General features: G+C 39.0%; 1 long non-coding RNA gene across 1 annotated transcript; it reads left to right on the top strand.

Annotated features, from left to right (window-relative positions):
• The first annotated feature begins 25430 nt into the window (after nt 1–25430).
• LOC128933151 (uncharacterized) lies at nt 25431–99367 on the top strand. The gene is made up of 3 exons (XR_008482757.1): nt 25431–25492; nt 58974–59095; nt 99306–99367. It is a non-coding gene; the product is annotated as an uncharacterized LOC128933151 (long non-coding RNA).
• Nucleotides 99368–144179: the final 44812 nt, after the last annotated feature.

A 144179-nucleotide genomic window follows, 5' to 3' on the forward strand; every position in this document is an offset into this window, starting at 1 on the left:
CCCTCCTGTTCATCTGTGTTTGGGCTACTTGTCTTGCCTGGGAAAGAGAAAAGAGAATTTGATTGATCCTGTGAGCACAGTTGCTTTCTTTCCTCTTTGACATATTGCTGTTTCTTAGACTAGTTGGAATGTTCTTTAGTGGGTTCCTGTGGAAGTCATTCAGTGGTAAAAATGTTTTCTTTCTTGGGAAATGTTTAATAAACATGAACAGAAATCCAACACAATCCAACCCCCAGTGGTTTCTCTCATGTAACTTCTCCTTATTTCTTACATTTCATTGTACATGCTTTTAACCAAAATCAGCTAGCTTTAAGTCTACATTAAGTCCACATTAAGGTCTAACTTCAAATTTTGGTCTAGAGTTTGGAAATAGGAATGTCTGATGTTCAGAGAAATATATAATTTCTTTTTCTGTATAAATTAAACCCCACTTGATGGATTAAATGGGGGTTTTTTAAAGGTAAATAGGATAGTAATGATGTTGGAAAACAAGTGGAAAGGACAAAAGCTTTGAATTCAGGCTGTAGTCCAGAAGTCTTAAAGGTTCTTTCTCATTTTAAACTTCTGGAACGCTTTGGTTGAATATGAAAGCTCAAAGGGCAAATAAGAAAATAAATTAAGAAATTTTTCAGCTTAAATCTTTTCAATCTGTTTTTCTCCATACTGCCTTCCAGCATCCTGTGTTTTCTCTTTGCATTCCATTCCCTAAAAGCCTCTTCTAGTTTCAGGAACTGTTTAAATGCCTATTTTATGACTAGCATAATATTCGAAGGTCTCACAGCTTTTGTGGGATTGAAACTACAGTATTCCCTTCACTGCATTTGTCTAAAAGAGAGGGAGAAGCACAGATGAGAAAAGTAGCTTCTGTGCATGTGTCCTGTAGGTTTTGTCCAATACACCATAAATTTAATCCCAACTCACCCTTGGCTTTCAGCAAGGAAAGCCCTACCAGCTAGGCTGAAAACAAATAATTCAATCTTCAGCAGTAGGGAGTGATACCTCTCTTACCCTCATATTTGCTAGCACAACTCCAACATTCTCGGTTGTGCAGTGCTGATGGAGAGGCAGAGCTGTTGTTTTCATTTCTTAGATGATGAATTGAAGCGTGGTGAGGTTGCCACTTGCCACAGCATTTGTGCAGAGCCTCTGGGTGAACCTGATGCTCCACAGCCTATGGCTGGTGCTCCAGAGCATTGATCATCCTTTTATGACAAGCTATTAGTACAGACAGCATGTGCCAAGCCATTGTGGAGAGATCTATCACAGCCACTTAGGAAATCTTTTGTACTGTTCTCTCACTCCTTTTCTTCCTAGGGAAGAAAAAAAAAACATCTTAAGTCTCGTCTGCTTTGAAGTGAGGTTTCTGTGTTCATATGTTAAAACCCAACTTGTTTGTGTTGTGGAACTTCAGAAAAGTTCTAATCTCTGCAAAGATTTGAACTTCAGAGGTCTGTTTGGCACCTTTACCGAATCCCTTTCAAGCATACACCTTCCTGAGTGAAAATACACCGTGAACTCACTGTAAAAAGGAACAGACCGAGATTGAGAGCAGTAATTTCCTGCCCAGGTGACACCTAGAGGGCAAGTTCAGGATACGGACAGGCATTGTTCTTGGAAACACCTCATGCCTGTGAAAGAAGAGGGGAAACCGAAACTTATCCTCTTACTATCTTTTATGAAATAAAAATACTGGAAACCATAAAGATTTTGCCAGTGGTGGGTGCAGCAGTCACAGCAGGATGCATTTTACTGGAGGCGCCTGGTCCCTGCGTTCTCATTATCCTTCAAGGTGCGAGACAAACCAGGAATGCAAAGCGTGCACGCTTCATTTTCTCCACCTCCCCTTTGCATCCCAAGGCTTTTATTTTCAAGAAGCCAAAAAGAAATTGAGATTTCAATTGTGTTGTTTAAAGACTAAATCAGAAAACTTGATGTCTGATTTGTTCCACTATATCCCTCTGAAATGAATGTATGGTGAAAAAATTAGATCTGGTAGAAGTCCACTTGTGCAGTCGTTGTAAGGTGGTGAAGGGTTGGCTCTGCAACTTCTGAATTTGTAACCAAGGCCTCATTCCAGCTCTCACTGCAGAACTGAAAACTTCTGATTTAGCTTTAGTAGCAATGGGCCTAGTATAAACCTTTGTGGTACTTCTGAGATGCCTAAAAGTTCTGGTGATGGTTTGTTATGGCAGCTGGTCCCCCAGCCGCTCCTTTCATGTTCCCTCTCCTTCAATCTCCCCCTGTTTACAAGGGTGCTAAAGAAAGCTGGGCCAAGCCTGAGGTCTCCTGGGCCACCTGAAGGTCTCTTTGGACCTCTCTCTTCCACTGGAGTCCCTTTCTTGTTTTAAGGAAAATTATACTTCCCTTAAAGTTTCATCAACTTGCCAGTGAAGCTTGGTAGCCAGAAAAAGGACTTGCAAACAACTACATGCAAATATACTTAGACAAAGGGATCTCCTCAGAGAAACTGACATTTAATGATAATATATAGTAGTAGTGCCATTAGTGAAGATTGAATTTGGCTTCAGTGGGATTTTTACTGGTTCCGTTTTATTCCCAGTGTTTTTCCAGATCTTATTAATGATTCCCTGGGTTTTATAGCATTCATCAAAAAAACCAAAAACCAAAACCTGCAAAAACAAAAACAACAAAAACAAAACAAAACAAACAAACACAAAACAAACAAACAAAAACCCACCAAAAAACCCAAAAAAACAACCAAAAACCCAAGAATGGTCAGTTGCTGTATGGTCAAGCCACTTTACATGAGATGGGTACCAACCATGAACAAGTTCTCCTTTTAAATGCGACAGCAGCAAGTCTCCTGAAATAGGGGGAGAATTCTGCTCTGGTCTAGAAAATGCTGAAGCAATGCTTTCAGCATTAAAGGAAAACAAAGTTTCATAAATTCCTGTATTTTAAAACAAAATAGAGAATTCCAGTTTCTACTATGCTGCCCAAGAGGAGCAGAGTCAACATTCTTTAAAAGCAAAATTGTAGAGAATAAGGACTTTTGTTTCCTCCAACACTAAGTTAGAAGTAAAAGAGAGAGAAAATAACTAAGTCCTTGAGCTTACATGTATTTCTTGAAGGGAATCTATAGAGAACTGCAGTGAATTCAGTTGAGTGCAGGGTGTGAGGAGACAGACCTACTCACAGGACTGGGACCTCCTGACTTCATGGACAAGCTGTGAATCTTTTTATTACACAAGCTCTGAAATGCTCGGGCACTGAAAACTGAATAATGGTTTCTCCCACTAGCATCTTTCAATTCTGTAACTTTTAACCATATTAAGTACAAAAACTTGCAGAGAAATTTTTATTTTTCTGACTAAAAAATAAAACCTCTTTTTTTCAATTTTTAAATTATTTTAATAATCTACTTCTTAAGTACCATTTTGCTTGTTAGCATTCCTTGGGCTGAGCAGATGGCAGTGCAGTTTTCTGATAGGGAATTTTACCCAGAGTTCAGTATCTGTAGTGTACATCCACTATCCTTCTGTCCTTCCTGAAGTCCACAGTAGGACAGTAGTACTTTTTGTAGGATTGTTTGGGTTTTTTTTGCAGTGATGGTCTTAGAGAAAGGTCTGTCAAGTAAGGTTGTGAATAAGGCTGAAAGGACAGGAAGTATTACCAAGTGATGATAGACATTTGCATCTTCTGAATGGATCTGACTCTTACCCCATTTTCTTTTCATAATGACTGCAAGCAAAGGCACAATTAGGCTCCTTCAGTGACATTCATTTGATCCTAGTTAAGTAGGGATTTTAAGAATTGTTCTTGAAGTCACTGTCTGTGACTGTCTGCCAAAAGAGCATGAATTTGGACAGACCAATGAAATAATATGAAAATATCCCTTGGTTTTAGCAAAGTGTCTAGGCACTGTTTGCTGATAATTTGCTTTTTAAGGTGTGCTCATAATCCATTCAAAAATACAGCTGAGAAGTTAGTAGGATTGGACAGAGAAGTATTTAGAGTTTAGGCAGTGGTGAAGTCAAGACTGGACGTTTCATTGCCATGGGGAGACTGGCTGCCTAAAATCACTTTTCCCTCCTTGCTGTTTTTAATTGTGGGTAGTGCTTTTATAGCTGAGTGCTGAAGAAAATAATGTGTTATGTACGTTTGGTGGACCTTCAGGAGAGGCAGTTTTCCCACTTGTTTTATGTATTTTACACCATACATTGATGTCTCACTCAGCTGTAGAAGAAGGAAAAAGCAATAGGAAAAGTGGTAAAATATTGATCATGGAAGGAAAAAGTAAAGACATGCTCATAAAACTCTGAACATTGATAGAGCATCTCAGGAGGTACATTAAAACCAGACCTCTGTCTAGCTAATTTCATAAAAAAGGAATAGATTTCACATGGGTGGTACATCAAATGGCTTTATGCTATGACTTATGTGGATGTTGCAGTGGGATGCCTGATATCTTGCAATAGTGGAGGAGCATATATTAGACTTTGTATTTTCTGCACCTGCTAGAATTTTTTTTTTTTCATAGGTATTTGGCTTACCTTGGCTGACCCACACTTTTTAGAAAAGATACACCTTTGCATTTTGTCTCTTGGAAACGAAGTGGCATTTTTAATGAAAAGACATTTATCTGCTACTAGCATTATTTAGATTGAGAAAAGGAAACCTTGAATTAAATATAAAATACATGTAAGTGGTCTACTGGTAAACTTTCCAAGCTATATTTTATCCTGCACTGTGATTCCAAGTCTTTTAGCAGCTTTTTGAGGATTTGTTCCTCAGTTGTATCTGGTTATTCACATACTTTTTGGCTACACTTCAGTATTTCATCAGTCCACAGGGCATCCATAGCAAGGGCAGAATGGTAGAAAGCCCTAAAACATCCACCTGTGTGGGCATGGGGCATCTTGTGAGGAAACCAGGATGTGGGTGGGAAAGAGAAGAAAGGCTGCTGCATGTTCACTTTGGTTTGGGATTGAGATGTTCTTCTGAGTGTTTTCTTAGGAGCTGTAATGAAGACCTGGGATCTGTGCCCCTCATTCTAGCTCGTATCTCTGTGGCCTGGGAAAATCTGGCCTCCCCATTCTAACTTTTGGGAGCAAGCCAGCAGGAAGAAGAGCATTCAGCAAAGAGGTGCTGGTTCAGCCTCCAAGACCGCGGTGTCGCCCTGTGTGTGAGGCATCCTCTTGCACATCAGCTAACACAAAGAAAGGCACCCATTGGTCCTGGTTTGTGGAATCCCACAACCCAAGAGCTCTGTGTTCATTGTGAGCCAGGGCCCAGCCCTGCATGCAGTGTTGGAGGATCCTCCCTGGTGCTCAGCTGCCTTTCTCTGAGTGCTGCTGGAGACAGATTTGTGTGTGCCTTGCCTCCACAGGGCAATCCTATCTTCCACTTCTGCTCATTTCCCCACTACCCGAAAGGCAAAACCTTAGTTTAGTTACTGTTACTGAGTAGGTAGTTTATTATTACGTAGATTTTCTTTGTCTGAAGGTCTGCTATTCATTCTGGGTGGAGGTGTTTGGCTCCAGTCACATTTATCTATCTGTGTCCACATTTCAAGGATTTCCATGGTATTGACATTTCCAGTACAGGAATTTGAAGAATGTTCAATTATATACAGGCCATGAAACATATTTACTTTTTTTTTCTAATGTCTGCCAACTGTTCTCTGCCAAACTTTAAACTAGGCTGCCATGGCTCTTCAGATTTAATTATTTTTTTTTACATATTTACTATATTGTTGTATACACGTAGCACACGCACAAATAAAAGCTCATACCGTAGTATTAGAAGACAGGACCAGATTTTATCTGGAGGATTATTGTAGGCCTGTTTCTAATTTATATAATGTTTTTGTTAATAGCAATACCTCTTTTAAATGCCCAATAAAATACTGTAGCATTAATTTAAATAGAAATTTCAGTAATTTTAGATATCCCCCCATTATAACAGGTCAGGCTTTTAACAGATGTCTCAATAACTTTGCTATTAGCAGGAATATTTCATGAATTAAAATCAGGCCTCTTTGTCTCTGTCACTCGTTGAAATGACCTACATATTTGGCAGATGGAGAGGACTTGCTTGTGCATTAGTACTGCTGTGGTAGGGTTTTTTCAGCTGTGTATTTTTGGAGAAGAGAGGAGGATTTAACATAAGTTAACATAGTTTATTTTTTATTAATACCATACTTCAGTTGCTCTTTACAGAAAAATCGTATTAGGCACATCTTGCCTTTTAAGCATAGAAAACATCTAGGACATTTCTCCTGGGCACCAGACTCCTGTCTTAAATGTAAACCTTTCAGTGGAGCATTGGACAACTTTTTGCAATCGTGTGGACTAATGGGGCTGGAGCAGAAGGTGCAGTAACTCAGCTGTGGCAGAGGTCCTAGAAGAAATCTCCTCTGGAGACCTGAGCACTTTCCAAGCTTTTCTGGGGTGTTGATTTTTGTGATTAAATATTTTCATTCCCCTTCCTGGCACAGAGTGAGTTTTTAAGCAGTATGTGAAGGGTTTCACCTAAAATGGCTCCCTGACACGTTGTCGTGCTGGCACATGACTCTGTTTTCTTTGAAGAATCAAAAAGGACCTCTTGACCCAAATGATGGCATCAGAGCCCAAGTCAGGCTGCAAAGAGGCAAACTCTAGAGAGAGAATTAGTTGTAAATGTGGCCTGTTTATCTCCTGCAAAACCACTCTCTGGCATCCTGTGCATTAGCACAGGTAGAAATGATTTCTTATTATTTTTGTTGTAAGTTTGATTGAAATGTAACTAATTCCACAAGCAAGTAGAAAAGCTCCACACATGAATGTGTTGCCTGAGCAAGCAATATATCCCAGAGTCTTCAATCAAGAGGTAAAAAACCACATGGGATCAAGTGAAGTTACTTAAGGGACACATTTGGCCCCTCAATTCAGTTTATTCTAAAGGCCCAAGTCAAGGAATGATACTAAGTTTCTACAATTTCTTTTGACAGAGAAAGCTGCAAGCTTTTACTATTTTTCAAATTAGACTATTTGCTGTCAAGGATATCAGAACTGTCTGATCCAATTTAAGGGCATTTAGCCAACAAGTTCAGAAAACAGCAAAATTAGTATTTAGAGCCGTTACAATGATATTCTCTTGCCAAGGATTCTCCCTGTTTGCAAGGATATTTAACTTTTCCTGCCCAGTGAGAACAGCCTACAGTCCAGCTGGCAGCCAGCAGTGCTTTACCAGTCATCTCTCAAGCTTTAAGGATGTTCCAGGAACTGAAGAGGCAAATCAGGAAAGGTGTTATGTTATCATAAACCTGTCATGACATAGTACTGTTCCCCTGGCCTGGACTCCCTAGGACTTCAAGGGGAAATATCAGTTGAATTGGTTATCTGGTTATTGTGGTGGTGGTGATGATGATAGCAATGAATACCACAGTTTTCAGCTCTTAACTTAACTAGTTGCTTAGGAAAATGTTAATAAATTCATACAAGAGACCTGGTTACCCCTCTTGGAATTTTAGGTCATTTTCTTACTTTATTCAAGTAGAATCTTAAGTCTTACCTGGAGTGAGCTGGCCTAGTACATTTAAACTCAAGTTGTACTGTTTCAAGGAGTTTCCAGGGATATAGGACCTGCCTTAATTCCACCTGGCCTGCTCTGTTACATGGTTTGCACCTGGGTGCTATCAGAGGAAAGTGGCTGAAAAGAAAGCATACACCTTTTCAAAGGGAACATCAATTCTTGAGGTGAAAACAGTAAATCATTGGGTTAATAATTGTCTTGCTGGGTATTGTGCTGTCTCTGAAATGGGAAAGGAGGTTTCTGATTTATTACAGATTTTCCTGTAACAGGGATGGAAACACAGCCCCACAGAATACCACTGTACGTTTATTATTTCTGTGTCTAAGTAAAAGTGTTGTCTTTTAACTCTTTTTCATCTTGTACAAAGAATGGCTGCAAGGACTGTGAAAGACACTTAGAGACAACAGGGGAAAGGATGTGGTACATCCTGCGCCCATTAACGCTGTCAATTAGCACCATTTATCTTGAAATTTGTCCAGCTTGGAACACAAAGTATGTAGATCAGGGTTTGGGCCAGACAGAAACATAGAAAATGATGGTATTTGTGGAGACACCAGCCAATGTGGGGGAGAGAGCAAAGGCACTCAGTAATTCTAGAAAGAGCTGCATTTTTTGTGTGTGTGAAAATTTGATTATAAGATTATTCTTTCAACATAAACACAATTCTCTAAAGACTTATTAATGCTTCAGTAGCATAGTGGAAAGACTCTAGTGCAGTCCGCTTTAATAGCTTTCTGGCTTGAACCCCAATACATAATGTTCTAGTAATAGTTTATGGGTGACTGCAGTAAATTGGTAGCAAGTGTTTTCCATTTTTTGGCTCTCCTTATCAGTTCTGCTGGTGGAACATTTTGTTTTGAGAATATTGCAAAGGCAATTGATCTGCTTTGGATACGCGCTCTAGAGTTTTGCGTCTTTTAAAATATACGTATAGATGAGCTTTTCCTCCATGTCCCGAGATGTATGGTGTAAAGCTGGGGGCCACTAAAATGTTACAGGGAATCTGAGCAGTTGGCTAGACCCAGCAGGACTCCACCTACCCTAACTAATGTTCTTCAAGTACTGCCAAAAAAGCAGAGCTTTGCTCCCCCCTCCCACTTCCCAATACTTTCATTGTTCTAGTCTTTTCATGCAGCAGTGGAAAATTTGTTCCTATCCATGCAGGAATAAAGATCTTTCACACAGGTTCACTTTAGATCCAGATGGCTTTTTGGAATAGAAAGAAACATGGAATATTTTACAGTTAGTGGTTCAGGAAAAGAGCCACTTTTGATTAAAGACGGGCCTTATATGGTCACCTTTGATTTCTATTGGATTTGGAGCTGAACTTGACTGTAATTACAGAGTGAAATTCCACGGCCTCTATTATGCAGGAGCTGTCCCTCTTGGTCTTCAAATCAATTAATTCACAGCTCCAGATCATCTCTATAGCCAAGCTAATTGAAACAGCCTTCTTTCATCTCCATTCCCTAGACTAGAAGAAGAGTTGGGTAGCTGAACCCAGACTGGAAATGTCTAGCTGTTTTCCATGTGTAAGAGGGCAGACAAAACCCACCAGCCTGATGGTGTCTGGATTCTAATCCTCTGGATATGACAAATAAAGTCAAAAGTACCGAGAGAGTAAGCAAACATTATCCAGTGGATTTTGCCACTGAACATCCTGTCCTTGTTCCTGGCTCCATTTTATTTCTTTAAGCATGCTAACTCTTTGCACAATCATCCAACATAGTTTGTAGATCAGATTCAAAATGAAAATAGGTACATTTCTCCAAGATAACATTAAACACACATAAAATTAAAGGACAGCTGAGTGTTTCCTTCATTCCTTTAATCTTCTGCATGTACTGGAACATTTGTTTTATATAAAGTTTATATTGTAAAAATACTGGACTTGGGGCAAAAATCAAATTTTAAAGAATGTAAACTAAAGTCTGGATATCACTAAAGCACAGAGTGAATAGATACTCAAGAAATGTTTAAAGTAACTGAATGTGGACTTTGCCCAGTTAAAGTATCCCAAATGACAGCAGGGGAGTCAGTTTGTCATACAAAGCTGCAGACAGAGAGCTGGAGATGAACAGAAAGTACTGAAATCTGGCCTTGAGACAATAAATGGAAGTGTTGAGTGGATGAGAGAGAGCATTGACGAAGGAAGTTAGAAATAGAGAAGTGCAAAATGAGAATTGTCATACTAGAACCGCTTCTAATGGTGTTTACATTGTCATAAGCCTAATAAATGTGGATATTTCTTCTCTGATGCATGCTAGCGATATTTTAAAAACGTGTTATGGGTTCACAGGAAGAGAAGAGCATCTGGGTAAAAGGGTATGCAAGCTGGGCTCTGACCACAGAGCCTTAGTGCCACTTCTGAGCCGTTCCCATCCTGCAGCTCTGCACTGCTTTCTCTGCCTCTTGTGAACGTGCATCTCTTTTTCTTGTTGCTTATTTATTTACCTGAGTTATTAAGATAATCCTATCAATTACTTGGGAATGCTGCCTTAAACAATTTGATTTCCTTATTTTCCAAGGGAAAAAAAACCCTCCAAAGCCATGTTCAGATACAGTTCTGGGAATCTGTTGCATATTTCATTCATGTAGGATCTGCAGTTTTCCATCTTTCATCCTTTGTAACAGAGGACAGCTTACAAGCACAGCTACTAATGATGCCCTAGGCTGGCTCTTTATCTCCACAAACTGAAATTTGTCCTATTTCAATCTGAGGATTCCGGGTAGGGTTGTCCAATAGGTATTTTCCCATGGTAAAATTATAGTAACTGGAGTTATCATTCCAGAGCACTGAACTTTCAGTTTCTTTTATTAGTGCATCACAGAAATCATGCAAGAAGCAACAGCAGTCAGATGTGGCCATTGTTATTAATTTCCATTGTGCAAAAGCAAATATGCAACATGAAAAATTCAGAAACTAGATGGTCCCATGTTTGTAATCATTTATATCATTAATATGCCCTAAAATAGATGTGCAAAAACAATCATTCAACTTAAAGAACAAAGAAGGTTATCCAAGAAGAATAGTTAAAACCCCATTTCCACAAAAAATCCTGCTTTCTGTGCTTCTCTTATTTATTAAGTAGTTTGTTTATTTTTATCGAGGATCAGGTTTGCAAGTATATGTTTAGAAAACTACTCACATTACAGACAATCAGGAAGATCTAGTCTAATAGCTATTAAATAGAGAATAATATTTAAATTAGTAGAATTCAGAAATGTGATGATGTTGAGAATGGGCAGTGAGTAGCCCTGCAAGAAGAGTCAGTGAGGTTTGGTTCAAATTATCTGCTCTGGCTTATAGAGGGTAATAATTTTCTTGATTTTGGGGTTTTTTTGATAGGTCAGAAGCAGACAATTTGTGGGAGAATGCTCTTTTCTTGATGTGTGTTCCTTTTACATTAAACTGTATTTCTCCACTGCATAAAGTGGACTACTTACAATGCCATGATGTGTTTGGAATAAACAGTAGAGTGCTATATTTCACTGTAAGTTCTGTCTATAGAAAATGCTGGCTCTGAGATCAGCTGTTTACATTTTTCTGAAAAAGCTCCCATCTGTTACGTCAAACTTGTTAATATAGGTCCTCAGGATACAATAACACTAATGCTTTGAGTATCCAAATGAAATGTCAGAGTCCAGTTGCAGACACCAATTTCAAATGTGTCAGTGTCCTGAATCCACCTCTTTTTACTAACAGGCCATTTAATAATCCATGTAAGTATCTGTGGATGTCTAAGTCTTTGAAGGGCTGTGGGGGTCCAGATGTACAAATGCAGTTACAGCAGCAAATCCTCACAAAAGCTTTTCCACCACGCTAGCATGACCACATAAAATTTGGCCTCGTTTTTTTTTCTGGCTTTGCAGCTACAACCATCAAGACCTATTTAGAGTGAAAGTAGGCTTGGTGAGGGAAGTCTCTGAGCTTCATGTTGTTCCCAGTGAAGTCAACAGCAAAGTGATTGCATAAATACAGATACACCTTACTTGCATGTATATTTTGCCCCTCGTTTAAAGAAAAAAATGAAATCCCATAGACTTTATGCTTTGTTTTGTTTCTTTTTTCTTGCTATGGTTTGCATCCCTTCAATTTAAAACACAAATGAGTCCTTCATATTTTATTTCTTGTATGAGCTGCTGTAATTTATTATTATAGTGGCCATTCGACTGGAATGAAGATGTATGCCCCTCTTTTGATCCTTGTAAAGATGAAGGGTGAAATGTAAGTTTGTTATATTACCTTTCTTGTTTCTACTCTTTTGTATCCATGGTTTTTTAATTTACATTGCATTGTGAATGAAAACCCTTATCTTCTGTAATGTTTTTTTCCTGCCACTCAAATTTTGCATCAACACAAAGGGTTTGTTCTTCACTTTGTGTTCAGTATTTGGTCACGTTCATTATGAGGTGTATCTAGAATACAGAGATCACATTCAGAAAATATCATTTCTCCCTGTGTTTTTCTTGATATCTTATTATTAAGGGCTGTTTTTTAGTGGATAGAAATCCATTCTATGCATAAAACTGCATTCAAATGAGGTTTACACATCTAATCATACCTACTTTTATTCTGAAATGCTCAGTGATCAACAGTAATTTCAAGTACAATGAATGGTTATAGATCATTTGAGTAGTAAACACAATGGCATTGGTTAAATAGGACCATGCAGAGGGTTAATGGTAAAATATTAATTAAAATAATCTTCTTCAATTCTGTAATAACTTTGGCCACATGCCTTCATCCAACCCCCAACACCACCCTCATGTACTCTTTAAAAAAATATTCGCATTACAGACAATCTTGTGTAACAGATTAACATAACATATCTGGAACATTACTCAGATTTTTGGGCAATGGCAATCTGAACATGTTCATAAGTTTAGCTTTTTCTCCACAGCATCCTGCTGTTAACTCTTGACTTTTTCTAATTGGGCATGACTCTACGTGACTGGGAAGTGTGTGGTGTCACCGGGAGGGTTGTTTAAGTGTGGGCATTGGAGGGACTCTGCTGAAGAGAAATACTCCGTGTTTTAAGGGCCTCACACAGGTAAACAATATTGTAAGGACTGAAATTTTACATTCACATTCAGATTTGAATGGCTGTGATACCGATCTGATGGATTATTTTAGTCGTGATACTGGATTACATAGATATGAATGCAAAGGTGGATATACAAGAGAGATGTTAAAAAGGTAGAATTTTTCTTTTCTTTAAAAAATAAGATGATGTAATGTCTCTGGGTTAGAAACAGAAATTTAATCATTTCTTGCAAAAGACTGGAAGTTAGGAAGCCTTTTATTTTCTTCTGTTTTTTATCTGAACCTGACTTGTTTTTCTGATAGCTTTTGCTCTCTTGTAAAGTAGGAATCCTGCCAGTGAGATTTGTGGTGGAAAGTGTTCGGGGCACCAGTTATTATTGTTGAAGTATGATACAGCCTTCAATTTAATGTCTCTTTTTTTTTTTTTTTAGGTGACCAGACCTAAAAACAAAATAACTCTCTGCTATGCATGGGATTTAAAGTATAAGTCCCATTTATTTTTCGTAACAGATTTCATCTTGCCCATTGGCAAAATAATTGGCCTCTGTAAAGAATCAGTAAGTAAACAGCCAAGCAATTTTTGCTGGTACATATTGTAATTCCCATTTTAAAAATTACTTAATAAAGATTGCCTTTTATAAAAGCTATTTTGGTATATCAGAGGCATGTTGTACTAAACGAAAAGAGGAAAAAAATACCTCTGTCATTTGGAAGAGACCATTTAGCCTCTGAACATATTTGCTCCACACTAAATAATAGATGTTATTCTCAGAAAAATAGAAGACGTTCTATATAGTTCTATGGAAACTGTTTGTTTTTTCTGGATCCTTCACCCACTCCGTCTGCCTGCCCCCAAAATAACAAATAGATTTGGCCAGTATGTGTGGTAGGTAAATTTTAGGTGTGTCATATAAATTATTAATTTAATAAAGTTAATATTTAATTAAATTTTTAATCTTTAACAAAAGGGGAAAGTTCAGAGTTGAGGTATTCTTCCTTCCCATAAAAATAAACATTAACAATCAGTCTGATTCCTAATGCATAATGTTGATTTCCAAAGTTAACCATACTAGATGGATGTGAAGATATTACTCTGCAAAGGCTTAAAATGACTTTCATGCCCGTAAAACAATTGTCCAGAGGTGTTATTGATAGGTCTGTACCTGCAGGAGGAATTGTTAGTGTCATGGATATAGGCATCATATAATCACTGAGAGCCTTTCCATTTGTTTTTTCATCCTTTTACTTGGAGAAAGACTCAAGGCACTGTGGTTTTTCCATAGGTATTTTTTGTTGAGCGCAGCTCTGTTTGCAATGGGCAGGTCAAATGAATAAATTTTGTGTGTAAGCAAGAAGGTTGTAAGGTCTGCAATGCAAGTCTATTCCTAGGGAAGGCCATTCCACTGCTCTTGCCCTGGAAGATCTTTGACAGATGAGCTGATGGGGTGCTGCTGTGCTTCCAGTGGCAGGAGCTGGAGCTGGAGCCCAGCTCTTTCCCATCCCTCTGCCTTCTCTCCACTCAGCAGTGAAACAGTGAGAGTTCACCTTCAGCTGCTGCTTTAAACGCTGATTGTTCTCTGCTGATAAGAGATCCCCATGGCTGTGAGCACCTTGCTTTCACTCTAAGCAGAGGGAGCTGCAGAGGCAGGGAGGCAGCAGCGTGGTGTTCCTCCACTGGCTCCCTGGGAACTGCTCTGCTTGGGATGAGCCTGTAGGATTCAGGCCCATTCGCCACGCAGCAGTACTTGTTTGGAAGCAAGCCTTTAGTGCTTTTCCATGTACCTGACTGGGTGCTTTTTGCCAGGGACTGAAGAAAGAGAAGCTTGAATTTGCAAAGTCTGATTCTCATTCCCTTTAGAACTTAGAAAGTGATTGAGTGAAAGTGCTGGTATTTTTTCATGCAACTCCATTGGTATCCTGTGATTTCTTTAGAGAACTCCTTCCCAGGCTTTACTTGGCAAAAACACTGAAATACATTACTTAACTTTCTACACATAGAATGGAAGCTGTTAGTCAAAGTCATTCTTTTGTGGGAGAGGCAAGACAACGAATTTTTCATTCCCAGTGTCTGTTTTAATGTTGGAGGAGGCATCACTCTAATTTTGTGTTAACCAGTTTTCATTTTGAGAGCTATTTGAAATGCCACTTCACAGTTACTTCAGAGCTTCAAGGTCCTATCATGCAGTGTAGTGCCAGATTTTTCTGATGCGTGCAGATCTGCAGTAGCAAAGTCAAACATTTTTGGAACCCTAAATCTCTTCTTTGAGTTGACAGAGAAAACTATACAATCATTTCTGGCTTTTAAAAGTTGTTTCAGCCACAGAGAGATTCACTTTCACTGAGATTCAGATGTATTTCCTTTTCTGAATAGTAGGACTTGTGATCAGAGTCTGATAGCAGACTTTTATCACCTTTCTTGTATTAAAAAAAATATAATTTTGATGTGAGTTTTATTTATTAGCATTATTTTTATTGTGACAGCATCTTGGATATTCTTTCTGGGCTTGCTTTTTGGGCAGCACAAATCTCAGCTAGACCTAGAGACTTAGAGCCATTTGTTTGGTTGCCAGTACCTCTGGAAATGTCTGGATACCTGGAGACTAAGAAGCAGTGAGTTCTGTTTGTGTAATTTTTCAATAGACTCACAGGTCTGGCAATGTGCACCTCACTTTCCACACGGGTGTCTTCACTAGTCAGCACATACAGACCTTGGCCCATCACTGGTTTTGTCTCATAGGAAAAAGGGAACAGGAAACAGGAGTACTTCCTGATGGAATAGAGATCTATACCTCGCTCAGCTAAGCTAAGGCATAAGGCTCAGATCTAGGCTAGGTGGAAGGAATAGGCAGAAGAGAGGGTGACAATTCTTTGGTGATAGACATAGCTGGGTATCTGTGAAGAGAAGGAATTGCCCTCTCAAGATGCTTGCCTTGTTCCAGTGGTGAAAGGAGCAGCCTAGGCCACAGTGTCTTTTAGATGGCCAAAGTTAGATGAGATGACTTTATCCTAATGCCTCTGTGTTTTTATTTCCTTACTTGCAGAGTGAGGATAACCTAGTTCCATTTGGTTTTTCTTTAAAGTGCTTTGAGATGCTTGCTGCTGGAGTTTTTTAAATCTGAAGGAGCACGATGTTTGGGATTGCTCAGTTAATGGGGTAGATATAATTCTGGGATTTTTTTGCTGCATATAATTAATAAAGAGGAAGGAAGGCTTTGTTGTTAAAGCAGTGGATTTTAACCTGAGATAAAAGTTCAACGCTGGATTTTGTCACAGATTTCCTGAATATCTCCAATCTGTGTGTCTCAACTCATCTGAAAAAATAGTTCCTGCTCTTTCACCCTTTGGCTGGCTTGTCTGAAAAGTTTTTTTCTAGTGACAACTTGTCTTCCAGTCTGTGCACTGCAGCGCCTAATACATCAATCTCACTGTGATCTCAAAACTCTACTGCAATATAAAGTGTTTCTTATCAGAAAACATAGTTTTGTATTATATGACATGTTCCAGAAACTTTGTTTAGTTGTTCCTAACATAACAAGACAAAACCCTACATAATCCATTGACTTGTATTAAATGAAAGAACAGTGCAAGTTTTAGAAAAATATAGATAGAAGTTATATATGTAGGTTCTATTAAAATAGTATCAAATGGATTGCATGTTTTGAGGGGTATCACTTCAAGAAACAGATTTTACTATGGAAAATATTTGTACTAAAGCTTTCTTAATTTAAAATCTCTGCTGTGTAAAAGCAGTGAGTTAAATGATTCTTATTGATTTTGGTAAGATTAAAGCATAGTTAAGTTTGATCAACAACCATCCCTGCAGTTTTGCTGGTGCATTTTCAGCTAAAAGAGGAGAGCCTTTTGGGTTGTTTTTTCAAATCTTAATCTGTACAAACTTTGTTCTATAAGATATGATGCATTCCTGTAATGGAGATATCTGCTAGCTTGCAGTATAGCTCCCAACACAGTTTTAATCCAGATACTATATATTGACATTATCTCGGCTACAGCTTTTACTTAATCAACTGTCCTCATGTCCTTAAAGCAGAATGAATGTTAGAACTAAAAATGTGCCACTGATTGAACATCTCAGTCTTCATATTGATTACTATAATAGTTATTTTTGTAATATTATAAATTTTTAATTAGAGCCATTCTTGTTACTTGATTTCTATGTACTGGTTTTTATACATTAATCTTTATTAAAAATAAATATCTGTAACAAATGGTAGGAATGACTGGAAAAAATAAGGGGAAGAATGATATCAGGATCGAAGATGTTTTGTGGGTGTCATTTTTAGTACTGTTTCCAACGTGTATTTTGGTTCTAATTCCCTTTATGTTTAGACTAGACAAACCTATTGCAGCATGAAGGAACTGTTTTGTGTCCAGAAGTCATTGCAAAGTGGCAAATATTGAATTTTTAATGTTCCCTACTGAATATAACTGGGGAAAGACACATTTTCTAAGAGGTTTTGTACATTGTTTTGTTTTGTGGGTTTTTTTCCTAGAGGAAATGTGAACTAAATTTTTCTATTGTGAGGCATTTTAGGTATGCCATATAAGTCTTACTCATGTATTGGAGTAATATTGAAAAATTCAGTAAAGTACAAGAATAAAAAGAATGGAAAATAGGCTCAATTTTGTTTTGTTTTTGTTTTTAAAAACAAAAATGTTTTGAATGTCACTTGACAAACAGCAACTGATGACAGTGGAAAAAGCTTTAGAACTGATATTTTGTCAGGGATTTTAATAAACAGTAAGAGTCCTTTGTAATAATACTGAAAATACTTCACCAGCAGAAAAAAACCCATGCTTTTGCTGTGATCATCTATTTTTGCAGAAAATAAGTTTGATATTTACTGAAGTTTTAGCATCTGTCTTAGCAACCTCATTTGGAAGGATTGATAGATATATTGACAAATTACACAGCAGAATACAAAAAGCTAAAACTGATTACAAATAAGTTTTCTTGCCTTTTGATGACCTTTTATTTCTTAACTGCGGTATTGTGAGCTTCAGAGTCAACTGGAGAACACTTGTCTTGGGAGATTATCATCCTTTCCTTGCTCCATTACATTCACCTGCCCGTTGATACCAGAAGAACATGTTTCTGGTAAATGTGAATGCTTCACTAGTCAGAGATCAAAAGCAAATGTAAGAATTGTACCAGGACTGCTTATGGGCGTTTTGACATAGGGCTGATTCATGTCAGGCAAAAGGAATCTGTGATTTTCCCCTTTCTGGCCTGTACAGATGCCTGAGCTTTGATTCACTTTGTAAATAGAAGGAGCATGAAAACCAGTATACTTTTCATCCTCACTAAGGACTGAAGTCAAAATCTCCTTTTCAGTGGTAATTTCTAAACACCAATATAACCAAAACAGCCATAGCAATAGCAAGATAACTGGGGTCCCTGCTCAGAGCTGCTCCCCAGCTCTTCAAAGCTTGGATCTGCTCTGGCTGAGTGATTCTCCTTTGGTACCACCTGCTGCTCATATGCACTGGGCATCCTTCCCAGGGGCTTCCAGCTAGCATTGTGTAAGTACACACTGGAAAGGCTGCATAATTCATGAGGACATAGCTAACGTATCTGCCTCTTGAAAAATGTCCTGAAAGCTCTTCTAAACTCAAAGAAAGATCCTACTTTGTCTTCTGGGTCTAGTAAAGTACAAAAGGTTTTGGGAGGATTTGCTGTTTGTTTTGTTGCAATTGTTTCCATTGTGAAACTTCAGCAATTTTGAATGAAAGTCCTTTTCCTTCAGCTGAGGCTTCCAGAGGAAGATTTGAAATCAAAAGTTAAAGAAGGGATAGGCATCGTGTGTATATGGCTAATGCTGCATCTTTAGTCTACTGAAGTATTTGTAAGCTAGCCTTTAAGTCCATCAAAGATACATTTCAGTGTTTTCTCTACGTCTTCTGCTTATTCTTATTTTCTCTAGCAGTAGGTATACTCAGAAATACATGTATTACTTATACACTCTTTTCTATGTGTCAAACAGAATTTGTAAGTCATTTATGTGAGCACTACACAGTAAACCATTCTCATACAGTGTACTAAATATTAAATATACAGCATAATGTGCTAATAAAACGTTGCTAACATAAGTAGGCCACCTAAATTAGAGACTAAGACAACTCTGTGATTAACTGTCTCATCTCCTGAATTCCTGTATTGCACCTTTGGAAGGCTTTGGTAGGGAAAAAAAAGAAGTTTAACATATAAATATTGACAAAATTGTTAAGATCTAAAACCAGGGGGAGAAAAAACAAACTATATTTGACCATTATAGCAATTAAGAGTAGATTAATAAATATGTTATCAGTTATCACATTGTACACGTTTGTATCAAGGCTGAGGGAACAATAGTATGTGGATTGGCACTGGAACAGGCTTCCCAGGAAACTGGTCACAGCACCAAGCCTGACAGGGTTCAAGAAGGATTTGGACAATGCTCTCAGCACATGGTGTGGCTCTTGGGGTGTTCTGTGCAGGGCCAGGAGTTGGACTTTGATAATCCCTGTGTGTCCCTTCCAATTCAGCATATTCTGTGATTTTATGATACATCTTCATTAATCCAGGGCTTCAGAAGCAATATTACAGAGTCATTTCTATGAAATGCTAGTTGAGAAAAGTTGTCTGAGATTCACAACCATGTTTCTGCCATGGTGGTCATGATGATATTACCATTCAGACAAAAAGTTGTGACTGTGTGATGGCCTGAGGTTACTGAGGAGGAGATGGGAGTTGTTTTACACTGCTGAATGCTGGGAACTTCAAAGGATCTGTGCTAACTTCAGCAGGTAAAGAAATGTCACTTGTTTTATCCAGAAAGGAACCTTGAACTTCCCTCCTTTTCAGCATATCACCTGGGAAGGCTGTGTCACATCAGCACTGTGTTGGGCAGAACAATGTGTCAGAAGGGAGAACATAAAGATGGGCCCAGCTGGAAGTCTGGCCTAGAACAGCATCTTGTCAGAACCTCAGGGACCAGTGCTGATGACCTTTTTTTGTTTGTGGCACAGATGAGGTTCGCTTCAGCAGGGTAGCTTTATTCAGTAAAGAAAATGTGATTGTACTGGGGCTGTTTTATCCTTTGTTGTAGAATTTCTGTCTGGAACTTTGACCAGATTTTCCCTCTGAATTTAGCATCTTCCTAGCAGATGTACAGAAGCTGAGGAAGGTGCATATGCCTCACAGGAACTTTATTTTTGCTCAGCTGCAGTTCAGAAACAGCCATCCTATTCACTAGCAAACACGTGAATACAGGATCTTTATACTAAAACTCTTATTTCTATATTTAAAATTCCAGCATGGTTTGGTGAGAGGAAGGTATTTGGGGGTTAATAAGAAATGTGTATTCTTCAAAGCACCCCCACCTCCAAAAAAAAAATGTCCACAGCCTTATAAAATACCTGGTTTGTGTCCTAAAATAAAGCATGTATTTCATGCTCTAAAAGTCTGAGGTTTGTAGCTGAAAAAGATTAAGTAAATAATTCAGAATTTGTTATGTTTACTTGTTAATAATTAAGCAGGTTAGTCTGTGTACTTTTTATAGGCATTGAACTTTATTTATTTATTTTTATTTTCATGTTCTGATTTTTAAATTTGAAGAAGTTTCTGCCAAGGAAGAGATCATGAGAGAAAAGGCATCAAGGAGTTAAGTGCTGCACAGGAAACAAAATCTGTAGGGACACATAATCTCTGGAGAGAATGGAGAATTGTCATCTCTCACTTCCCTTCTGCATTCCTCCAGACTAATCTCTAGTGCTTGAAGGGAATTAAATTTTAAAGGTGGTAATGATTTTTCAGACAAAAGCAGCACCTTTGATTCCTACTTTGTGTTTCTGGAGACAGAGAGGTCTCTCTTTGTTAGGAGGTGACATTTGGTTCATCTCAGTCAAAGTTCCAGCCGTGTTCCATTTCAGAAATAGCTCAGAAATTTGAATGAAAAGATGGGTAACAACACATCATGTGGCTGTTTTCCTGTTATTTGAGTGAGATACAGTCTGGGGAGATGCTGTAAACTGACAGATTGTAAAGTCTGACATCCTTGTCTTCTGAGGAGGTACAGAGAGGCCACAGCAGCATGAGTTGCTCTCCCAGCCACATTTGGAACCATCCATTGAGAACCATCCATTGCATCCTGTGGCAAGTGGTAGTTCAGTCCAAGTGGATCAGTCTGGGCAGATTTCAGAGGTAGTGAACAAGAAAATTGCTTCCCAGGCTCCTCTTGAATCTCAGTATCTGTCACTTGAGAAGAGAATGTGATGAGAAGCAAAATGATTCTTTGTTTTTTGTCCAGTAATTTTTGCTTGTTGTTTTACATAGCCTAGCCCTGAGCATAAATTGAAATAGAGAAAGAGAAGAGATTTGGTTCTCCCCTCCTTCCTTGCCCGCTGCTAATCACATTCCCTTCCTATCTTAAGCAAGGCCACTGCCTAATATTTCTGAATGTTTGAACTGTTCCTTTGGTCTTGGCAGAATAAGATATCATTTGATATTTTCACTCACCTTTTCCAAAGGGGAGACAAAGCACAGGGTGGTGTGAAAAGTCAACTGAAGTGATCGGCATTAAAAGACAAAAGCTGCTGAAATGTGAGAGTGATCTTTGGACTGTATATTAAAAATCAAAGATTTTAAAAGACTGTTTATGTGAAAATTAATAGCCTGATTTTGTTGACAGTTGAAGTCTTCAGCTGTTACCATGGCATGTTTTAATTCCCTGTCTGCACTGGTATTTCCTTCTGAAGAAATACACAGGCTCCGTGCTCTGATATTAAAAATGCCATTTGCTTCTCATGTTCCAGGTGATGATTTCTTTTAAGTAAACTTATGGTACCTGAAGTGAAGGCATATGAACCTCTCAGACAGCATTACAGATGCTGCTTTTTCTCCATCATGTGACTGCTGCCTTCAAAGATCATTTTGTCCTGAGCCTAGACAGTTAATCCAAATCTTTCACAGAGATAAATATGGGCAGGCAGTACTTTTCAAATAAAATTGAGTAGTGCACAGGGAACTTAAATTGTTTCCTGAATGACTTTTTCATGTGTGAAGGATCTAACTGTACCACAGTTGTTTCTTTAAATTTTTTCTGTACATGTACAAAGCTTCCTTCCCCACAAAAAGCCAAAGCATATCCAGTTCATTATCTTATACTTCAGACCAGGTCAGTGGTCTGCTTTGGGCAGTTGTCTTCAGAAATTCTTCAGACAATGTCTTTATCATGGAATTTAATGCTATTCCCTTGATTTTTTTTTCCCCAGACATACAAGCTTGACTCTTGAGAAAAGTTACAGATATCTCAAATCTAGTTCTCAGTGGACCAAAGTCAATATCACAAAAAACCATTACTACAGTCACTTGGTTGTAAGTCCAGTGAAGGGTTGAAGCAGCCCCAAAACTTGCCCATTCAACATGGTCCCTTAGTTCAAAGCTGAGGGTAGTGGTGAGCCTGTGTGAGACAATCTGTTCTTCTGCTAGTAATACTGTCCTGAAAATGAGGGGATTTCAAGCTTTTTCCACAGACATTAAATTCTCACACAATTTTATTTTATTTTTTTTTTTTAGAGCATTTTGGTCATGCAGTGTCCATTTTGCTGAGAATATACTTTGCCCAAGTTTCATGCCAGGTTGAATCTCAAAAGAGACCAAGAGATTTATGAGTAGTCTCACAGTGAATCATGTCTGAGATTCTTTTTGACTCCTATATTCTTAGCATTCATAAACAGTGATTTCTTTCATTCGCTTGCTGCTGGACTTTAGTCACACACTTTGTATGTGTGATGACTGTGTTTGGAAGGAATTGAACTGGAGTGATGCTAATGTAATTTATCTTACTCTTTGAATTTTGTTCTTAAATGTAGGATCTTAAATAGAGAAGATTTACCATCCTACAATATTCCCTCTCCCACCATAACCTCAAGAGAAAATATAAATAAAATTGACACCTTCATGCAGCCTATAAGGCATCAACATAAGGAAATGAAAAAGTGTGTATAGTTACTCTTGTTTGCATTTTCAGCAGTACAGGACGCTCTTGTTACTGTACAAGCAATTAGCATAGTGGAAGAGGCATTTTTAATTTAGGATTGTTTAAGTTATCCATTTCTATATTTCTTACTTTTGTGGTCTTACTTTAAATACCTAACTCATTCTGGTTAGAGATTTAAAAAGCAGAGTTAATAAATGTACCTCATTTACTTCTTCCTGAAAAGCACATTTTGCTAGGAAATCACCATGGCCTACCTCAAGCCTCTCTGAGGACTGATAGACTTACAGCTTTGAGCCCAGTAAGCCTCTAGTGAGCCTATGCTGTGAAGTATTCACCTCTGCTTTGTACAGGGAGTTAACTTTCATGTAAAAGTGAAAAAAACAAAGTGGTTTCCTGAATTGCACACAGAATTTTTCACTCCACTGGTGTCATACAAATGCATCAGATTTTGAGGGTATTACTTGATGTGATATAATTTGAATCACCAATACGCTGTTGATCGAAGTTAAACCACAAGGTTTAAACATGGAGGTTGGAATTGAAAACAAAGTGTATGGCCTGGAAACAGCTGTTTTGGTCCAACAAATTACCATCTCAAGTATAAGGCTTGATTAATTTAAATCATGTATAAAAACAGTTATAAAAACTGTGGCAGAAATGTTGCCTCTAATTAAATTCAGGCATTCAAATGTTTAGAAAGGATCAATTAATGATTGTGAAAATAAAGTAACTGTAACAGTTATACAGACTCTTGTACAGCAGTTCCTGGCAAAAATTACAGCTGACAAGAGGGTAGCTTGTCATCATGAGTAGTTGTACAAATGCTCAAATGCCAGTAGGCCAAAGAAGAAAAACGGAGACTTTTGACTTGGATTTAATCCTTTGCAGAACTTGAGGAGTCTAAACACTGCTGGAGGTCTGACTGATCAATGTGTTTTAAAATAAAGAATTTTCTCTCGCACGGGCTCTTTCCATGCTTTTCAGGCTCCCCAGTACCACCCTCTCTTCCTGGGCTCACTCAGCAGAGCATCTCTCCCAGCAGCACGTCGTGTGCCAGCAAGCACAGAGTGGTGCAGCTGGGAGCTGAGGTAGACATTAGGCAAGCAGTACCATTTTGTACCTAGTAGTATCGCTTGAATCAAACACATCCTCGTGCAATCCATCCAGCAGCATTTAAAGGTCAAAACCCCATCCTCATTACTCAATATCTGGGCCTTCTGCTTTGCTTTATTCATTGTCTGCGCAGATCTGACAGACTGTTCCAGACCATCCTTGTGTAATGCTGGAAAGTGCTAACAGCCACTGTTCAGCAAGTCACTCTCCATTCAGGCAACTGCACACCATAGGAAAGCTGAAGCATTTGTTGCACAGCCTTGGATCAAGCAAAATAAACCTTGTTCCCTGCAAACAGTGGAAGCTGCCATGCAGCAGCCTGGGCAGAGTACACTCAGGACTGAGCCACACAGGCTGGGGGATTGTCACAGGGAAATTTCTGCAAATGCTGCTGGAGACATCGTTTGATTGTAATGACCACAGGTAGAAAGCACCCAGAAAACAAAAGGAAAATGACAAGATCTGAAAGGAAATTTTGAGCATGTCTGAGAAAAAGAAACAGAAGCATCCCTGCAGTAGCCAGGAACTGGTGGGAAGTCAGACTTGGAAACAATGAGCCTGAAAGCCTACTGTTGTAATATCTTCTTTATTTGAGAAAGCAACACTTTGTAAAGGCTCTCCAAAGATGAGTTTGCTCTCATGAGTAATCTCTTCTCACCTATAATCCCAGTAGTTAAAATATCTTTGTGGCTAGCTATGAAAAAACCCCACTAGCAAAACAGATATATTATTTTTATAATATATAAACTATTTATTAATTTTTAAATTACTTTAGTAATTTTTCAAAAATTATATTTTTAGAAAATTATTTTATATATATATTATTATAGAATACCCGTCATTTTAGTTAGTCCTGCCACACTCAAGCTGGCATTAGCTTTGGACACAGGTTCTTATGTGGAAAGTCAGCACTTGAGAGGAACAAAGGTGAAGGAAGTTTGACTGGAATGGATTTGGCACTGAAATCTAAGTGAACTACTTAAAACAGGGATTGGAAACTGTGCCAATCTGGTCCCTAAACCGTATTCTGAATTGGTGAAGGAGGGTTCCCAACTTCTTTCAGTCTTCAAAATGCTTACTTTTTCCTCAGGTGTGTGATAGCCACTTCTGAGAATTTTGGTAGTTAACAGTGTATGGTACTAGGTCTGCCTTTGGTTCTTTGTTTCTTCAATGCAGTCTGTGGAGAGATTTTTGAACATTTTAGTCCTTAAAGCCATTTCTAGCTGAAAATATGAAAATGTTATACATGTTTTTCATTAAAAAAAAAAAAAAAAAGAAATTCTTTAGACTCAGTCTATTAGAGAACTTGTCTCTAACTTTTTCCAAAATGCATTTGAATGACAAACATAACAGGCAAAACTTTGGTTGTGACACACAGTTGGTTTTATCCCTAAGATAAATTAAACCACACTTAATGGAAAAAAATTACTTTTTTGAAGCATGGAGTCTTAGAAATCGCTCCCTACTTATTTTGTGTCCAGCTGTATAACTTCCCTCCCTGAAGCATGTGCATAGCATAACATTTAAAATACCAGTACATTTAGTTTACTTTTTTGTCACCTGTGCACTGCATGCAAATGTGTAGGACTTTGTTTTGTCTTCCCTCAGATAGGTGTATGTTTATATATATACAGCATTCCACCCACTTCCCCACTGAACACCAGCTATTTGACTGTTATGGAAACTCAAGGGTTTTTGTGTGGAAATCCCTAAATATACTCATTTCTTTTCTTTACAGCAGCATAAGAAAGAAGTGTTGAGAGCTGCTCTTAACCCTTTTGGAGGCCAAAGTCAAAAGGTAAAACCAAATGCTAATGTTTGTGTTTCTGAAGGTGTTGACATCATAATTGTTTGGAAATGCTGTTTCCTTATCACATCTAAACTGAGATTTCCCACAGGAGAAAAGCAGAGATACGGTAAGAGGAATCAAAACATTATTAGGCCTCTTTAAGAGCCACCAGCATATCTGGGCATAAATTATACAGGTAAGTTACAACTGGTAAACTGCAATTATCTGTTTTACTTAATATGAAAACATTGGCGTTGAGAGTCAATGGGAATTTCAGTAGGATTTAATATTGCTAAGGATTTAATGATTTTTGTCTCACTATTACTTGATAGTTTTTATGATATATAAAGTTTTTTCAAATTACAGTAAAACAAATCCTGTAGCTCTTTTCTCAGGCAAGAGTCCCTCAATGGGAGTTTTGCCTGAGTGAGAACTGAATGAGGTCTAAATAATTAGCAATTAAAATATTCAGTTATTGTGCTACTGTATATAACAAAGCACTGGAGGTATTAAAAATTGCTAATCTCCTTCTTATTAAAAGGAGTTAACTGCTAAACATAATACAGTTTTGCATTTCTATCATTCATTTTTGCAGTTCATTAGTAGAGGTGAAATGTTTGTGACAAATAGTCATTTGAACTTTTAAGGGATTGACTTTGTTTTCCTGGCATTTTAGTTAATATTTCCAACTGAGTTAATTTACAAGCAGAAGTTTTTGCGTAAGCTGTGGATTTTAGTAAAAAACCTGATCATGAGCAACTTCTCACATGCCATTCATGAGTATTTGCAGGAGAAAGCCATTGGTAGGGTACTCCTCAGGAGGCAGGGCTGGGCAGTTTGAGTATGTAATTTATGTATGTTTATGGCAGTTTGAGTATGTAATTTATATACATTTTGATCAAGCAGCCTGTTGTAATGGACTCCAGTGATAGGTTCAGGGCTGTCCAAAGGGTTTGCTGGACAATTTTCAATGAGACACTGGCATGTGAACAGTTCAGCAACTGGCTAAGGAGCAAAGCTGTGCACCCCAGGCCCCTTAATTAGCACATGAGCTCTTTATTACCCTGCTAGTTAATGTGAGGGCCAGGCTGTGCTCTCATCCTGCTTCACAGTGCAAAAGAATGAGTGAGATGCAGCTCCTGCCTCCTTCCTCACGTAGCAGCAGAGGAAGTGTGGGAAGGGAGAGTCATATTTGGTGTTAGAGAACAGAGTGGTGAGTGAAGGTGGTAACGGGTAGAGGAGGAAGATGAGTTTATGAAAAGATTTGGTGACAGGTGAATTTCCCAGGGGAAGGCGACACCCTCAATGCTATTTCCCCCATAGTTACTCCCTGGAGTAGATTTTGTTATTTACTATGCCTAAAGGGGTATTTTTTCTAATCTTTCTTTAGAGACATTTAGACCTAGGCATTTAATTGTGCCATATAACTTTTGGCAATTCAGGCCATGATTCTGCAAGGATTTACACGTGTATTTCACTTACAGCATTATGAGTAATCCTGTTGAAATACATGAGATTAATTGCAGGACATAAAGTTAGGCATGTATATTTGTCTTTGCAGTAAAAGAGGTGTAATTTAATTTATTTATTTACTTTCAGGGTGGGAAATTATATTTTAAAATACATAAATACATGGGATTTTCCACTAATTTTGTAACAGTAAAAGAGGAGATGAATGGTAGCAAAATAAGCTTTCTGCTTGCTCCCCAGAATTACATTTTTGTCATGTTCTCAGCTGTAAAGTATGGGTAAGAATAGGGTGTTAACATTTTCCTTTTTGCATGAACAGTGAAACCTCCAGCTAGACTGAGATGATCATATGATTTATTATAGAGGAGTGAACAGGACAGAAATCAAACAGGAAGGTATGTGTGCTTGTGTGGACTCTTGTTTATAATTTCATCAGATTGGTGCACACGTCAGACATTTTATTTAGTGATAAGATATGCAAATTATTCTGGAGCCAGCAGCAATACCTTCACCTGAATGTCAAAACTGGCAGAGATTTTTAAACCAAACCTCAATAACAACTTGTATTTTAAAGCAACTATTCCTAAGATATAGCTACCAACTACAGACGAGTAAGTGCAGAATTGTTTCCTACTTTCCTTCATACAATTTTCCTTCCTCTCTTGTTTACCTCCATGGAGGAACAAGGCTGCAGGCTTACCTGTAAATACTGGGTGTAACTATGGGCAACAATGCAGATGAGCTACAAAGGAATGTGGAAGTTTGTGCAGAGCACAGGAATGCATTCATGTTTGAAAATGGGGACACCCAAGGAATGAGACGCACCAGAGGAGATATCTTCTGTTTCTCCAGATGCCTACATCACATCTTTGTATCTCTGAAGGGATGGGTAGCACAGACTCTTCATTTCAACTGCTTGCTCTGTCTTTGGTTTTAGTTTTCTTTGCATTTGTGTCCTTAAATCAGAATGTGGTAGTAGAAGCCTGTGGATACAAAGAAACATTTGGATGGTAGCTTTGCCATGGGATTGAGAGCTGAAATTCCTCAAAACTGTTGATGTTTAGCTGCTGGGGTTTTGGTTTTAAGTGTACATACACTCACGAGAAAAAGGGTGAATATGCAGCCTGGGATTTAAATGTTAGATGTGTTTATTTTTTGAATCCTTGTTCAAGTCAGTGTGCACTGACTGTAAAGTGACAATCCTGTGCATTTTCCCTAGATTCCTCCTCTTCTCTCTGTGGATGTGTGCACATAACTATGTCCAAACTCTTCCATCTGAAGTTTTCCCAGGACTTTCTTGGCTTGTTTTCTTCTTGTTGTTGGTTTTAGTGAGTGTACCTAATTAATCAGAAAGCTATCTGGACTAAAAACATCCAACAAAGGGTAACAACTGAAGTTCCTGACTGGAAAGATATGACCTGTCCATAAAATGTAAGTCCTATAATACATTCTCATGGATCTGGGTGCTCTTTGTGAAAAAGCCAAAATACTAAAGTCCTACTGCTTTTGTGTATTTGGGCCACTGCAACAGAACATTTTGTTTACAACAACTAATTCTAGGACCTACTTTGGTGTTGTGGACACTTGATTCCTACCCACTCAAATGGAAGCACTTCAAAATAATTAAAGTAAATGAATTATCCACACACAGAGCAAACCCTTTCAGAGGGAAAGTGAGTTTAAGGAAAGCAAGAATCTGCTTTTTTTGGCGGTGTGTTTCTTCTGAACCATGTATTTCAAGGTCTTCTTAAATAAGAAGCCAATGCTTTTGTTGAAACATAAAAAATAAACCTGAATTTTTGATTGCCATTTCTGCTGTGGCTGATGAAATTAAATCATTGAAAACTAGAAAAAAAAAAAAAAGCCAGAGGAAATTTGTCTTTTCAAGCTGAAGTCCAGGCAGTAGTGTATGGACTCTGCAAAATGTTTACTGAGGTAGCACTGGAAGAGATACAGTGGGTGTTGTGATATGTTCACTTTTAATGCACTGCTGTCAAAGAATTGGGAAGATTTGGAAATATTTGAGGGAATTTTCCTGATAGGCTGTAGGAATTCTCCTGGTTTAGTCTTTCACCTGAATGGATGCACTTTAACCCTCCGTTGCAGTCCTGGTGCCATGGTTGCAGCTTCCAACATTGACGCTTGGCCAGTTGCCACAAGAATTGATCACTTGTTTCTGTATAGGGAATAGTTGCCTAGATTGGATACCAATAACCTTGTTAATCCTACCAAAACCTATGCATTCATGTTTGATAAATGTTGATACTGGAATCTGTCATGTTCTTTCAACGTCAAGCTTCACAGGAAACCTCTGCTTCCATGCAGAAGTCCTCCTTTACTTGCAGCTTCAGGAGGTGAAATTCAGCTTCTTTCTTATGTTGACACTACATTTGCTGGTTTTCTTCACTGCTGAATCCAGGCATCCAGTAGCATTCCAGAGGGAGAGGGGACCAGCACTGCAGCCTGCACTGCTGTTTCTCTGCTTGGGATGAATAATGGCCCACTGGGCTAGTTAACCATTACACTGACTTTTTCCTGTTCCTTCATAGCTGATTTGTGCCAAGGGGACATGGGTTACCAGAGCCTGAACCCAAAGTTCAGTATTGTGTGTTTATGTGTGTCCATGTGTGTTTATGTTTACCTGCATGCATGTCTGTGTGTTAACCAGCAGATATTCTAGTAAAAGTAACAGTGCCAGGCCAGTGTGCCTGCTTTGAGGTATAAATCACTGGTAATATTTTACTCTTCCTCCTTTACTGTTTTTGATAATGAATGTGAAAGGATTGGCCTCTTAAATCAACACACTGGTTTCCTCATTCAGTTCTTTAGCATGGAGTTTCATTATGCTAAAATTCTCTTTCTTAGAGCACATTTGAATCGTGTGGCCTGTGATTCATGTTGTTTTGCCAGGGGCCATGACCTGATAGATCCTCTATGAAAAAGATAACTTCCCTCTTCACTGAGAGTGAAAAAGTGGTGGCAAGAAGTATATGCCATGAAAGTTTTTTGAGATTCAGAACAAGGTATTTAGCTACCATGGCTGTTGATCAGATATGTGCCAGGGTCAAAGCCAAGAAGAAACTTTCAGTCATTCTCATTTTCTTCTTCATCTGAACTGCAGATCATCTGGTAGTATCTGAATGATGGCACAGGTGACACTTGCCACTTTTGCCACATGGAACATAATTTGACTTTGAATCTTTGTTCTGTGCCAGTGACTCAGTTTACGTTTGTCAGAAAGGATAAATAGCAATTTTGCTGTCCAGATGTCACATTCAGGTGTCCAGACAGATTAAAGTACTGATCTTTAATATCTCTGGTGTTTGTTTTGGGAAAGTTAATTTTCTTCAGTGGATAGCTCAAGACAGTGACTTTTTTTGCTTCTTCTCCTGAAAGATTTCTCTTCCATTGTCTTTAAAACAGGGAAGACTTGGCTTCTCTATTTTTCTGTAAAAGTAGAACGTAGCTTGACAAGTACTTAATTGTAAAAGAGACGGCTAAATCCTCCATCTGGTGGTTCAAGATTTTAGCTTCAAATGTTATTGTGTCCTGCAAAGTTCAGGAGATAGATATTGCACTGAGTAATATGGTGAAATAATTTCCTCCCTCCCTCCCTCCCTCTCTTTCCTTTCCCTCCTTTCTCTTTCCTTCTCTTTATTTCTCTTCTCTTTCTCTTTATTTCTTTCTCTCTCCCTTTCTGTGGTAGTATCTCCCTTTTTCTCTCCCTGTCTGCTCTTTGAGTAGCGGGACATCTGTTCTCCTGTTAGACCTGAATCAGACATTTGTGTGGGGACACTGTGATGCTGCTGCTGAACACCTTCCAGGTGCTTTTGTTGTTCTTTCAGTAAGCCTTCCAGTCAAAGCCAGCCTTTAGTTGTACAGTAGTTTGATGAGCAGAGCAGCATTCCTGCATAACTTCCTGCATAACTCAGAGTTCTCAGAAGTGTGGGCTATTAAAAGACCAACCCCTATTTTTTCCTGCACCATGAGTGAAATGGCAGACAACAAAATGAGAGACAGCAAGAAGTCAGCAGCCATGGGAGCTGGACCACTTCTGTGGCAGCAGCACATTTTAGTGCCAAGAAGATGAGCTAGACCATTTTGACTTTGAAAAACAGCTTTGAGGCCATTTCAGTCATTCACTTTGGGTCTTTGGTATCAAACTTGTATCATTCTTACTGATATTAATAGGACTTGAGGGATTATACAAGTCTCTATGCCTTCCAAAGGCATATCTTTAGGATGGCAGAGAGAATTCATGAAAGTAGGCAGAGGCTCTTCTGAGAGAAAAGCAGCCGAAAACTTATATTTTTTTCTGGCAAGAAATCAATATTGAAAAAAGAAAAAAAAAAAAGAAGCAAGAAATGTTGCTTCTTAGTCACTTATAAAGCATTTTAATTACATAAGTTTTTATAAATCTGAATTGTGGTCATTAGCTGCAGAACTTTGATCTGAAACTTTTTCCTTCCTCTGAATTAAAATATCTTTACAATTATGTTTATAGGCACATTTAAAAGTTTGGGGTTTCTTTATGAGAAGGGACTGCCCCAAGATGTCAGTATCTCTGTCTAAGTGTTCTCTCGTAAGTTACGTTTTAACAGTTTGATTGCTGTGTGGCTGAAACACAATGTTCCAATCCCACCTGCCTGGCTGGGCTATAAACGTGAGATGAGCTCTTTCCATATAAACTTTAAGCTTCCTTGAAATTCTGGAGGCCACCAGACTGAATCACTCTCAGGTTAACTCCTTCACCAAGACTGGAGACTCTTATCATGACTTGAAACATCATCAAGAAAAAGCATCTTTCTCTTTGCCTAGACATTATTCTACATTATACTAAATTAATTCATTTATGGGTAACTAAACCTTTCTAGATCTTGGGAAATTTTTTTTTTACCTAATGAAAGTCTTTATGTTTGAGAAACAGCTTTTCTTTCGTTATTTTGCAATTAGTTTTAAAAATCTTCATCCTCCCACTATTCTTCCTTATAATTGGTGACTCTGAGCAGAGAGACGTGTGGAGGCAACATTGCAATGTGAAAAACCTAGTTATTATCCAGACTGATCCAAATATGCAAGCCCACCATCCTCTCAGGCTCTTCAGAAAAGTGTGGAACTTTTTTCCCAAGCAGTTTCCTCCTCCTCTGGGGAGGAGAGCTGCACAGATTTTTGTAAAATGCCCTCATCCCTCTACCTCTCAGGCAGATCTCCTTCCTATAGTTTGGAGAGCTGCCTGTGGATTTTTGAGGAGACAGTTGCTCGTGTATGTACACTGAACATCCATGGCCTGCAGGTAATCCTGTTATCTCTGGGACTGTGCTTTAGTAAAATAGATTAATGTTCAGTTACCCAAGCTTTGTTTATGCCACTACTGAAAGGCAGCAGCAGGTGAGAAGTAACTTGAATATGCCCTCTCCTGGTGTTGTTGTATTAAGTGCTGTTTTCATTCTCCATTTAGGATTTCTATAATCTAGCTTTAAAATGATGAATTCTTTAAGTGCTTCAGATCCCCAGAGTCATTCTGTAGTGTTTTAAGATGCTGGACTTTGTATTCAAGAAGTGACATGACCTCTTCTTCTTTCTTCTTGGGTACAAAACCTCATCAATTTTCTGAAGAATACATGTGCCTGTAAATAATTTCCATCTCATAATGAAATCGATGTTTATCTGAATATTGATGCCTTAAACAGCAAAAGGAAAAATATATTGAAAACAGGTATTTTTTCACTTTGAAAACAGGTATCTTTTCTTTTTTTCTTATGTAGCTATTAACAGAGTAGTTAAACTTGTACTTACATTTTCAGATCACATTTTTTTTTAATATTGTGTTGAGAAGGAAAAATATCAGTTTAAAAATCGCACTTCTGCGTTAGAAGCCTTTTCCTTAATATATGGTAATATGGGTGTTAGGGTTAGTTTGGCATATTGTAGGAAAAGTACATATAAGCTTTGAGCTTAAATTTTGAAACCTGTACAGGCAAAATTATGTACAGTTGATCTGGATATAGCTTCCAGAATTGCAGAGTTTAGCCTTTAATTAAAATGTTACTTTACATCTATTTTGTAAATCAAGTAATAATAAAATGTGTGGTTTTTTTAAAAACAAAAACCATGATTTAGCAGGTTTTTCCTGCTTTTTTGATCAATTTTCTAAGCAGAGATTTTTTCTTGAAGTCTTGCCAATGGCAAAAATAAGGAGGGAATGTGTGGACTCATGCAGAGTGCTCACTAGGGCAAAAAAAAGGGAAAAAATAAAACCCCTAAGCTATGTCTGAGGAAATGTCACATTTCTCTGATATGAATGAAATGCAGAACTCACTGCTTTGAAAAAATCAAATGAAGTAACCTCTCCATTTACAGAACAATTTCTCTCTGTGTTCCATTTCCATTTCTTATTGGAAATCAAACAGCTTTGTTTTTCAGCACTTCTCCTGCAAACCTGGTCCCTTGTGCACACACACAAAACCCCCTAAATCTAAGCATCCTAGGGAGTCAAAGATTTTGGAAGGTACATTTTTCATAGATAGTTATAAATATGTATTAAAAATTCCCATTGCACGAATTTCTTAAGGGGATAATACATGAAATCGCAAAGGAAAATGTTATGGCAAAAAGTACTGAAGCAAACTGAAATTTAGATCTTCACATTAGGAAGACTCTGACTGAAGTAACAACATTGCTCAGATGCTGAAAACGGAGCAGTTGAAGTAGAACTTGGTTTCAATCTGAGGCTTTGCTTTTGACCTCTTGCTGGTTGGGAGTTCTAAGACAACATCGGTGTCATCTTCAGTTGCCTCTAGGATCTCTTCAGTTGTGGAAGATATCTGCCCAAGAAATACAACTAGAATTCTTCATTCGTTTGTACAACTTCAGGGTATTAATTCTTAACACAGCTTTCAATGAGGTAAGAGTTCAGAGTAATTCTTACAGGAAATATTCAAGTGGATTATCCCTGGAAACCAGGAAAAAAGATTTTAGTTTAGTTAAGTTTAGTTTAGTTTAGTTTAGTTTTTTAAGAGGAGAACCTTGAGGGTTCTTGTGGGCTTTTGGGGGGTTTCAGCTTCTTTTCTCCAGTGCACTGCATCCACTAAATGTGAGGTGGTAAAACTTTTTCCTTCCACAAAGCTGTCATTGTTTTAAGGCCATTCTGCTCCCTCTGAACATGTATTGTAACAGGTGCCTCACTTGCTTGGCTCTCCTGGAGAAGTTTTATGGATTAAAGCACCACAGGTACCCTGCACAGTGGCACTATTAACAGTGTGGAATGAGATTGGGAGAAAAACTCATATAGAAGCTACACACCTAGGTGCAGTTAGTAAACAGAGATAGTTCCCCTCATTAAGCATAATTAAACCTAATATTGACTGCAAACTGTTACTTACCTTAAACTTCTCTGCAGACATTGTGGGAAAGGGATTAACTTAGCAGATAGGTACACTAATTACTACTTTCTTCACATTAAAGTTACCATCAGCAAGGCCTATATTCATAAATAAAACATAGTAGGGGATGAGAGACTGAGAAATATGTAAATTCATTTGCAGGAAAAAAAAAGACCAAATTAAAAAAAGAAAGTTGAGTGATGCTACTGGAAGCAAAATGGCACTCTAGCTAATTACCATGAAAAGTATGATAAATCATGGACGTGTATCCTTGACTTCTGACTGATAGAGCCTGCAGAGTGCAATCTCTCATGCGTAGCTGCCTCTGACTGATTTAAACCCCTACCACTATCGAGTTTGATGGGAAAGCACAAAAGTGTGTTATTTTATTTCCTTGGCTATTGTTGCTACCTCTTTCTTCCTAGAAATGACTTGCAATTATTGTAAAAATACAGTCTGATTTCTTGTCTGCAGAAGAATTGTTGTTTGATGCAATTGACAAACAAAGGCTCCAAAGACGGTCTACTTATGGTTTAATAGCTGCATTTTCAAATGCAATTGATCTGGTATATTGAGACGACTATAGGGATATAATAAAATGTCAAGGGAGGGGCTGCTTTTGCTTTTTTATACTTATTCTCATGGGATAGACCTTGAGTCCCACAGACAAGATTAAAAGTCAGAATCAGTTTAATTTATGAGTTTCTATTTGTTTTCTGTAGATTTTTAAGTGAGTCATGTTGTTGCTCTGTGCTTCAGCTTTTTTATCTGTTTCTCCCAAATTTCGTAGTTTTCTGCACCTAACAATTGCTGCAAGGGACTGCACACACTTAGGATTATTCAGATGAGAGGCTTGCAGGATGAGGCCATACTATGTGTTATCATGTCAGTGCTGTTACTGCTTAATCCGGTAAATACTTTAAATTTGAATACATAATGGTGGTGTGATTGTTGTTTGTGGGGTATTTTCTGTTTTCCTTGTATATCTGTCTGGAGTACTTTTTTGGTTGAGCCATATCAGAATAAAAGTCCCTTTTGTTGGGCTAGCTCACACCAGAATAATCTGAGGAGAGATTTATTATGAGTGTCCTGACAAGGGCATTGCCCAAGCCACAGGCATAGGAGAATCTTGAGTACACTAGTATTTAATGTGCAAGGTGGAAATTTACCATCACAGTGGTGTTCTTATTATGTAGATATTTTAACACAAAATTATTATTGGCTTCTACTGAGTATTGGCCTTTAACTTTTTATGAAAAGAAATTCAATCTTTGTAATGCTCGCTGTTCCACGTTTTACTGAAAGAAGGGGAGGGAAAAGTGGTTATGTTCTACTAACAGATAGGTTCTAAACAGTGAGTACCTTGTTTGTTAAGTTGTTTAATTTATCTTTTTGGTTTCTTTTTTTTTCCCTGGAGATATTTACCCCTATGATGTTGATATGATGTATATGTAGGAATAGGTAATTTCCAGGTAGGGGTATTATGCTTCAAGAAACAATGCTTATGTATTAACAGTGTTTTCCTGCTCTGATAGCCCTTACTCTTTGCAGCTTTTTGTGTAGCCAGCAGCAGTGTTTATAGATGTTATGTGCTTTTTGCAGTTTCATTGAGTTTTGACAGCATAGAATCTGAAGAAATATTTCAAAATTGTTTCAGAGCTGCAAATTGCTTTCAAAATTTACATGGGTAAATTCTGCAGTGACTTACACATTATAACAGGTAGTTAGCAGAGCAAACAGATGTCCTCTGAGCAACAGTCCAAAATTATTGCTAGCTAGCGAAATCACAGGTTAAAGTAAGAACAATTTACTGGAGTTAATACAAATATAAAGGCTAGTTTGTTGCAACATTAAAAAAAATGCATGGCTTTTCTCATTTAGGACTACATAACTGGAGCAAGGAGCTTTCACCTGGGATTCAATCTGAGGAGTTATTTGTTGGGTCAGCTTCTTCAGAGAGATTTAGAACAACTCTGTTATGGGCAGGTTTCTTTTTTTTTCCTGGTTCTCTTCCTTTTCAAAGGGAAGACAAAAAAGGTCAATATATAGAAAACAGAGAAATAGACTTGAGACATGGATGTTATGAGGCTTCACAGCCTGTAAATTTCTGTTTATGATCAAGGTTCCTGGCCAGACTTCTCCAGAATTTTCAGCTAAATGTCATAGGGAGTCTTACTCACATTGTGTCTGTAACAGTGAACAGCCTAAATCCTGGGCAGGCATTCCAGCATTTGGCCTGTTAGTAACGTCTGCATGGTTTTTCTGATTAGAAATTGAAATTGGGTATATCAGCTTTGTAAGGAAACTTTGCAAACAAGTATTTTTGATAAACAATAAACATTAGGAAAACTCCATTACATAAGAAATGAGAATATAAACTCCAACCATATTTTTTGGGAGGAAATAATTATTCTACTTTGTATGTTAGTATTCTAAAACTAAACTGTATTAATTCTCATTTTCCACCCAGCCAGCTGGTGTCCACTGGATACTTAAAGTCCAGTGGACACAATGGTAATTTATCTTTTTGGTTTCTTGTCAAAATCATTCCCTCCAGTTCTTCTAAGAGCTCTTAAGCTTCTAGCAAAACTATTGTCTAAGTAATAACAAACTTGAAACCCAGTCAACTCTGCAAAGAATTGGCCAAATCTGTGAATTCATACTGAGGCAAAATTTACACTGAAGTCAAAATTAGGAGCTTTGTCACTTACAGGATTTCTGTCAGGCATAAAATTCTACTTACTTTCTTCCCCTGTGGTAAGGATGACTGAACACACTTTTAGATTGTTAGAAAGTTTGGACACAGAAAATCAATTTTTTTTAAATTAAGGCATATATTTTTATGAGCATTCTTTTGGGAAGGGAGTATCTCATTTAAGTAATAATATTTCTTAAATAATAGTAGAGTGAAGTATTTGAAGATTATAATTTTCATTCTCATCAATATCTGGACAGCAGGATCCCATGACTGACTCAAGATAAAATGACTAAATATGGACATATTTTTGCCAAATACAATGTAGAAATTGGAGACCAAGCTTTAAAAGATGGATGGTACTTTTTGTATGAATTTAAGTCATATTCTTAATCAACTGGTTTAAATTTATTTGAGTTAGGCAGAATGTGTCTGTTTTAAACACTCTTCCATTTTGTACTGGGTATGTAATAGGTTTCAAACCTTTATTCAGATACACTTAGGTCTTAGAGAAAGTCCATTATTTCTCCATCTGAAGTTGTTCCCAGTGGAATGCTTTCAAGAACGGCAGTAGTAGAGCTCATGTCATTGTCCTCCTATCAGAACCTAACAGGAAAAGTGTGTGGCTGTGGGGACACTTTACCAGCACCTTGGCATTTTCCTAGTAGATATCGGTAGGTTCAGTTACTTCTTTTGCCATGTTAAATACTAGTGTGCTTTGATACCTGCACTTCCTTGCTTCTCCTGCTTCCTATTCATTTTCCTGTTTATTCTTATCCTTCCCCCATAAATTGTGTTCTCCGGTGTCTCTTTCTCTGTTTCTGTTTTTCAATAGCTCTGCTCTTTTGTGACTAAAGCCCTGAATTTCATTGTCCTTACTCAAGTAAAACACCTCTTGAAGTCAGTCATGGGCTTATCTTCCCGTGTTTTGGCCTTTGATTTGTTGGGTAATTACATTATATCCATAGCAAACCCTCTTTATATTGGGACATGGGCTTCAGTCAGCCTAAGGCCAGTTAATTATACATTTACCTGTAGAATAAATCTGCTTACTTCCACTACCCCATTTGGAAGCTTGTTAGAAATGTGCATGCTGCTTTAACATGCAAATTCTAATGAGTAGGTGGAGAATAAGTTTTTTTGTCTCATAGGTTAGTACCCATTTAAAGACATAGATGACAATCTGCTTGTTTAATGTTCAGTAAGATCTCAATGTTGAGTGTCCAGGGGGTGTGAAGTGCTTAAAACAAAATAACTTGGGAGCTGAGGAGATAATTATATATGAGAGGAAATACTGGGAAGGGCAAAGAATGCAAATGAAGGCAGGCCAAGATAGATTCAGTGCCACAGACAAACTCCCCATTTACCCCTCCCTCCAATACACAGACAATACCTTCAATAGCCTATGTGAGTTGTTGTACATTCTGCTACATCTAAAATGTGCATGCATTGCTTCTACTGGATATCCAAGTCTCTGAGACCACCCTGGTTCTTTGGAGTCCCAGGTTACACTTCTTTTGTGTTGGGGAGAAAGTAGGGAATGTAATTTCATTGTAGAAGAAGGATTTTATTTGGGTGTTGCAATTTTCTGTTAAGATTATTTCTTACTGCCATGAAATGGAACATATGGGCCTTTTACACAAAAGATATAAACTATCAATGTCAGGTGATTGTAAGAGATTGTCCAAACTAAATGCAGTTGTCCATAATTAGTCCTGTACTTCATTTCACCCTTTGCTGAAAGAAAATAAAACCCTGACCACTTTCTCTCTTACCAAAATGGGAGACTTTCTGTCTGCATCTCTGATGTGTTGTTAGGCTGTAGCAAAGTGCTTACGAGTGAAAGTGTTCTTACCCCTCTTTCCCTTAGCATCTACTATTGGCAGTGGGACTTGGGTTTCTCAGTTAAATGAATTTTTTTTTGCTCCAGTTGCCTGTTCTTCTGCATGTCAGATCCATTTCATTTTAGATGCAGTGGATTATGGTGCTTTAAGGACATAGAGTAGCTGCTACATGCCTGTGAGTTAACAAAATTTAAGTATTTAAATCACATAGAAAAATGAAAAGTGTTTTTTCCTGTGTTTGGAATGACTAGTAGCTTTACAGCCATCAAACTGAGCATGGAATGACCAATTGACCTTTCCACTTTGTATGTTGACTGGTGACTAAAAATTAGAAGTCTTTCCACCCTTGCCATGAGGTTATGAGAAGTGACTATGTAGTAATTAATGCTTCTGTATCATTTTTTAACTGCTTCAGAAATATAATATCAGATGCTCAGATGGCATCAATTGGCTTAGCTCCACTGAAGGCAACAAAATGCGATGCCAACTTATACCAGCTGAGGATCTGGCCCACAGTTAAAAGGAAAAAAGGGACAGGCTGCCAATATGGCAGGGAACATATTGAGATTTATGGTAGTGACTTAATCAGTAAAAAGTTCTGCTTCAAGTGGTTGTCTCTTTGCACATTCCCATTAGTCACTTGAGCTGGAGATATTTGAAGCTCTAGCACAGCCTCTGTGGGCACATTTGTGCTCTTGCACTCTGTTCCACACTCTGTGCTCTTAAATATCTGAAAGCATCCCACATCACTCCTGTTCTTCTAGCTGGCAATCTCTCTTCAGAGGTCTACAGAGATTCTGGGCCATACATATTTTTTGACATAATTTTAATTTGGATGACAGTGTTTTTTCCTTCTTGCCTATATTTCTGGTGTTGCTTTCTTAATCACACCTGAAAATAGGAGGAATTTCATGTCTTTTGTAATTCTTATCTAGCTGTTCTGTTTGCATTTAAGTATTATGTTAATCTTGATAAGAATAAAAAAATCCAGTTTGCTGCCTTTGTATTCAACTATGTATGTAATTTTTTTACTTGGAGATAAGGTGATTGTACCTAATGTAATACCTGTAAATTTTTTTTCTGCTATAAATATGATTGAATAATTTGAAGGATAGAAATTCTCTTGCCTGTATTACAAAGCTAGTGAATGAAATACTCATGAAAGATGAAATGGTTGTAGAATCTCCCCAACTTTTTTCTCCCTTAGTAATACAACCATTTTAGCATTTGGTTTATAATGAGTGCTGTCTCTAAACTTGTGAGCCACCCCCAGTTCTGATACCTTGTTCTTGATTGTTAACAATGTTCAGAGAATGTAGTCTTAACAATGCCCAGAGAACATAATCTTTTGGGCCTGGAAGTCTCCATGCTTGGTCCCATCTGTAATGTAGGTTATTCAAGAAGCTCTGTGATGCAATCTTGTAATGCAAAGTTGAGAAAACTCTTCTCTTCTGCACTGAAATACCTGCCTTGAAAATGTAACAAACTGATTGATGACTTGGAACTGGACCTACAATATTACATCCGGCCACTTTTGGATCACACCCTAAAAATACATTTTTAAGCAAGATAAACTTTCAGAAGTAGGGGTATTTGAATATCAAAAGCCTGCAGAGTTTGTTGAGTTTTATATATGTAATGAATTTTCTATGCTGTGGTCTAAAAGTATAGAAAAATAAACTAATCATTCAAACCTCTCCAGATACAAAGCTCTGTTTTTTAAGAAGTTTCAAAGGATGCTTTGAATGACACTCAGTCTTTTACCACGATATATTTTCCTGCACTTCAAAGTAAGAATGAGTCTTCTGTGGCATCTGTATCATGTAAGGCAGGACACAGTGTTAACCTCTTTTTCTTTTAGTTTGCTGATTATTGTGGGTGTCAAAGAATCCAGTGCTACCTCAGCTGGAGGACTGTTGCGTGTTTTAGGAAAAAAATACCGGAAAATATTTCTGTTTCAACCAACAGTTGGAAGTTTAAACTTAAAGCATGTAGCATCTTCAAATCCCATTTGCTGATAATAGTAATAATATAGTTCATATAAACTCTTGAAAATATTGTAAAGTACTTATGGGAAAGGTATGAGTTGTATAAAAATATTGCAACAAATGTTTAAAGCCATATTTTTTCTTATATTCTCAGTGGGCTTTTTTAGAAATTGCATGTATTTTACAAGTTTCCAATTTATATCCATTTTTAGAAGAATCTTAGAGTGGTTTTAAAGTAGCATTGTCCCCATTTGATAGGTGGGGAAACAGAAACACAGAACAGGTAAGTAATTTTCTCAAGGTTGTAGGATAATTCATGGCTAAAATAGGGAAGATTCTTTCTTGGCATTGAGTGTTTCATGCACTGTTCTGCTGCTTCTCCTCTGTGTTAAAGAATGCTGCAGTACCTTTGTGATACATTTTAAAAAGAAATGCAACTTGTGGTCTCCTGTTTACAGGTCTCTTTTAAAGCCCTTTTCTTTAGCTGTATATCTTCATCTTCTATCCTGACCTCTCGTCAAAATTAAATTTTTATACACCCAAACCCCACAACATAGTGAAAGACTAAGTGTCATCTTTGGCTTGCCTGGTGTTAGAGTCAAAACCAGAGGGCAGAATCTAGCTAAGAAATACTGAGTTTAAATTCTTATAATTGTACTTTAATGCTTCAAGAATTGTTTCCTGTATATTGGACCAGAACAGAAGGTTAGTAGGAGATAGATGTCCCCAGTTATAAATAATTGTGACAACAACTAACAGTACAGTGCACTTGAAAGAACAGTTATGTCTTGCTGCAAAATGCATCCTAACTACAAAAATGACAGCCTGCATGGTGCTGTGGATGGAGGGCAGCTTGTACTGCTATTCAGAATAATAATATTAGCTTGTATCTGCTTAGAATATCTCAGAGTTTTGTAAATATCTCCTAGAAAGTAATTCAATGTTTCTTATTTTGGTATTATGTAGGAGTGCAAGAAGACATAGTTTGTAAGAAATTAGCAGTCAGATTATAGTACTTCTGTGACACAATGTATAATTGATATTCTTTAAAATTACAGTGGCTTTTACCTTGCAAGCACAGTGTTGATGCTACACTTTGTGGTCGGGCTGGCACCAGTGAAGACTGTGGTTAATCCAGTTTCTTATTTTACAGAAGTCACTGCAGGAATGGACACATTGTTTTTTCAGGCTCCTCAAAGCTTTGCTGAGGTGCACACATATGATGTAATTTGAAGGAAAGTTTAACTTTACAAAAAGCATGGCTTCATCCTACAGTTGTTGCCAAACTAGTGAATCCTGGCCTGTTCCATAACATCAAGGATCCCTACTTAGAGTTTGAAGAGAGTTTATTGAGTCACTGTTGTCATTAAACCTTATTGCATACTTCTGTAAGATGCTTTCTGTTCTTGGACAACCTAAGAAGTGTCTTCCCCTGCTACTAAGCCCTTAGAAACAAATCTGACCTGCACTTACATTTGAGTCCTCCCAACATGCTCTCATCATTCTCATGCCAATGTCAGTCTTAGGAAAGACATTCCCCAGTGAATGGAAGGACACAGTTTCCCCTGCCACTGGAGGCTGTGTTGTAACATGTGGTGACAAGTAGCATTATGTGCATATATTCCTAGGATTATTTGTCACCTTTGGCCCTCCCAGGTGAACAGATCTGCATGTGGATCAATGGAATCAATAGGTGGTATCTTCAGATTTTTCTCTTTTAGATGGGATAAGTTCCTGTTGTAACCACCTCTGTATCAGAGGGTCGTGTTTATTTGCCAAGTATTGGGATGCTCTGAGTATTGTTAGCATGATTCCTGAACTGTATTCCCATAGGAACTTCTTACTTCCACATCTGTGAAACTGGAGGTGCATAAAGGGGAATCCAAAGCTTGTCAGTATCTGTCAGCTGCAGATCTGGACAGCCTAAGAAATGCATCATCTCAGGCAAAGAGAGGGAAGGATATACCCTGCACTTAACATGGAGAAACATGAAGTAGCTTGTATTGCTGTCTAAATATTTTGGAACTAATCAGACGAATAAAGCTGAAGTGGTAGCCAGTAAAATGTCTTCTTGGACCTTCATTACTGTATAAGCTGTCTGAAGTTGATGCAGAAAAAATAGGTAAAAAGCTTTACTAACACTGACTATTTTTTCCTGAAATAATTGGTCTATCATCTCAAGAGGAAAGTAGCTTTAGAGAAGCTGAGAAATGAGCCTGTGTTGAAATTTTCTATAGCATTTATAGCCTTTTCCTCTCCAGCTTCTTGCCCTTACTAGAATTATTTATTGTTTATCTCACTGAAAGTGAACTTAAATCTTAGTTCATGAGCTAGTCTTCTTGTAGAGCTAGAAGAACCTCCTACTCTTACTGTTGAGCACAGCTCTGACAGTAGATAACCAAACCACAACCACATTGACCTTTTTGTGCTGGGGGATGTTAAGCAGCAAATTGAGATTATTGGGTTATCTGATGCCCTTACCCCTACAGTATCCCACAGTATCTGTGGGATACTGTAATGTGCTTCACTGGAGAAACTCTGATTGTTAGGATACTTTGTCCTTCACCATTAGGAGTTTCCAGGTCAGAAGAGCTAACAAAAAACAGTGTAAGCTAAGATAGCACAAGAAAACTTGTTAGACAGAGCCAATGCTTCTGTCTCCTGGTTCTACACATGTCATGGGATCACCAAATAACAAAAGCATCATGATGAGTAATTCCAATTCAGGTTTAGAAGAATACATCAAACCATGTAGTGCTGGATAAGACACCTCTAGAATTTACAATATTCATCTAGTGCCTAGCCCATGGCAATACTATCCACAATAATTATATGCTACGCCAGCTATCTCGAGGATCAGTTTAGCAAGAGAGCAGTTGCTTTGCCCAGGGAAATTTAGATTAGATGTAAAATTGGATTTTTCATAAGGCCTTGTTTTTACCTAGCTACGAATGTTTCCTTAGCACAAGTGAAAACTTTACACATTTTAGCTCAAACTGTACTCTACTAAGCCTCCCACATTTTTACCCATCTTCTTGGCAGTCATCCCAAAATATGTTTGGGTTGAAGCATTACACATTACATTTGGTGAAGCTTTAGCATTCCCTGTTGCTCACATCAATCCTTATTTCTGTTTGCTTTTGTAATTTACAGTTAATGAAAATTCTAAGTTTACCTTTGTTTTTGTTGGCGTCTGTACAAGAGAACCCTTTAGCCTTTTCAGCCTCACATCCAAGTGAAAAGCTGGATCCAAAAGAGAAGGTAAAAACCCTATCTGAGTGCTTCCAGTTTAGCCAGAAGCCCTTAGCATGCATGTCAGCATTGTAACATTACATTTCTGAAGGAACAGCAGAAGAGCCTTGCTCAGGGCTTGACCTGTGCCTGTGCTTGTGAGTGGGCTTGTAAGTAGCAGGTAGAGCAGCTGATCCCAGCGTGAGAATGCCAGATCTCAGTGGCCATCTGGTTAATGGCCTTAACCAGTTCCCACTCCCTTCCAATTCAGGCAAGATTCTGCCTGAAATTAACAGGAATTTGCCTGATTACCAGAGTGGGAGCGTGGCTAGTAACAAACTCGTACTGATGACCTTAACACAGCGTAGGCAATATTGACAAAACAAACCATTCTGGAGTTAGTGCCGTCTTTTCTAACGAGCCTGTTAAAAGTTGACTCACAGATTTTCAGTTCAGGAGATACAATTTGTGTTTACCTACGGTACCACCTATGCACTGAGTTGTGTATGTACAAGGTTATAATGTTAAGCAATGAGCTGTAAACAGATGGTACATGTAGAATTTCTGTACATAAACACAATTAGATAATGTACATGATTTGTATTATGCTTTTTAAGCCACTTATTTAAAAGACAGTTTTGTGCATTAAGAATTCCTATGCAGCTATCAAATTATTATAAAAGTAAGCTTTGAAAGGCACCCTTTTCATTTATTTTTGGTACTCATTACACATTCTGAATCATTGCTTCTTCAGAAATGTTACCTCCTAAATTAACAAAATATTTTGCAGGTGAGAAACACTGACAAATTTTTAAAAGTGTGTAACAAGAATTATAATATGGTTGCATATTTCTGGGAAAAGCCGGTTTCACTAAGCCTGACCAAGCCTTCCTGCTTCTGCTTATAGTGCTATGTACAACCTGTTTTTCACAGGTCATCAAAGTGTTCCATTATCACTGGGAACTCTGATCGCATTTTGGAAGTTCATTTCCTGCTTTCTGGTTCTTCTTGTGTGCCTGTAGCAGGGGCTGTGCAGTGTGACATGGGAGAAAAGCACTGTTTGCACCTGTTTAAAATCTCCAGTGCTTTGTGTGGTTCCTGGGCAACAGGCAGGAATCCTGAAAAGCTAGGCTGCACTCGCTCAATTGTTGCTGGCAGCTGTGACTTTGAGAGAGCGCAGAGCAGCTTGTTAGCAGGTTGCCTGTGTTGTGTGACATGCACCAAGCGTGTCAAACCCTGAGCTCAGCTCGCTGCCTCTGCTGCCTGCAGTCGAGGCCGGCTTGCCTGGGGTTGCAGCCTTGGCCAAGGAAAGCATTACAGGCATGTAAGGTGAGTTCCTCCTTGGTACAGGGGCAGGGAGGTGAGGCAAGGAGTTGTGAATCGGTGCTTGCTGATTAGAGAAGGGGAACGGTGGCACACAGGTTCTCTGCTCCAAAGGGTGCTATTTTCCTCCAGCAATTTTGTTCTTTTCAGACTGTGTTTGCAGTGGTGGAACATAGAAATGCAGGGGATAAGATGAATTTGAGTGTGAAAGTGTGCATACAGACACATGGATACATTATATATGCATTACAGTAGGGAAATACAAGATGACTTCATTGGATAATTTTAAATTTTATTATGAGCTTTGATTTCTGGTCTCGTTTACTTTGAGGGATCAGGATCAAATCAATCCTTACAACCTTGATCTTGGCCTATTTAGGCAGCATCCAAGCAGCAGATGCAGTCACACTGTTTGACTGGCAACTTCAGACCATTTCATCTTCATATCTACTCAGTTTGTGCTTCTTGGCTCAATAAAGCATCTCTTTGCTCTTGTAAAAGCAGTTAGTATGTGATAAATCTAGTTAAACAAACCAAAAAACTACAGCATCCTTACAATCTGTTGAAAACTACATCATGAGATGAGAACAGATCTGCCATTGTCTTGAGATCTGTTTGCACCCTATGCAGTTTTAACCAAGGAGTGATCTATAGACTGATCTCTTTTCTCCAGCTCCAGAAAATCTCCTTTAGACACATAATGCTAATATTGACAATGGAAGTCATTATCCCAAGATGAAGAAAAAGCAGAAGGAAGTCTGGCTACTAAGGAAATTAGATACACTCATGAAAAAAAAAAGCTTATCAAGGACCACTTAATGAAATGATAATCTAACAAATACATATATGTATATATATGACATATATAACCCCTTGATCAGAAAATCCCTGGCCAGAGGCTTGCCAGCAACTAGAAAGATTTAGTGCCAGGCAGCAAGACTTCTCATTTGTCCTGCCCACAGGTACAGTGAGTAACTGCCCTGGCTAGGGTCAGGGACATGCTGTTGAGGCTGTCTGCTGGTCTGCAGAGGGATGTGATGTGGGCATGGTAGGTTTTTATTTGAACTGTGCTCCAAATGCATGCTTCAGTGCTTATCTGTTGTTGTTGTTCTCTTCTTTATCCGAATAAAGAAAGCACTAGTTGTCAGGTACTGAGGGTAAATGTGATAAAATTAATAGAAACCAAAGTATGACATAATCATGTACATTCAGCACGAGTCCCTTGATTTATTTTGTGATCAGAGCTTTTTGTTTCCTCATCTAGAAAATTGTGATAATTGGTGTTTATCTCATATTGCTGTACAAAAGCAGTTATGTTGTAAACTCTCTTTTCATGGTCGTCCCTGTGTTTTTCTGTTGTAATTTCCTTTTCTGTTTTAAACTTGGGTTATAATCTGTCTTGCCATAAAAGGCCTTCTGAATTCATCTTCTGACATTAGTTTGGCTATCAAATCATTGAAGGGAATAAACTGAGATATGTGTGTAATCTGTGTGCTGTTTTTGCTGTCTTCTGTCATGCAGGTAGGACTAAAAAAAACTTGAAAGTTGACATCCCTTTAGTAGGAACTCTCAGTTTTTACTCAAGAACAAGATACAGGAGAATTATTTTTTAGGAAAGTATTTGTGGCCTCTTTGGTTGGCCTTGTTTAGCACTGTTCTTGATACCATCTCATCACTGCAGTGAGAAAATTGCAGGTTTCCTCCATCTCTGCAGGTAATTTGGCAAATTCTTTTTAATATGGCTCCACTGTTTCTAAAATTAAAAAAAAAAAAAAGATCTGTAGGACTTATGTCAGTTTAGAACATGTTGTTAGCTGGCAATAGCAACTGTGCTACAAAGCACACACAAGTCAGGGGCTGGATGTTTGTGAAACACATGAGAACAGGTGTTGCATTTTCTTATGTACTGCTTCATTTTACATAAACTGTATAGCGCCAAAAACACCCACTCAAAAATAAAGTGCAATAGAAAAATGGCATTCAAATGTTAAGGATATGACTTAAAGCTCTTGCAGCCAAGTACAATGAGGTTGAGAGACTTACTCAGTTTATAAATCGTACTGTTGTCTCAGGTATTCCAGCTGCTGCAGTGGGGAGGACAGACCGCAAAAAGAGGATTATGTGAGATGCCACATGTAGGTAGAGTAAGATGAACACAGTAGTCTGAAATTCTAGTGGAAGTACATCTGAAAATGTAGAATTCTCTCTTTAGTTTCTAACTTGTGGCCACCATATTTTAATTCATCTTGTGACTCCTGTGTTTACAACATCCCTGGATTCTAACAGTCTGCAAAATAAAATGTCCCCTGTCTCAGAATGGTGTCCTTGCCTTTTTGCCATAGATGATATCTGCCTTCATATGCCATGACATGTCTTTCACTGCTTCCTCATGAGTAGAATTGTAGCAAGATGATGTGCTTCACTGGGAGCCTTACTACACACAAACAGCTTTGATTGTTCAGGAAATAGCAAACATAGACTCCCTGGTGAGACTTTGGGGCTAGCAAATACGTCTTGAGCCAGTCAGGGTGACAGTAAACAAGTGGGAAGTGGCTGCATTGGAAGCTGAAGACAGAAGAGTTACAGTGACTTTAACTTGGGTTGCATCCAGACATGATTTTAGAAGGAGGAAGGGAAAGAAGGAAGTCTGCCTCTAGGGTTGTGAGCATGGGCAGACCCTTTCCTTTCATGCTGTAGTCTCTCATCTTGTTGTGTTTTGTTGTTGTTAGTGGTGGGGTTTTTGTTTTGGGAGTGGAGCGAGGGAGAGCTTGTTTCCAATGCTGCATCCAAGTTTCCTTGTCAGTGTTTCAGGGGACGTGCAGCACTAGGTTGAATTGTCCCTCCTCTCTTCTTTGAGTACGGTTCACAGCTTGGCTGTTCTGTCTAGTCACTGGTCAGTCGTGTCTTCAAATAGTCCATCAGACATGCCTCGCTTCATAACAGTGCTTTAAAAGATAAAATAATCCACCTCTCAGCACTGAAAGTTCACTTCTGCTACAGAAGGTGATCATTCTGTTACAGTGATACTGTCTGGGCTAAGTCTACTAAATTTACAGTGTTTGCTGTGTTGTCATTCTCCTGCTCCCTTTTGCGCTGCTGTTGATCTGCACTGAAATTTCATAGCAAAAAGTTCTCTTAAGAAGCCAGACCCTCAGAAAACAAATTTCCATGGGGTAATTTTCTTCTTCAGTATTTGAGGGTCACCTTGCCTGGTCTGTGGCTTCAGCTTGCTTTTTTTTCTCCAAGCTTAACTAAATTGAAAATTATTTGGAGACAGTGAAGCTAATTGTCCTAATTAATACAAGTGGGCCCAGGTGGGGATAGAACTTGAGACCAGTCAGGTGGTATTGGTAAAAAAACCTCCTCCTTCTGAGAACTAGATAGTGAAATGGAGAAATTGGGGATCCCTGAGGCTGTGATATTCCTCTGATAAGGTTTTTAGCTTTTTAGTTTGTTTTTGATTTCTGCTTGGATTGTTGTGAATGTGTTGAATGTATGGATTTTTGGATATGAGAGGCCACATCTGAGAGAGGGAGGTTACCATAAAGAAAAAGTTTCCTTTCAAATAAAGAGCACTGAGTGGTTACTCCAGCCTTGTAGCTTTTGTTGATTCTGAAATAGCTAGTAGTGCATTTCATGCTGTGTCAGAATGTGATAGATTCATCCAGCAGCTGGAGAGGCATGGATTAGCCACCAAGTAAAGAAGTACTAGGGAGAATGCAGAATTTTGTTGTGTTTGTGCTATGTTGTAAATCTGAAATGAAAACTATGACAATGCTAACAAGGTGCATGAAGGGGTGTCTTTTTTTAACAGGAGCTTTTCATGGAAATGGTTAAAAAAAACCTTGGAAATCTTTGAAGGTGTAGTTTTTGTGTAAGGAGATGGCAGGATATTATGCTCATCTAACAAGCATCTATCATTTCATTGCTATTTTCTCTGCTCCTTGATCATCTCTCTCCATTTCTGATCCACCTTTATGTCGGTAGCTGTCACTGAAGGCTTCTGCTTGCTCCCTTGCATCTGACAAAGATTCTAAACAGGGCAGATTCTGGTTGTTGACTTTGAGAGTTGATTTTAGCCCAATTTGCATAGATAAGATTTGGCGTGCTGTCCTGTCCCGAGTGTCTGTTCAGTGAAAAACATGCAGCTATCTGTGCCTCTATCATTTTATTTGCCAGCAACCTGGCAAGAAAAACTCTTTTCAAGTTCTGACCTGGCTGATGGCTATTTGATGGCATAGAAAAAGAGGAAATAAATAGCAGTTGAAGTAGTCCAAAACACATTAATTAGGTGAGGATTTAGACTAACATCCTGCATTTCCCTGTCACCTTCAAGAATGCCATTGAACTATACTTCTAACCACCACGCTTTTTTTGTACCTGTGGACTTCAAGGCTTTGCCCTTGAGGAAAATAACTTCCCCAACCCTGGCAATAACACAGTTAAAGGTATGGAATAGGTCAGCCAGTGCCTGTTATGGTCCTGTAGCCACAAGGTAATCCATCTTCCCCTTCATAAAAATCTGGCTGCAGTATTATTGTGTGTAACCCATGCTGATTCTAAAAGCAGTATGAACTGTATACATCTTGCACATCAGTTTCAGTGTCTTCAAAAATGAAGAGGTTTTTTTTTCCTTCTTCCCCTTCCTTTGAAGTTTTAAAGCAGAACTTGCTGGTGACCCACTTTTGCTAACAGTTCTCTTAACTAACCCCTGTACTCACTTATACATTTTTTTTCTCTTCCACCCACTGTCTGTCTAGCCTGGTTTAAAATTTTTATATATGTACTTTTAAAAAATTGATTAGTTGGAGAGCTGCCCGTTCTTCTGCGCTGTATAATAAGGATTTTAAAACTGCACACTGAATTCTGTATAGTGTAATTAAAACTGACCCAGATTTGGACCTGAGAACACCAGGACTTAGCCAAACTTGCCATGAGCTGAGTTCTGATGGCAGATGGAAGCTAATGAGGACACACTACACTCCAGAATTTCCCAGCTGCTTGGCCCCTTTTTGTACAAACAAGGTTTGGAGTGAAGTCCCAATCCCAAGAGCATGTTTAAGCAAATGTACTGCACCCAGTGTTTTGAGAAACAAGGCAGTGCTTTCGGACTGCTTCAGGAAAATTTTCAGGCATTATTTCTAATGGGCTTTTACTGTGTATCCCAGTGTCATGAATATGCTCTCGTCCATCTTGTCCTAGTCTGAGTGTTATTATATGGTTCAGACCATATATGAATACCTTCCTCCCATTTCAGTTGGGAGTGTTTCCACTTTAAATTAATGGAGTCTTAAGATCCCAAAGTACTGGGTCTCCTTTCGACCTGTGGTTCCCTTAAGTGGATTCAATGTCCTGGGACTATTCAAGCAGATGTAATTGAATCAGTTTGAAGCAGCTGTAGCTGGCATGTGGTCTCTCAGATTGCTAGCACCTGCTTGGTTAGGTTTTTTTGTTGTTTGTAACTCACTAGAGTGAAAATAGTGCCAAAACCAGCATTGGTCTTGGAGCCGATAAAGCACTCCAGCTCCTATATCCCTTTCCCCTCCTAGCCCAGACACCTCATTACTGGTGCCTGCAATAATGTTGTTGGTAGCAAGCAGAAACAGGTTTATGCTTCCCCTCCAACTGCCTCCCTCCCCTTCAAGCCACTGCACTGCCAACACTGACTCTCTTCTTCATCAGCAGTAAGACTTAATCGTGCTCAGGTGTGCAGAGCGTCTGTGCCCTCCTTAGAAAATTGGGCAGCCCATGGTTTGCTGTGTCTGATGCAGGCAGCACCAAATTTATCTGCTGCTCTAACAGTCTCACTGCTGGCACGGCAAAGTTACTCTTCTTCATGTGTAACAAATGACCCAGGAGTCCTGGGAGGTTCTGTTCAATGCTTCTGCTCCCTTCCTCTGGTGTAGTGTACATAGATTTTGGTTACTGTGTTCCTGCTCCAGTCTAACTTTTAATATGGTAAGATTTCAGAAGGGACTGTGAGTCACTTGGTTGCCTCTCTGTATCCTGTGAATTATTGTAATCAAAGTTCAAATTAAACACAGTAGTGCACTTGGCCAAATACAGTAACAACACACAGTGGTGTGGTTTTCAATGTAATATTACGAGATGGCATATTGCAACGTTAATTTTTTTAATATATCCCTCTATTGACTTCCCTTTACCTTGTGTATATAGTTTATGTGCCTCCCTTTTATTTTGTTCCTCCGTGCCCTAGAGATAAAGGATGTATATGGATTTTTAATTCCAGCTGTTTTCGTATTTGGTATTAGCCCCACATCTCACTTCCTCTTTTGCTCTCTCTCCCTCCCACACCTTTTTTTTGGGTATTACCATTTATTTCTAAGGTGAGAGGGTTTTGTCCTCAGCGGATGTATGGGACTTGATTGCCTCCTGCAATAGCTTTAAAAATTGCTGTTTTGGGGAATTAAAAGTCAATTTCACAAGTTTCCAGGTTCTGAAGCTGTTTCTTTATTTCTTTCTTTTCTTTTAATCCACATCTTCTATTCATATCACATTGTGAAAGTTTTTGGTTTGTCTGTAGGTCTTTGGGCTGTAGACAAAGTCTCTTCCCATGGAATATTCCCTCTCTGCTCCAGCACATGTGTTAATCAGCAGCTCTCTGTGGTTTGTTGAGCTCAGGCGTTTGAAAGGTATTACTGAAGGCAACTTCTCTGGGGCTCAAAATATAATTTCAATTCAGTGGAAGTTAAATGCCAGTTTAAACATATAGAATTAATTGCGTTTGGGATTTTTGCAGTGTACAGGAGATGCTTCCCTTTAATTATTTGTTTTTACAGTACAAAATACTCCTGGTTTTACCTTTTAATTTGCATTGTGTGCTTAGATACCCTGATAAACTACCTTCTATAATGTGTAATGGTGAAATTGGTGCAGCTAAACATTTTAATAGTTGTCTGATGGATCTGCAAAGGAAAAAAGAAAAATGGAATTCCAATCAAGACGGAATTGTTTTTACTAATCCAGTGAGATAATGTCACTGCTTGATTTTTCTCTTGTCCTGTTGTGATTTGTAGTGTTTTGTTTGTTTGTGGACTTTTGTTTTTTTCCAGTCTACACTCTGTCTTTCCTATTCCCTTTTGGTTAGTCTCAAAATGTCTACCAATAAAAACATCCATCTGTAATGATAGCTTTTGCCACTCTTTGTAGTCTGGAAGTGTTGCAGCTGCAGATATCATGTACTGAATAAAATGTCAGCTACCAGTTCTAAGAGGGTAAGCTACTAAGGCTTAAGTTAAGAAACAGACAAGGACTGTGGGTCTCAGTTTTTAGAGATACTATTTTAAAATATTTTTTCTATAAGCAACACTTTCTGTGAATTAAATATTGAAGAGTAAACATGGAATATTTCATCTTTTTCAGATGTTTTGAGTACCTAGCATCCTTTGGTGAGATCAGTAGGATTATAGAAGGGAAGCTGTTCTTGACACCACAATGAACATAGCACCCATGAATATCTAAATAAATAGCAATAGAAAATTAGAAAATGTCGTTTGTATGCAAAAATATTCGGGGGTGGGGAGGGGAAACAAGCAAAGAGTAAGTATGCAGGTGTCTATCTTCAGATTTCTTAGTGCCATTTTTAGCCAGGCAGAACAAGAAAGCATCTGCCACTCTTATGGTTGTCTTGAAAATAAATAAAATTTTAGGTCAGCAGCAAGTAACAGCTGATATATTTTACTTCTAGAATGCTTTTTTTTCATGTACTGAAGTTTACTTTAAAATGTAGGCACTAAATAATTGTGAATTCTACACTAAGTACAAGAGGTAGTAGAGAACCAGCAGGATTTATGTTCTGAAGAAGTCTATCTGGCATAAGCAAAGAGAAAAATATATAGATGTTCTTTTCAGTCTGCTAACATCCTGACGATGAGTTGCAAATGAAGTGGTGTTTATTGTGCTGAACCATGCTTTTTGTACATTTAATTTGAAGGTATCCATTCAGAGACTGTACATCTCTTACTTGGATACAGATAACTGATCAATTTTATGTGAAGCATGCTCGCTTTTTGTGCCTATGGAGTACAGCTCTTTTCAAACTAAGATGTATTAGTAACTAGCACAGGAGGGTGACAGAAAGGACAACAAAGGAAGTTAATAAATTGATAATGAAGCGGGATTATAGAGGATTGAGCATGGATATTAGAACCATTTCAAACATACTTTTTAATCACTACCACTCTACTCTGATTCTGTCTAGTGGCACCACCCTGAAATATATTATTGAGTATTTGGTAAAAGACCACTTGACTAGTCATTTACTGGCAAGCATGTCCACATCCTTGACAGGGGTCAAGAGGTTAAATGAGTGGCAGGCAAGATTCTTCTGTTTACCATGCAGTTGGCCTCTCTAGAAGAGCCTTTACTTATTTAAGTTGACAAAAATATTTGGAAAACTTGCAGTACGGTGTCGGATCTACAAACAAATATTTTATTGTCCAGGCTTCGCCTTCCATCCCTGCCTCATAAACATACAAGTTAAGAAATTGGTGACCAATTTAACACTGAAGTGAATACAAAAAGATACTGTATTGTGCTTCTCACTAACAAATAAAACTGTGTAAGCAAATCGAACTGATGCAAAGTGCAGAGGAGGAGATGCTAACAAAAATTAAATGGGCTCTAAATCAGAGAGCATTTTCAAGAAGAAATCCCAACCCAATTCTTCCTGTTACATTGACAGGGCAGTTTCTTAAAAGAAGTATAAGCTGTCTCATACATACTTAGAACATATAACTCTTGTCTACTTCCCAAAGCTTCAGTTTTTGCTTTTCCCAAAATTTCGTGCTTGACAACTGGACAGAAGGCTATGCTGAATTAAATTTTATTGTTCTGGTGTTCTCCATCCATTTGCAATGCACATAATCAGGAATTCAGCTATGTCCCAAGAAACCCGTTTAACCTAATGAGAGCAAATGGCAATGGGTGTTCCTTACCCGAGACAGCAGTGCCAACGTTTCTGCTTAATTGGGACATATTTGGCTGGTTCCAGTGCTTCAAGTGGTTTTAAAACAGGTGTTTAATGGGTGTGGGATTCTGAACTCTGCCCTTTTGATACAGCAATTGCCAAATAAAGATTAACAGAAATAAAAAGATCTAATACAGAATAATAATTTTTGTCTTTGTATATTTATTCAGCATAATTTTTACTTTAAGTCGCAGGCGGGTGGGGAGGTGTTTCTTCTCATAATTGAGAAAGTCCATTAAATAGAACAACAGGATGTCTAGCAGGGTGTCCTAATTAAAATTACCCTGTAATTTGAACAAAACATTCATTTGTATGTAGCTAAGGTTGACCTAAACCCCATCTAAATCAGGAAAAATTATAATACAATTTTTTTTTCTGCTGAAAATGAAACTTAGCATTCTGCCAGCAAACAGCATGGTTCTGTTATTATACAGTATTCAAGAGTAAGGATTTTCTCTTCAGTGATCAAAAAATAATGTTTTGAGTAAATTTAACAAGAGGTTTCTCTCCTACCTCTACCCTTTGATAGTATTCATTCATGGTTGTGTTTCTGTGGTATTTGAAAGCAGAGACAATTTTGTTCTGTGCATACTGTAAGCCCATCTGAAGCCTTTGGTCGTGGCCAGTGTACTGGTGAACTAATAAGCAACTGAGATAGCAGCTGCTTAGCAGGACTGATTGGCTCGGGCTTGACTCTGCTCTCTGCGACTCCGCAGTTTCTGCCTGGCTTGGAGTGCGAGCCGGGTAATTTTGTTATCTCGGGGAGTGTGGGCCTGCATACATAATCCAGGCTGTCTGCACAACTGAGGAGATTGTACACGCCGTGTAAAAATGACCTGCTCGTGCTCTGGCTGTCATGCTTTGAAATGCTGCTGAGGCAAATTGTATTTAATATAATTTATCAAATCTAAGTGAATGTTTGAAAGAACTAACTTCAGAAATATTGGTTGTATTTAAGAAGAAACTCACAGCATCCTTAACTTGACAGAGCTGCACAAACTGCAGCTTGTGGATGTTGCTTCCAGGACACAAGGTGGTGGAAGTTTATTTATTTATTTATGCCCACTTTCTGGGCAGGTTAGAACAGGGAGGATTTTCAAAAATGCTCACAACTGGTCTGAGCATGCTGCTGATGGATTCAACTTAGACTTCTTTGCCCTAATTTAAGTCGAAAGAGAATCACACCCTTGTTCCTTTGGATAATCCCACCTATATGTACAAAGAGTGGAACTTGATAATAGCCAATGCTTTATGTGCAATAGGACTTCCACTGAATTATTCTTCTGCTTAAACCAGCTTTTACATTTTAATCTCTCAGCTTCAGTAGAGTATATAACAACAAAAGAAAGGGAAGGGAAAAATCTGATGAACGATTTGCTTAACCAACTTTAAGCTCCAAGAAGAATTGTTAAGAAGAAGATAAAATTTGAGGCTGGTGTTGTGGTAATACACTTTTCAACTGATCAAGAGCACTTGAATAGAAGGTATTCAAATGTGGCATAATTTAAAATTTTAGATTCCTGTAATTGTTTTAAAAACAGTCAAAACTGATGTGGGTACCTGTTGTTATGTGGAAAGAGTAAAATTAATTCAATCAAACAGGTATTGGCCAAGTTTATTTTATATGTGTGTCTGCACATATATGTTATCGTGTGTATATTTAAGTATGCATGCTTTCCAATGGACAGTTGTTTTGCAAAGAAACATATTCAGTGACACCACAGGAAGAATATATGCACAAATGGGTTGTACTTGTAACTGTACCTTAAGGGCAGTTGAAGGAAAATGGGAATCTCCTGTTGGGGAAACCAGCCAAGCCTCTTGTCTAGGGGTTGCATAACTTGAACATGTATAGGTTTAACATGTATAGGTGTAACGACCTGTACAGCTGCCTGTGGTTGATAAAATAACTGTAACCAGCTTGAGAGAGTGTGGAAGGCTGGAATGAAAAATAGTAGTTGTGTGGATGCCATTGCTTCAGATTCATGTATGCTGGAAAGCATTGTTTTGTTATTGTTGAACAAAAGTCACCAGTTCTTATGCCTGCTCTGGTGTCCTGCCCTTGAGGCCTTGGTGTAACTTGGCAATGCAAATTCTAACTGCAGTGCTGAAAAGGTGTGTGTTGGTTGTTGAGCTGATGAAAACAGGTGAAGATCAGGTGTCCGCACGGATTCTTTTTCTCAGTTACTTTAATTTCCAAAGATGCTGAATCCCCTGTGGGTGCTAACTGGCTAGTGAAGCTCTTAGTGACTCCTTCTCCTGAAGATATTGTGGGTGGTGGTGATCCCCTACCAACAAAGGATCTCTCTTGTAGGATGTAAAATATTCCAATGTCCTGGAGCAGGGAAGCAAAAGGAAGGGAACTTTAGTGTCTTCTGTATTCAGCTGAAATCCAGATAGCCATCCTGCACAGCCATTTGGACAGAGTGGCTTTAGAACTACTGAGGGTTACAAAGTTAGTTTCCAGTCAGGATGGAATTGATGTTTCTTCCCTGGAAAGCAGCGAAAAGATGTGTAGCATGGTTACTGTAGAGATGTAAAGGAAAATTCCTGCTCTGTATCTCCAGGTGTATTTTCTGAAGTCCTTGAAAGATTTTTCAGGAGCTTCACCATCTTCTGGTAACAGTGGTTCTTAATCACATGCTTTATTATTTGCCTTTGGCAAGAATGCTCAATTCTTTCCATTTGAGTGTGGGACCTTGCCTTATTGCCTCAGGGAAGTGTTACTCTGTAATGCATGTCACTTGAGGCTAATTCAACCTGCCACTTGGAAAATGCCCTTGGTGCAGATTGTAGCAGTGCACCATTATCTCAAGCTATTTTTCATCTGAGGCAGACTGCATCTGTTCTGTATGATCTGTGTGGCCCAACAGTTTATTTTAGGTTAGCATGTGAGGTAGGATTTTTTTTACCTTTAAAGCTGTGATGGGTTTGGCTTCCAGCTGTGCAAAAAGAGTACTTTTCCCTTGTCATACCAAAGCAGCCCTAGACATCACACTGTGTAGGTCTACAGCAGCTTGAGCTATTCATGTTGATGCTGCTCTGTTGCTGTTCCTCCACTTGAACAGTTCTGCTGCCTCCCTAGCTCTGACCCCCAAGTTTTCTGCCTGGGTATTGAGCTGCAATGAGGGTTTGATGTGGCTAAAAACACATGGAGAAGAAGCCTTCATTCAGCTGAAAGCTCCCTGAACCAGGCACTTACACAGTCCTGCTCTAGGGTGGACTTGGGGACATGCGACAAGGAAAGGAAGGAGGGGAGGGAAGGATGGGATTGTGACAGCTCCAGTTAAAATCAGCTTACATCATAACAGCCATGTAAGGTTCTGGAAATGATAACCCAGTGGTCTCAGCAAGATACAGCTGTGAGCATAGGTTATGATAATCAGGGGAACTGTGGCTTTGGAATTTCCTTCCTCCCCTGTTTTCTAATGCATCATTTTGGTATACATCAGAAATGCTGAAGATCACACACCTCAACCTTTCCACCCTTGAAAAGGGAAAATGATATGAAGGCTTGATTAATTTCTTTTATGAGGTTTGGTTGCTGTATGTCACTAGAAGCAGATCAGGCAGAGGGAAAAAAAAGAAAACATTTTTGTAAGCAATAGGGAATTTTCCCCTTTGAAAAAGAGCTAAAACTTCATTAACATTTCAGCCAGCTTTAAATTAAAATTTGCATCTGAAAATAATCCATAATGTGTTTTGAGTGCCAGTGAGTCATATCAGAGCAGTATCAGCACAAGTTTCTTGTGCTAACAGCTTGTGATGTGGCTCCTGTATGGTCAGTAACAGTGTGCCCCTCATGCTGGAGTGAGAATTCCCATGGAATTAACACTTGGCCTTGTGCTGATCGTACAAAGCCAGTATGCCCCAGGCCACATGGCTGGGTGGGGCAAACTGAGTGGAGCAGATGAGTGCTGGGTCCTGAATTCTACACCTGCTTTGTGTGCAGGCTCGCTTGGCCTAGTGTTTTTTACCAAGAATAGTCCTATTCCATTCCATTGCAATAGGTCTGCTTACACCAGAAGAGGTTTCTCTTGTAACTCTGCAAATCTCTAATGTTTCTTGTAATTTCCATGGGACAGGCCCTTTGAATATGCCACCAGAGTGATTGGGTCATCTTTCACCCATCCCTACACCACTGATCAGTGATACTTTAATTTTTCTGCCCCACTGTGCACAAGTCATTGAGTTTGATGTTGGGAGGAGAGGTCACAAGTGAAGCTAGCAGCTCTGCTGTGCAGACAGGACAAATGGGAAAACTGCTCTGTATCCCTAGGTTTTGCACATATGAGAGCATGTAGGCATCTGCAGCATGTAACCTGAATGTTTGGGGTTTTTTTTCTGCAAGGTTTTTATGTGAAGACTACATGGATTAGATCTGTAGCTGTCCAGAGCAATTGGTACCCCAACTGCAGAGCCTTTGGAGAAAAACACTTTGCTGATTGTATCATGCTTTTGGTAGGGCATGAGCTGGAGTTCCTGACAACTGTTTCTTAAGGGTTTTCCTTCATGCAAGGTCTTAAAAGATAATTTTCTCCTCTTTTTTTTCCCCCCTCTCTCCTCAGGGAACTAGAGGGCTTGACGCATCCTTTACATCTTGCATTTACTCTGACCACAGTCCCTCCCTGTTCTCACGAGCGGAGCTCAGCCCTGCTTCCCTTCCTGTTGATTCCCAGTCAGCTACATGGTAAGTTTTCATTATCTCTAGACTTGTTGCCATGAGGTAAAGCTCTGGCAGACTCTCTCTAAAATCCATTAGCACTGGGCATTGAGGGCAGAGCACTTCATGCCCATCAGAGATCGTTCAGTTGTATTCCAGGCTGACTGCAAGGAAAGGAAGATAGTGTTGAATTAGCATTGGAGCTGAACTTCAGCACAGATTGTTATAGGAATAAAATATGAAGTAAAATATGTGACAGAATTAAATCCATCAGTTCTAATAAAAGAAACAGAAGAAAGCAAAGAAATATTGGACCCTTAAATCCCATTAACCAGGCCAGAGAGAGAATGCGTTAAAAGGAAGCTGCACTGTATCTTTTTTCATTGTTTGATGAAATAATCTTTTTCACCCTTTAAGTAGTGTGTTTAAAACTCCTAGTATTTCTGAAACAAAGGGAATATACAGCCACCGAGCTAGCTGGTTTTTATACCTTCCTTTCTGAGTATTGTCCTTCAGTGCAATACAGAGCCATTTCTTTGTTCTCACAAGCTAGCAGTTAAATTGTATGTAAATGTATGCAAATTAGATGCTGTCTAATAAAGAGAGTCATTAGATGGAAGAAATATTTAGTTTAGAGGGAAAAAAGAGAAGAAAGCAGGTGTATTTTGCAATAGAAAAATGTGAGATTGCAAAAGCCCCTCAAACTTTGGGTGAAGGCTTTTTATAAAGCCATTAAAATATTTTCTAAAAGGCTTGCCCTACTCTTGGTCCTATTTTCTGTGTGTGTTTTTATGTACATGCACTTCTGTGTTCCTAAAACTCACTGGCTGTGCTATGCATACAGACATGTAAGTATTGTACTCATAAGTATTTTATTTCTTTAAATCATATAGCTATGAATTTACACACATGTACCTTATGCTAGTATGTGTTTTCTGCTTACTGAGTAGAGAGAGGTGGAATTCATGTGGTAAATTTTATTTTCATAGACTGATTTATTTGTCATGTGCCCTGACTGGGTACCTTTTCCCACTAAATAATCTTCCTCCATTTTGTCAACCCTCTCCTCAACAATTTTAAAGCTTTATTTTTCCCCCATTTTATTTATTCACCAGTGCTCAGTGCCAGATGCATTTCCATTCTTTCACTTACATTTTCTGCCAACTTATCCCTTTTGAGGTATGGACCTGATTTAAGCCTGAAGCAGCAGTGACCTTTCTAAACATGAAGTTGCAGCTTTACTGTCAGGTGTCATAACACTAAAATGCTCAGAATGTGAAGCTTTGTGTCATCCAAAACTGGAGATTCCACACCTATGGGTGGAGCACTTATATCTATCTAGGTTCTGAAAGATTTAAAATACATGAACCTTATTTTCTTGCCTCTTTTAAGGAGATGAAATTTGAGACTTGTCTCTCTCTACCTTTTGAATTTCTACTTCTGATCTTTCAGCACTTCAGTTTGAGTGGGCCAGTATACAAAGGTGATATGGCTCAATTATCTTCTAGTCTTTGTGGTATTTTGTTTCTGATGGGCAGTTAGCATGGTTTCAGGCAGAGACAATCGCTGTATGTCAACTTGCCTATTTTTTCTGTTGCAATTTTGCAAGTCTGGAAGTCTAAAGACATATATGTATATGTGTATAAAATATATGTATATAAAAATAATGTTGCTTAAATATTTACATACAAAGCCAAAGGATTGGCTTCCTTCCCAGAATTACTGGAACTACCTTCCCCAGGAACATTTGGACTTGAGAAATCTCTACAGCAACACATTTTTACTGAAACTAAACAACTTGTGAAGTGAGTAACTCGCTCTGTACCCTTCGTTGTTCATATGGGTTCTCTAGCTTAGACTGATGGAGAGACCTCTCTGCATGGGTAGTTCATTTCCAGCTAATTATGATAAGATTATCTTTTATTGCCATTTCCATCCCTCAGTTCCTAATTGGCTTATTTTATGAGAGATATCTTACAAGGGAAGCTTGGACATAGTGGGAATATGTTTGCCACAGTTCTAGGACAGGTCCATGCTGTGTGCTGCATCTGAGCAGTGCGGTCTGGGCACTGCATTCCTTTCTAGACAGCTAAAGATCAGTTAGACTGATCACTCAGAACAAGCTGACCCCCAGCTGCCCCATGTCCCAACCACCCTGGCCTTGGCAGTCAGCAGAGAAGGCATAAAGTGTCTGCTATCCAGTGGGAAATGTAGGCAGGGTGATTGATAGGGCATGGTGGAGGTTTGGCAGTGAATATTTCAGGTAATCTTGAAGGCATGATAGAATATGTACAGTGAAGATTGTGAGGAATGCAAAGGAAATCTGAGCTGTAATATAAGGAAGCTAGAGAGAGATGAGGTTAAATTGAGGAGTAACATGGGATATATTGGTGACTCGGAGGGATGAACCCACGTTAGCAAGCAGAAAATGTTGGTGTTTTACTGACTCACTTGGGGCACCACTCTTCTAAGCTGTCTGGTATTGAATGTCCAGAAGAACTGAGTCATAAGTGATGCAGGCATTTAACATGGATTTTTACACAGAGTTTGCAATCTAAGTAAGTATAGAGATGCACATTATTTAGATTTTTAGAGGTGATGGTTAATCTTGAAACCCTAATTGGGAGATTTACACTGGACATGGGACAGGCTGCAAACAAAGTACCTTCTGTCTCTCACATTATTGGTCTGGTTGCAAAAAATAGATGCAGATGAGTGATACATGGGAGAACAATGTAGGTTTAGGGGCAGGGATCTGAAAAATTCCACATTCCTTCCTATGCTTCCTGTGGTCTGGAATAATTGTTTGGGGCAGGAGAGAATTCAGTGCCTACCTACTTTTGAGGATATGCACCTTGCTGCCTTATCCATCTCAACAATAATACAGCTTTCCTACTCTTGAAGTACATTACAAGCATATGTATGCATTATATAAGATGTGAGGCTTCTGTATCTTGTGATGATGAATCCAATAACAGTACTCTAGGCAGATATGGGAACCAAACCCCTGGTGCATTAGATCAGCCTCCATCCTGTTAATGTCTTCAGCTTCAGCAATGGGAGGCACAAGAAATCCTAAGTTGTAGTTAGTGGAACAACTAATTTTTTTCATTAGTGATCTTGATAGTAAATGAGAATTTTTAAAGCTGTACCTCTCAGGAGCTTGTGCAACTTTAAAGAAATAGTTTTAAGAAATAAAATATGCCACACTAAACTAATCCTAGAGCTAAAGAAGAGGCATCGGGACTAGCAGCTTTTGCTATTACCTACTGCTTATTATTGTTATTATTATTATTTCTTTTTAATTATGCAAAGTGCTAATCAGTTTGATTATGCACAGTGCTAATCAGGTTAATTATGCAAAGTGCTAATCAGTTATTCTCTAAGCACACGAGGAGAGCAGAGGTGCTGGCAGTGAATGGTGGTTCTAGATGGGGGTAGTCACGGCAGTCATTCCTTATTAAAAGAGGAGTAGGTGAGATGATAGGGGTTTTTACTTCCATTAAAAAGTAAATAATTAAAAAAAAGAAAGCCATGAGGGGGATAGTTCTGATGGGGTAATTCTTCTTTCACAGCAAGGCAGACTTTTTTCCAAGTCAGCTCATGCTGTTGGATAATTTCTCTAGGAGTTTGAGTGCACTGATTTGGGCAAATGTATTGCAGGGGAGTCTTTTAATGGCAAGGGTGCAAGGTGCGCCCACTTAATAGGTCATGGTGCCTAACTAGAAAAATCACAAATTAAGAGAGTTTGGTCAATCTAAGAGAGTCACCTTTTAAGCACTGGTAAGTGGGATAGTGATAATGTGAGGTGGATGGCAGTTGTTCCTGTGTTATTATGGCTGAGGATCCTGTATGCGCATATAAAATGTGTTTCTTTCAGTGTAATGCCTTTAAAAGCTGCAGGAACGTAGGGTTCCTTATCAGTGGAACGTATGTTAGGCTGTGTTTCTTCTTCCCCTTTAGCACTAAATTAAAAACTAGAATTTTGGATTCCTGTGAAACAAGATCTATTTTCACTAAGCTATGTTCTCCCATCAATTACAGAAGATTCAGTGCGTCTCTCTTACTATGCTTAGTGTCTAATATCTAACCAGCATTCCTTATTTGATTATGTTTCAGTATTGGTTTGGGATATATAAGCAGTACTTTTTTCAGTTAGTAATGGGAATGACATTCCCAGAGCAGAAAGCTACTTGCTCATAAAAGTCCTGGGTAAAGGATCTTAAGAGATTTTTGAAGTCATTAAAACAAAAGACTGTTTTATATAAGGCCATTGGTACTGGAAGGTTACTACACCAGCAATGCAAGAGAAATTTTTTTAAAAATTAAGCATTGAAGGCACTAACTTATGGGGAGGCATGACAAATTTTAATGTGCATTTAGTGTAGGAAGTAAAGCAAAGAATCGCTTATATATGGCTTAAACCAGAGCCTGAAAATTCATAATATTTCCTCTTGGCTTTGTGACTACTCTGCAAGACACTGATCCTTAAAACAAGTTTACTACCAAATATGTGGTCACAGATGTTCATCTATTCTTATAAATTCTTTCTGGTGTTGGAAATCTAGACAAATCAATCGTCCAGCATCAAGTCTAGTGCCTTAGATCTGGAGGAGGGGAGTATGTGATGCAAATAACTTAAGCGAGGGGGGACACACCAGACACAGTGTCCTGAGACTCTGCATGCTTTGCTGCCTGAGCATCCACATCTTTTCAAGTGGGAGTCAAATCTTGAGAAAAGAAAACTCAGGAGGTTTCATTTTCCCGTGGATATTTCCCTATGGTATCTTAAAGCTTCTGTAGAGTCAGAAGACCCTTGGAAGGCCAGCAGCATAAACTCCACCACATAGTATTTGCATTTTAGAAATATAAATCTACCTGAGACATAATCATAACTTCTGTTGAAATTCACCATCTCAGATGGCTGTCCTTCTGATGAATTGGGGAACTAGAAAGGCAAAACTCACATTCTGCTGCTAATCCTACTGCTGTCTTTGTAACCCTGGTAAATTGCATTACGTTGATGGCAAATATGGTTAATGGTTTGTGAGGCAAGCATATTGTTTGATCTCAGAACTAAAGGGGTTATAGAAATCCTGAGTACTATGGGGAATTATATTATTAAGAATCATCACCAAATCTTATGATATTGTGTAAATTAGTGCAAGATGGCACCAAAATAGTTTGTGTATTCCTAAAGAGTGAAATAAGTGGATGGAGAAAACTCAGTTGCCTTGACATGAAGGTAATGAGTTAGCAACAAATGAGGAAACCCCAGTAAGCAAATCTGTGCCTCCTGTGCTTGAAGAAGTGTGCCCTGAATGAACAGGGAAGTCAGTTGTTTTTATGGCAGAAAGTCATTGCTTCAAAAACTCCTTTTGCATTTTCTTGAGGGCCTGGTGTTCAGAGCTGCAGGCTAACAGCTACTCAGCCCAGTAGGAGCTGAGTCTGCTCATTGGCATTCACACAACTGGGAGCTGGTGGAGAATTAAAACAATAAGATTTTAAACGTTCAGCCTGACCTTTTAAAGTTACTGACCTGCATTCAGGTTGCAAATACACAGCAATTTTCTCTTGAGCTGCAAAGATTCTAAATGTTAAATCAGTAACTCAATCAGACTAGCAGCCCTTCTCCTCTCTGTTCTCTGGTGCCTAGCTGCCATGACTGGAGTAAAGGAACAAGAAAACTATCTAAACATATCCATATCTTACTGTGACACCAGTACTTGGAAGAAGCCCCACTGACATAAACTAACACAAAGTGACACATTGTTTAAAAAGTTGTTTCGAATGTCTTCTCCCATTGATCTTCTTTAAGGAAGATAAATAAACACTGTGTGTGGTGCAGCTAGACTGAGTATTTTTGCTCCTACAAATGTTTATACATTCTCTGGTGGTTGTTTGTAACGCTGTTTGTTGACTGTAAATTCCAGACCTGCATGTTTGTAATGTATACATTTGCAGGAGCAGTGCAGTTTGGGGAGTGCAGTCAGCATAGTGCCTCTTATGACCACTACCAGGTGAACAGTGGGGGGTTTGTTTTTCTCCTCCCTCCAAAGTAGTGAATTTGTCTTTGTGCTCTCAGTTAAAGAGATGGCTGTGGAACTTCAGTAAAGCAGGACTTTCAGGTCCATGAGGAAAACCATATAGGAGTTGTCTGGTAGCATCAAGTTGGTTTTTTTTACCTTTACATCTAATTAAGAAATAACTCTATTGCACTGTCAGTTCATTCAGTGGTGATGAGGATGATGTGTGTTTTCTCTCAGGAGGAAGTGACTGAGGTTGGTACAGATGATAAAATTCCTGTTGGCTGAGAGCCCTCCTGCCCCTCTGTTCCTGTTTCACAGGTCTGTCGCCAGTCTTTGAAAAAATCTTCCCTTTCCCACTTATCATCATTATCAGCATCTTCATTCCCAGGGCAGTGGGATTGTGTAGAAGATTTGGGGAATGATGCAAGCACTTTCTTCCACTGAACTGAATGAGCATAGCTGCCTGAACATAGTGAATGTGTAGAAAGAGTTCAGCTTAATCAGTCACCTATTCTCCTATTAGGTGGAATTTCCCTTGAACCCATGCTTCTGTTGTGTTTGTCTAAGTTAAAATTACATGTTTTGGAGGTTCCAGCTTGCCTTGCACTTTCCTTTCTGCTCTCTCATGTACTTTATCTACATTTATTAGATGCTGGTTTTGCTGCCTTGTAGTTACCATCACAGAAACCACTCTCATTTGAGTATGAGCTTTGTTAACATGTAAAAATTTTAATTAGTTTTAGTAGCTTTAAACATAAGTTTTAGGAGAGCTTCTTCTGCCTCAGGTGGGCTGTTTATAAATCTGCTACTAGAAAAAACATTTGGTTTTGCCCATGCTTAAATCTTCTGATAGCATCTAAGAGTTCTTGTGTCTTCATGTCTTGGAATGAAATCAACTGAAGGACGTTTGTGGCAGGGAAGTTTGTTTTTGTTTTGTTTTTTTATTCTACTCTATGCTTGTGCATCTCACCACCCTGATAATAGCTGTTCCATGTAAGAATAAGAAGGACCTACTGCAGTTATGAGCTTCTTAATGAAGCCTCTCAAAAGGCAGAGGTGTGTCTGGTGGTCCTGCAGCTCACCATACTGTTGATGGCCACAAAGCCCTGATATATTGGTATGTAGAAGATGCTATCTGGCTGTTTGGAAATTCAGGGAATTAAATGCATGGGGAGGAAAAAAAAAGTGAAATAGTATTCCATTTACATAAAGTTACACCCATGAACACTGGAACTGAAATTGATAGAGCAACCTTAATTCAACTTTCCTGTGCTTTTCCAGTTTTTATGTGATCACATGCTGGTTTTGGTGGGAACCAGTCTTCTCATAAAACACCTGATGGACCTGGTCTGTGCTAGAATAATTCCAGAGATTTTTTAGTAAGAGGTTGTTTTCTTTGGGGCCAGTTGCCTCACTTACTGCAAACACTGGAAATTGTTAAGTAAATGAGGCAGAACATAGCAGAAAAGAAAAAGGTGCTTTTATTCTCAAGATTACGGCGAGAGCATGCATGTGCTTAAAGCAAAAAATATGCTTGAACTGAGTTGCTTGTAAAATCAGACATCTTTTGGTGGGCTGCAAAGCAAGCTAGTATTTCTGCTTTCTCTTACCAGTTCACTTACTTGTTTTAACTCTTCATTACTTCTACCTTTTAAAAAATTCTGTTTGATTTCCTTTAAAGAAATAAATGAAGTCAATACCAATAGTTACAGCCTACCCTGCTCTTGCATCACTTTTCTGGTATGTGAAAGACTTTTTTTTTCCTTTTTTGGTTTTTTTTTTCCTTACTCTCCCTATGAAATTGCAGTTTCCAGGATTTTGACTTTCAGTTGGTAGGAAATGCACTATGTTCCACATTTATTCACTGACAAAAGTGCACACAACTCTTCCTGACACTTTGACAGTTTAGTGGGAGATGCAGTACTAAGTAGAATGTGTCTCTCTGTAGCCAGGTCCATTTTCTAAGCACTGGGAATTCAGCTGTTTTCTTGCAAATTCTTTTTTTCATATTTTATTACTTCACAGTGAATACAAAGAGTCCTTGTTTCTTTCTTTCTTCCTTTCTTTCTTTTTCTTTTTTTTCCCCTCCAGTTGACACAATCAGTATTATTTGAAGGAAAAAAAATTACACACAGAATGGGAAATAGGGTGGGAAAATGTAATAGGAACTGCAAATCTTTTCTGTCTTGTCTGAGTAAATGAGAGCTGATGAGAGATGCCGCACAATGAGGTCTAGGGAATGCTTGCTGAACTGGTATATAAAGATTGTTTCATTTTGCTTCATTTCATTTTACTGTATTGAATTTGAAAGGGAAAATTGCAGCGGACATGAAAGTTTGCTGTAGAAACACCTTCGGTTGCAGTACCCTTGACGTGAACCTGGGCAAACATGAAAGGGAACGTCAAATAAAGTAGTGTATGAATTGTGTAGGTGTGCTTCAGAGGCTTCTTTTTGAAGAGTGCCCTTTCACAAAGAGTGGCCCTGCCTCTCAGGTTATTCTGCTACTTCTGTTTTTAATCTCTTAAGGTGTCATTCTGGGTTGTCTTTTGGTTTTTTTGTAATTTGGTAGCGGGGGGAGAAAAGTCAAAACCATACAGTTTTGCAAGACTATGTGGTAGTATTTTTCAATGCCAGTCTTCAAGAAGACTGAAAGAAGATTATTTCTTCCCCCATTTATGTGCACCCTAAAGGTTCTTCTTCCCTTTTCAAAGAGTATAACTCAGGGGAACTTGGTTCTAGGTGGGATGCTACTACAGCAATGCACTTCTGTACAGACAATTTTACTTTTACCTTGCATGTTACAAGCTGCAGTGCTTCTGTCCAACTGGAGTAACTGCACATTGTTTGCTGGAAGGAGCAGGTGTGAGTCAAGTTAATCTGATTTTTTTTTTCTTGTGCTACCTTAGGCATTGTTAATTCTCAAAAAAAGTAGGATTGTTTATGCCTAAGTCAAAGTCAGTTGAGTATGTCTGAAGTAAAGCACCACGAACAGCAAACATTGCTGCATAATAGCTCTGACAATGCACAATATAAGATTTGACATTCCTGCCAGAGCCATTACCCTTGGGAGAGATCTTTGATGATAAAACAACTAAAAATTAAACTTTTTTTCTTATCTAAATATGTAAATTGTAATAATCAGAAGCAAGATTCAGCATCCTTGTCTTCAGAGTCCAGCTGGTGTGTTCTCATGGCGGGTTCATGTCATGAGCAGATTTAAGACTCCTGGAGAATTTTTTTGCCATCTGGAAGCTTCTGGATTTCTGTGGGGAAGGCATGCTTGGCAAGCATTTGCCTGGAAAGCATTGTGCTTTGTACACACCTTCCCAATCAAAGTCCTAGAGAGGGAAGAGGTGGGAGTAATATTGGTGGGCACTGGAAGAGAAACAAAGGGGGGTGGTTTTACTTTTCTCCAAGCAAAGGGGTGGTTTAATGGCATTGTGTAACACAGCTCTTCTGCTACTCTGAGGGTTAGGGAATGATTGGGTAGATTATTTAATTCCTCCCCCCTCCACCCCTGCCATTAGCACTGCCTCTAAATGGAGACCTGCAAGTGCAGGGTACCCACAGGGATATCAGCATCTCTGGATGCGATTCATCCCAAGGAGTGTCGTTCGGTTCAGTAGCTAAAATCTGGCTGTTGCTAAGTACCATGGATTCATCATCCTAGTTCAAGCACAGTCCACTTCTTTTCATGGCTATGGTTCTGGAAGTGGAAGGGTTCCTCATTGTTTGTTTTTATTTTCCCAGATAAACTTCATAGGCTCAGACAGGGAAATCTTGGATAACAGAAGAGAAGTGACAAAACCAAAATTCTTCTTGACACAGAAGTGGATGGAAAAGGGACAAAGTTTTCCCAATGTCATGAGTAGATGTAATGGCTATGGAGCATTAAGAAAGATCTAAGAATTTAAAAGCTGATTGAAATGCAGAACATGTTGGGATATTTGGGGGATGGGGTAAGGCAATCACTCTTTTCTGTAAATTTTTCTAGTCTGAGTCTTTATGCTGTGCAGTCTGACTAGCTATGCTGTTTCGTATACAATAGTAATTCAAGGAATATTCCTTTTAGCAGAATAAACAAATTTTTGCTGCTTGACATGTGAAATGTTTGTGCTAGTAAATTCCACAGACAGCCTCTTGCCGCCCCCCCCAGTATTGTTTTGTCTGATTATACAGTCTTGAAAGTTGAGAATTGACTGGTTTACTGTAAGAAGCATTAAGTAAATGCAATCTCCCTATTTTTAATAACAGAAGCTCAAATTTCATGTGAGATCACACCAGTACTCCAGTGTAATTAAGTTTATGGTTTTCTTATGCACTTCAAATGCCTGTGATGTGCAGTTAATAGTATTTTTCAGACAAGTATTAGGACACCTCAGCTCTGATGCCAGTGTAGGATGGTGTCTAACAGCAGTGCAGACACCACAGAACAAAGGATATTGCAAGACCCTCTTATAATTTCTCTAAAAATATGCATGACAGCAGAGGTCTTTTTTTTTACCTGAGTTTAGAGAGTGATAAGGCTTTAAATTAGAGTGAAGCTTCAAAAATGAATCAGGCATGAAGCAAGATTTCCAAGCTTGTCTTTAAGTCCATTGTCTATTGAGAGTGAAATACGGCTGGGTATCAGATCTTCTGCAACTTGGATTTTGTGTAATGGATGTACCCCAAGTCCATTTTCTGCTATGAGCTGTTATAAGACTGCATAGGAAGTTCTGTAGAAAACCTTTGGATGAACTTTTCATCTGATTACATATATACAGATACATTTTTTGTTTGCTTGTTTGCTTGCTTAAAGGAATCATGATTTTTCAATACAAGAGCATTATTTTTCGATTTCTAAGGAAAGAAAATAGTACTAAAGATGACTAAGAATTCCAGCGAAGTGGGCTGGAATAAGTTTAAAAAAAAACAAAACATTTTATTTTAAAAATATTTAATTTAAACTGGTGGAGATTTTTTTGTTTACTTCAGAGAAGTTTTGATTTTCAAATGTTTTGAAGATGAGGGCCAAAATTTTCATTTCATAAAGAGGAACAATGTTTCTGACTTGGCTCCATCTGACATGCTTGTTGAACAGTGAAACTTAAAATTGTACTTCCTCAGGCGAGGATGTAGAGCTGAATCTGCACATACAGCATGTGTGACAGCTTTGTAAATTAGAATGAGACCTGATTATTCCAATATCTTGGACTGTGGGGGCCTGAGTCTGCAGCATCAAGATTTTGTGATTCTTGAGATTGGGCTTGGTTGTGTATGGAAGTGTTGGAACTGCGCCCCTGATTCCTTTCTGCAATGATTCTCTCAGATACAATGGGGGTGTCAGGCTTGCTGACAGTAATGGCAAAGATCTCACGTGTCAGTAAAGCCTCTCCTCCCTTGGAAAGCTGAAGAACAGCTTGCTTTGTTTAAGTATTTAGGGACACAGCAAAGACCAAAAGGTGATATGTGGGCCATGTTTTCATCACATTTTCAGCTCCTGAGCTAACTCCTGTGCTGTGTTTTGGGGACAGCAGATCTGGGAAGTCCCTGGCAGGCGTCCATAGAATAGCCCTTCCCTTACTTTATTAAAACAGCACATGCAAATGCTAACCAACTGTTTTGTTCATGCAGATCTTTGCCCATGCAAATTTAGGCTGCTGGCTTCCTTTATTACACATAAAGAAGTTGGAATGTCCTTTTGAGTGGGAAATAATAGCCAGGATAGTTCAGTAGCACTACTTTTTATTCTCTTTGCTCCTTAATCAAACGAGAACCACACAGACTTCAGTGTGACTGATACAGCAGTGAGGACTACGGGGTTTGGCCCCTCAGGTATTACCTTGTGTCAGTCCTATGGGAATTTTGCTTTGTGTGCTATCTGCCTTTTAGGGGGACTGTTGGGGACAGGAGGCAGCACGGTTGGGACAGGCAATGAGAGTACTTGCTGTGTCTTCAACTGCCCATTGCTGGCTGGGAAATGCTAATTGACATTTGAGAGAACGTACTCTATATGAGAAAGTGACGAGTGAATGGAAATTAAAACAAAAGGGTTGAAAATAGAGCTGTAATCAATCTAGCCCTGTATCTCAATAAGCCAGGGGCAGTATTTGTAGTGAATTTGGGGCAGATATTGCAGCAAGTGGCACAATAGCAGGGGGTCTTCCCCCTACTCCCTCCTCCCCTGCCATTAAATCTACATTTGGAAGGTGGATGGTGCTGACTCATAAATTAAATTGGGGTAATACATACAGTGTATATATATTTCTGTCACTTTGTCTCAAATTAAACACGAACCTTCTCCCCTGACAAGATGATAGAAAAGTTAATTGCTCGCCCTGGCTTTAAATTGGAATTTGAATTTGCAAAATGCTAAAGGTTTATGAGATCTAAATCATGAGGAGCTTAAATTACATTCCTGTGATAAAATATTAATAAATCAATTAAAACATAAGCCGAGTATAATATTACTTTTTTTGTAGGAACCTTGAACACAATAATTCATTAGAGTGTGCAGTAACAATTATTGTATCTTTTTTAATTTTCTTTTTTATTAGTTTCTCTTTTTTTAAACTGGGGAAAAGGCAACATCAGATGGGAAAACACCACACAATGGTGGAATATTATCCTGGTACCAAATCTAGTCATCTCCTAGTAACGATGCATGTACATACAAAAGCATCTGAACACCTTGAGCTCCACACATTGCACCATGGCTCCAGTATAACAAGACTCACTCACTGAAAGCTGGGGGCTGGTTTTTCCCTTTTCACCATGGGAAAGAGGGCAGTAGTATGGGAAGAAGGGAAAAAACCTTGGTCCTCCTGTTTTGTTTTTTTTTTCTTTTCCAGCTTCTTTCCATGCCATTTTATCCTTTTCTGATTTTTCCTTCTCCATTCTCTTTATTGGTATAAGATTGGTATGATTTCAGTGTCAAAACTATCAAAAAATTCACAGATCTCTCTGTAAAACTGGCCTGAGTTTTGTGTTGGGGAAACTCAGGTTAGAATTGGATTTTGTTGCTAGATTTTTAGTTATGTTTTGAACAACTCTCACAGCTCTAATCTTTACATAACCCATTTCTGTGTACTATATAAAGAGCACTTCAGGCACAGTATGGAACTTAGTTATTATTTGAGGAAGGAGGTGTTATGCTAGCTCAGCATGCATTTCTTATATGCAAACATTAATACACAAGGAATGCAATTATTACATATACCTGCACACCTCTAGTGCCTGTGAAGGTGCAGATTCCTTTGTCAAGTGCTTTTTACCCTCTGTGAAATGACTGGACTGCATGTCTCATACAGCTATGCTTAGTAAAGGGTCTAATTGCTATTATTACATTATTTGTGTTTGAATTCTTGAAAGGTTATTTAGTACAAATTATGTGTTAGCGCCAAATTGGCAGCTCTGGGGACTGAAGTCTGCCATACACATCCATAGGGTGGGTCCCGTGGCTGAGCGCGCTGTGCCCACCCTTCGCTGCGCCTCGGAATCGTGCCCAGCCCTCGCTCCTGGTCACCTTGGAGGGTCTGCTCCAGACTCTCCTGGTTTTGCCCTTTGCAGCTCAGCCCATGGCTCGTGCAGATCCTGTGTGCTGCAGCCAAGGGTTTTTGATGGAGCTAGAGCATGTGAATAGAAGCCCCAGCCGGGTGCCCCTCTCTGGGCACTGAGGGCCGTGCAGGAGGCGCCAGGGAAGGGCTGCACAGCTGCTGCTCCCACCTCTGCTGCGAGCAGCCCGCAGCCATCTCCCTCCAGCAGCACGGGCAGCTGCCTTGGCCAGCTGAAAGCAGCCAGGGCCAGAGTTAGCTGGAGAAAACAGCCACAGGAGATCCAGGAGCAGGTGGTGGCTTGTGCTTCTAACCACCTGTCTGAGTAACACTTTCCTGTGCTGCCCAGAAGCTGTGGCACGCTCCAGTTTTCCCTGGGTATGGGATCCCTCATGATGCTCAGGGCTCTCCTCGTGGTGAGACCATAATGAGTTCATTGAAGGATCCTGCTTTACTCTGCTCCTGGCTGTCCTAATTTGGGAGTGACCTCAACTTAAAATTAAATCTTAGTTTTCACAGGCTTTTGCATTTGCTGTCCCTCTGCTGATGAGACCAGGCAGGGTCTGTTGTAGTGATGCAGAATAAAATCAAACTTTGTGTTTCTAAGCACACATACCATGTCAGTACTGCTAAGCTCCTCATCAATATTAAAGAGTCAGTTGTTAGTTTTTACATGCATCGCTTTTCATTTTTCCCATTTCATGAAGGGAGGATGTGAGAAAAGTCACTTTCCACCAGGTCTCAGTGTCACCCAGCAAACCAGTGGTGGCGATTCATTTGACTATGTGACTACAGCTGCCCACCCTTCACTGAAACTCACCAAAACTGGAGAAATACCTGTTCATCAGGAAGTAAATGATCATTGAACTTGTTTTATGCAGACTGAAAAGCATCCATCAGATGCAATTAGCCTCTTGTGGCTACCAAAATGAGGTACATTTAAACAAACAAGCTAAAACTGAAGGTTTCTTATCACCCACATGGTCTGATCTTCCTTTGTTATGATTGCAATAGATTGTTGAGGGTTGACCCAGTATTATTTATTCATGGCTCTTGATAATTACATTTACTCAATAGATTCCATACTTCACAATTTCTGTTATAGAGTGTGACTGAATTTTTGTGCATTCTTGTAAATAAATTTTTTTAATTAGATCAGTCAAAATTCATGTGTGTGTTTGTAGGGAGGTGTTCCAGATTTTTCTTGTGTAGTGGGATAACTTCCAGTACAAGTGAAGAAAACTTTTAATACCAAGTTCTTTGTCAGTGTTGCCTTTCATTGAATCATAGGAGTTAGACTGGTGAAGTCATGGAATCATACAATGGTAAAGGGTTTGAATGGACCTTAAAGATCCTCTAGTCCCAGTCCCTCACCTGCCATGGGCAGGGACACCTCCCATTAGACCAGGCTGCTCAAGGCCTTATCCAACCTGACTTTGAACCCTGACAGAGTTGGGCAAATCCACAACTTCCCTGAGAACCTGTTCCACTGCTTTCTCTGTGGCACACTGTCCTTGCTGGGAGGTGAAATAGATTATATGCACAAGAGCATTGTTGACTCCTGCCCTGTGCAGAGGTGGAAGATTCTTTTTTAGCCATGGGTGACATCAGGTGCTTGAGGTGGTGAGTTCAGGTGAGTTGAGGCTAGGTGCGGGCCCATAAAAATGGAGAGGAGGACATGGACTGGCAGTGCCAGTACAGGGAGTACCCTACAGTTTTGAGGACCATCCTGTCAAAAACTTTACCTCCCTGTCCCACTCGAGGACCGCCATCTCTTCCTTACTGTGCCCCAGGGAGGCGGCCCAAGGACGGACAGACGGACAGACACTGCAGTAAGTGCCTGTTGGGGGCACTGAGTTTCTCGCCGATGATGGTAAACATGATTTGGCTCCTGCGCTCTTGTAATCAGGCTTACTCTTGCTGAAACAGAGATTGCTCTGTTGCAGTGCCAGGCCTGTAGCAATACCAACTGTTTAATAATTAACAGGCCCTGGTTGTTGGCAGCAGCTCGCGGCCCCCGGCCCTGCCGGCACAAGTGCCCGTTCCGTGGGCTCACCTGCCCGCCCGTGCTCCGGAGCGCGGAGAGGCGCCCTGCTCGGCAGAGGTGGGAGCAGTGCAGAGAAATCCATCTCTGTCTGATCTGCTTAGTTTATTATTCTCCAGGGACCTGGGGTGATAGAGCGAACATGCAGTGCTTTGGCAGCACTAACAATGGCTGGGCTGTCGTTCTAGATAATATTACAGACTTTTGCCTGATGCATGGGGTATTTTAGTCCTCTGCTCAGCTGCCCATTCTCTAAGGTCTTGTTTTCTTTACCTTTATTTTTTTTCTTGGAGGGGTGAGGTAGCTAGTGGAAGAGGTGAGTTTCCTGTGAATTAAAAAATAAAGCAATGGGCTTAACTAGCTTGTTCTCCTGGTGCCAGAACGGTGTTTATTGTTTTATTGCATTAATAAGTGTTATCAAGCACTTTTTAGAATGGATGCTGAAATGAAGAGCAATTTTTTCAGTGAATGAAGGGACTTCATTACGGAAGTCGCTCCACCAATGGGAAAAAAATACAACAGCAAATGAGTCTTCACTCTTACCTCCATTTTGGCCACTTCCGTAGTTTTCGTTTGATTTCCTTATTACTGTGTATGCATGTGGAAAACAGTATGTCGTGGTTTATGTGGAAGTGAAGCTCGAGCTTGGAGATCAGTTAGGAAAAATATTGTGATATTGTAAAGAAGAAGAGATTATACTGCAGAGTTAAAATTTAACTGGATGAATAGACACAAACATACATATTAATTTCCCTTTCGTTCTCCAAACCTTGAGTGGAACACCAGCCAGGATTTTCACTTGGTGGGATAATGATTTTATTTTTTAAAATCCATATATGAAATGGATTGTAAGCAAAGATTTTTTCCATTCCATTCTGCTACAGAGTTCTATATTTAGAGTCAGCTAAACTTTGCACAGTATAGACCATTTTGGTCATCTGTGAGGGAAATCACTGAGCTATGGGTTAGCCATGATGTGGATGACACAAAAGATCTTTGTGTTTTTAACAAATATTGCACTGTAAAACGTATGGTGTCTTCCAGTGTTCTGGAGGGAATTCTGTCATAAAATCCTCTATCAACTCTACTTCAAGTTCCACCCTTTATCATAATTATGGCAGGTGCAAGTATAAGGAAGCAAATGTAATTAGTAATCAGACCTGTGAGTACTGCCCTGTCGCCAGCTTTTTATTTCCTCTATGTAGCTTTGCCATTACAGATCTGAGAACCCTGTAAAGCCCTTGCATAATTAATGTTTAGTTTCTAAACCAAGAAACCCCAGATGGTGAGGTCTGGGGCTCACTGATGCTGTTTCCTCTAAAAATAGAGGGCATCAATGTGAGTATATCCATCAATTTTCAATAGGTGAGTCAAGTTAAATGCTCCAGAACAAGGTGGGAAAACTTGAGTTTGTCTAAATCCTTGGGCCAAATCTCATCACGTGGGGTTTTCAGGTCATCTAGATGATGTTAGGAGACATGAGCAGTCTTTGCTTCCCACACCATTTGTTTTCCTAGCATACTTGAGCACTTCTGAAAATTCTTGTGTGTTGTTTTAATCATCCCTGAAGGCTTTGGCCTGAACAAGCATCTGGCATTTGACGCAGTCTGTGTTGAGATTGCAGTAATGACTTCTTCCCCTGTTTGTCATTTACTCGAGTAGATCTCTACAGACGGTCTTTTGATTTATTCTCAATTGGGAGCAGGTTGGAGTTCAGTGCTGCTGAATGTCTTCAAAAAATGGGAGAAGTACAGACAATGAACTTGTTGGTGTTCTTTCTGAAAGTTGTAGAATTGACGTAGTTCTGTACTTTTTTTTAAACTTTCTTTTTATTTCATAAGAATGTTGAAGCGATGCCAACAGATAATTTTCAGGAGTCTCGAGCAGGGCAGCTACAGGTATGCAGGGAGAGGCAGTGCACTCAGGAGATTAATGAAGTGCCTTTGCAGCTGCTATTGTAGAAGCTGGAAACCTTGTTTCATTAAGCAGAAAAATAAACTACAGAAACAGAAGACTCCCTCTCCTTCTTTCTAAAAGTGTTTCCTTTCTTAAAATGCACATTTTTAATCCAGTGGGAAGAGTCTTTTCTTACTGCTGACATACTCCTTAAATCATATTGTTTTCAGGCAGTAGGTAGAGTGTGTAGATGAGTGACATTTGCTTGTAACTGTAACTAAAACATAGTTTTAGTGACATCAAAAAAATGATTGCATTTATAAGCTGAACCATTTACAGCAGGTAGAAGGGAAATTGAAAGCTAGAGTTAGGAATGGAAAACATCTCATCACTTTGAGTGCCTGCAGCTGTGCCATCTTGGGGTGTGACTTATTAAGAGTTGCTGGTCAGTTCTTGGTCAGCAGAATCACCAGGAATACCTGGAGGGACCCTTGGGAGCAATTCAGTAGGTGGTGCTGTTCCCTTGAAACCAGCTCTGATGCTGTGCCCAGCAGGATGTTTAGGGGGTTGTGTGTTTCTTCAGCTCTAGCTTTCAGGTGGGACTTGAAAATTAGCTATCTGCTGCCATAAAAAAGATCTCATTAATACCTTTTTTTATTTTTTTTTTTTTTTAGCTGTAGCAGTATTCTTAGACCATACGTAAACTTTCAGTGGCATGGATGGTGGGAAATATAGTAGAAGATAAAACATAATGGTTTCAGAGTCATCTCATGTATACTTGAACGTAAAGCTTGAAGCATATTCCAGGATCTGTGAATTCCAGGAGTCATACCTGGAAAAACAGCCCTATAGAGACATAGGATAATAGCTTTAAACTGAAAGAGGGCAGTTTTAGATTAGATATAAGGAAAAAAACCTCTTCTATGAGAGTGGTGAGACATTGGAACAGACTGCAGAGAAACCATTATGTTTTATCCTCTACTATATTTCCCACCACTCATGCTACTGAAAGTTGACATATGGTCTAAGAATACTGCTACAGCTAAAAAAATCATAAAATCACAGGTGCCCCATCCCTGGAAGTGTTCATGGCCTGGCTGGCTGGGACTTGGAGCAACCTTCTCTAGTGGAAGGTGTCCCTGCCCATGGCAGAGTGTTGGAATTACATGGTCTTTAAGGTCCCTTCCAATTAGGTTCTGTGGTTCTATGATTTTTTCAAACATGCTGTGTGGGTAGCAGACCTGACTTGGCTTCCAGCCCAAGGTGAAGTTGAATCCAGAAGCAGACCTAGAGAGGACTGCAAACATTCCAGCTCCGGGAGTTGTTTGAATGTGAGCTCTGAGTGATGGCCCTCCGCTGAGCTCTATTCTGGTAAAAAGCAGTCACTCAACTAACAAACAAAGCCACACATATTTTTCAGAGGATATGAGCAGTGTCTTTCCAAGCTGTCTCCAAAATTCAGAATTCTTCTCAGAAATCTTCAGAAACATTGAAACCTTTCCTCTGTGCTGGACTCCTCTTTTGTGGGAGGACTGCTTGTTATGGTCTCTCAAAAGGAAGAATATTCTTTTTGACTCTGAAGGTCACTTGAAACATAATGTCAGAAATTTCTTTTTGTATGGTTTGGGGTCAGAAAGGTCATTCGTGTTTTGAACCCAGTTTTGCACAAACAGATTCTCTCCATCTTGAACCCATCAGGAGGTTAAAGCTCCTCCCTTCCATTGATGGTTTTGTTCCACTGGTCAATTCCCTTGCTGTTTAAAATTGTGAGATTTTTTTTCTGCTTTGATTTGACTTTTCTTTCTTTCATTCTTGGCTTCACGTTCCAGACTTTGGTTCTTGTTACGCCTTTCTTCACCCAACTGAAGATCTCTTTAGAAAACAATGCAATAGAGAAAAGTAAAAATGTCTTTTAAAGCCTACCCACTACCTCCTGTTTATGTCTCCAGGGATTGCTTTGGCCATCTTTGCCACATTGTACTTTTTGTTCATGCTCAGTTGTTTGTTTGTTGTAATCCTTCTCAGAATCTCTGTTTTTCAGGGTGCAGCACGCCCCACCTGCACCCATGTCCCATCCTGTAATGCGTTCCTTTTTCTTGAAGGCTTGCCCTACTAAAAAGTTTTTGAAAGAATGCAAGTTTTTAAAAATCTGATTCTCCTCGCCTCTTGATATCCTGTTTTCCTGATATTACATCAGTCTTTGCATCACCTGGAAATTTTTATCAGCAGTGATTTTATAACTTATGAGTCATTGATCAAAATGCTGAATAGTGTTGTTGTTATTACTAATTTTACCTGTATCTTCTTCAACCCACCTGTGTTGGAAGACCACTTAGGATAATAGCTTTCTGAGGCTCTTCCATGAGTTGGCAGTTCAACACATGCTTTCATTGAGGGAACTAGAATGTTCTGCAGTCGTCCTAAGTTAAATGCCTATAAAACTGTAAGTGTATAAGCTCTTAGGCTTATAAAATACATACTCTTACCAAAGAATGAAATCAAGTTTGTTTGACAAGACCTATTTTCCATAAAACTGTTTAAGCTAGCATTAATCACTTTCCTACCTTTCAGATCTTTATCGATAATTTCAATCAGCATACGTCAGTGCAATTTTACTGGTGTCAGTAGATTTGTACATTTTGCTCACTTACAGTATTCCTAATGAGTGTGTATTACTCAAGAAAGCAAAAACCAAAACAAAAGTCAGTGCTAAGGATACTGCAATGTACTTGGGCACTTCTTTATTTGGAGAAGCAGTCTGTAACTTCTCGGTGTGGTTGTGGATGCACTGGTAAGTCCCAGCAGTCCCCATAGGCAGAGTGGACACTGTGGAAGGTTTCTAACTCGAATTTTAATCCATCAAAATGTTTATGGGGTATCTTACAAAATTTTGAATTTGATCTGAAGTCTTTTACCTTGCATCCAGCATATGTATCTGCTTTGTGGGCATTGAGACACTACTCCCACAGTTTTTTCTTGTTTCTGCTGAAGTTCAGAGTAAAGGTTGGTTTTCCTGAGCTGGCCCCTTCTACCATTTCCTGAAGTTCACAAAGGGAATCTAGTGGGGAAATTCTGCAAACATCACAGTGTTGTAGGTACTGCTGAGATGGCTGTGGAGCAGCTGTGTTGGTGTGGAGGCAGGAGGCTGATGAGTCCTGGAAACAGATGGGTCTTCCTTTCAGATAGCTTGAGACATGATTTGCTTTCCTATTAGGTCTTGAGATGCTTTGTGCTTTAAACACCCTATTGTGTCTAGTAAGCCTGAAATATTTACTATTTACATTAACCTCCAAATGAAAAATGTTGAGAGGCTATGCAAGCAAAATTCCTGGACTACTGCATTTTACTGTCTAGTGTATACAAAATTGCAAGGTGTGGGTGAGAGTTGTGTATAACAATATTTGAATTACGTATGAAATAAATATGTGGATTTTATTTTTTCTCGAGGGTGTGAGGACTTGGCCAAAATTGGGCTGGCATGGATGGCAGAAAAAAAAGGAATTTGAGTATACCAGAATGACCTACTTAAAAAATTAAATTGGAAAAAAGAGTAATGGCTTGTAGCTATGGGATAATGGAATTTGGGACACTTCATCGTAATCTTACTTCTAATTGACAACAGGCGTGTTTGTGCTTTATTGTGGAAGAACTTTGTGATCAACATACCATTGCTGCATGAAACACTCCACTTTTTATTATGCTGGTCAGAGAAAGCAGTCCAGGATTCCAATCTCCAGGTCCAGGATTTTCATTTAAATCCATTTGCATTGTTTTCTGAGGGAGAATCACTCTGATTATTGAAAAACAAACCCCACCCAGTCTCCTTCTCCCTCAAAAAATCTTCACTTTCTTTCTGAATATTGAAACTCCTTCCTGCTCAAAGGACGGTGAAGAATGGCTGGTGTTTCTGGAGAACACTGTGTTTAAAATATGTGGTAGGGAATCCCTATTTCTGTGTGGTAAAAGGGATTGTTGTTTCTGATCTGACTCTGGGCATTATTGTAATAGAAATATTTTAATTGCCATAATGTATAGACTGTAGAAGTTGAAATGGAATGTAATTGATTTCTGTGTTCCAATGATAGATAAAATTCCAGTCTTATACCTACTCTTTTAGAGTAAACTTGTTTTACTAAGTAGCCATATTATGAAGGTTCATAAAAGCATTCTGCTTTCAAGATTTTACAAGAAAGATCTTAGTGATAAACCAATTGAAATAGCATTTTAAGCCATTTTAAACTGTGTTTTCTTACCCACAAATTTATTATCATTTTCTCATTCTTCTTGATGAATTTTATGTCTTAGTTTATCTATACATTCAGTCCATAAGCCCTTCCCTTAAAAGTTCTCAGTAGATTTGTTAAGATGCTATATACCTTGGGGAGCCTGAATGATTTATTAAAATCCCACCCTTCACCCCCTTCCAAATATGACAGTCAGAATTCAAAATGAGAATAATTACAGCTGTGCAGTTACAGCAGTTCTGAAAGACAGGGTAATATGAAGACTCCAGAGGAAATGTTAACAATTCTAATAGTTTTTTGTAAAAGACAGAGAGACACTGTCAAACCAGAGGTTTAAACAAAGAATAGGTTAAAATAAAAAACCCAGAAACTTAAAGGCCGTCAAGGACTAGTCGAGCCATGGAACAGATGATAAGCAAGCAAAAACTTGTTGTCCAAAATATTGATATCTTGCTGGCAAAAAGAGACATGTCTGTTATTTGACCAACTAGATAAGTCACAGGGGGACACAGGAGTGAAATGAATCTCTTTCAGTATCTCTCTCTGAAATACTAAATTAAGGTTAGTGGCTACATTTGACAAAGAAAAAGTGTTTCATCTGTGCTGCACATAGTGAACTATTAGTATGACTGCAGCATTTAGACAAATTGAATGGCATGCTATTGTCCATCATCTTTTTATTCTCCTTTTTTACCCTAATTTTGAATAATTCATGGGGGAAGTGATCACTTCGTAATGCCACAAACTCACAGCAGGCAAAACTAATTTTACATGATATGAAAACAGATTTTATTTATTTAAGAGTAATATTTAAAGAAAACAACAACTTTTTTGACACCAGCTGCTGGGAAATAAATAGAATATTTTATGACAGAAAAAAAAATCCAAATGCGTTAAAAGCTGTTCCTGAGAGATGGATTAAAAAGTAAAATATAGACGTTGGGCAGATAAATTTAAACTTGGTGGTCACTGATGTAATTCTGTTCCTTAGGGGGAGTGAAGGGTAGTTTTCTGGAGAAAAGGAAACTTCAAAGGAGTGCAGAGTTGTGTTTAAGAACTTGTCTGAATAGCTGATCTCTGTTCTGGTGACTGGGGGCAACTTGGGTGACATCTCTTTAAGATCTTTTACATTCTCTAGACCAGATGGGGTTTTTTTCCCTCATGTCTGTTGCGTGAGAAGCAAGCCTCCTTTTATTTTATTTTTTTTTTCCCCTAGTTTTTCCATATCTGACCTCAGCTCTTTAGCAGGAGGAAACTTTGAACCTACAGCTTTTTTGCTGCTAGCTTTTTGGGGTTTTTTTTCCCCCTCCTTCTTGGAGAGGCTTGATGAGTGCAGCAAGAAGGCAATCTGGAGGGATATTTATTTTTTTTATGAGGTCCTGCCCAAGAGTCGAAGGAGTGAGCGGGTCGATACCCAGTTCTCTTGTCTCAGGATAGGGAGGAGGAGGTGGAGAGCAGGAGGAAAGTTGCACAACATTTTAGCACAAGAGCACTTGGAACAAATGCCATCAGTAATATAAATGTTGTGTACTGCATTTTCATGTAAAATTGTTTAACTTAAAAACTCTTAGTGACAAAGGGAATGTAAATCTGAGGCTGAGAGCCCTGAGTCCCTAGCAGAAGTTTATTATTATGCCTGATAGCAGCTGAATTCCAGCCTTTTTGCCTGCTATAAAATGGGGCAGTTTTGTCTATTATTGGCGCCATGTGCGCCACGCAGTGAAGGGTTTGTCGGCAGTTCAGCTGTAAGCCCCCATTTTCACGGGTTTATAACTCTACTGTTAAAAATTCACTCCAGGCTGGAACTTGGCACACGAGATGGAGTCTCTGCAAGTTATGCTGAAACTTGGGCTGTCCTCAGGCAGCTTCCTGAGAGTGTTAAAATACACAAGGGGTGTGTATGGCTCCTTTCAAAAGACAAGAGAGAGCAAGGACAAGTCCCACCATTTTGTGCCTCTGATTAAAAATTGTGTTGTTGGATTCTGCCTTGTTTAGAAGGAGCACCCTGATGCCTCTCGGTGTTCTTGCATGTCTTAAATTTGGAAAGAATTTTATTTGAATTTTTATTTAACTTATCAGTTCTCTTCCTCGTTATTTTTACATGGAGAAAAACTGATCAAAGGCTTTGTATACATTTCCTTTAATGGGATTTAAATGCAGCGTTGTTTTGCTGTGCTTTAAGGTTTAAACTTTGAATATTTCATTTTAGCTAGCTGTCATTAGTTGGTATTTGTATAGAGCTTGGGTGATAATAAGAAGCCCTAGGTATATGAAATGTATTTTTTCAATGCTTCCAGTGATATTTTCCAAGAGATGGATTCCAGAATATAATACAGCTCTAACTGCTGAGTAGTTATCGTGATGCAACCTTTGCTTTGACTCAGTCACCTGGTACAAGGCATGCTGTGATCTTGTGAAGAGAGCATGGGTTGGTCTACTTGTATAGTCTCATTTATCAAGGCATGAGGGTCATTTTTTGAAGGGGCTTTCATTTTTGAAAGTGGTTGGGTGCTTTTATGGTGTTGTCATCTCGAAAGCAATGCCATCAGGATACTTTTGATTTTGTGGCTGGTTATGGTGATCAGGGAGCACCTTCAGTGCTGCAGACCAGCAAGAATCCTTTAAAGAGAGGAAGTGAATGGTGGGAACTCCTAATGAGATTGTACAGATTTGTAAGTCGATAGGTCCAGCTATGAAATCTGAGGTGGACCAAGGAAAATGAACCTTTTTGTACATCACAATCAAAAGCAAGGGCTTAAAGTTCCAAGAGCAAAGATCTATTTAAGTTGTACCAAGAGGTAAAGGGTAAAATAAAAAAATCAGTGGGTTAGAATTCAGTCTCTGACACATGTAAGATGGTGCTTATCTTGTTGTCACTAATAAATATAAAATAATGTATCTGAAAAACCTGTGTCCTTTCTTTGTTTGGATTCTTTTCAGCATTTGACCCATTAAGTATCTAATTCTTGGTTTACATCCATTGATTAAAGAAGACTAGGAACTAAACTGGTTTGGTGAAACAAATTCTCTTCTCCTACACAGTCATAAATAAGAAATAATCCTGGATTTTTGTACAAGTGTCAATATTCTGAATTTACTGTAGATTATATCTAAAATCAAATTTTGGCCTGTTATTGAAAATGTGGGAGTTTCAGTTTGTGTTGTGAAATAGGAGTTGGTTGGCATTGACCTCCTCTTGCTGAGGTTATCTGGTCTGTCTGCCTAAATCCACACTGCAAGAAAATTTCCTTGATATTATCCATAATAAGCACAACTCCCAAAGGATGACTCTTGCGCCTAACCTTGATAATCTCTGGAGAAAATAGTTAAATACAGTCTTCTGGGATTTGCTACCAAATATTTAAACTTCTTATTGCATTGGAAGTAGAACATCCATGTAATGAATTGTAACTAGCAATGAATCTGAGAGGTATCTTCTGGAAGTAACTTTTGCTAAACTTTATCTGTATTCAGATGCTGTTGGCAGAGCAGGTGAAAGGGCTTGAGGTCAAGGGGGTGCATAAGTGATGGAGTTCTGTGGGATCAGTCTCGGAGGTCTCAGTCTAAAAAGCATCATTAACTCAGTGTTACCTTTCAGTGCCTTTCTAAAATCTTCATTTTAGACGAGAGGCCTGCGTGCAGAATTTAAGAGGCTTATTTTCTTATACAGAAATAATGCTGCTAAGCTGCTAGAAATCTCAGCAGCTTAATATAAATGTTCAAATAAAAAAGTTAGTATTTTAACTGTATAACCTTCAAATATAATTAATAATGAAATCCTAAGCAGGAGCCTAGGGGAAAGCATTAGGATTTTTTCTATTTGTGGAATAGGTGCAGGTCTCTAGTGTGCAGTCGAAAATAGGGACTAAATATGAGCTGATGATTTGGAAATCACTCATGTATGCTGCTGAATGCAGTCACAGTTGGGATGTAAAGTAGAGCACAGGAGAAAACGAAAAAAGAGGGACCTGAACCACCAACTTCACACTCAGATAAAATACCGAACTTGTGTACTAGATGGGGATATTCAGATACTTTTTTTAAATTTAATTTGGCCTGAGGATTAAATTAATGTTATCCTGCAAGTGCAGGAGGTAGTATATTATTTTTTTTCTTCGCTCTTTTACCAGTGGTACCCAAATTATTATTATGCAGCTTAATTATGGGGAACAAAAATGACAGTAAGAGGGAGTGTCATGACTACCTGTGTGATGAGCCTGTTAAAATTTTTAGCACAGCAAGATGCTTTTCAGAAACACTGCTTCCCAGAAAAAGATGTTGTTGAGTGTTAATCCACAGGTGGTGGCTCAGGAAAGACGAAAAGAAACTGTTCAGACAATGAAGGGTGTTCTCCAGCATGGTTGGAATGCATTGGTCTGAGCACCACTTCTGTGCATGAAGGTTGCATGGAAGGCCAGCAGTTCCTTCTGTAATGAAGTGCTTAAACTCTGCAGTACTGGCTGTAAACAGGAGCTGTGGGCCAGAATTTTGATCTCAGTAATGGAATAAGCAGAGAGGAAAAATGTCTGCAGACACTTCAAGCATAAGGGGTGACCACACAGTACTCTTCCAGAGTGCAAGTGGAAAACACAGAAGCCCTGGAAGGACTGGTTCTTTCTTTTTAATTTCCAGTTCTTCAGGCATCTTGAAGCACATGGTGTGGGTTTGATTAAGGTATAAATGTGTTGTCAGGCTGGGGGTTACTACATTACCATCCTTTGAGTCACATGATTAGGAAGGAAAAGAGAAGAAATATGGAAGTGGAAAGTGAAGTTTGTTGTACACAGTAGTCAGCATTCACACATCGCTGTCACACTGTGTGACCTGAGGTATTGCAGTTATTTCCTATGTAGGTATCAGTTGCCTTTTTACTGACAGCTTCTGGAAGAGTGATGGTATTGGCTAATGGAGCAATCATACTACTTGTCAGAGAGGAAAAATTATTTTTAGACTTGTCTTTTATAACAACACCCTGAAATGGTTGATGATGCCTAAAAGAGGCAACACAGAAGTCAAACTGTTATTTCACATACCGTTTTTCCAACAGAAATAAGTAAAAAAAAAAAATCTCATAAAATGTGGAAAGGACACTACAGATTCACTCCCAATCTACTCTTTTAGATTCCTACTCAAAACTTGGTCGTTTCCAGGGCTGCATTTTATGGTGTGTTCTACCCTGTCCATTCTCCTACAGTGGCTGCATCATTCCTCCTCCACTGCTCCGCAGAAATTACTCTTTGATGCAGGAGCTGTAGCCTAGGTTTCTGTGACCATCTGTGATGTTTATAAGAGAATCTCTCCTCTATGCTGCCTTTTCCATGGGGAAAATTATTTGCTGACTGAGCCAATATCCAGCCCATTGCTAACCAATTCATTAATGCTTTCAGATTATGGTGAGTCCCTCTCCCACCTCAAGCAATTGCAGTATGTACTAATGAATGGCTGTTTAGCACCTTCAGATTGTTTATGTAGTCTTAAAGTCACTTCTTTAACCTTTCTCTTTTGATGGTCATACCTGAATGTGCCTTGCACTATTGACACAGTTAGGTGATTTTTGAGGCCAGAAGCAGATTGATTTGAAGTTGCAGTAAGAGAAATAATGTAGAAATTAGCTTTTCCCCTTACTTTCGAATCAGAAGGATACTCTGGATATCTTAAGACATTAGTAGGTAAAGTTACTGGGTAGCCAAAATATTAGGAGAATCCTCCAATAACATATGTTTTCTGTGTATTGATGTTTCTTGGCGATATATAATCTTCGTTCTACCTCAGGAAGGTAATGAGAAGACTACTTCTCATGAGGTTCATTTTTATCAGGACTGCTGAAGGTTGCAGTCGAGCAGAAGAATACACTTCCAGTAATTTTCTAGAAACAGTTAGCAAGCATTGGAATTTAAGTTTTCTATGGATTTGTGTTGTGGTTGGTTGACTTCTTGACTAAGAAGGTGTGACCTCTTACTGAAGTATTTCCTGGCTTCTGAAGTGGATTTATAAATCCAGTTCTGTGGTGTTTAAGGTATGAACTTGTACTGTTGGTTCTGTGTGGGGGAAATTAATATCTCTCTCTACCCCTGCTTGTTTCCTTTTTTTTTTTTTTTAATTTTATGAAGTTTATAGGAATCAGCCTTTTTATTCAGGGTGATAAGCCTTTAGCAAATCTGGTTGAAATTGGTAAATTAAGAGTATTAGTGAGAGGTTGTATTCAGGCAGCACAGTTCTAGCCTGAGAAAAAGCTGGTGTCCAGAGACAGGATATCTTTAGTTATTCCAGGCTCAACCAATGATTTGCTCTATGACCTTTGGCAAGCCACTTGTCTCTTTATGCAGTAAGAAAATACTGATTGATTGAATCGATCTCTGTGTGGGATGAGGGTAATTTTCAGATTCCTGACTGAGGATCTCAAGGTTCTTTATTGCCAAATACTGAGAAAGTAGAAGGTAGTGGTAAACAGGCTGTCAATATTTTCTGAAGATATGCTGTCATTCACCTTGATAATGATTCATACTGAAAGATTTAGGCAGGTTCTGCTGTTTGAATAATTCAGGTGAAAATGTTTTTCTGATTCCAGGACAGTTTGGACTGTGCTGCTTGAAGAAGGGAGACCTAAGATCATTTGTAGGATTGAAAGGTTTACCTGAACACTACCTTCCCATTAACAAAATATCCAGAAAATTAGGAGGGATTTGTTTAACTCTTCCTGTGCTATCTGTGACTTACTGAAATTTGCCACAAGAGAAACAGATTACTTACGTTGACTTGCTTGGGGTGTTTTTTTGGTCATACACTGGCAAATTTGTGAAAAGTAAAGCATGAAGGCTTTTTTCATTTGTGCCACCTATCTGTAATGTATGCTGGAGCCTTCTTTTCTTATTTGATCACGGGAGTGATCATGAGCCATGCAGTGAGAAGCTGGGTGTTGGCAGCAGTTACAGCAAACAAGTATTTAAAAGTCTGGTAAGTCAAGCCAGCTTAAAGCTTAAAAGCAAACCTTTACTAGACTGGCAGTTGTTAGCAATACATATAGCAAATAGTTCTTAATCATTATTAGCTATTTCCACTGCATATTCAAATAGTCGGTTGTTAAGATCCCGTATTTGCTTAAAAACTTGCATCTAGAAAATTAACAAATCGTATTTTGACCAGCTGGAAGAATAAAAATCACTGTGTTTCTTAACACCTTTAAGTTTAATATTAGATATGAACATCCAGTGTTCTGCACCCACCAAACCAGAAGTTGTCCACCATACCTTCCAATCAAATAGTATTGTAGCATTCAAACTGAAAAGGGACTGGCTAAGAGAAAAGAAAAATAAGAATTCCTTAAAATAAAAAAATAGTAAAGGAAACTATGACAGCATTATGCTTGTAACCTGAATTGTGTGAATTTTAAGTTTTCTTTTATAAGCCATATCTGATAAAATGACAACATAAAATTTGCATAAAACATGACAAAATTTGGGATTGCTACAGATCTTGTCCCTCAGAGAGGCCTACAATGTTATGAAAAGAAAACACCTGCATTTTTTTATATATGTGTATATATATCTATGTGTGTATACACAAAACTTCCAAAGCAAAAGTGCAGAAGTTTCTTTTCAGTCTTCTTCACCTGTCCCTACTTAGTCCTTTCAGACTCCTTTTTAGAGAAAACAAAAAAAAAAAGGCACAGATTTCAATGTTTTGGGTTGCAAACTCTCTTTGAAGATTGCTTCCACTTTATTGTTTCTGGTTTCTGGCTTTCAAACAGTTGCCATTTTACCTGAAAGGGCAACATGTTTACAGATTGTATGTGAAATAATTTTCAAGAGTAATGCGTTTCCTGACCATTTCTATTTTTAGCACAGTGATAGCTCAAAGCTAAGAACCCTTCCTGACTGAAACTGTACTTTTAGTAACTTAAGGATGGGGTTCTTTCTTTTTTCCTGATATGGACACATCTGTGTCTAATGTGGGAGACATCCTAGGAAATGAGAGACAATTCTCCTCTTATTCATAGATCTGAGGCTTCTCTCCCCTCCAGGTTAGTTTGTGTAGTTTTCTATTCAGAACCTAACTGGGGTTGCTTTCAGTGCAAAATTAAATCTTGAATGTGCTTTTAGCTGATTTTGTGGGGGATTTGTTGTTTTGTATTTTGGGGTATGGGGTGGTGCTGGTGGAGTTGTTTTCAGGTGAAGTTTAGGAACTGGAAATAAGGTGAGCCAGAGCAGTGTGACTAATGGTTTTTCTGCAGGCCATCAGCAAGAATCTTACCAATGGAATGTGGACTGTCATCCTACTTTCAGACAAATGGTAGTAATGTATGACTCTTCAGAAGTCCTACAAATAGCAGTCTGGAACATTTCATTAGGATTTCAAGAACAACAAGGGAATGCAGATTTAATAGGCTAATATGTTTAAGTGGCCTTGGTACTATCAAGTAACAAGTGGCCTTGGTAGTATATTTAATGCAGACTTCCCGTCAATGAGAGCAGAAAGGAGATCACTGACTACATAAAACCATAGGCTGGTTTCAGTTATAGCTCAGGAAATGGAAAGTTTCTTTCTTGCCCAAATATGAAGCTCAGTCAGTCAGAAAATATAGACATTAATGTCATAGGGCATTGTTAAAGAGTAAAAACTTCGTATAAAAGAGAGAAATGCATGAGGAAGAGTTTTGTGTCAGATGGCTACAGCAGAAGATCTGGCAGCTGGACTTCAGAATTCTGCTCCAGCATCTCCAGATCTGCTGGGAGAGTAATGTATCTATTGTTGGCATCACTGAACCTCTTAATGGAAAAGAAAGCATATTTCCAAAGAATTTTGAGATTCAAGGAGGAAAGGCTGAATTTGCTTGGAAATTTTAGCCCTGATATTGTACCAATTGATTACAGGGACAGCTGACTTCATGTAATTAAAACCAAACCTCCATTTACTTGATGTTAAATAATATGGTATTTTATATAATAGTCTCTCTTAGTACACACAGATGCATAATGAGAATTTATAGGTACATGTGACTCCTAGAGTGTTCTTTTTATTGTAAACTATTTCCCTAAATTTTGGCTTCTTATAGTATTTGATTCTTTTGCTTGCTTACATTAGAATAAATATCCAGCAATCTTTAAAAGGTAGCACAGAGTGGAATAGCAGTTGGTGTTTTGTATCCTGGCAGGCTTCATGTATTTCACAAGTGCTTTTACTGTGGAAGGTACAGGTTCAAATTTTGTTCCTTATGCATTGTTTAATGGGGCGAGGGGGCAGCAGAGCATGAGGTGGTGCTGGCCTGCATTAATTCAGAAAGAGTTCCTCAGCACATGCAAAGAAACGAAGCAGTTCCTCCCTGATAGACCCACTTCCTTTTTATAGTTATTGGTAGAGAAAATGCTTGAAGAGTGTTGAGTTCTTTCTGTGGGAGGTGCAGAGGAGGGAAAAAGAAGAGTTTCAGCTCCTCCATACAAATTACAGGTGGGTTCCAATTTGGTAAATGTGGTAAATGTAGATGCATCTCAGTTATGACAACAAAGGTCCTGAAGGATATATCCTTTTAATTCTTTCAAGGCATATTGAAGAAATAAAAAATTTAGTTGTATAATATGTAAATGATCCTTTTCTATTTATGAATATTATTTTCACTGTCTCAGCAATTGGGCCTGAAATATTTTTCTGGGCTTTGTTGCAACATAAAGGCATTAGATCAAGAATGTTCCAAAATTCAGATTGGCTGGTATTTGATTATATCACCATGACTGAATGTTACCAGTTTTAAAATGCTTTTTTTTGTTGTTCAGGAAATTTTAAAACAGCTTTGATTTCAAACATGAAACTTGGCAAGTGACTGGTCCACAATGTGTTCTAATCACTTCTGGTATTTTGGAAAAGACTTGGAAAAGACTGAAGTTGTTATTTTATTAGAAATTTAGTTACCAATTGCATATCTGAACTTCTCATCTTCTTTACCTGGAATTCAATTAGCATATCATCTTGCAGACTTTGCCCAGAGTTAGTGTTAACATGATGGAACTTAATTTTGTGTTTTTCTGTACATGGGTTTTTGTTGGAATTGATTTTTTACTGCTAAGAAATGATGTACCAGTTTTAATTCGGTAATTTGGTTGACCACCAGGAGGATACATTTGGTCTCATCTGTTTAAACATAGATTATGGAACAAGTTGAATACCCAAACTTTTTTTTGCTAATAATAGCATTCTGTTATATGTTAGGTGTGTTTTGGGTTTTTTTGTTGGGCAAATGGAACCAGAGTGAATTTTAGTCTTGCAACTTCGAGCAATTCAATTGTTGCAGAAGCCCCACGAACCTGGGCTCATACCATGTACTCCTCATCTTAAGTATCTGAAGCAAAGATAAATATTACATAGATTTAAGTGTGTGCACTCTATATCTCAAGGTCCCTGGAATAACTACAAATATAATTTGTAATGGACCAGGCCAACCTCAGGGATGGACCTCAAGGATGCTGAGGTCTCTGAATCTAGTCCTGCAGTGTATTTAGATATACTTTGTCTTGAGAAGATCGTAGCCATTCTTTTTAAAAATCCATTTTAAACTTATCCAGTCATTATGCTGTTGCTTTATTACCTAGATTCTACAGGATGTGGCTGACAGTATAAAAATCTTTTTCTTGTTTTTACTAATATTGAAAGTAAATGGAAGATTGTTTTCTCCTTTTTTCTTCCAGATATTATTTCCGGTCCTGACACAGTGAACAGTTGAAATCATTGCTGATATAGTCTCTTTTTTTTTTCTGCATTGTTTCTGGGGAAAAAAAATTACAATAGAGCTTTGCCAAATCACAGTGCAGGAACTGAACTTCCCTGAACTTTTATATAGTTCCAGCTGGGTTTGAATTTCTCTTCTTGTAGGATGATGTCTAATTAAACAAGAATTACAAGTATGGACTTTATTGGGAGATATTTGAGAGCTTGCATCAATGTTACATTAAAAGTTTAGGCAGCAGATTTGCAGTACTGTCTAAAGGTCTCCAAGTCCTCTGGTATTAAATTTGCAAAGATTTCTGAGATGAATGAAATTGGAGGGGGTTGGTAGCATTGTCCTTGTAATATTGAATCTCAATAGCCTGTACAATAAGATATTGTTCAGTATCCTCCTTGGGCCTTGAGCTTAATATGGCAGTTACATAAACTGAAATAATGTGAAACTTCTGGGCATGGTTTGTGCGTGACGTTGTGCAAGATGGAGCTGGTTTTGGGATTCAGGTTAATGGCCTTCTGGCAAAAAAACATAAATAATGTGCTGAAGTAAAAGACTGCATTGATTTGTGCTTCTGCATATGGTGGAATAAAATCTGTCCATGTGTAATCTAGAAGAGGCCTGATACCACTTGTGATGCACCTGCTGGTATAAACTCAAAACTTAGACTGTAGTCCTGACTTTGCTTTTTATTAATTTTATTTACTCTTAAAAGATAGCATGGGCCTTCTTACACATCAGAATCCCAAGTTCCTCCCAAGACAGACCTGTGGGGATAAGGCTTCTGCTAAGGGTAGCATGACAGTGATGGACCTACTGTCCATCTAAAGTCTGTTGGAGCCACAGAAGCTACACTTGCACTTGCTGCTCCAAAGACCTGAAGTGGACAATGCCACCTCTGACTCTTTCCACTTCTCTGACATGAGACCCACAAATTCATGCCTCTCTGCTAATACACTTCCCTCCCTGTCTCTTTCTCCTGTGAAGGAAGTGTCACACCTTCATCCTATTCCCTTCTCTGCCTGCAGCAAGAAAGGAAAATGGAAGCTTTTCAGTGCAAACAAGGCAGATTCTCACAGTGCAGATGGAGGGAAGCAGGTGCTGGTCAGGGAGAAGAAATGGGCTTAGGCTGCTGTGTGAGGGTAAAAGAAATACTGGAGATCTTGGGAGAAGATCAAAGGTCCCAAAACCACAGATGGTGGATTTCATAGGTGATTGAGATTACCAGGTACAGTCTCCTGATGTCGCATGCCAAGACAATGACCATGAGCAGTAAGTCAAGAGGAGGAGTTGTGACAACTTTCCTAAATTTCTCACAGTTTAAAACGTGTAGCTTTCACTCACTCACTCACTCACTCACTCACTCACTCACTCGTTTTGCTGTCTCAAGAAAGAGAGCATTAGAAGTTATTTTGGCCTTATTCTTGAAGGGGCCCAGGTAAGCACAGTCTTTGGTGCTGGGGGTGTGTTCTCCACACAAGGAAAGAGCAAGAGACAGGATATAGTGAACTTCACATCCTGCTGATATGGATGAGTTTATCCTGGAAATAGTCAACTGCTATGTTTAATTGTTCAACACTTTGGAATAGCTAGACTTCCAGATTTATCACTTGGACCTTCCCTGCCATATGTCCCATGAGATTTATGTGCATTGCCCCGGGGTTTTGCATTTCATCTAAGTATGTTACTTTTCATCCAGGATCTTGCCCTTTCACAAGTAAGGGTCAGGCTGAATTTTTTGGGGGCAGATCTGTGAAGGAAGTGGAGAGGTAGTACCCATTTGAATGTACACAGTGTCTCTGTGGGGATAGCTCAATGTCATCTTCTGTACCAGAAATCAGCAACAAAATGGCTTTAGCTGTGCAGGGCAGTGGAAATTCAGGAAGTAGAACTGAAAAAGTCCCCTGTTTCTAAAGAAGACTTCAAGGATGTCATATGTGATTACTCTAAACTTTAAAATTTTAATCATTTGTACTCATAGTCTAAGAAAATAGGCCAGATGATTGTCCCTTATCACAGTGACTGATATATATTATTTTGCTTTCCAAGTGAGCAAATTTCACAACTCAGCCATACTAGTGCATACTAACATGATGAAGTCAAGCCAACACAGTGAAAACCTTCTATTTCTGAATTTGAAACAAAATTCTGTATTGGTTTTTGATAACTTTTTTTACATTTTAAGATACATTAAATACCACATTGTTCTGGCTTGTGCACATTACTTTAATCTTACAATTTTAATACCTTTCGCATTTGATGAATTTCTTTCTTCTGAATCATCTGTTTTGGATGCTGTCAATATTTACATTCTTTTTCTCATCTTTAATGAATCTCTGTAGTGATAATAATCCTAGCACCTATTGCTCAGCATCAGAGTAGATTCTTCTTTCTATTCTTTTGTAATACCATTGATTAATAACTCATTGCTTCCTATCTGTCAGACAGTTTTTATCCATCTTATTGTAATAGTATCCAGACCATAATTCTCTAGTGCCTCTATGAGCTTCCTGTGTGGTACTGTGTCAAAGGCCTTGCTAAAATCCAAACAAATTATATCCACCGCATTTCCTTTATCCGCCCAGTTTGTCACCGCACTGAAATACCCATCACAATGAAACATTTATTGATGTAAGTTTCTCTGTTAAACCAGAATAAATGTGAAGGTTCTGCTGTGATTATGTGATAGAGCCTGCTTCTTAACAGGTATTATCATTTTATGCACTAAAGATAATATGAGCCATGGGAGATGATACCATTCAGCAGGAGCAGTGAGGCTGTGAAGATCAAAGCATTATGAACCTTGAAAAGAAGTGGGAGAAGCTTATATGCTACAATAGCTTGCAAAGGGCATAAGTAAAGTCTTCAAGCTGTATTCCAAGAGATGCTCAGCAAATATCAGCTTCAGAGCTGCTTCACAAAAAGCTGTATCTTTAGAGAAAGAATTGTTTGGGCAAGGCCTCGTGAAAGCTGCATGCTGTCACTGTTCCTGTTCCTTGGGAACATAAACAGGATCTAGGGACAGCTTGTGCAAGAAAACAGTTGGAATAAGGAATATCATGGTTTTCAGCAGCCAACTTGATTACCATCATCGCCCCTGCGTAGGAGGAAAGCTTCAAGAGGTATTTAGAAGGATGCTGGGTCCCACCTAACTGTAACAGAACTATCCATTAAACTCCTAAACATTGGGAACCCAGGTCAGATCCTAAGTGCAGTTATAGAGACCAACTCTTCTGTGGGTTGAGAAGTTCAGCTCTCATGTGCTTTCACAGCTGGGCTTCTCAAGTGCTTGTTGCTAACTCTGTTAGCAGGAGGAATAAATGAGGGAGATGGACTGTGCTGTTAAGGGATCCAACATGTTTAACAGGTTTGAGAGCTCTTGTGGTGAAATTGCATCCAGTACCTGTTTCCAAGTGACCATTAGAGTGGATTATGCATTGCAGCTTTTATACAGTTGATTCTTTCTAACTTTTTGAAACTGAGATTTCAAGAAGTCTCAGTCTTCACCCAAAGGCAGACTTTATCATACCTGAACAAAAATAGTTCAAATTCTTTTGGGGGATGTGGGGTGTGTGTGAATTGCAGCCAAAAATACACCTTTTTCCTGATTAAAATGCTTTTCTAGCTGAAACAGCCATGGTTTGGAAATTTAAATTTGTAATGGGTGTCATCTTCACTGAGAAAGTAAACTCGAAGGATGAATGCCATGAGGACGACAAAATCTCTGTGGGCATTCATCTTTGCAGTGAACCAATAACAGAGACTTACCATTTTGACAAAGAAACCTTCAGTCCCCTGTTGTCCATTCCTGCAGTGGGAGGAACCCTTGATCCCAGCACAATGCTGTAGGTTGTCCTCTGTTTCTATTCTGCCAGATTACAAAGCCCCCCCACAAACCCTGTGACTCTGGTTTGAGCCACAAATGGCGATGATGAGTTTGAAGGCAGAGCTGGAAATAACCTAAATTCCAGCATATTTTTGAAAGTGTAGTAAGAGCTTCAATTCAAACTTCTTGAGAGGATTTTTCAATCACTCCTATTACTTTTCTTTTTTATTCTCTCTACTCAGGACAAGGAACGGGTGGCAAAAGTAAAGCTGTTTATAGAGAGTTAATACCAACTAAAGTGCATTCACCTAAAAAAAACAGTAAAGTAGTGCTATATCTGTGTTAATAAGATTTGCTCTTTTGTTTTACCAGTGAACCTGAATAGAGCATTGTGCTGATGTGTCTATACTGGTTCCAATTCCTGAATTTATATATTTGTTGCTAGATGAGGTACCTGTACAATTGACTTTCCTTTTTCATTTCTGTGACACAATTATTCTAGGCCATATCTTAAGTAATTATTTCGATTCTGAAGTTGGATTGAGGTCTCTTAACTGGCCCATGAGTATTTTTGAATATTCTCCTGAAGGTAAAGGGCTTGTTTTTCATTTTTGTGTGTCCATTTTTTTCCCAGTGTGCTCCCTTTCCCTCATTCCCAGGTTGTTGGAGACAACTTCCTTAATATTATCAATAAGGTTTTTTCCTTGAGGAAGGACATCAGTATTTTGCCTTCTTTAAGTAGTTACTTGTGGCAGTGGCTTCATTGTTGATTTCCAGCTCAAGAAGTGAGCTTGAAAAAGATCAATTGACTGAGGTTGTAATTTCTATATCTAGAAATTTCTAAAGATATCAAAAAGTCTTATAATGTATTTTCCTCTAATCTTCCTTCTCCTCATAACTAATCAGCTGTGTACGACTCTGACCTGCTCCAGCTGAGTTAAGGTACTCAAGGAAAATCAGAGCTATACAGATATGGAACTTCTTTATTGCTAAGAGTTTGCAGAAGGCTGACATCTTCTGAAATGTTTCCCGATTAAAAATTACATGTTTTTCCTTTCTCTTTAATTTTTTAGATTGAAGGAATCTGATCCTTATCAAAGTGGTGAATTAGACCATAACCATGAGTCAGGCAAAGTACAGTCATGCAGGTCATAAAATATTGCTAATGAATTCTGTCATTGTAGAGTTGGTAACTGTGAGGGGAAATCTCACAGTTTTCACACTCTGCATAAGCTTTGTGGCAAGAAGGAATTGTGAGAGAGCAAAGTGAAACCTGTTTACCTTCTCATATTTGTTTTTCAAACCTTTACTAAGAGGCAATACTTGCCTTGTTTTTAACACTTTACTCATGGGCCTCATTCCTGACCTGCCATACTCCTCATTCTTGCAATTCCAGCTCCTGGGCTTCTCTCAAGCAGAAGTTCATTGACTGTTCTTGAGCCACGTCTCTTTTCTTTCCACAAGGGGATTAGGGCACCCCTTTCATGTAACAATCATGATCTCCTGCCCCACAAGTGTTAAGCATCCTCACCTGTGCACAGGAAGGCAAGCTCTTACAGAGAGCTTTTTCCAAGGCTCTATTTCTTGTATTAGAAGAATCACGATGTGTGCTAATTATGCCTGCCTTGAGGGGAGGGACCACTTTATCTGCAGGCACTATGTCCTCAGGCTAACTTGCAGAGTAATGCCAAATGTTGCATTCCCCCCTTTCCCTTCCCAATCAGAAAAATGTGGGCAAAGCACAAAAGACTTCATCTTAAAACCACTAGGAAGATACACTGAAGAGCAGTTGTCAGGATTGTGCCCAGCATGGGAAGGAGGTGCTGTGCCTTTGTGCTTTGACAGGAGACACCCATGTTCGTTCTCTACAAAAAAAAAAAAAAAAAAGAAATTTTGGACAAAATTCACTGTGGTGAAGTCCATGCACCAATTTATTCCTATTTAGGTCATTGGAATAGGGCTTCTCTATACTGGCTCTCTACACAGGGATACATTTTACCCTCAGTGAATGCTCTTTGTTTTCTCAGTTGAGGTCAGTTTTTCACTGCATTCATTAGAAGAAATAGCGTTGGATTTTAAATACTGCTGCCCCTCTCCTGCCCTGCCAGCAAGCCAGCCTTAGAGTCCCGAAGATATTGGAAAAGGGGTAAATTTGAAAGGGGAAGAAAGTGAAAGAAATGGAAGTTCAGAGGCTGAAACTGTTATCCCATATGTGGCAGTTGTGCTATTGCCTGCTGCTGATGGACTTACCAGTTTTTTGCCTGGATTTCTTCACTACCTTATTAGGTTTCTCTACCTTATTAGGTGTCAATCAGGAGAAAGAAGGAAAGTTGCGTGATATAAGGCTGTCTAAAGGAAGAGGAACAGAGGAACATGTGTGTCAGGTGGTTCCTTCGGGAAAAATTTCATCCAAGCCTATAGAGATTATCTTGTGGCAGCATCACCCTAGTGCCTCTATGAGAGGGCTCTTGTTCATTCAAATGCTCAAGAATTGTTTCTGGTTCTTCCTGTTCTGTCCGCTTCTGTGCTCTCTGTTTTGCCTCCTGCTCTTCAATACCTCTGATCTTGACAGAGTGGAAAACCTAAACCTACAAATAAGTTTGTGAGCTTATTTTTGTTTGTGGTATAGGTGTGTGTATGAACATGTTTGTGTGACAGTATATTGTCTGGTATGGTGCATTTTATTTTAAAGATCCATGAGGATAGATTGAGAAGCCTCATATAAGACTGACATCTGAGGAATTGTATTTTTACTTATGGGAGAACAATGTAAAATTACACTTAGGAATTGCTCCCAGCCTGTGGTACATTTAAAAACAGTATTAGATTTGCACCAGGATTTATTTGACCGTCTCTGCGAGTGTGCTGCTGGTGAGGTGAACAGCTTTGACTTTGAATGGGGTAAATTAGGCAAGTTCTGCTGTCACCTTTTAAAAATAAAATTTAATGAAGTTTTGATTTGTTCCTTTAATGAGTCATTGGTACATTGTATGTGTCTGTGTATATTGCTGTATGGTTTGTTATTACGAGGCCAAATCCTGACAACTTGCTGCAAAATTGTTTTAATTTATTATTAATATTTTTTTGTTTTTCTCGTTTCTCCTGTTTTTGGAGCCTTTATAATTAGATATAATTAAAACCACAGGTTTTAAACTCCAGTCTAACATTTAAACTCATATTTATGGTACAACCCCTGGAGTTTTATTGTCATTCCAACTATTTCAACTGCATTTTGAAAAAAAAAATATTTTGCATCTGTTCGAATGCTGTGTCGGCAGCTACCAATTCTTAATCATCTGTTTTGCACAGTAATGTGACATTTATTTTACATTATAAGAAACCATACAGTTTTATAGATGAGCTATTTCATATCCCTTAACAAAGGGTTGCAAGGGACCTTTTGCCTTGTACACTTTAAAAACAGCTTTACTCTTTTTGAACTTGTCTTCCTCTGCTTCTCCATGCAACAGTCTGAAAGTGCTGCATGCTGTAGAACGAATTTGTAAAAAATGTTGCTGGCTGGCATTATGTAAAACCATATTTTCCCTTTTGGTGCGTATGTTCTGGTCCTAGCAGTGTCCTTGTTTTGCTGAAATTAACATTTTTATCCTCACAGTCTTTGGTATGTGGTGGTGTTTTTCTGTCTTTTTTAATTGTGGGGGTTTTTTTAATTAGTATAAGGTTGATTGTTAAAATTAAGTGGCAGAAGGCTTCTTTCCAAATTATTCAGAGATCTTTTGCTGAAGAAATATATTTTGCTACTCTCAATTGCTTTTTTCCCTTTTTCTTTCATTGCAAACTACTCTGGGAAGAGCTTCTTTTAACAAAAAAAAAAGGCTACGCTTGACTGATAATGCATTGCTTTGGATGGTGAAACATTATGAAAGTTTAATTTTTAATTAAATCTGAAATACCAATTATAACTGAAAGAGATTTTAACCTGTTTCTTTTCAGACTGCCTGAAGTTACATTGTAGATGCTGAAATCACTGCACCTTAAAAACAAAAAGATTAAGCCACACTGCATTCCTGTAAGTAAAAGCTTTTCCGGTACCTTTTGTCCGTATTTTTCCTCAATATGCATCCCAAGTGTTAGCACAGTAGCTGGTCTTGGATAAAGGTCAGAGTCCCCTTGAATGGGATTTAGAAGTTCAAAGGATGTTTTATTTAACAATTAAAAAGGAACTTACATCTTGCAGATCTTTAATTTCAGAGCACTGAATAGATCATTCTTTTCTGCTTTGTTTTGGATAGTATTAGGAATACTGTGCATCTCTGTTGACTTACAGTTGCTGTCGCTTTGTCAGAGAGGATTTCTGCACGTTGGTGCAGAGATAACAGAAAGTAGCAGAAGATTCCTTATAGCACAAAATACAGTTTATTCTCTTCTCATGATGTCGTAACAAATTCTTCTCCTTTGTATGAGGAAAAAACAAACAACTTTCTCATGACATCACAGGGGACTTCAGCTGCTTTAGGGTGCAGATGAAGGCAGAAATGCCTAATTCATCTCTGCTGTGACACAACAAAACAGTCAAAATAACATCTACGTCTCAGCAAGAAAGGAGTCTTTTTCTAAGAGCATAGTTATTCCATAAATGCAAGTCAGATTGCACATCACTCTGATCTACCCTTATTTAGAATCTGTTTATTGAATGTATTTGGGTTAATAATTAAGATTTGGAACTCCAGTGACTGAACAACAGGCATGCAAAAGAGGATTGGAAAATACAGTAGATTCAGATTCTCTTAATCAAATGAAATAATATATGAAAAAAATCCAGAAGCTTGTAGAAAAAAGGAAAATTATCGATTTCAGTTGAACAGTACAAAGCTTTGGAATATTACAAAGCTAAGTCAGTTTGTTTTCTTGTTTAAGATCAAAATGCAGTCTGTAATGAAATCCAGAGCCTTCTTCCAAAGTGGTACTTTTATACTTCAGTTTTAAAATATTTTAACTATTAGAGAGGATTTATCATGCCTTTACCACCACCCCCCACCCCCCTTTTTTAATATATTTTAATGTTTTATTGTAAACTAGCTGGAGGGTACAGTTACACTGTGGGCAGCTAAAGCCTTCCCCTCCAGCACACAGCGCCAAGCATGACTCAGACAGGCAGATTGTGCCATTCTGGCTCTACTCCACTGTGTTTTTACATTACTGGCAAGGGCCATGCCATTGTGTTGTTTAAATATTGTGTATTAACTGCAGGCTGTGGCCAGTGAATGGTATTTAACATTTTCTGCTCTTCATTGCTGAATGTGAGCAGCTTCCCTGGCCACCAGAGGTTAACCTTGCAATTACACTGGTGAGCCGAGTTGAAAACAGTCGTGGATTTGCTGGGTTCAGCAGCAATTTAAAGGGAGGTGTTCAGGGAAAAATGGGGGAACTCTTCTGAATCTGTGAGTACCAAATTTCATGCTTCTCTTGCAATTTAGTGTGAACAACCGGGAAAATTTTTGTTGGAAAGCAGGAGTAGTTCTCTTTCCAAAATGCAGCAGCAGTGTAAGAGTGAATTAAGGCAAGTTCTTTGAATCCTCAGGATCCAGATGGTCACTAAGTCCTGCATGGAGAGCCCAAGACAAAATAAGAGTAGCAATTGGTGCTGGCTGGGATGAGCTTTTTAAAGTTATATGGGACTCTAGATTTTGAAGGGAAAATAAATACACAAGTGTAAAACTCATGGTCAGGAAATATTTTTGGTTTCATTTTTTTATCAGGAGTGTCAAGTGCATTCACACAGAGATGTTGAGCAGTTTTCTCAAGGTCCAAGTAAATCAGTGGTCAAACTGGGAATGAAGCGAGGGATCACGATTCCTAAGACTGTTCTGCCTAGGTCTTCTTTCCATTCCATGAAGTAAAAGCTCATATTTTTAATCCTTGAGTTTCTTGTATAATAGTTAAAAAAAAAACCACAAACAAACAAACAAAAGAAACTACAACAGCAACAAAGAAACTCACGAACACCCCCACCTTTAAACTTGTAGCTGCTTTTGAGTTCTGTAGCCTTGGCATAGCCTGTCCCTGGAATACAGAAGAAAAAGGTGAGGAAAGTTTTACATAAGCATGTAAATCCTGTAAAATGAGGATGTGTTCTTGCTATACCTCTTGTCCATGAAAATAGTCGCTTGATACAATAACAGTAGTGGCACTTTTGATAGAGGAAGGTATATTTTGAGGACTTCTTTTGTTTCCTCCATGTTTGCTCTAATCAGGTGTTTCTAATTATAAGATCCTTAAAATGGTGAACTTGCTGTTTGGGCTTTTCTGTATTAACCCAAAAACAGCAAAGAGAAAAGGCAAGCCATATCCTGGTAGTTTTGTAATTTATTTCTTTAATTAAAGGGTGGAAATCTTGCTTTAATGTAGGGATGTCCCTTAAGTGAATGATTATTATAAGATGAGCCAAATTTGGTCTAATAAAAAATACTTGGTACATGGCATTAGAAGAAGCATTAACATACACATCACCTGAACATCTGTCAGACAGCTGCATGAAAAACTCCTCTTGCTAAATGTGGGACAGATATTCTGCCAATGCAAAAGGTCTGTGGGCTGGGTTCTTGCTATGTTGGGTTCTCTGAACTAAAGTCATCTGGGTTGATAGGCAAGCAGATCTTTTGAGGTCAATGGGACTACTCAAATACTTAACTTTAAGGATGTGGTTTAGTACTTTGCTGTTTGCAACTAACCCCAAATAGGATTAAGTCAAGCACGAGGAGGTACCTTTGCTCACACTCACTGTCTGAATGATTTTGGAACGAGACAATGACAGAACACATATTGTGTATGGAAGAAAAATATGTGCTTTCAAAGCAATAGTTTTAGTTACCTTGCCCTGGGCTGAGGGCAGTAAGGAGTATTTGCCATGTTATTTTTGTTAAAAAAGAGATTGGTTTGTCAAGGGTTCAGCTTTACACAGCCTGATCTGATCAGTGACCTAGAGATCTGGTGTTCTAATCTTTATGGGTACTGAGTGGATATTGATACTTGTTATGGATAATGAGTGGCATTGGACAAGTCATTTAACCTCACTGTGCCTTGTTCAGCAGATCACTCTTTCAATCTGGTTCAGACTGATACAGCTCTGTGAACATTACTGAATTTGTGAATTTGCGTTTGCAGAGCTCTTAGGGGATAAATAGTAACCATTGTTATTATAAATAAGTATGTTGTGTATCCAAATCATGAGGAATTGTGATACAGCCACTCTTGGGGGTGATCTTTCACAACTCGCTTGAGCCTTTGTTTAATCCCATCACTCAAAAGTAGCAAGGCCAACTCCAATTTACAGAAGTATTTCTCATGTCACTCTCCTCACTTTTGAGTATTTTATTGTTCGTGTTCTCCCTCTGTTTCTTTGCTACTTTCCTCCATGCTGAGTTAACCTTGCATACCAAACTTTATTCCTTTTTTTTTCTTTGCATTATACAGCCGAGGCATTTGTGTAACCTCCAAATTACAGAGAGCAAATTCATTTTGTCTAGTGATTGTTTGCTGATGATGTATGAAACAGACAGAAGACAGTTTGAATTTTCATAAGTTCAATTGAGCTTGCAGGCATAAGGAAAGGAAGAGGCAGAACCCAAGCCAATGTGACACAGGGAGCTGGCATCCCAGAGTGCAGGCTGCATGTGTAGCGTCAGGATGTCAGGGCTGGGAAGGCCTTCGTCCATCACAGCTCTGCTTCTAGATGAAGGAAGAGTTTTGAAGCAACAAACAAGCACTACATGCACTACCATGTTCTTTTCAGTGCAAGAATCCTCATGATTCTTGATGGATCTGGGACCTGACCTTTCCTCCTATAACTTGATGTTTTAGCTGGAACTTCAGGTGGGCGAAGATGGGCTTTGAGTCCATTCCCAGTTCCTGGTCCTCTGACAGAATGCAGACTCTCATGAGTTTAAGCCTTTTTTTTTTGATGCAGATATTGGCTTGTAGAAGCTGTGCTGCAAGTGTGAAATGAGTATGGAAGTGTGCTTGCTTTGAACAAAGATGAATGTCTTGGGGCCAGCTATCCCTGAGGAATAGCGTTAGCACTAACAAAGAGAATTAATTTTGCCTTTTCCCCTTCCTTTACCAAGGCATTAATCCAGAAACTCATGGGGATAAATTCTGCCCTGATTTCTACCTGTGAAACCCCAGTGGAAATGTGGAGAGGTCAAAAATGTTTGTCAAGGCAGAAATTGTCCTAGAGTTAAAATTGTGAAGAAAGCAGAAACTGGTTGATTGTTATCTGGCCCAGGGGCTAGAGAATATGTCGGAGCCTTACCTGGCATTACATGCTTCTGAAAGCGTTGCTTTTGTTGTACCTTAAGGAGAATAAACTAAAAAAAAAAAAAATAATTAAAAATCTATTGAGTGAAAATTTATAATCAAGAGCACAGTGATTAATTGTTCTTCATGTCCACTGGGAGAAAGACCTAAAGAAATCAGTTCAATGAGCAGGGAAAATTACCAAGTTAGATATCAGGAGACATTTTCTGACTGTAGGGGTTGTAAAGTGCTGGAACACACAACCTATAGGTATTATGGAAGCAGGGGAGGTTTCTTTTTAAAGGAATGGCTTGGAAGACCATCTCCCAGAGCGTGGTGGAACTTCCCATAAGACAGAAGACCAAACTAGATGGGTTCTGTTACTCCCTGGCATTTATCTGATTCAGTGTACTGTTTGGGAATGTTGGTATGTGGCAAGTACATTCCTGATTAATAAAGCCTAATGTTCCTAAAAGATCTCCAGGCTTCTCATTTTTCCATCCTCTCATAACTGGAAAGCACACTGTCTCTTCAAAGATTTAATTGGGCTGCCAGCATTTTGCTTTGACCCTTCTCTTTTTAGAGAAGGCTAGAGAAGGGAGTCACGTAGCCACAGAAAGATATTTTCAGTCGTGGTGAGTCTGCAGGGGTTTCTTTCCAGTCAGTGCACAAATACTGATTTGTTTCAGTTACTGGTTTTAAAAATTTGGATTAATGGAGACACTCCAGGTATTGCCTGATACAAGCTCCTCTGATAAAGACCATGGAGGCAGTTGAAAGTTGCAAATAGGATTGATGATCAGAGCAAATATGTAATGAGACTGGAGTAAAGCCTGCTACAAAAAGGTAAATGTCTCAGGAGATTAGGAGCTTTGTAATTGTCTCTCTTTTCTTATGATTGCCTCTGTTTTCTGAATTTTCATGCAAACATCCTAGAAAGATGTTTTCACTTAATGAAACTGCAAATCTCAAAAAGCAGTTGGCCAAGAACTAAGAAAATTTTCATAGTTCTCAGGTTGGTTTTAATCAGTTTCTTTCACAACTTAGCACAAAAAAGGAGTCAGGAATTATTTTTTATTATATCTCTCATGGGTTATTTTTTTGTTTTCGTACAAATGTTTAAGGGTTTTTTGGGAGGTGGAGGGGTTGTGTGGGGCTTTGTTAGTGTGTTGTAGGTCTGGAGGTTAAGAGCATCAGCTGTAGTGTACAAATGGCATTTTTCATAGATGGAAGCTCTTGTTTTTGCAGAATAGTGGCTACAATAGGTGAGGATAGGAAAATGGCTCTCTGGTGTGTGGTTGTTTTTAGTATATAAAGGAGTATGGGCTGTGATTCACTCATGTTAAAAAGGCATGGGAATATAAGCATTGATTCCCTGAGTAGCACTGCTGTAGCAAGTTGCAGTAAAACACTTCAGCATTTCAGCACCTGAAGACGTTATGGTGAATGTGGAAAATCTTTCACTCCATTTATCAAAGCATTTGCTACTCTACTTAAAGGTAAAATAAAGATTAAATATTATTGAGCAAAGAAGATTATATCAGACCAGAGATGTCATTTGATAAGCCATGAAAGGAAAAAAGCAACACAGACCTGGCCTTTACCGAAGGACTCCTATTTTGTTCTATCTGAAATGAAATTGTTTAGCCAAACCAATGTATAATAGGAGGGCCTCCAGAGAAAGGCATTGTGGTTACTCCATATTTACATCAGTGTCCCTGAGGACACTCTCGCTGAATCATTTCAAATTCCAGAGTCTGATGTAGGGCAGTCTGATGAATGTAAGTTATCCAAATTTTCTGATCTGTTTTCTTCACTAGGCTAAAGAGGATCTCATTTGTACTGCACTCTTTCCTGCCATTGCCCCTGAAGTAACTAGATAATAGATTAGGAAGAGATTTTAATCTGTTGTGCCAAAATTGGTCTGTTGTTTTTAACAGTTTCCACTGGCATGAAAGAGATCAGAATATTTGTTTTATTTGTTTATTTTTAAACAATAACCAAAAAGAAGTATTTGACTGTGCAAAATGTTTTGGTGTCAGCAATAACTGAAGGCATCTCTGAGTCAAAACCTGCATTAACAATTTTTTGAACCTGTTGCTTTCTTTGGCAGATATTTTTTCATCATATTTCCTTAGAAATTTCATTCTAGTTCATGCAGTGTTCTTATTGAAATTTTGAATAAAACAATCTTTTGTAGAATGGAAGAGTGTTATCTCATTTCTTCCAAAATTTGCAGCAAGTAATCAAGAATCGAGTGACTCTCACCAGCAGAACCTTTTCAAGAAATAAGGTGTATATTTTTCAACAGCAATGATAGCAGTTGTGCACCAGATCACTGCATGTCCTCTCTGAATACAAACCAGATTGGATTATGATCAGCAGCCCCAGTTCATTTAGGTTGGGTATAGTGGCACAGTTCCTATGTATAGAGTTTGTAAGATCAGACCATTAGTGGAAAAATTGGAGTCAGAGACAGATGAATTCTCATTTCTTCCCAGTTCCTTTTTCCATTCATTAGGGTTTCGAGTGAAGAGGATAATGTTTTTGTCATGCCTGTTGCCCTGTTTTAATACACAACTAACCTTCTTATTTCTGAGTGGCTGTCACTTCCCCAGAACAAGTGATACTGGATTCCTGAAGCCAACAGTTCTAAAATTATCATCCTTTGGGGTGAATTTAGTGCCTTTAGCCTGCATGTTGTTAGAAACCCGAGGGAAATTCCAGCGGTCAGGGCATCACAAAAGCCTGAGGAATGCAAAGAGAGGACGCTGAGGGACCCAGGAACCAGGTGACCAGGAAGGTATAGAATTAAATTAGTCTATCAACTCGCCTGGAAGTGTAGCATGATTGGAAGTGAAAAATCCCTGAGTCAATAGGCAAGTTTGCTATAGGTAGTGATGCTCATGGATAGCAGCTGAATGTAAAAGTTTTGATTCCTCATAACTGTTTCAATACTGCAGGAAGGAAAGGATTATTCTTTTTACTTTTGCCAGGGCTTCAGTGCTGTTTAATTTGTCTTGGTGCCTCTTGGCCATGTGACATCACTCCAGAAATGATCCCATTTGCAGTTTCTTCCTGTGTCAGAAATTGGTGTATTACTACTTCTCAGCTTCTTTGTGTGTGTGGCTTAGAAAATACTGCTCTTTTACAGCTACATCTGCCCTTCCTCTGATCATGCTTGCCATTCAGGAACACTTTTATCATGGCAAATTCTTGCTCACTTTAGCAGTCTTTGTTATGCTGTGGTGTTTTTGTGCTTATGTGCTGATAGTCATGGCTCCAGAATGACACTGAAGAGAGCATTCAGACATTGATACAGCTCTAGATGGATAGCAAAGGCTTATTTTCTTCAGAATACCAGTCATGGTCACCACAAGTGTTTTCCTGCCCTGCCCAGGGAACTGTCCTTTGGCAAGACTTCAGGAAAATTCTTCGTGCAGGAAGGTAATGCCAACTAATAGTTATTATTATAATCTATAACAAAAAGAAATAGATATGTTTTTGGACTAGTACTGAACCAAAGCTTTGAATTCAGATAGTCCCTGGACTTCTGTCCTGGATGCTCAAAACATCATTCTCTTCTCATATGTAAGTCTCAGACTATTGCAAATATTTGGAAATAGGTGGTGAGAGGACACTGTGCTACCAGGTCCAAAGCTGGATGCAGTAACATTTAGGTGCAGGACTCCAAGTGGAATTCAAACCCCAGAGTCAGGGGCTTTGTCCAGTACTTGGGATGTATTAAGGGCAAAGGGAAGCATCTTGTTGGATGGTGTTCAGCCTAGAGGCAGCCAGAGGGAAGCTCTAGAGACTAAAGACTTGGTGATTCTTCCATTGACAGGATTTCTTACCAGCAAGATATTTTTCCTTACTGCAATCCATTCATGTCCTAGAGAATTCCAAATTGATAGGTACATTTTACTTTTTTATGAATGCGTTTTCTGTCCCATTATAGAATTTGCCTTTCATCAACATGAGATAGCCAGAATTTTCCTGTGCCTTAGAATGGTGGAAAACAATTCCGATGTCCCTGCATTGTCAAACTGTCAGTGGCAGTTTTCTATGTGATTGTCTTCATTATGACTTAATTACATTTAAAAGCATTTAATTTCTAAAAATCTCTCACACTATCTCTGTCATAATGTTTGGAATGTATCCATACCATATAGTAGATATTCTTTAAGTTCCTTCTACTTCTTGTAAAATAAATATACTGTAGAACAAAATTGAATTTCTTTATTTAATGCTGAACTAATTCTCAAAGCTGTGTTGTGATTAATCATGAGTGCACTGGTGGAAGTTTGGAAGGAGTAGTAGGCTTTTCTCCCTTTGCTGACATGGTAGGAAGCCTGAATATCCATGTTATGAAAAATTTGAGTCTCATTTCTACTGCTGCCAGTACTTGGTCCTACTGTCTGAATGGGATAGGACTTTGTAATTCCCCTCTGCTGCTTCCTAGAGCTGGCAACTCAGGGCTGTGGAACTGGGAGGAATTCAGGGCTGCAGGTAAACAATGTGAGAAATCCAATGTTATTTGTAGTACCCAGAGAGGATCTGCAGACATAATCATCACCTGTGATCCCTCCAGATCTCTGCACACCATTTCTGAATGAAGTGCTGCCATTTTCTGATAATTTCTTTTACAGATAAAGGGGGAAATCCTGGCCCAAACGAAGTGCCTAGGATTCTTCCACACTCCTTTCAGTGGAGACAGGAATCATTGCCAACATATATGCTTGAGCTGGGCCTTCACATGAGTTGGGTGTTGGTGCATTTATGTATTCATCTTTTCTCCCCTCTCCAAAAGTCCTGCCCCAGGTGAGTGGCAGACACCAACTACTCTGGCTGATGTCCTGCTGGAAATGCAGGACTTTCCTTAACTGATGGAGAGGAAAAGGTTTTATCTTTTGGTAAAAAATGTGGGAAAATAAATACATCCTGCTTTCTTTAGAGAGCCTTTTTTTTTTCTTGAAACAACTAGATTTATCCTGTTTTAATACCAAAGTGACATAAAATTTGTCACATGCATGTTTGTGCCCAGTCGTGGTTAAATGAAGGTTTATTTTGGATTTATTCCTGTTTTCAGGTGGTTTGGAGTTCCTTTGTGAAAGGACAAGACTATATTGGTTAAAAATTATTCCCTTTCCCCCATTTTACCTAGCCCAACTTTAATACTAACTTAGGAAACAGTTCTTCAGTTTGTGGAGTTGATGAGGAACCGCCAAATTTCACATACACTTCAGACAAACTGGTTCTTCGTCGAACTGGGGCTGGGCTCTTGCTTGCCCTGAATCAAGATGTAAAAATCTCAGTCTCTGTCCCAGTTTGGCCTTTTTATTCCTCTGCATCACTGATATGCAAGTGGAAGCTCCTGTGCTGATCTTTCTCAGTGTTGAGAGCTTTCAGAACCCAGTCTGCAATTGTCCTGTGTTTCTTTAAAAATAGAAAGAGATGGTGGAGCCTGCTCTGCACTTTTGAAATCTCAGTCTTCTCACTTAAAGCTAGGTGGAATATTCTATGTATTTTCAAATGTAGCACAAATTCATGTGCTAAATGGACAGCAGTGGGGGTAGTACTGGTGCCCTGTAAATAGGGACTCCATTGAGTGGAGATTTAGTGGAATTTTCACCAGTTTCAGTGCTTGGAAGGTCAGGTTTTGTTTTCCTTCACCATTTTGCCAATATAGTACTATTGTTTTGGTGCCTCCCCAGTTCATTCTTAATGGCCATGTCATTAGGACTTTTAAGTTCTAGTAAGACATTATTGGTGAGGAGGGAAAGAAATAGTAAGAAGCTTAAGAAGAAATCCTAGTGCAAATCTTACCAAACACAAATTATAGAAACAGGCATCACATGTAATGGCATATAGTGGCTGTTCAGTGTGCCAGTCCAGATTAAAATGTGCTCTCCTCTGCCCAGTAGATCTAGACCAGGAGAGATGAAAAGAAATTGTATCCCCTCTTCTCCCAGCTCTCCAGTTCATAACTACAATCCAAATTATCTTGTCAAAGTGAAGTTTTTATGGGAAAAAAGGTAACATATCACCACAATAACTTCTGAACATAGCCCATGCCTCAGGACTTGGTGTAGCACAGAAGCTCTTATTTCACCTCTAGGTCCTGTACAAATAAAAATGCCTTGAACAATGAGCCAACAAAATGTGAAATTAAACAGGGGCAAATGTACATTTATTTTATGTCTAGTCACATTAATCAGACATATCATTTTTCTTTGGAAATGACTGTTTCAACAAAAGCAAAATTATAGCAATTAAAAATGTAAGGAGAAAATAATAGTATTGATTTTTTTGTGTGTGGTTTTGTTATTTTTTGCTTAATTTTGTGACAAGTAAGTAGTAATGCATATCTTATTGCACGTCAATCTGTTTGTTAGACTGCAAGAGGCATCTAGATTTCAGAAAGGTGAAGGTTCAGTAAGAACTAAGCTAATGCTTAGTGACTTTTTTCATTGCACGAAACACTGCTAGTTTTTCTACAGCTATGTGCAATAATGCAAATACAGAAGTAGCAAAAAATGAAAGGGCTTACTTGGAAATTCTAATACACAGAACTTTCAAAACAAATTTATTTTTGGCTTTTTAATTATGTGGAAAGGTTCAGTATCACTTCTTTTGAATCCTGACTTCAAAAGAAAATGAAAAGTCAAATTTTCTCCCTTTACTTATAGCTTTAAAATGCCTCAAAAGGCCTAGTAGCTCACTAGCAAAAGTAATCATAGAATTATAGACTGTCCTGAGTTGGAAGGGACCCACAAGGATGATTAGGTTCAATTCCTCATCCTGCCCAGGACACCCCAAGAGTCACACCATGTGCCTGAGAGCATTGTCCAGACACTTCCTGAACTCTGCCAGGCTTGGTGCTGTGACCACTTCCCTGGGGAGCCTGTTCCATGGCCCAGTCACCCTCTGGGGGAAGAACCTGTTCCTGATATCCAACCTAAACCTCCCCAGACACAGCTTCAGGGCATCACCTCGGGTTGTGTCACTGGTCAGCACAGAGAAGAGATCAGTGCCTGCCCCTCCTCTCATCCTCACAAGGAAGCTGTAACTGCAGTGAGCTCTGTCCTCAGTCTGCTCTTCTCCAGGCTGAGCAGCCCAAGTGACCTCAGCTGCCCCTCATACAGCTTCCCCTTCTCCATCCTCATACCCTCCTTATGTTGTGACCAGAGCTACACACAATATTCCAGGTGAGGCTGCCCCAGCTCAGAGCAGAGCAGGACAATCCCCTCCCCTGCCTGGCTGTGATGCCCGACCTGATGCCCCCAGGACAGGGCTGGCCCTCCTGGCTCCAGGCACTGCTGGCCCAGGTCTACCTTTCCATCAACCAGGACCCTCCTCAGAGACACAAGAGAAAAGATCTGCTGCTTTTTGAAATTCTTTGGGGATGCTATGCAGAGAAGTTGTGGGTGTCCCATCCTTGGAAATGTTTAAGGCCAGGCTGGACAGGGCTTTGAGCAGCCTGCTTTAGTGGAAGGTATCGCTGCCTAGGGCAGGGGGAACAAGATAGAACAATATAATCCTGAAGGTCACTTCCAACCCAAAACATTTCATTGGTTTGAAATTTCATTTCTGTGATTTTATTAGTTTTTAATGTTCTTTATGATGCTACAAACTGCATCTCTCTCTCCAATTTTCTACCATCATTCTTGTGTCTAGGTGCATCTAATTCTTTCTAATAGAAGAATTAGGGTGCCAACCTCTGTTTTTGCTGACAAAGGCTACTGTAATATATAGCTGAGTATTTATTGTGGATGCCAGGAGGAATGACTATTTTGTGGACAGATATTGTAGTAGACAGAAGTATTGATTGGGTTTCGTTGTAATAAACACTGCCAGATGTTATCTCAGTGTGTACTGTTTGCATTAGTAAATAAATAAATTCTCCAGAGCACAATTATTCCCTATAATGTTTTTTCAAAAGCTCACTGTTGTCTTACTATTGAGCTTCCTCTGCTTTCTGTGCAGCTTGAGAAACTAATTGGAGCATGTGAATCTAATTGTAAAATTCAAATCTTGCTGTAGGTTCACATACATAGTCAAGGCCAAATCTGGCATGTATAAGTGATGGCATCTTCACTTGAGGTAGTCTTTCTTCACCTGAGACTTTTTCCTGCAGAAAATAACTGAACAGGTTTTATTTACTGTTGTGTTATTCTCCATACTGGTGAGCACGTTGTCATGGGGATGTCACAGTAAACGCCTGTGTCCCCTGACTCTTGGTAAAGGCTCTCAGCCTGCAGGTCACTTGGTACCAAGTGATGGTCTGGTTCCAGCCTACGTGCTGTCACTGAAGGCATTGGTTAAATGCCACTGCTTGAAGCCCAGCATGTCACCTATCAAGATAAACCAGCTCTGAGTAAGCATCTGACCTTCCACAGAGACCAAGAATTCCAGGAGTCCAGATTCACAATTGAAATGATCAATCACATAAAATCAGTTTGAAAAGCACACTGGTGCACAGCACGTCATCACAGTGCTTTTTCCTCACAATAGGCAAGGCACGTTGAAGTAGACTTAGATCTGAGTTCTCTCTGATTCCTGGAGCTTTCAGCTCTCCTGAAAACACTGAGCAAGTCCACAAGTGCTTTCCTGAAGTGTAGTCAGTGTCCATAAAAACTCATAAAGCTCACGTTAAATGAGAGCTGAAGTTGTATACCACATATTCTGAAAATTATTTCTTTTTTATTTTCAGTGAAGTCATACCTGTTCCCTGAAATAGTGGTTCCTTGCTCTGCTGGAACCACTAATGCATCTAACGCATGTCATTTATGATTTTGAGTCATGTACTGCACACTGGCTTTCACTCAGATACAGGTTCCCTTGACAAGTTGGCTCCTTCCAGAGCCTCCCCAAAAATACTCAAAACAGTTTAAAAGCTTTAGGATGATGCAATATGTATTTGAATTCTCTGCCAGTGAATCAGCATTATTAACCTTATGACTCCTAAATTAAATCAACATTCTCTGTGTCACATCCTAAGTAAAATCATATAAAATATGGGGTTTTTTCCCAAATTATTAATAGTTTTACTATTGTTTTTCTGCTTCTTCCAGTTCAGCAGCTGAATTTTTAACTGTACTTAATCTGTCTGCTTAGGTATATTTAGAATTTTTATATATTTTACTGGAAGTTTATGTCATAGAAGCATTTACATGTGTTTGTATTTACAGCTATACTTTACAAGCTGTAGGGATACTTCTCAAAAATTTTATTTCAGGCAAGGATCATCAAATCAATACTTTTTTCTTTCCCCCCATTTGCCAGTGTCCTCCTTTTTCTTCTTGCCAAAAAGAGAAATGGAAAAAAATTAATGAAGAACAAGGGAAGGAGAAAATGGGGGACCTTCCCACCAACTTTTTCTTTCTTGGTACATGAATACTTTCAGTAATGTCTCTGAAAATTTGAGAATAACTACTTGCTTCCAAAATTCCCCATGTAAAATTAGTAATATTTGGCCATTTAAAAGGCAGCTCTTTTTCTCATCTCACTTCCTTTTGGATAGTCAAGTGCACGTCCAAGCTACAGCCCCTGAAGAACAATTCCAAGTTGCATGCAAACATGGTGTGTCAGCTGTGCATTTTTGCCATTTCTAAGGAATAAAGATCACAAATGTGAAATGAAACATAACAGAGAGGCACCTGAGTGCAGATCTGAAGGTGGAATCTGCATTGGCTCCATTTCAGCACAGACAGTGGGAAAACTTGAATCTACTCATGAGTCCTGAGATCTTTACCTCTCTCAGGTTAGCATATGTATCTGAGGGAGGAAGCTGGAATAGCTAATTCCCAAGTGATTTTAATGATTCATGCTCCCTAAAAGAAGGAGCCATGGGAAATATGCCTGAGCATCACTATTTTGTTGTGTGCTATAGGATGTTTGTTTAGTGAAATGGCTTTGCTAATTCGTTAATCAGTCGTGTCCCAAATAAAATAAAAAGTGCAACACAACCCTCCTTAGGTTTGGTCTTCTGCAAGATTAAATGCCTCATTTGTGTCTTTTATCTAGGCAGGGAAAATGTAGCAAATAGTGACCAAAGTCTTCAGTAGCTCTGAGGGTCTTTTGATTTTAAGGTTTAAGGACTGCATCAGCTTGCTGCTTCTTCCTCAGGGCTTATGATGGAAAACCTTTGCTGTACTCTCTCCTGGCCTCCCTGTCTCTCAGCTCTCAAGTGATACAGGGCCACAACATAAGACAGCTCAAGCAAATGTTGCAGCAACCAGCTGATGTGACTATAAGGGGGTATTTTCTGGTAGGTAGATAGATACATTTCCTTTGCTCCATATTTGTGTGGAACAAAATGCCCTGCTTTTTAATGATTGTTTCCTAGGATAAGGTTGGAAGTTTGTCCCCAGAACCAGTTTGGTTTTTGGCATCTCCCTTGTTACTGTGTGCAGTGGTGCCACTTAATGCTCATTCAGGCAGTGGATTTGTGATTCTGGTTCTTGGCCTAAAGTGGATTGAGATTCATGAAAAATAATCTCAAATCACAAAGCCACCATGGGAGGCTTCTAGCTTCTGTGACTATCTCACTTGGGCTAGATTTGAATCAGCAATCAGGAGGTGAATGGTTTTGTTCTTATCCCACTGCCAATTTCCTGAACTAACATAATCTGGGTGTGTGTCACAAAATTTTATTTTCCAATTGAATGCATCCATCCTTTAAAACCAGGTTAAAAAATAAGAGACAAAATGTAAAGGAAATTTAGCATCCAAAAAATACAGAACAGTGCTCAGGACTTTAAAATATATGTAAACATCAGTTCCTGCCAAGTTAGTCATTACTAAGAGTTGTTAACACGGGGGATTGATTGAGAGAATGATTGTTGCTGTAGAATGATGATTTAATAAGGGAAAAATCTGATAGATTTGACATGCTACATAAAATGTGCAGAATGGTTATTCTTTGGTAAATTGCAACTTTCAGTTGTACCCTGTACAGATGTGTTTGTTCTCTGCCTTACCACATTCCCCTTTTTTTCCTGTTATTCTCTTTAATTGCTGCAAAGCATTGGTATTCACCATTGTTACACATCGCCCAGAAAAACATACACACACCCCATTTTCCTTCCTCTTGTTGTCTTCTCTCACCCCTTTGCCTGGCCTGTGCTCACCTACCTTCTCTGGTGTTTGGTAGAGCACACAAAATGTCCTGCTCTCCATCTTTAGAAGGCATCTACCTTCTGGTTTTATTTGCTTTTTGCTAGCACTGCCTTCACATGCACTGTTCAAGCTGATGATTATTTATCTGCTGCTTAGTCCTAACAAAATGCTTAGTGCTTTATAAGCCAGAAAATGAAGGCTGTCTCAGCTCAAGGAAGTTGTACAGGACAAGAAGATGGAACAGCCCTTTAATTATTGCCATCTTTACTGACAGACTCTCCTTCCATTTTTCAGGAATAATTTATGAGAGGTTGGTTTAGGTTTTTTAAAATGACCAGTGCCTCTGTAAAGATCCTATTACAAGTGTTGTTGGTGTCTTTGATCTTCTGTAAAGCCTAGTGGTTCATGCAGGCCATGCCCAAATAAAAGTGATCCACTTGATCTGAGCTGCTCCTGGGCCCTTTTTCTCCAAAGAGGGGAGGCTGGTGTCAGAGGCTGGCCGGAAATGGCCTTTGGCTTGCCTTGAGAAAATGTAGGGCTAGCCCTGCTGCTTGTACCCTATGAATATGAATAATAATAAAAATGAATTCTAGAGTCTGATTACAACAAATAAATTCCGTAACACCCTCTGCACTATATTGGTTGTGCCAAAGAGCGTAACATAAAATGCCTGAGAACAACAGCAATTCAAAACAGCAGCACACAATGGTGTAATTGGACCCTAAGCACATAAAAATAATGGTTTTACAGAAAGGAGAAAAAGGCAAACATGGGACCATGGAGTGGTATCAGAGACAGTGTCATGAATCTTTGGTAAGATGCATGAGCCTAGTAGAAAGAAAAAAGAGGGGGTGGGGGGTGAGTTACTTATGAATCAGTACAACTGTGCTTTGTTCTGCATGAGTGTTTTAATAGAGCAAGTGTAATATAAGGATCAGGTGGGCTCGTGGGAATGGAACAAAAGGTTTTGTAAAATTAAAGCAAAATAATTATAGCTCTAGGTGTAGAGTGAGCACACTCCAGCAGCTGATAGCAGGAACCTGCTCAGAATGGAGAAGGAAGGAGGGAGGAAGATGCTGTTGGAAAGGATTTTTTGGTTTGTTGTTTTTTAATCCATGCATGCACGTGCACATGTGCATACATGCATGTGCACATATAGTGCAAATAGGTTCATACATGTATGGTAACAAAAACTTTAAATCAGTGACAGTTTTATGCAGGTTTAGAAGTCACTAATAGACCCCCACAAAAATGCATTACAAAGAAAATTTAAGGAATAGTCTCAAATGAATTAATTCACAACAAAAAAAAAAGGAGAAATAGCAGCAGAACATTGCTTTCTGAAGGAATAAAGGACTAAAGTCTAAAACAGAGACTGTCATATAACATGGGAGATGTTCTTGCTGTAAAAGCCCAGTGATGAATATGTGCAGAGTGCCCAGTTTACTAATAAAGCCAACTCAAAGTCCCAGCAGTGAATGTGATCCTAGGGGGTTCACAAGAAAGCTGTCAGCAATGCTTTGTGTTACAGAAATTCCCATATTTGGGCAGAGCATTCTGCTGTGCTCTTGTGAAGAAAAAGCTGTTTCCTACCTGAATTTCAGAGTAGTTTTACAAGCAAGGTGAGAACTTGGTTGATCACCACGTGGCCTCCCTGTGTCTAGTGTGCTTTTTTTTAACCGCCTGCCTGTATATGTGCCAAAGTGCACGTGGATTCTGTATAAAAGCAGAAAACAAACCAAAAACCTGAAAAAGAGTCCTGACCCACCGTGCACTTTCTAAGTTGCTGATTGTCCTCAATATGTAATTAAAGAGGAGACGTCCAGGATCCAGGAATGGAGAAAGCCTGTACCCAGGTGTGCATTCTTCTCCTTCTGTCATGTTGGTCTCACAGGGTTCAGAACATGCTCCTATTTTAGCCAATGACTTCCAAATAAATAAATTATTTTTATTTGTAGATATGCTGACAGAGAAAGAAGTAGTGAATTTTAACACCAGCCTCACTGACTGCCCATAGAACCTGTGCGTTAGGATGAGTTTCCTTCCACTTGTGCATTGCTGCATGGACTATTAGAAGGAATAAGAGCAACTACCAGTGATAAAATGAACATACAGCACGAACTGGTTTTGATACAGCACTCAAATCACTTCCCTTTTGTGGTGGATGGTGTCTGGTGGGCAAGATGATTGCACCTCATTGTGGTGCAGTTTGTGGAAAGGAGGTTCAGTGTAACCCACAGAACTGTAGTTGCAGGCGCAGCTACTACAGATGGCTGGCGTGCAAGATAAGGTCTTGGCAAGGGAGGGGGACAATTAGCCTGCCTCCCACCACATTTCCCCTTATTCTGTAGTCAGATTTCCCTTATTCAGAGTTTGTTCAGGGTAATTGTTCACAGACAATATATTTTTGTGCTCACGGTGCAATCAGAGGCTGTTCTCACTTGAAGCAGAGCACATCTCTTAGGTAGTGCTCTCTGCCAGAATGTGGAGGCTGAGATCAGAGTGAAGCTTTATGAGCTCCATTTGGTGCTTTTTACTTCCGTCTTGTTTCTCTCTCTGCAGGGGATGTGAAACTAGATTTGTCCTGTTTCCACAGCAGGGTTTTGGTTTATTTTGTTTTTCCAAAGCATTTCATTCGGTGGCGCAAATCCAGAGGAGAGTGTGTTGCAGAGATGGATTTGAATGTCAGACAGAAAGAGTTGTGTTTAATAAACTCTTTGTTGTAAACTATAGAAACTTGAGAGCAGGAGGCCCCTCTTTAATACAAACATTCTGTGGCTAAATTATCACTCTAAGTATTTGCCCTGAGATTTAAAGAGCAGTGAGACAAGGTAACTTTGCTAAAATGGATGTTTATGAGGTCTGAAGCTCAGATTTGATATTCTTTCATTCTGGTTCTCTCAAACTCTTTCCACCTTCCATCTGCCTTTGTCTTTTGACTTAGAGATGGCTGCCTAATAGAACTGAGTGGACTATAGGACTAGTTAAAATGAAATTCGAAAAACAAAACTAACAAAAAGCACCAGCAAAAAGAAAAATAAAAGAAAAAAACCCCAGAGTTTTATAGGCTTTTAGAGAAAAAAAAAAGGAAAAAGATGCTTTAATAGTATAATGCAGTATTTGGAGATGATAGCCCCACATGCAAACAGCTGAACATGTAGCTCCCATTATGTGTGCCACTATTGCCTATCTCCTCTGCTCCCCTGCTTTTGAAAACTCTTTTCTGTGTCACAGCACAAGCTACCTATCCATGTTGATCTCATTTTGAAGTGTTTTGTCAACATGAGCCTGTTATGAAATTAAAGGTCAGTAAAAGGCCAGGCATTCGTTGGGGTGAGCACTGCACGCTGGAAAGGGAGGGGTCAAGAATGCCTCATCACATCCCGAGCTTTCAGATGTGCCTCATGAGCTCTGTGTGTTCCTGGTGGGGAACAGAGACGCTCTAAAGCTTCAGTCGGCCCCTCATTCACAGCAAGACACAATATGCCAGTATCTGTCACATTGCAAGTCCTTGAAACACTATTGAAGTCAGGGAATTCAAAGTCCCAGATTCTTGCCTTCTTTTGAGATCGCCTCATTTTCTTCCTTGCCATTCTAGTAAATCCGACATACATACATGCACATCCATACTTGTGTAGATGTACTGACATCTTTCCAGAGCATGAAATTCAAAAAAGGGAACAAAAGCATGGGTTTTTTCCCTTGTCCTGTCACTTTCTGACACACACAAAAAAAAAACCAGCAACTAAAAAAAAAACTTCATAAGTTGTTTATATTCCAGCTTTATTTTCTTCTATTCACTCTTTGCCAGAAGCAAAGCATAAAGGTATACGACAAAAGCAGCCATTTGTATTTGTATATTATATTTACTTATAATATACATTATTTAGATAATAAAACCTGTTCTAAATTGTACTGAAAAAAGTAATATTTCCAGTTTTGCTCAGAAAGAACTCATGCAGCACTGCTCACATTTCCCTGCTTTTCCTCCATCTATTTTGGAATGTGATGAGCAATAGCATATAGGCATCAGTGAAGTCTGCAGTCTCTCCCTTTTCTCTTTTGTCTGATTATCCTTTTCCTAGTCTGTAGGAGAATGAGTCTAATCTGGCTGGAGAATTTGCATCCTGATTTTCTCATACAGCACATGAAGTTTTTTAGATAACAGTAGGGACAATTTCTGGTCTCATTGAAGTCGTTGGCAGTTCTCCAGATGATTTGTTATAAGATTTGGCCCTGAGAAAAAGGATCAGTCACACTCATCTCCTTTTAATTCTGAACTAGAATGACCCATATCACTGCCCACTGATGGCTGCCTAGGATACTAGCAGTGAAATTTTGGAAAACGATCAAAAGTTCAAATATATGCAAGAATGCATGAAACCCACTGTCTAAGAGACCAGAGAGAACACAGTTTGCCACAGCAAAATACGTGTTTAAATAGAACCAAATAAAACTGAAAGCTTGATATGAAAGAGATCTATGTCCATTTTATTATTTTTCTGTATAATGTCAATTTAGGATGAGGTCTGGAACAGTTCTCTCAACTTACGTTTGTGTTTTTCTGTTTTTTCCAAAATCTTTTGCTTGCAGAGCAGGATAAATGGTGCAAAACAAAGTCTCTTTTCCAGGTTCCCCACAGTGAGCAACTTAAGAGCATTTAGTTTTAGCGGGTATTAGGACTTCATGTCCCCAGAGAACAGATCCTGCCCCTTTGATCTCTAGATATGAAAATCACTGTTTCCCAGTGGTTACAGAAGATCACTGGGGCCCCAGAAAGGTGCCATGAAGATGCAGAATGAGGACCTCGCAGCTCCAGTCCATTTCCAGCATTGCTGTTGCTTCTAGTATGTTTTGAAAAAAAATACTCATGATCTCCAGTAATCCCTGCTTCTGAAATTAATTTATAACTACTTATATAACTTAGAAACATGCATTAGGGAAGGGAAAAAATAATTTTAAAGAAATAGTCATACTCTCTAACTTTATCATAATTTCTTTTATGCGTTTATGTGTGCAGGTAGTCTGCAAAATAAATTTACAGGCGTATAATTCTGTATGTCCGTATCATATGTAGTGGTCCTTCCCACGAGAAGGTCTAAACCAGTATTCAAATCCAACTGTTTTCCCTGTCTTTTGGAGGAAAGGAGAGATAGAAAGTGAAAATACAAGATTTCATTACAATACAATTCTGTCTGCAGCTGAAGATGTTTCTCTAGCATATTGCTATCTGGAGTTTTCAAAATTTCTTGTAGGAGGTGAATTTTCCAGTTGGTTTGATTCTGCTGTTAAAAAAAAGCCACACTGATTTTTTTTTCTTTGATTAAATGAATAAAATGTTAAGGATAATTAAGCCAAGGAGAGTTTTAAATCTTGTTGATTTTTTTTCCCCTCAGTTCCTAACCTGGTAAACAAACTGCTTGTATCCATCTTTGCAGAGATAATTTAAAACCACTGTGCTGAAAGTATAGTGTAAACCCACCAGTTTTCACTTCAGAGACAAAACCATTCTGATGACCTTCAAACCTCGTGTGTTAAACTTGCAAGTAAAAATCATGGTTTTCATTATTTCTGTTACCTCAAGGTTACTTCAGGGCTAAGGTTTCCAGTGAAGATCAAACAAGAGGTTTTTTCCTGTCTTGCACATCCTTGCGTGTGCCCAGATTATGCCCTCTGTGAAAATACTAAACCGCAGACGCTGTGGCCTTGAAGCTGGAGGGAGGATTGCTTGGTGTTATTAAGGCTCTGATCAGCAGACCAGACCAAGATCCGGCTGCTCCTGTCTGGCTCAGTAACCTTGGAAAAGTCAATAATATACTTGTGCCTACATTCCCCAGCTGTAAAAGGAAGGGATGCTCTTTCCCTGCTGCAGAGGTACTTTGGAGATAGAGCTACTCTCTGGTGGTGAGTACGGAAAAATGCGCGTGTGGATCGGGTTCGCAGCCCCGTCACAGTGCCAGATTTTCCTGACAGCACGTGGTCCTGAAGGTCCCCCAGAACATTATCCATGCTTCCAGGCCTCTCCACTACTTCCCAAGCACACCTTGTCAGCAGCTGCTTTGGGAAATGTCCACATCTCCCCCTCCACTGTTGCACAGGCCCTTTGCACAGAGGAGACTTCTGCGTGCTCCTCTCACCCTTGCAGGACAGCGAGTGAGCCTGCCCAGCCTGCTCAGCTGGAGTTTTTGATAACCTCTGCAGAGTGAAAGTGGCTGTTTTAGAGCAGCAGTGTAGAGCTGCTTCTGTGGTATATTATGTATGTCCATGATACATTTCTTTTTACATGTTTTGCTGTAACCTTATTCATACAGGCTGATCGTATGTGCCCTAGATACAAGTAGGAAGACAAAGTTTCCAGTTCCATCTGCTGCAGTCTTGAACGATTTTATCCACCATTCACTGGGGGAAAGCAATTCTGACTTAAATGGCACATAAGCTGTGTATCATTAGTCTGATAGGATAAAGTGTTACAGGTTTTTCCCTAGTGAGTTTTTATGTTTGAACTGGAAATAACTGTGCTGCATGAACTCTAAGTGGAGAGGTATAAAACAAAACAAAAAAACCCAAACTTGTGAAATAGCAGAGGCTGAAACTTTACATCAGTGATGTCTGCTTGTAAAATCTTCCCAGAATAATTCTTTCACCAAAATACCCGACCAGCTCTTCTTCAGCAACTTTCAGCAGAGGTAGGCAGGAAATCCCACTAAAGAAATAAAAAGCCAAAAAAAAAAAAAAAAAAAAAAAAAAAAAGCAACTCCCTTGGAGCCACCGCTGTTTGGAAATGAACAGTTAACAAATGCAACCTTTTCACTGATGCCCTAAATTCCTTTGTCACTTAGTAACAGCCTCTACAAACTACGCCTCCACGCCTGACCTAAGTTACATCATATTGCCATGTTGTGGAATAATCTATTGTTGAATATGTACAGAATATTGGTTATAAGATCCATGATATTATAATGAATAATTATAATTTTTTTACTAAATAAATTACAAGGTTTATTTAGTGAAAATATCATGTCAGTGCAGAGAGCAAAATAAAAAATAAGTTCATGTGCTGTGCTTGGATTGAGAGACATGTCACCACGTACCTTCTTAGCTTCTTAACACTGCTAATGGGAATAGTGACAACCTTTATCTCCCCACTCGGCTGCAGGAGACCTTGGTGTCTGCCAGGAGACAGCTTTCCAGTGGAAAGCTTTCTCCTGCAGGCTGGTTCTTACTAATCATCATGTCAGTCCTCCCTAAGGCATCGCCGCCTTGGGGCAAGTTTGGGGCATGATCACACCTTTCTAAATCTGTGGGATTTTAGTAGAAGTAGCTCAGGTTTGTATCTGTGTTACTGTCCAGAAGATTGTCTGTTGATTTCAGTAGGAATTTACCTGGGAAAAAATGTATCATTAGGCAGCTGAATTTTAACTGTTCAGGACCTGCTGAATCCTTTATGTTACCAGGTTAGCATACCTAAGTGTGGGCTTAATTTGCTTTTCTCTTTTCCTCAAAATTAATGATTTCTTGAAGTTTATTGTTCGGAGTTCTGCTTTCTTCATTTCTAAGTAGGTAAAGATGCTCATCTGTGTCTAATGTCGTGGTACACATTACATAGTGAATGCTGAGAGTTAATTTTATGTGGAGATGGGATGGAGATGGTAGTGCTGGGAGCCTTTGTGACACAGAAACAAAAGCACTAAGTTGTTTCGAGAGAGATTTTCCCTTGCTAGAGAAAACCGCTGCAGAACGTCTGTCCAGCTTTGGGTAACAAAAGTACCTTTGAAAGTGAAAGCAAAGAGGTGCTGCGAGCGGGGGGAGAACAAACGCGAGGTTCAGCCGGCGGAGCGGCCACGCACTCGGGTTTGTGCCGCTGGCTTTGGGAGGGATTCCTGCCCCAAGAGGCGCCGCAGGACGGGGCCGCCCTCCGCCGGGCCGGGCTCCGGCAGCCCCGGCAGCGCCCGGTCCCGGGCGGGCGGACGGGGAGCGCCGCGCTGGGCCGGGCCGGACCGGGCTGGGCCGCGCTGGCCCGGGCCGGGCTGAGCTGGGCCGGGCCGTGCTGGGCCGCGCTGGGCCGGGCTGGGCCGCGCTGGGCTGGCGGCCCCCGGGGAGCAGCGGGAAGGAAGGAAGGAAGGAAGGAAGGAAGCGGATCACAGCCTATGAAGTCTGAGATGTGACAGCGTTTTGCACTGGAGGCAGCTGTGTGGGGTTACCTGAGGACAATGTCTGGCTGTACTGGCGGATTGCTTAGAGCATTAAAAAAAAAAAAAATCCAATTAATGGGGGCACCTCCTAAACAAACCAGATATCCCTTTCACCGTGCAGTCCCTGTTGAGAAGAGTATGATTTTACATTAACTACACTGGATAAGTAAGAATTTGTTATGTTCTGACTTTATCCAGGAAATTCCCTTTTAACCCAATTGTCCCTATTAAGTGTGTCAGCTCTTCTTTCAAAAGCTCTGCTCTGCAAAGGCAAATTACTGTATTAATGTGGAAGCACATAATTTTAAGACAATGAAAAATTGGGAAGCCCTTATCCAATTTTTCAGAAAGAGTTATTCATTACAAAATATTGCAACAAACTCTGCTTGCTTACAGTTATTTACAAAAATTAAATTTCTTTTTGTTCATATTTACTTTTCTCTTTTAAACCTTAACAGCAGAATTATACTTGCCACTTTCATTTTCTTTAATGTACTTTAATTTTGTTTGGAGTTGATTTAAAGTTTCATTTTCAGATTCTCATCTAAATATTGAAAATCTAACCTGAAAGTACCTCCTAAGACTGATCTACTCTTCTTTGCCCTCTCCTTAAATTATGCATAACATAAACTTGACAATAGTCATGTTTAATTCTGAAATGCTTTATTTATGGCAGTGTAATTCAAAGCCTAAGGGAAAACAGTTCATCTTATGTACAATTAGCATATATAGCTCTTTAGCTGAAGTTCAGTGTATTTCCCTCACAAATGAGTGTCGGGGAGCCAGGTCCACTGCTGCCTTCTTGAAACCTCAGCCTTGAACTCCTGGCTACTTCGTAGCATCCAGGATGGGCCCTACCTGGGCTCTTGGAAATTCTCTTGTTTCCAAGGCACTTGTGTAGGTAGGTATATTAGCCATGGGATCTATTATTTATGCACTGGTTTTAGAGCTGTCAGAGGAAAATCAGTTTTAGGGAAGAAGGGAGCAGTTTTCTTGAAGTGAGGTTTTCACCTTTCACATGCTGTTTGTTTCCCCATCCTATTTTGGATTTTGAGAGGGCTGTCTTTTGTGGAGGACCTAGTCAGTGCCCCAGAAAAATGGACCCTAGATGTTGGGGGAGAAAAGTTAAATAATTTTTAACGTGAACTCACAATCAATTTGGGCATATGGCACTGTAGGAGAGTGTGTATAATGTGTGTGTGTATGATATTCCTTAAGATGATTGAGTGGTTTCAGTATGTTTCTAACTTGCCTGCTTCTTAGCAGTAGATATAGGATATGCATAACATAAATGCATTTTATTAGGGGTTGTTTGATGCCTCTGATGTAGTTGGTGCTCTGAACATGTTGTTTTGAAATGCTTATTTGTATGTAAGGAATTGTTAACACATTTTGTCATATGATGGTGTGGATTTGTGGGAATTCCATGGTTTTCTGCAATATCACTGCATCATATGAAATGCACACAGTTCTTCTAAACGCAATGAAACATTTATGATGTGATGTTAAACTTCAATTTGGGGCCCAAAAGTTGTTTTCACTTATGTAAGAAGTAGCCAGACCCAGGGTGATTTTAACAGATGATGCACTTCTATCCTAAAATGGATTCAAAGGGATTCTTTATCATACTGATCAATCCCAGGTGTGTAATTTTTTTTTTTCCTTTGCTCCCAATATGGGTGTTCCTGTTTTGTATTTCAGAACCTAGATTTTCATTTAGCAATTAATGTGCGTGATTCAAGTCACTCCTTCTGTATTTTATGAATTTTTTCCAAATATAGTATTTCTCTGCCTACTGTTGATTGAGCAGAATGGGATTTGCCTACACAAAATTTCTTAGGAAATACAATTTGCACATCCAGATTTCTGACTACACCCACTCTCCCCATTATTGTAAGGTGTTAATCTACTTGTACGATGGTGCTTGCACAGATGCATACATACATACCCTCTTTAAAAATAGGCTGTGTGCCTAAATCCTTATGGGAGAGCTAGGTCTGTATGCTCACTGAATATTTAGCCCTTGTGGTTACTGCAACAGAGTTTTTGTGAAGACTCTTCCATATTTTTAGAAGGTGCTTTTAGTAAGCAGTTTAATCCTAAGTAACAACTGAGGGGTTTTTTCGGCAAATTTTAATTTAAAACTAATTTTAAAATTGCACGTCATTTTTACCAGTACTTTGGATTTGAGCAGTTCCTTTCCAGAAACCCACCCTGGAGAAAATGTTTTTAATCAGGTTAAAATGGAGGCAAGATAGAAAAAAAAAAATGTTTGCTGTGGCGTGACTGGAGCAGTGCTAATGAGCTCTGCTCTAATACATGAAGGAACATATGGCCCCCATCTGAATACAAACTGGACACAAAGCAGTAATTCAGCTGAGATGTCCTGAATATTGTAAACTGGGTGAATGTGGTTGAAGGTGTTTATAAATGGTGGCTGAATCCCACACACTGACTCACTGCCTTCTAATGTCCGGGGCTCAAGGTGCTGTTTGTAAGAGTATAGAAAATGACCAGTAGAGGGAATTCTTAATTAATGCTAACAAAATAGCAAACTGAAGTGTTATGCTATGAAGAAAAGACTTCTTGTGCTCATGACGCAGCAAGAGACGGATTATGGAGAGGGCGAGTTAGGAGAAGAAAAATCACAGGACAAGCAAATTGAGTATTTACTGGCAAATAATTGCTCTCTTAAGCTGTGGCTCTATTCCTAAATTCTTGGCATTCCTGAGCACTAGAACCATTTTAAAAAAATGCATCGTTACAGAGTAGATGTAAAAAAACCTCTCAAAGGCTGATGGTGCAGACTTGTGCAGGTAAGAATGTGTGCATTACTGCCTATATTTCTTCTAAAGCTTTAGATTGCCATCCTTTACAGGACTGCTACTTTGCTCTGCCTCCGATAGAACTGATGTTTTGGTTTCACAGCTCTGTTTCGTCTGAAAGTTGGGGAAGTGAGGACAGTCTTTTAGGCAGGCTGCAGTGTGTGCTTTTCTGTCAGCACAGAGGCATCGACAGGCAAGGAAACAAAACAAGCTGGGAAAAAGTATATGGCCCAGTTTTGTTTAAATGGGTGCTGGCTTTTATGGAGGTGCCTCTAATTAAAGGACTTCACATCAGCTTAGTGTGGGGCAGGAACTTACTGCCTGTATGTGCTTGTATTGCCACGCTGATTTCACTGCAGGAAGGCTTGTGAGATGCTGCAGGGAAGGAACTTTCTGTAAGGGACTCCTAGGGACTGCCTGCATCCCCAGGGAAATGAGACTTTTGAGAACCCACTCTCTTTCCTCCTGTCTATAGTTTGCCTACCTGTTTTGTACTCCTTTCCCTCCCAAATTTCACCACTTTTAGCCAAGTTCAATGGGTGAAAGTTTCCAATATACCTGAGCTTCCACATTTTTTTTAAGTAGACAGCTGTTTAAAGGGGAAAAGTTGTTTTAACAGCTTCTCTGTGGGACAAGCGGCCTCATAATTAAACCCAAAATTATACATCAGATACAAAACTCTTGATAGAAATCCATAACACAGGAGGCTCGTTTGACTCTTCAGGAGCTGGCTCAAATTTATGGAGGACTATTTTTTTGTTTATTCCACATGCAAAATTCATTTTCTAATACTAAAAAAGGGCATGGAGATGTATAGGTTGCTAAGAATACTTTGTCTTAAAATATGACTCTTACTCACATCTTAATCATCAATTAAAACTGTAACATTGCCATTTTTTATCAAACCAACAGAATGCTGTCCCTCATTTCTTCTCCCTACTTTATCATGTGCATAAAAAGTAATGGCTAAAACAATCTCACTTCTCACAAGTTAATGAAAACAACACGTATTCCTGAAGAACAGACATGTTCCCTTGATTTTACAGGAGGTTTATTTTGATTGTACTGAATATGTTCAGGAGTGGTGAACAAGCTGAACATTTGATTGATGGGGGCATATGTGTGTTGGAGACACAGCTCTGGAAAGCCACAAAGAAAGCGTCACAGTATCAGACCCTTCAGAAAAAATTGCCAAGTTCCCCATAAAGATTAATGGTGGTTTAACTTTTAACACAGGGGTAATTTCTCATTAATAGGTATCAAATTAAAATTGACTTATGTCTTTAAACATAGGCAGTTTTTAGTCTTTATAGTTTATTGTACCATAATTGTGGATATTCTGTTTATTCAGTATTATGCTATTTCTGCAATTATATTATATTTATTATTATAAAGACCTTTCTTATTATTATTGCAATAATTAGTCTTTTTTAAACTGGTAAAATCTTGGCCCATCTGGGGTTTTGGGTACAGAGTACTGCAAGTTTATTATATAGCATGTGAATGAAAAGTAAAAATCCTTTTATTGGTTTTAGTGTTCTGCTTTTTAATGACTGTCCCCTCTTTTCTTGGGAAGACAGATTTATTTTCTCTGTGCAGTTATATTTATATCACTTCCACTACTTTCAGTCTTCTTTGTTTTCTTTGTCATTTTGACACTTTCTAAACTTTCCTCATATGAAAAGCTCTTGAGGGTTTTAATGAGGCTTTTACTCTCTGAACCCTTTTTGTTTCTCCTCTATCCTATCCTATTTGAGGCGGGGTGATCAGCACTGACTGCAAAACCCAAAGCGATGGCATGACAGCAACTTACATAACCACATTATGGAAGTCTCACAAGTATTTCCTTTGGACCCCCTGTTGTTCAGTGTGAGGCCCAGAACAGCCCCAATAAATCCCTCCATTTCCTTTGCTGTCTTGGCTTCTGTGAGCTTATCAAGCTACAGGAGATGGAAGCAGTGCAAATTGTTTCTTTATTTCTCCTAATAGAAAGGCTAGCTACGGAATCCTATAGAAAGTGAGGGTTTTTGAAGTGAAGAGAGGTATCTATGGAGAAGTATCCTTGTACCTTGTGTGCAGCAAACTGGAAGGATTCCATAAGATAGAGATGGCTGACATGGAAAGGAAGTACAGCTTGTTCTGTGGCTTGTAGACCATCTGCAAGTGACTTGCGAGAGATGAGAGGGTGCCAAATAAAAGCACAATTGTGATATAATGGAGGTATGAATCAGTCATTGGTCTACTCTTACTGGAAAAAGCATGCAAAGCCCGGGACTGTTCCTTGGGTGGTACTAGAATACTTCATTCCTTTGAAACGTGTTTTAAGCCCTAGCTCCAGACCAGCAATCACTTAAACCTGTCTGAAAAAAAACCTTTTTCTGTTTAGATTGTCAAATCTTATCTTTTATTTCTACAGATATAAAGAGGCATTTTATAGAAATATGTAATACAAAGTCCCTGGGTCACAGTAGAGCATATCAAGTTGACTTTTGCTGGAAGCAAGTGAGTTTTATTCCTGCTTGTCTCCTCTCAGTTCATCCCCCTTCTCTCATCTTTTACCTCCTCTTTTTGCCTCTCCCTGCCTTCTACCAGAAATTTTCTTCTTTTTTTCTTAGTCAAAATTCTACCTGGCATGGTATATTTTTCTAGTGTAAATGATCACTTTCAGCATTGAGGTGATAAAACATATTTTATGCCTTCTTGGTTGCCCAAGAGAGAACAAATAGATTTTGAAAAGCAGATGGTTGACTAGAGAGCCCTAAGGTATCACAGAGCTAACAGGTGCAGCTCCCTATTCAGACTCTGCAAAGCAAAAAAAATCCTGTATCCCAGACAAACCAGAAAAAAGCAGGAAAAACAGCAATAAGATGGGCTTTAGAGTCCAAATACATATATATTTTTAATCATGTTTATGGTAGGTTAAACAGGCACAGTGTATGTATGCTGTAAATAGCCATCCCTTATGAAGAACAAGGCAAGCATCACAGCTAAAGCAGAGTGCTGGAAGGTAGAGACTGCACTCAATTCCATCATGGCCATTGATGAGCTGAGCCATTTGCAAAACTCTTTTCACGTCTGTTTCCCACACAAAAGCCAGAGAGTAGCAGAGGAATAACTAATATATCCTTCTACAGATCGTTGTGAAACCTGTAGGGGAAAGGTTAAGGAAAGAAAAGTGTATCCTAGTGTTGAAATGCTAGATACTGAGTCAACTCAGTGCATGTTTCTGAAATACAGAGAGCAAATTGTTGAATACCTCAAGCAAAACAACACATGTAGGTCATTAACAAAGAAAGAAAAATCATATCATCATCATTACCTGTTTCTAGTCACATCTGTGCTGTCTCACACATTTAATATGGAGTAGACAAAGTATCTAGTCAGCCTTCCAGTGGTGCAGGAGCTATGTCTGCACTTTTTCACTTCTTCTGCAGCTATCGATAACTTCAGATGTAATTTATACTGGGTTTTGCTCACACTGCCATAAATCCTAATTCAGAATGAAAATGAAAATATCAATGCTTCATTATTAATAACATCATTAGGCCCTGATTTTGTGATCTTAAGCTTGAGCCATCCAGCTGAAAATCCCTGGAGTGTGCTTACTGAATCCATGCTGGGAGCACTTCATGGCTGTGGGTGCTCTTAAGCACATTTGGTCTTGGTATAGCAGAGCACTATGAAGTGGTACCTAGAGGTCTGAAGAGGTATCCTTGCAGAAGGAAGTAACTTATACCAGTCAACAAAGTAAGGTTTTCTGCATTGCTAGAGGTGGGAAAAACGGAGACACCAACTTCTTACCTTCTAATTTGAGTCCTGGAGTACTGGTCTTCTACTTCAGAGCAAAATAAAGGAAAAGAAAATGAGGAAGATACCTAATCAGAATTTTAGCTACTAGCAAGAAACAAGGAAAGGGCATATAATGAGCATCTTGGCCTCTTTTATCCCAAGCATTATATATTAACATCTTTAAAATCTAGATTGCAAGGAAAGTGTTTCAGTGTGTTTAGTCCAATTAGAAAACAGATTCATAACCATAATCACATTTTAAAATTAATGAATACAGGAATAAGAAAGTAATATAAATCAATAATCTTATGTAAAAGTTTTTCTGGGAGTTATGGAATCTGGCGCATCACGCTCTCAATTTTTCCGTAAAAACATTTTTCCATTAGTCATCAAGTTGGAGCAAAGTTTATAAAAATTGGAAAAACAAGTCATAAGAGCTAAAACACATTTTGAAAAGTTAAAATGAAAAGATTAATAGGATGGAAAACTTTTTGAGGAGTTGGGAGAAAAGAAGGTAATAGGGAGATTTTTTTCTGTGTTAGTTTAAAAAGATGGGGTCTTGCTGGAGAATTAAGCTGTAAGAATACTGTAGCCAACTGTGAATATCTGTGATACTGTTAGAGGAAAGATTTCCTGCTTTCCTGCTTCTGTTTTCAGGCAAATTGCCTTAGTTGTCCTGGTCTTTCTGTTCCACATAATTATCAGCTGAGTTGAGCGAGATCTCCTTACAGCTGTGAGTAGTAATGAGGCCTTAGCGTTTCTGTGCACATCACTACTGGGACGTGACCTCTCTCCCTGGAAGATTCACCTTTTCATTTTAAAGGTGTTACTTCTTTTCTGCGTGTTTAAGGCATCACTCAGGTGATACAATCCCCTCCCTCTGCAGATGCAGAAAATGCAAACAAACAGAAGTTCCAGAGAGCTTCTTTAACCTTGGATGTGAAAGGTGGTCAGGGATGGAGGTTTTGGATTATTGGGGCAGGAGTTTTGAAGGGGCAAAAAAGAGTGTATACATTTAGGATTGTTCTTAGCGTATTGCATAAATGATGCAGGAAATGCCACAAACATCTCCACATAGAGAGGTGTCAGAGATAGAATGACAGCAGCTATTCAAAACTCTGATGACATCTGAAATGTAAATAAATGTAAGACAGTGATGGTGTCCTTTTGTGAAGGCATTTGTTCCTTCCATGATGATCTTCCCCCTCACACCAGTTCACCTACTCTCCTGTGATGGAGAATTCATGTGACATCATGAAATTCCAAGAAGAATAGAAATTAGACAAAAATGGATGGTTCTACACAGGGCAGATTATCCTGCCATTTTAGAAATAAAGGAAGTTGTGGTGTGAGTCAGTCCTCAGAAAATGATGTTAGTAGTGAGATGTATAAAAGGTGCAGGATTACAGAGGCTCAAGTCTTGTGGAGAGGTGATATTTCATGGCAGATCTGCCTGGGATTTATGTGCTGGCAGGAGGACAGGTGTTGGGGGTAGGAAGGCTTTTTATGATCAAGCAGAGTAGCTCAAAGCAGCACGGGTTTTGTGTGTGAATGACAGACAGTAGTGAAACAGAGTACAGCAGAATCCTAAGGCAAGGAATGGTGAGTGGGCAAATCATAGGGGGAATTTATGCTCAGATGATTTGGTTGTGCTTTTTGTTTTTCTCACACTTTTCCCAATGTATTTTGTATTATGTATCATGCCTGTGATTGTTTTCTCTTGTTTCTCTCCTGACATGTTTAATCCCACAACACAGTCTAGTATTGATGTTTTCCTTCTCCTTCAAAGAGTCCCAAGAGAGAGAAGCAAGGAAGGTAGATGTATTTGACTTTGGAAAATGATTCGATGCCACTTGCAAAGGAAATAAAATATATCACAGGGGTCTGCTGTGGGGTGTGGAGTGAAAATATTGCTTGTTTGTGACAAAGGATTGCCTTGAAGACTGCTTCAGCTTGATCAGTCTGAAACCCGTGTCTCAGTCTTTCCATTACAAAGACTTTAATGTTCCTGTTTCTTTTGGAAAAGGACTTCATCTATTTTGAAATGAATCCAAGGCTCCCCAAATGTTCTGTTTGCTTTCTGGCCCAGCACATGAGAGCTATGCCTCAGGGTCACATTACAGAGGGGTCAGGAGAATATTCACTCTTTGGGTCGTGAGCCAGGTTAGCCAAGGAGCCTGCATGGGACCAGCCCCATGGCAGCAGAGGATGGCAAGGACTGGGAATGTGGGGACATCAGGGCAGCACAGCTGTCCTGCAGTGGGGGCCATGGCTCCTCCCCAGCCCAGGGGCACCAGGGAACCTGCACAGCTGGTGCTGTGCTGCACTGGGCATCTGCAGGACTGTGGTACGATGAGGGGCTCTCAATGTGACTCTGTGAAGCACAATTTTTTTTTTTTTTATATCCCATGGGACTCATCTGGTTTCCATGTAGAAGGCAGGACTTTAGGACCTGTGTTATGCATGAAGGCAGATTAATATCTGTATGATGCTCTCTTGCTTTCAGATTTGTAACTCAGTGCTAATCATTCCTTCAGTGGATCTCAGGCTGGATATGTTCACTGGAGTTGATCATTACAGAGGCTTAGTACATTAATTCAAGTTCTCAGCAAACAGTGGCTCAATATCCTCCCCAAACTCCCAGTGCTTTCCTATCCTGAAGGCATAGCTTTCTGACATGTTTTTTTCTTTCCCTAATCCTGAGATATCCCTAATCTCTTCCATCTTCAATCCCCATTTTTCTAGTTGGCAGCAGAGAACTATTTCAGTGCATACCTGTGGAGCTTATTCCCAACTTATCATTTTTACCTAGTGTTAAAATACTTGTACAGTTCTAATATGTAGAAAGAAAGAAAATAAATTTACCCTCTGAAAGGGAAAATACAGACTTTAAATTTGTGGTAGGCATCTCTGGTGGTGTATCCCTGGTGATATGTTTTAAGTTCATGTGTTTTTATTTTTGTTTTTCTTTCTTTAGTGTGTTTCTGTATTTGCATCAACTGCTGATGCTTTTACATTAGATTTTTTTGTTTAGATATCTTACAAAGTTTTCATTTTTAGTTTCTATTTTTCTAATTCAGCTTTTAAAAGAAATTCTAAAAAAAACTCATGTAAGATGAGCTCACGTGAGCTGCTGCCAGCTGGTAATTTCTTCATACTGGGCTTGCCATTGTGGCCTGAAAAAAACTTGTTATACCAATACCTGAATCCAGAAAAATACAAGTAAAGGTGACAGGGGTGTCTGCATTCCTAGGTTCCTGATATGAGAAGATGCCTCATTTATAGCAGACCACCCTCCTCCTTTGTCAGCTTCAAACTGTCTCAGTTTAAGCAAGTTTGGCAGAAATGTCCAATTCCTACGGTGTTTTTTAAAACCAAAAATGAGGCAGAGGCAGAAACGTCTCCTGCCTTGAAGAGAGGCTGCAGTGTGCACTCCAGAGCCCAGTGTGAGGGTTGTCCTTCCAGGTGGGCCAGTTGTCTTTCCCAGATGGGTCTGGTGCTTCCTCCTCCCGAGCACCGGCCGGTGCCAGCCCTTCAGTGTGGGAGAGGGAGCTGGAGGAGCTGTGAGTGTTGGCCAGGGTGAAGAGCAAAAGAGGAAGAAGTGGGAAAGGGCAGTCATAACTGGGAACACTATGGATATCATGACCAGAATATAACAGAGGAAGAGAACCCAAATCTAAAGGAAGCCAAACCTCACTGATGCTCTTACTTGTGGGATGACTGGCTTAATTCGCATAACCTCTTGCCTGTCACCATCTGCAGAGGCACTTCAACAAAGAAACTCTTTTTTAACATTAAAGAGGAGTTGGAGGGAAAAAGACACAAGCTCTGGTCTTCAGATAATACACATGAACTTGATAAACTGATTGTAATGTCTGTGTCTTGAATTCTTTATCTCTGAGTGAAGAATTAAAATACATGTGCTTCAGAGGGGAGCTGCGATGCTTCATCCATTTGGAAATTATTTTTCTCCTTTAGGAGACAAATGCTTTACCTTTTCCATGAAAAGTTGTAAATGTTTCAGAAACAATTAATGAAGCTTCCTGACATCCTCTTGGGTGAGGAAATATGATTGCTGTGGGAAAACTGAGGCAAAAATCTGTCATGTGAATATTTTATTTTAATAGTTAATGAACGGGGAAAAACGAAAGTATTACTGTAAGACACATGAGCGAGATTGTGGAAAACTTTGGCAGAGAAGGGTTCTGAGACAAATTCTGTCTTGATTGGCATCTCTTGAAGGTCAAAGCATCTACTCAGTGTTTAAGGCACAATTAAATTTGGCTCATGGTGTAAATACAATCAGGATACTTACCTCTTAGTATACATAATTTCAAAATGTACATGCTGAATAAGGCAGGCTTGTAGAGCAGAAGTAAATACTTTGAAAAGTGACTACAGGAAAAGATAAGCTTCCTTTGGTTTCACGACAGCAATAGTGCCATTACTTTTTACATAAGAGCCACCAGTCTCTTCAGTCGATGGCAAAAGAACTTCAGCAAAATGCACCACGCCATCTCAAGGCGTTACTGTTTGTGTAGAAATTAACAATTTCTGTTTAAGGATTTGGCGATTGACACACAAATGTAGCAGACCACACAGCAGATAAAGTGGCAATTGAAGAAGAGACAAACCTCAGATGCCCCAACCTTTTCCTCTCAGAATCAGAAGATCCACAGTCCTTGGAAGCATGCACATGTCCGTAGACTTAAAGCTGTTTTTTTCCTCTCAGCCTCTGTGTAACCTCAGATGATCCAGTTGTTTTGACTGTCATCCCAAGACCCAAGTCATTCAATCAGTATTCCTAGGCAGTCTCCTTTCTTTACCATGTAAAGCCCCCCTTTTTTTTAAAACCTCTAGTATATTTTAGACTGAAAACACACGAAGCAACAGTTTGAGCTGCATTCACTCCATGTTACTGACAGATTGCAATCATATGGCTGTGTGTGCACCAGTATGTATTGAATAGGTAACGATAATATCTGTGGCAATCCCTTTCTCCTGTTAGACATTTTGACTTTTATATCAGTTCGGTTTGTAACTACATCTGTTAGTCAAGCATAATATAAATCAAGGAAAAAGTAAAAGATTCAGCTGGTTGGAAATGAAAAATTTATGATTAGAAAAGAGAACCACCCATAAGCACTGGATACATACTGATGCTCAATAATCATTTTAGATTTCTATTTGTTTGGCTGGTTTCGCTTTTTTTTTTTTTTTTTTTTTTTTTTTTTTTTTTTTTTTAGGGTAAGCTTCTCAAGAGTCAGCAATTACTTTATATTCATGGAAGTCAATGAGTGGTTTACTGCTGTGCACTTTAGCTGAAACAGACCAGTACTCCACATTGTGAAAATCTCACCTCTAAATAAAGCCAAGTTCATATGAAAATAAAAACTGAACTAGCAAGAAAAACCAAGCCTGACAACAACTGAATAACTGATACACACCTTTGCTTGTGTGTTCCTGAATAAGATACAAAAAGACAATGAACAGAAATGGGCATTATTTCATACCCAGTGAGAGTTTATGCTTTCAAGCACACTAGTCTTATTTAAAAGCTGCTTGATTTTTAATTGTTTTGCAGCCCACCTCATCTGTGCACCCAGAGGATTTTCCTCTGGCCTTTTAAAGTCCACAAAGTTGTTGGGAATACTAGATAGAACACTCTTCTCTTTCTTCTTGCTTATGCAATTCCTAACTGGTAACAAAAGAAATAAAAGCTAATTCTGTGAGGTTCTTCTGGGAGAGGAGGGTTGATGAGGGGAGCACTTGACTTCTGAGATCAGAAATCACAGACTAATTACCCAACAGTGTAACAAGTTTTGGGCTGCTCAGTTGCTCTCCCTGGGTAAGGGCAACTCTCCAGGACAGCATTCTCCAGTTCTTGAGTTCTCTAGTTGCCATATGTGCCTGACCCCGATTATGCAGTGGGGTTAGTTATGATAACTGAGATTTATCCTGATTTTACTTTATTTCTGTTGTTCAATGTGTGTTAAATGGCCATAGTTTCCCCAGGCACTCAAAATCCGAATGGTCCCTTAGGTGGGAGAGAGGGGAAATTCACTGCTGCTGTTCATGACAAATATGTGAACTGACCACTACATTATGGCCACACTGGAGCCTGGATTCTCTGATAACTGTATCGGAAGAAGGCATAAGACAAGGAGATCTGGTTACCAACTGGTCTTTAAGAATAAGTAACAGACATTTGCATTCTTTGTCCCTGAGCTGTAAATCAGGAGGGACAATCCTCACTTTGAATGCCGTGCTTATTCTCAGCATGATGTGTATGGTGAAGGAGGCATTGAAAGAAAGTATTAAGGCTAGGATAACATCAAAGAAAATGCTTCAGATTTTATTCTCGCTTCTATAGTGGATAATTTAAAGCAGAATGAAACACCAGCAAAGTTAAAAATAAAAGCAAATGTGTATGTGTGGACCGTGACAATTTATTCTGAAAATCAAAGTAAATTCTTCCTCCTTCCAAGCCATTGTTCTAATGACGTAATTCTCCAACAACCTAATCCTCTACCTTGTTTTCTTTGATGGGCTTCCTCAAATTCACTGGCCAGCCTATATGGTGGCTTTGAGATTTTTGGTGTCCTCTTGCTTGGTTGGCTTTCAGAGCTACACCAGGTATCTCTGCTGATCTTACATTGTGCTTGGAATAGGATGTAAAGGGATGTCACTTTATTGCACCAACAATCTCAGCAGGCATTGAAAGAAAAAGTTCAAACACACCCCCACTCACAAGATGTGGTGGTGACTAGAAAAATGGGAAGTAGGAGCTTTTCAGGAAGGAGTCTTAAGCAGACAACCTCAGTCTACACCCGCCTTTGAATTAGAAGTCACGTGGCAGAGTAGCCTTTTTATATTAAAATCTTTAAAAAGTGTCTAATCCCTTTTTTTCCCCCACTATGGCTTTGTGCTTTATTTTATTTTACAATAATTACACCCTGTATGGCAGTATTCTTCTAGCAGGCAAACATTGCTGCGGAATACAATCCCAAGTCCCACCAAACCATTCCCACAGTCCAGACAGGGCTGCCTCCTGCATCGGGACACACCAAGGCAGTCACCACAGTGAATTCCATTCAGCTGGAATTGAGAGACACTTTTACCATTCGACGAAAATAAATTCAGAGAGAAACTAAATGAGTTCTCAAGTAGCAGTTGAGGTAAAATATTTGTGCATGAAAGGCGGTGTAAGAGTCCAATTTTAAGTGTGTAACATAGGAGCCAATTGTAATCAACAGCTTACTTCTCACATGTTCTGTGAGGAAGCATTTAATTGTTTTCCCAGCTTTATGAGGGAAGGTGCCTGGTGATGCATTTCCCCCATGCATTCTGCCACGAGGGGTTTCCCATGTGTTATGTGGCAAGGGGGGCTGAAGCAGGCATTGTGCCACTGAATTCCTCTCTGTCTTGGGTGAGTTAGTGGTTCTATTTGGGTTTTGTGAGCTGAAAAGAGTAGGAAGGTTTCTGCCATAAACAACTTGTGAGAATTGTTGATACATTAGGGGACAAAGAACATTGATCTTAGTAATACATTTGTCTGAATAAGCACATCAGTACTTGGCACATTGTTATTAACACCTTTGTGCACTCCTTTTCTTCCTCAAAGACAATGTGCATGCATACAAATAAACCTACATTTTCAACTTTTATGTCAGTGCATGACTGTGGGGACAGAGGAGAGACATCCAGCTGTACAAATATAATAAATATGTCCCCCATTATTTGTGGCAAAATTAGTTTTTTGGACCCTACTGATTAGAACAAGACACATAGTTATTACTGAGGATATCAGCCGTAGGAAAGAAACACTGTCTCATCTTTATACCACATATCCCATTCTTTTGTCAGCTTACATTATAAATAAATAACAAAGCAATTTGACACATGCCCATTGATTAAAAATAAAAGTTGTCAGAGTGAGAGGAGAAAGACAAAAATATGAATTATTAATAACAATATTAAGCAATGCAAAAAAGATGCTTAACATGCAGGAAAGTCCCTGAAAAGTCACTTAGTGAAGGGGAAAGAAAGGACAGCAGTGAAGACCTTCCCTCCACTATTACTTTGTCTTTTCTTTGCTACTTTGGCCCTTGGAGGTCAGGGTGACATGTAAAAGAGAGGGATGATTCTGTTAATTTGTGTAATCTTGTTTACCTCTGGTATTTCCAGCATGTACTGCATGCAAACACAGAAGTATCACATAAGGAATGGAGTTAAAGTGGTTGTGTGGTGTCATGATTTGGTTTGGCCATTTTATATTACTGGGCAATCTTCCTGGCAGTGGGTTTGAATGACCAATTCACAGCCCTGGCACATCATTTGGAGAAGCTAAGGTAATTTATAATTTTTCTAAATTTTGTGTATCCCACATACCTGTGATTTAATATGCAGATATTAAGGTATACAAAAATTCTAGCAATAGTTTGTGTTCTGTACTTTGTAATGCTCCAAAGGAAAAAACATAAACAGAACCCTAGTAGCTGGCTTAATTATGCATTTCTTTTCCCACCTTCTGTCGCTTATTTTGGTTGCAACTATTTAAATGCTTTCATTTATCAGACCAGTTTGAATGGCTGTTGGGTATATTGACCATCCTGGTAATACTTAAGTTTCCATCTGTGAAGATCAGATTTCTTTTTTCACTGAACAGGGAAGAAAGAACGAGTACACTGGTGAAGGGGAAAAGAGACAATTGCAACATTTTCACAAAAGCTGAAGGAAACCCCTTGGTGACAATCCTGTTTGCTGAAGAATGCTCTTGCCCTAAAGCAGGTACAGAGTGTGCAATCACAGCAGAATAGCTAATCAGAAAGTTTTCCTGGTAGCATCAGAAGTCCATCATGGCTGAAGTCATGCTGTCTCTAGAGGGATATTTTATATTAAACTTCCTCATAGCTAGTCTGAGCATTGTTATTTGTAGCTGGGGAGATGACATCATCTTTAAAAAAAACCCAAACCTGCAGGAGCAGTAAGGCTCCTACCCTGTGCTTATGATGTTAATGTTTTGAATTAACAAACTGTTAATGAATTCTCAACATGGTCTCCCAATTATTAATTGTGTGTTAATTCTGGAAAGCTTCTCTTTATGCATCTTTGTTTCACATAAGAGCTAAGCACTTGCAGGTTCTATGGATCTCATGAAATTCAGAAGTGCTCAGAGCTTCTGAATGCCAGGGTCAAAGGCTGGCATTTAGTTAACCTGTGGTGCAGGTGCCTCCATCCGAATTTGGGCTTCCTTTGCAGTCAGCTGAAGAATATTAGGCACTTAGAGGTGTCACTTGGCCTGTCACAAAGAAAGGCATCTGAAATACTTCCTCATATAAGGGGTCACTTCTGTTCATAGGTCTAAAAGTCTGGATGTAGACTGTAAGCAGTTCAAAAGTTATCTGAAAATCTTCTATGCATGTTGTCACAAGCTTAGTAAACAAAATGAGGGAGTTCCCCTAAAGCTGTTAGTCTTCACTTTTCTGTTTCTGTGTGTACAATGTGCATGTTTGGTTATACAGGTTATGAGAACATGGACTTCTCTGGGTACATAATTATAACGATGCAAATACGTGTTGGCTCTAAATGGTTTACATTTACATTTTATGAGCTCTTTTCAGTTCCCACGTACATGAAGTCTGTAAAGATTAGCACTGAGTGGATATGTCTCAGCATGGGTACCTTACACTATTCCTGAATTTGGCTGAATATGAAATTATTGGTCTTAAATATTAATTGATGTAGCCTGACTCCCGTTAGTACTTCTAATCTGCTGTATCTGATCCCCAAGGTTTTGATGAACATTAATTTGTGCATTAAAATACTGAATTTAAGTTAATTTCCTTGGTTTGGAAAAGCCACATATACCAATACTTGCTTGAGAGGGCTCAAGTACAAACCAAACCAAGTGGAAGGGAACAGCTCCTGGGACAGGACTGAGATGACAGAGAGGGAGACAGCTGCCCTTTGTCACATACCCAGAACTATAAGATAAAGTCAGAAAAAAAACATGTAAAGAGATGCTAGCATATTATGCTACTCTATGTTGGAAATTAGGGACACTAATTTCTTAAATTGTTTTTGTCTACTTGCACCATACGTAGCCTTATTCTAAAGTCTTGTGCTAATGTCTGTAAGGAAATCTTTAGACAGTCAAAATTTTTTTTTCTTTGAAAAGGAGATTCTTAAGAAAGTGAGTAGGCTTTAAAATTCAGCAAGGCAGGTTAAGACAACCTTTGGTAAAGAATTTTAAAAATCTGGGAGAAAGCACTTTCATAATACCATAATGGTACTTTTCATCAGCCTTACTACACCCATGTGCAGTATTTCAGCTCTGTAAACTGAAGCTTATTTATGCTAAATGATTTGCCCAATATCTTATCATGGGTAAGTGGCAGGCCAGAAATGGAACCCAGGAGTCCTAATTTGATTTCTTGTTGAATTCAGAGACAGTATAATGCCTCTGAAAGAAAAACACTGAAGAATTCAACAGGAGCCCTCTGCTTGAGGAGCGTCCCATTTCAATAAGCGTGTGGTTATAGCCTGTCTGTGCTCCGACCGAGGTCCCCGAGGCTGCTTCCAATCCAAACCCATGTCTCCTCTGTGGGTGCCCAGTGCCCTGCTGAGTGCTTCAGTGCTCTGAACCAAAGTCTTGCTCTTAATGGCCATACTGGGGAAAATACAGCCATGGAAAAGTGCCACCACTGCCAGCGAAAAAAGCGAGTATGGGTGAAATAAAAAGAAGCTGTAGAGTCATAAGAATATAGACTGCACTTTGAATGCTTCCACCACTGTTGGGCTTCTTATTTTAGAGTAGTGAAGATGAGACAGCCGATGATATTATTTATCTTCAAATCCCTGCCTAATCATATTTACCAACTCTGTGAGATCTTGAATAAATATGGATAAGTCTCTGTGTTTTTAAATTCATATTTTGAAATTTGACAATGCATTGTGTGAGCTTTACAGGGAGGTATTTCTGGTTTGTGAGAGAAGCCTCTTCTTGTCAGCTTGTCTTCTTGGTAGCTTTCACAGTGTGTGAAGAAGGAAGGTAAGAACTAGGGCAAATAATACCTTCTTCCTGCAGCATTTGGGCAAACATTTGAAATCAGTGGGTTAAATCTGTTGGCTGGTGAAAGACACTAGTGTAGAGTCTGGATCTAGTCTGGAAAATTCAATCACGTAATCTTGAAAGGAAAATTCAAGAGTCAGGGGAAATGCAGTCCAACACAATTTGTTCAATCAGGACTTCGTTTGTGAATTCCTGTCAGGATTGACCTCAGTGTATTTATAAAACTTAAAAGGGATGTTCATTCTTAAGATTCCAAATTTTCCCTTGTTCAGAGGAAATTTTGCATACATTACAGCCAGTTTAATTTGTAGAGACAAAGTATGAATTTTCTCAACTATGACTTGGAGGACATAACATGAAGTTTTGTGAGCAGAGTTTTTCATTAATGTCTTTTTTTATGTTTAGCTGGAGACAGAAGCGATCTGACTTTATTACATTTTTGCTGAGAATAAGAAGTTCTGAAAGTAGATGGAAAGGTAGCCATGCACTGGGTGCACCATAAAGGCTCAAGTGTGGATGTTTGTCAACACGTGAGATGCTGTAGGAGACACCACCTGGCCTTCAGCTGCTTTTCCCAAAAGACATTTATTTCAGAAGTGCTAAGTCCTATCTGCTATCCATGTCCAGACGTGATTAAATCAAAGTGCTCTTCTGATGGCACTTGAAAGCTCTGTTTAAGCAAATGCTTTGAGCCCTGTCCCCCAAACTTTACATACTTGAAACCACATCTAGGGTATGATTTATTGATGATAATCCTACCATAGAGTGTTTTAGGACAAATCCTTCTAAAGCAGTTATTAGATGAAATGTTGGACTCTGTTAAAATGCTGTATAATATAAAGAATACTTGATTTCATTAATGCTGATTTGCTAACATCAGTTGCCCTCAGGCAATTTAGGTGAGCCCACAGGCCAAAATTTTTACCTTTAAATGCTTTTTCTACCTGTACCATGTACTGAGGGTGTGATGGGCACTTAAGAATAATTAGCATGTGGTTTATACCTGACAGTATAAAAGCTCCCTCAGCACATTTGCTGAGTGTCATGAATATGACTTGGATTCCCAGATTGCCATGAGTTCATGCTTACTGGTCATAGAAAAGTTTCTTGGAAGTGGAACTGTTTTGTTTAACCTCTATTAATTGCAAGGCGTATCAAACAAAAGTGAAAAACAATTTACATCCCTATTACTGAAATCTGTGCAGGATACGAGAGGGAAGTATTAAATATCTGCAGTTTGGTAAAATCTGAAGCACAAAGGAAAAATAGGTATCGTCTGAAGTTACTCAGGGTGGATAGCATATGTTTTAAACAGTTGGATTAAAATCTAGATAGTGTATAGCGTGAGTTGATCTTGTCCTAGTCTGTGGGCATTATTTTTTCTAAGCTGGGAACATAAGGTTATATATCAACTAAGCAGATATGATCAGTCTGATCTGCTGGGTCTTCTTTTTGAAGACATAATCCTTATTAAAAGCAACATTGTGAAGTTTGAACCGTTTTCTTCCACTTCAGGCACAGATGTTTTCTGCAACTATTTTTTTACTGTAAAAATAATCTTTTGCAAACTCTTTTCTCAGACTTTATTCTAGCAAAGCTCCCATTGACTTCAGTCTCTTTACCTAAGTAGAAACCAAATCAAAAGTTAGCAAAGTATTTCAGGATTATGAGCTCTATTTAGAGGGACTTGAAGTCATAAATTTATTTGGTGATGAAATCTGAGGAGCTTTTGAATATGGCCAGTCCTGTTTAAACCTTTTACAGAAACCTATGTGTTGTTGGCAATCATCACTGACAGGTTTCGTTTCATGAAACTCCATCCTAGAACCAAACTTAGAAATTATCAAGGTCATTTTGTTTCTTTTATTCTGCAGTGTTTTTTAGTTTTCCACAATGGGCAGTCTTATGTGTTGCCTGTCAGCATAGCAGAGCAGAGAGGGAATGTAAACCTGCCTAATGGTCATGACTGGAATAAGAAACTGTTATCCTGGCAAACTTGATTTTAGTTTAGGAAGCTGCAATCTGTGCATTTTCTTTCTTTGATAGTTCTGTTTTTCATATGCTCTACCTTAGTGAAAGCAAAGTTTATGATCTGTGGTTACTCTGACAGATTTATTTTGATTGTACTAAGTGCTTGGTGAATTTAGGGAAGCCATCGTTACTTGGTGTTTTTACTTGGTGTTTTGTCTTCTGGTTAAAGCTTGGTTTGGGAGGTAGAAAAATGAGGATCACATCTCCAGCTATCATCCAGGGTCATTAAGTGGATGCCAGCCAACTATTTCCAGTGCACAGGTGGTGGTAGCATTGATTAATTCATGATCACAAAGTGCTTTGGTCTACTGGCATAGAAAGCAGAATAGAAGTGCAAAGTGTTATTAATGGAATAGCTGCTTGACATACTTAATATATGTTGTTAAATATTTTTTGAGGCTAGATACATTATGAGTCTGAGTGACTCAACTGAAAGTAGGTATGACTACTTCTTTAATTAAGAAAAACAGATTCTTACTGAGTGCATCACAGTTTCAGGCCTCATGGTAACCTCCTGGTTAGGATTATGGGTCGATTTGGTTCATTTTACTAACATATGGCCTAGGAACTGGGTGCTGGCAGCATCTTTAGAGTTTGGGGAAAAAAATGCAGTCACTTTTTGTGTTGATGGCTGGCAATTTCTCTTCCTCTCCTGACTAGTTTTATCCAAGCTTTCAGCTGTGATTTCATTTCAAAAAATATCATGCTGCAAGACATGTACTTCTCCCTTTTCCAGGTGGAAGAAATTTGTAGTTGTTTAGGAACTCTGTAAAACATAACATTAATTCTGGTTGTGTTTACACTGGGACAAATCTTTCCCTGGTTTACGTTAATATGAAATTTACCACTCTGTTACCAAAGCCAGGATTTGGCATGTAAGAGTCCTTTCCTGTTTAGTGGGAAGCACTTGCTGATTGACCACTTTGTGAAGTCATGGACGTGTTATGCTATCCAACTTTTCTCCAGAGCAACACACAACTACAAGGCTCTTTTTGTGGAATTTCAGTGTTTACGCATGATGCGAAAACCAGAAGGATGTGCACACCTAGATTAATGTTTCACTTTGCTGGCAGTGGTTGCAGTTTTACTGAAAGTGTCATAATAGCTGATGTTTTTCTTAAAGATTGTACTCTTGAAGTAAACAGATAATGTCAAGTTCTTTGTTTTTTGTTTATAAAATAAGTTTCTAGTCCTCGTGATTGGAGGGAAGATACTGAATTTATGATCAAAGCATAACACAAAGACTCTGAAATGAAAAAATATAAATATAAAGGCTGGTGCTTATTTGATTCTTTAATAATATTTTTAAAACTTTAGAATTTTCAGAGGAAAAATGGGGAAAATTCTGAAAGGCAGGAGGGAAACAGCATGAGCTCAGGATCCGCAGTAGTTCATTTGCATTTTGTTTTCAGCTTGGTCTGAGGAATAGTTTAGTGGTCTGAATACTAGCTTTGAAATCCCTATGCAAGTTGAATCTGTATCTACAGTATCAGCAGCCGGACTAGGAATAAAATTCACACCTTCACACCTCTGCAAAGAA

Source organism: Melozone crissalis, unplaced genomic scaffold (genome assembly GCF_028551555.1).
Source record: "Melozone crissalis strain CALT ecotype California unplaced genomic scaffold, PUWL_Pcris_2 ptg000008l_1, whole genome shotgun sequence".
Classification (NCBI taxonomy): Eukaryota; Metazoa; Chordata; class Aves; order Passeriformes; family Passerellidae; genus Melozone; species Melozone crissalis.